Source organism: Lygodium microphyllum, chromosome 3 (assembly GCF_053477565.2).
Source record: "Lygodium microphyllum isolate KBCC chromosome 3, Lygodium_microphyllum_v1.1.10, whole genome shotgun sequence".
Classification (NCBI taxonomy): Eukaryota; Viridiplantae; Streptophyta; class Polypodiopsida; order Schizaeales; family Lygodiaceae; genus Lygodium; species Lygodium microphyllum.
This window is the reverse complement of record NC_141137.1, coordinates 116,194,468-116,338,646: the sequence shown is the minus strand read 5'-3', so window position 1 is coordinate 116,338,646 and position 144,179 is coordinate 116,194,468. Positions and strand designations below refer to the sequence as shown.

General features: G+C 40.9%; 1 protein-coding gene across 7 annotated transcripts; it reads right to left on the bottom strand.

The window, feature by feature from the left end:
• Positions 1-44,464: 44,464 nt before the first annotated feature.
• On the bottom strand, positions 44,465-96,047 carry LOC148038794 (receptor-like serine/threonine-protein kinase ALE2). 7 transcript variants are annotated; one of them, XM_087674638.1, is made up of 8 exons: positions 95,226-96,047; positions 95,064-95,116; positions 94,502-94,981; positions 78,231-78,602; positions 77,809-78,081; positions 45,871-46,257; positions 45,537-45,780; positions 44,465-45,408 (listed from the first exon to the last, which is right to left on the bottom strand). In XM_087674638.1, the coding sequence occupies exons 3-8, from the start codon at positions 94,584-94,586 to the stop codon at positions 44,514-44,516; spliced, it is 2,256 nt and encodes a 751-aa protein (XP_087530764.1). In that variant the 5' UTR covers positions 94,587-94,981; positions 95,064-95,116; positions 95,226-96,047; the 3' UTR covers positions 44,465-44,513. The 7 variants fall into 7 exon arrangements, with proteins under 7 accessions (XP_087530764.1, XP_087530765.1, XP_087530766.1 ...); XM_087674639.1 differs by having other exon boundaries at positions 95,075-95,116; XM_087674640.1 differs by having other exon boundaries at positions 95,079-95,116.
• Positions 96,048-144,179: the final 48,132 nt, after the last annotated feature.

The window sequence follows — 144,179 nt, the reverse complement described above, 5'->3', positions numbered from 1 at the left end:
GGCCTACCTCTAGAGGAAGCTTCTTGGCACCCGACCTCTATTTTGGATGAGTTTTCCCACCTCAAGGAGGCTGCATTGCTTGGATCTTGACCACACTTGGCCCCTATTTGGACTATAGCCTACTTCTAGATAGCCATCTATTTTGCACCAATTTTGGTCCTAAGCCATTCTCAGCCCCACCTTACCTACACGGGCTGAAAGTACACCTTTAGGGCTTCACAATGACACCTCACTTTTCCTGATCGAAGTTTTCGACGGGAAGTTATGATTGTTCTCCTCCTATAGCAGTCCTGTCTTGGACAGCATACCCGTGCGCTTCTGGACAGCCATATGTTTTGCAACAATTTTGATCCTGAAATACTTTCAATCCCACCTTACCCACATGGGCTGAAAATATATCTTGTGGGCTCCGCAAAGACACCTCATTCATCTCGTTCGGAGTCTTCTACCCAAAGTTATGGCTGACTTCCTACAGCAAACCCATCTTGGACTACACACTATCCACTCCATCTAGGGCCTTGTTTTCATGACATGGACGCCCTTGCTTATTGCCCTTATATCATGCACAGAGTAGTACTCTGTAGCCTCCCCTCCCTGTTCCTCCCTTTTTTTTTAGGACAAAAACCTCATGAGACGGGATGGTTTGTAATGAACCGGGCATACGGGAAAATACCAGTCACATTGATGGTATAAAAGGTGTAAGAGGGTTTCCTCAGGCATCACGGAATTATCAAGAAATCTCTCTTCTACCTCTCTTCAGCTCTCATCTCCTTCTTCCTCCCTCTTTCTCTCTCTCTCTCTCTCTTCTTCCTGTCTTTCTCTCTCTTATTCTTCTCCTGTAGTTCTTCTCTCTCTTATCTCCCTTTGTTAGGCTAGCTAGGTCTCCTTCATTACATAAATGTACACACCTAGGCCATTTGAAATGTAAATATTTGGCTATGAAATCATTAGAGACATTCCATATTAGGATTTCTATAGCACCGAAATGCCTAAGATATTGTAAAAAAACATTAGATGAATCGTATCATTTATTTCTTAAAAACAAAATTGTCCACCAATATGTTAGCCCAAAAACAAGGTAAACATAACAAGAAAGCCCATTGGCTTGAATAGCTCAATTGACGAGAAAAGTTTGACAATATAAAAGAAGTTGGTTCCACCATGAAAAGTTGTCAATTCAACTCAAACTATTGCCATAAATCCTTCATCAACGCTTGTGAAATGCTATTTGTTGGCCTACTAAACTGTTTTGTTGCTCGGTATAGTCATTTTAGTTTCAATTTTATTCTAAAAGCTAAGTCATTATAGTAGCGTTGACAACAATCACTTATGAGAATCTCAAAAACCACCAATATCATAATTTTATCAAATGATGCACTACTGCAATTATTAAAAATACATAAGAAATTCATGGCTTGGCTGGTCAATGTCTTCTTAAAGATTCTATGAAGACCATGATTTTCCAACATTATGGTGTTTCATTTATAGATCCAAAGCATACAATTTATTGTAATTTGTTGTTATTGTTTCATAGTCTAATTATGGCTCAAAGGCTCAAAGTGAAAAGTGATCGAATGACAAAAGCTTTTGATTTTATCCTATTTGCTAGATTTTAAGAGATAAATTTAGACCATACCTTTCTAACGTCGCTAAAGCAAGCTCTGTGTGAAAAAGAAAAAAATGAGATCTAACAAATGCAGTAGCCCTTGAGCTTTCATGTAATTGATAAATTCCACAACGATAGTTATGTCGATTCAAAAAGTTATCACTAAAATGACAGGGGCAATCACAAAATTGTCACTGTTAACACTAATAAATCAAATAAGTAACTCATCATATCATCTAAATAAGTGAAAAATGCTAGGAACTTTAGATCGACATCAAGGAGACAACAAGTAACATTAATTCAATTGATATTAACATAATTATTATATTTATTTAATTTAAAAAAGTACCATGGATACCTAAGGAAAAAAAGCATAGAAACTGTTAAACATTCCACCAGATCCATAGATCAAACTATCTCTTCATCCAAAAAGCAAAAGTACAATGGCATAGCAAAGAGTTACTTAGGCTCTACAGTCTGCTTTTGATGCTTATAACCATTTATTCATTAAAGAGAGGTTGCTTTTAAGTATCCTAATGACCCTACTTTTGACTTAGCTTCTACCTCAACATCTTTTGATTTAGCAAAAGGAGGATTACGTTGAGCCTATTCATCAATAGTGCAATCAAAAGGATATTGAATCTTCTATTCATCTTCTTTTGAATTAACAATCTCAATTTTAGGTGCATCTCCAAAACTCGCCTTCTATTCTAGCACTTTAAACATTGCCAAGGAGATTCTTTCACCCACACCAATAGCTTAATAGGAGAGTACTTGCTAATGGTTAAAATTTTGAATCTCTTTTGGTGGACAAAAATACATATCAATCATGACAATCCAAAGCTGATGGATAATTGCTATGATAATTCAATTTATTTACATTGTGTAATATAAGACTAGTGGCATGTCATGCTTTATGACTGTCCATATGATTATTTAAGATTTTATCTAAATTTTCCATTGTCGTAGCTTATCTAATTTGTAGTTAACCAGGCATGCTCGCCGTATTCTTAATTATTTAATTAGCATAGAAAAGAATTGCCATGAATGTTTATTACCAATGTAAAGCACCAAGAAAATGGATTCAATTGAAGAGAAAGGAAACTATATTATTTGAAGTGTTCATTTTCTTATTTTTATGGCATTGAGAGACGAATGCTATGGGAGAGAATGGGATTACATACCCCAATAGTCCTACTGCAATCAATGGATACTAAGCACTGCTATGCATTTCAACCCGTATAGTGTTGTAGCATCAGCGTTTAAGTATCCGGGATACTTAAGTGACTAGGGGTGAATCAAAAAGTTGCGACTCTATTCCTTTATTGAAGCCTAAAGGGCCATAAGTACCTACATTTAGGAAAGGGAGTCGTCCTTCCCCCACAAGTGTGTGACCATCATGAAATAGATCAAGGTCCCAATATAGCCAATGCCACAAGCGTACGACCATCACACAACAAATATAGGTCCTCCTTTGCCCCACAAACACGTGAGAAAAGGAGTCCTTGTTAGCCCCACAAGCATGTGACCATCACAAAATATATCTAGGTCCCAATACACCTAATGCCAAATAACATCAAGAAATGATAAGCCAAATAGTATGATTGCTAAACATCATAACTCTAGATACTTGCATCGGTTAGAGTATCTCTAGTAAAGCTTCAACTACCTGATGACTTTGTTACTCCAATGCAAGTTATAAATGGAATAAAAAATATGCCTTGCCAGAGGAAAGCCATGAATAGAGGCCTTTTATGATGAAATGCTCCAGGTACAAGTCAATGGACATGTAAGAAGAATTTCTCAATATAAATTAGCTCTTGAACATTTATGGCATTGAAGAAGAAATGCAAATCAAAGAAAAAAATGAGATTATTTAAAGCTAGAACAACAAAATAACCATCCTAGAAAGAAGAATTACTGGCTATTATACTAAATTTTCAGTGGATAAGACCGATTGAGTGATAACAGTCAGGGATGGTACTACACATATATATGGATTGAACAAAACTAGCTGTCCACCCTAGCATCAATAGAGACCCAAAGAGTTTCCTTTGCTACTTCGGCATTCCTTCATGTATCTCTAGATTCTATCCCTATGCACAAATTTTCACTCTTCTCTATCTCACTCAAGTAAATTGCTTTCATAAGTGCTCCACCAATTGGGCTGGTGTCTTTAACCTTCAACCTAACTTATGTGCCCTTTACACCCAAGCATCCGAACAACACTTGCACCCCCATCTTACCGCAGCACCTAGCATAGAGTTAGCCAGAGCTTCTACTTTAAGTTTTGTCACCAACCATCGCACACTTGACGATAGGATTTTACAAGCAATATTACCATTCCTGACATTTGTGCCGTTCTTCACTCACCCACGTAATATTGTTGGATCAAAAATTTTCCCATTGTCTAAGATACCCCTCTTCTGCCTTCATCGATTATCTTCTCGCATAGCTTTATTACTTTCATTACTTCAGGATCTATCCCAAACTATTTGACAGAAACTTGCATGTTACGCACCCATTTGCTATTTTTTTTCTGATTATTTGATAAACCTGGAACACAAACAACATCCAACTTACATGTCTTAAGCATATCGCTAGCTTTCATTATAGGATAGGATCAAGCCCAATTTTTTAGTGAATTTCTACCATATGAGTCATGTTGATGATTATTTCTTAGTAAGTTATTAGCTTTTACTAACAACCATAAGTAGAATGGCCATTGGCAAGGTGAATCATCTTGCATTCTCGATATTGAGTTATCTAGTCAGAAGATCAACCCTACTTGGGGCCAAAGCCACTACTTTTAAAGAGACTTCTTATAGTAGTTATAGTCTTATCATGATATGTTCTTTTTGGCAGCACTTGAAATGTTGGCCTTAAATGGAGTTTTTCAGCTTAACGTTAAAATACTTTTGTCATTTTAATTGATGAATCCACTTGCCAATTGCATGTGATAAAGATTGAAAAATAGGGGAATCTAGCAAAAACCAAAGGATTCATTACTTTTACATTTTTGTCAAATGTGTATAAACACAACCATATTTTCACCTATCACTTACAAACTTGCTATTATTATGAAAGACAACCCCTACACTCAGTCACAACAATGAGTATTGAATTTTTGTTCCCATAATTATAGTGCTAAGAGTTGGTGGCCCATTCAAAACAATACTTCTATCTAGCAAAACCTATTAGCGATATCTCAATAAATAGTATTTGTAACATGAACCAATGGCCATTTTTTCAATCAAAGGAAATGCCTAATAAATAGTCAAATATTGCACTCATTATCTATCCCAAAAACCTAGGGAAAGCCTTGGATGTTAATAGCTACATTGTTATGGATCAAAGACTGTCTTCTCTAGTTTCTAGCCAAGCAGGTTCAATGCCTTTATATGAATTAGTTTTTTTTTACCCATCTAATCGTGCCAAATTGAAGTAAGAAAATTTGAATAAAGTGAATTTCTATTCCAGTTTAATTAGTATTAAAGACATTTGAAAAACATGAATTCATGCATGAAATGGGTAGCATCTACCTTAACAATGGGGGAAGGGCCTTCTTGAGTAGTTTATTATGTTCAAGTTGAGGTAGAAGCTAAATCAAAAGCAGTTTTCAGCTAGCCTGATATGAAACCCAAACTATCTGAGACTAGAGATGTATTAGCACTTAAAGAAGAAGACCCTAAGGTGCATGATCCTAAAGTAAAAGATAAGAAGTAAGGATAAAGTGCCTTTGCATATGACATTATTATTTTTGCCTCTTTCCACTTCCTTGAGGGGTTGTTTATGTATCCTTTTCTCATTGAAGATTTCATCATTACTACCTATGATCTTCTTAGCTTTTATATCCTGAAGGAAATAATCCATTTTTCCACTCTGTCCATAGTCTATAAAGATGCATTTTCTTGACTTAGGCTCCAACTTACTACACTTATCTTTTTGCATATACAAATAAGCTTCACAATCAAATGCTCTTAAATGATCATATGGAGGTTTCTTGCATGTCCAAGCCTCCTCAAGAATACCACCATCTAGTGTAGTATTTGGTGACTATTTAGTGAATGTACAACCGTCACCATAGCTTTAGTCCAAAAACCTTCAATAAGACTACCATTTGAAAACATACTTAGCACCCTTTGACTAATCGTCCTATTCATGCATTCTACCATACCATTTTGTGCTGGATTACTAGGTGCAATGAGATCCCTCTTGATATCACATGCTTCAATAAAGTTTTTGAATTCATGAGAGATATACTGTCCATCATTATCGAACCTAAGATACATTATTCTCTTCCTAGACTGATTTTCTACCCAATGTCAAAATTTTTTGGTAGCAAGACAATGCAGTATCTTTCCTAGCTATAGGAAAATCCCACACTTTTCTAGTCACATCATCAATAAACAAGATAAAACACAACCCCCCTAAAAATCTTATAGGCATAGACCCACATATATCAATGTGTACTAAGTCAAGTTGCTCACTCTTTTTCATATGTAAGTGCTTTTAATGTTCTGAATGAGTATGTTTACCATATATGCAATGCTCACATATAGAAACATTAGCAAAATCAAAAATCAACATGTAACCCAAATGAGAAAGTATTTTCATTCCTTTCTTAGACATGTGGCCTAGCTGGAAATTCCATAGAGATACACTTGGCTACTCGATTACTACAATCACATGATCTTTTATAGTGGATACAGGAAGAGGATATACAAGGTTCCACATTTGGCTCCTCTAGCGATAACAAGCGATCCTTGTGGATTTTCCATGACTAACTGCCAAAGGTAGAGGAATACCCCAAATCATCACCCTAACCAATAGAAATCAAGTCTTTGTGAGCTTTGGCACATGTATATTCTTGAGAGTAAAGGTAGAGTCATTATGAAATGCAAACTGCACATTTCATGCACCAACTGCATCACACAGTCATTTCCAAGGTGGACAAATCCACGTCTACTACTATCATATGAATAAAACCACTCCCTATAAGGAATTACATGAAAATAAGTGCCAAGATCAAGTATCCAATATTGGTTCGAGTACCAATCTAATGCAATAAACAATTTGTAGGAATTTTAGAACAATTCTTCATCATCATCATCATACACAATCATTCCATTCAGTTCCTCAATCTTCAATTTTCATTTGTTCTCTTTCTTGTTAGTATCCTTTTCATCCTTCTTCATGTCCCTCTGCTCTCACTTCCATTTATAACAATCCTTCTCGATATTACCTATTTTACCACAATGGATGCATTCAATATCTTTATTGGACCTAGATTTTTTGTGTGACCATCCATGGTCCTAGTTCTTGCCTTTGTACTATTTTCTATCTTTTATTCCTTAACTTCCAATACCTAACTATTTTTGCCTTAGTTTATGAAATTTTTTGTATATTTCTTCAGTCAATAAACTATCCACAACATCGTTGAACTTCAAGTCACCATTTGGAGAGCTTGATTACTAATGGTTGTCCTAAAGGTATCCCATGAAGTGAATAAGGAACATAATGAAAATATACCATTAACCTTATCTTTGAAATTCAATTCTCCACTTGTATTTGGCTGAATATTATGTTGAAATCATTGAGGTGGGAGGCAATAATGGTGTCCTCCATTTATTACAACTCAAAAAGTCACTTCATTAGGTGCACTTTATTTGAGGTGATCTCCTTGTCATATGTTTCACATAACTTTTTCCTTAAGTCATGCGAATCAGTTTCATTCATAATAGTAAAATAAATTGATTCTACTAGGTGCAATCTAATAGTGGACTTATGCATCTAACTCCATCCAGCCATCTTCAGACATATCTATAGGTTTTGTATTTATGCATCTTATTGGCCTCAACTACTTTTGTATTAAGACATCTTGGATTTTCTCTTTCTATAAAGTAAAGTTTGTGCAATCAAATTTCCTCATGTTGTAGAGTTTTGTGTCCATACAGGATAATGAAGCCATTTTCAAAAACTGCAACTAACTATCAAGGAGAAGTAGCTACAACAAGTTAGAAAACTAACGTAGTTTCTATAACAACTTCTCAATACAACCAAACTAAGAATAAGTCAAATGATCCACTAATGAGCAATGAGAAATATACTACTATCCAAAAGCTATATAATTCATATATTGAATGTCACAGCTAACAATATATACAAGCCATATGCCACAATAGTATATGCATCATAATCTCTACTCTAATAAACAACTACTACATAGAATAGTGACTAACAACAAATCCCAAAACTACAAACATTTCAATCAGCAACCTCTATAGAAAGGTATGCAACTTGATACAGCTTGTATCCAGCATAGTATGTGCAAATTTGCAAAAAAAAAAAAGGTGAAATAGTGTATGTAGCACTTTACATGTCTAAAATAGATTCTACCTCTTTGCACATCCCCAGTCTCATCCAAAACAAAGATTGTAAAGATTTTGGCTGCTTGGTGGTGTTGGCTAGAGACTCTCAACGACTTTTATACTAGTTAATGGAGCTACATTGAGCATGGAAACTGCACAAAAATAGAGAGAGAGAGAGAGAGAGAGAGAGAAAGAGAGAGAATACAATTCTTCATTGGTGCCTCAATAGCTCTCTTGTGAGCTACACCTTCTTATCTTATCAGTTACATAATAATGAATGTGTGTACATGTATAGTTAGGATTAGTGAGCAAGATGAATGGATGGCCACATTGGCCTTTACTGTAATACATTTGGCAACCAATTTACATCCATTCCTAAAATATTCTACAAAGCAACCATCCTAATTGAACTTTACTTGCAATCCTTGCTCAACTATTTTCTCAACAAAAATCAAATTATTTGTAATGGGACATTCCCAAAATGAGCAATCAAATGTGATGTATTGTCACCTATCTCCCACAAAACTAGGCATTTCAAGTTTTTTCATCTCTTTAAATCATTTTCCTCAAGATATCATATGGTTAGAGGCATCTGGATCCACATACCATACATTAGCACTCACTATTGATGCACTTATATTTATTGCATTCATCATGTGTGTTGCATAACAAATAACTTCCCATTATCAACTTGATTATTGAGATGCATAATTGTTATGTTACCTTCTCCCATTTTTGTTATTTTCACCTCTTCTCTTTTCTAGACAGTCATATGCAATATGACTTTTCTAACCACAATTATAGCATTCTTTATTATCATAACATGTGTTTTGTCTACCACATCCTCTATGGCTTCCCTTGTCTCAAGTCCTAGCCTCTACTACCTATGTATGACTACTCCTATGATTCATGAGATTGCCCCCAATTTTGCTCATAATACCCACGCAGCCTCTGCCACCATGACCTCTACTGTTATGGCCCCTCAAAACACTATAACAATCCAAGACACACTGATATGCCTGAATTGACCCGAATACTACAAGAAACTTCTTGAATAGGTTTACAGCCATTATAAGCATATAATATTCAGGAAAGGCACTCAGATATAAAACACATATCATATTCAACAACACAGAACTATTATCCATAGAAATATCACACAGTTTGTTATCATCATAACCATCCCTGAATAACTTGAAAGAAAAGAACATTATTACTCAGGAAACAAACATAGACTAATAGGATCAAACATTAGCAAGCATATCAGGGCATTGTTCTCAATCATATATCATCCATGATCACATAACTTCTAGTCGAACACAACTGACTGACATTTAGGACATGTGCCTGACTTTCAGGTGAAACATCATATGACATATAAAGTTGCTTTACACATGCTGATTCAAAAATCCTATATACATAAAAGTACTAAGGTATGAAATAGTACTAAATAGATGATGGAATTCGAGCCCTAACATCTAGCACAACTTGGTGGATGATTGGGACCCGAACCTACAAGCATGCAGCTAATTATCAAAAACCATGGAAACTAAGTATGATGAAGCAAAATTTAGAGAACATAGTTATGCCTTGCCAGAGGCCTTGCACCCCTTGACAAGCCACACTGAGCAGTAGCAGTGAGTAGATCCCCTCTAGGATACTCAAAGATCTCTTGTGCAGTTGCATAATTGGCTCTAAGAGTCAATGGAATGAACTAAAACATGTCATAAGTAACAACAAAAAGTACAACAAATCTAATAGCTAAAAGGAGTTAGGATCATAAAGGATGATATCTCTGCAAGAAGACAATTGGCACACTAAACCATTAGCATCATGGTCTTCAACAATAGAATCATGATCCATAACACTAACGCCCTCATGAACCTTATGGAGCACCTCCTGAAGCACAACATCCATGTCATCAGAATAAAAATCCCTTTGCTAGAGTAAAGAAGCTACATATTCATCACTTTGTCTTTTTGCCTCCAAAGCTTGCTCCAACTTGACATTCAAATCCATACATTTAGTCTCTAAATCTGTCACATTCAATTTCAAGGCATCTCTCTCATGCACGACATCATCACAATCTATTGAAACAAAAATATCCTGATGCATATGATACGGCCTAGAGACCATATCGTCAATTTTATTTGCAACCATCTACCATGCATTTTTCACATCATCCACTAAAGCATTCTTAATATCTTCAAACTCGAATTTTAAAATCACAGAACCATCCACCGCAACTTCCACATTAAGATTTGCTTTCAACCTCCTGAAGTGGTTGAAATCTTTCTAACAACAATTGATAATCAACCTGAAGTCCAACATGCTTTTCCATAAAAGTCTGCATTTCATCCAAACATTTTGTCCGAAGCTCATTAGTCCACTTCTCAAATAAGATAGTAGACATTTTATTCCCGTCCACAACAACTACTGCAACTCTGCAATTTTTTCCCCAAGCTAAGATTCCATGGTTTCATACTCAACCTATTTTTTCTACAATTTTTGAGTCGAATCTTCAAATGTCTTCTACTGAGCAAACAAGTGAACCAGCAACCCACTAATCCAAACTGCATTCTGAACATTTTGTTTATCATACTTCTGAAAATAAGCCATTAGTTTTTGCATAACCTTCATTCCATTAGAAAGACTGCCAATACAAACATCATGCATCCAAGAATGAACTGAAGCAGATCGTGCATCTGCTGTAGATTCAATTGACCACATGCTCATCACCAAGTGTATCACTAGGATGATTTTAATAATTATGAGAAACGGTGTGATGCTTTTGCTCAGGCATAGACATACTCCTAAGCCATATTTTCCCAATATTTTTCTTTTTCTTTGCATAAATATTACGTGCCAATTTAGAAGCATCAACATTAACCTATTTACCCACATTGAGTGCATCCTCAATACCTGCAGCCCTACTATCCCCTTTGACGATTTCTGAAGATATCTGTTTAGCATAAGCTTCATCATACACCACATGCACCAAATCCTGATAGATGGGCTACTTATCCAAATCACCATCAAACAAACCATGAACATCTGTGGCATCTTTAACATCATGAGAAGCAGCAGCTTTGACCTTCGAGACTGCATTCTCAGACGACAAAGAATTGGCATCCAACCTAATTCATAAAAACTTGCCAAAAAATAGCCCATCCTACATTTTTGAAAAAACCCACTTTGTAGCATAGTAAGTGCAAACCAAGATATACCAGTTTCCTATCCTCTTTGTTGCAACTGGCTTAATAGGCCCGAAAAAATCAATCCCCCACTTCTAAAATGGCTCAAGTGGTAGTACAAGACGATCTTGCATCTTGTCCCTATCAAGAGGTTGACCCTCCTTCAAACAGTGCAAACACTCTTTAGCATACTAATGAGCATCCTTCAACACAATAGGCCACCATAGACCTACCTGTAATATTTTCCTGCCTGTAATCTCCCCTGAGAGATGACCACTAGACAGTCCAGAATGAGCTTCATTAAAAGAACTGTGGTTGCTCAAATTTAGGAGCACACCTTCTTAAGACATTATCTACTCCCCTTCTATACATTGTGTGTTCATAATAACGTGAAATGCTTTGTTCTTCAGTGCCAATCTTCTTCTTTCATCTATTGTAAGGTGTGCTGGCATAATCCCTTCTTTCAAGAAATGGAACAACTGGTCATAATATGAATCAGGGGATCTACAACCTAAACCTCAAAGACTTTAGCATTAGGAAGCTGATCAGGAGCACCTACTTCAACTTCATCATTTTGTAATCTACTTAAATAATCAGCTATAGCATGTTCTTTCCCTGGGGTATGGATAACCCTAAAGTCAAATTCCTATAACAATAACATGCATCTTGCCAATCTACCTCTCAATTGAGGTTTATTTATCAAGAATAAAAGTGCATGATGATCCACATGAAAGATTACCTGATTTCCCAACAAATAATGCCTAAATTTCTACACAGAGAAAACCATACCAAGTGCTTCTCTTTCTGTAACTGGATAATTCTTTTCAGTAGTACCCAATCTTCAGCTAGCATAATAGATTGGTCTATACTAGTCGGGTACTTTATCATGCATCAATACAACTCCCACAGCTAGATCAAATGCATCAGCAAAAACATGGAAAGGTAAATCCCATGCTCGAGGTTGCAATATGGGAGCTACCACTAACATCTTCTTGAGAATATTGAAGGCTTTCTCATGATCTTCCCTCCAAACAAACCGCATCCCTTTCTTGGTTAAAGTTGTAAGAGGAGAACAAATATGTGGTACGTACCCTGAATACCTGCTATACCACTTCACTTGCCCCATACCCACATAAAAGTTATTAGATATGGCTCAAATTCCTTCTGAGTAGCTCCCTAAAACTCAAGAGGTCCATTCTTCAATCCAAGGTTCATGATTGTGGTGCTAATATATGCTCCCTGCTCAATGATAAAAGATGTATTATCCATATCTTTTGGATGCATCCTATTTTGATTGTATCTTCAAAAAATTGTACATCTCATGGTCTACCACATCATCAAGGAGAGAGTCGATAAAAGGAATCGAGAAGGGATCTGTAATGGTAGCTGCATTTAATTTCCTATAATCCACACACATCCACACAGACTCGAATCTTCCCATTTTTCTTGGACACCACAACAATAGGAGATAACCAAGTAACCTAATTAATCGATTTGATGAACCCAACTCTCAAAAGTTTGTCAGTTTCTTCCTTGACCTGTTTAGCATAGTTAGGGTTCATTATATACCTCTTCTGAATAATTGGCTTAGCATCTCTCTTCAAATTTATCCTATGCTAGCACACGGCTGGATCAAATCCTTTCATGTCTGTATAATCCCAAGAAAAAATGTCATAAAATTCTTTGCACAACTGAATAAGATTCTGCTTGAAGTTTTCTTCCACAAAAATACCGAGCTTAATGGATATGGCCTCCCCTTCAATATTTAAATTCGTATGCTCATATCTTAGTTCAGCCTGAATGATGGCTTTTTGTGCTTCTACCTCCAATACATCAGGATTGTCTTTAGCATTGTCCAAAGCAATCCACTGCTTTTCAAGCATTTCTTGCTAAGAAACTTCAGAATGACTATGTCCTTGGTCCTGAATTATTTTATACTGCTCATTCCCTGACCTATCCTAAAATTCAAGTTGCCCTTGACCTTTAAGAAGGCCTTCAAAATTCTATCCTAACTAGTTTTGAGCTACATTCAAAACTACTTGATTTTCCACACCCTCATTCCCTGCATTTATAAGAGGATCCTGATACTCCCAAATAATACTATCCACATCTATTTTAAAGACTTGAATCATTGAAGGATTTTCTTGAAGAAATCATTTCTCCTAATCATCTTCCACTTCATCTGCAAGGTTAATAGTTTGAGCTACTACAGGTCTAGATGAGCTCTTCAATTTGACCTTACTCACTATTAACAACATGATTTCCTTAAGGCCTCTGGGAATACACACATAATCATTCCCCCAATCCTGCTTAGATTTGGCTAGTTTAACCCACCAAAAGCATTGTATAAGAATGTCAAGAATCACGTGGTGGGGGGACTTGCTTGAGCTACGGTGCCAAACACACACTGTATACCCAAGAGGAAGCTCACTCAAGAACACAAGAAGAGAGATGGAGGCCAAAACTTTTTCTTGCTGATTTCTTCTTCTTCTTCCATACACAATACAATGTACACAAAGTATAGATAAGATACAACCTAAAGGAAAGTGGCCTACTAAGTCAAACAGTGCATAACCGACTACACTAATCGACTGGCTCTATGTCTTTGCCAACTGTAGGTAGGTGTAACAATCTAAATATAATAAGTGATAAGTCAGTGGCCATGTGTGTATTATAATGACCACCAACGTGCTAAGTGTAGACATGCAGACCCATCTAGCCAGGCAGTCCATCATCAATGTCCGCACGTGTTGAGCTTGCCATCTCAACACTCCCCCTCAATCTCAACTCTATCTCTGCAACTCCAAGTAAGCTTCGAAACTTTCGAAGCTTCTCTACACCCAATGCCTTTGTGAAAATGTCAGTTATCTGATCTTGTGTGCTAACATATACCAAGTCAATCTCTCCTGCAAGTACCTTCTCTCTCACAAAGTGGTAGTGCACCTCAATGTGTTTTGTCCTAGCATGGAACACTAGATTCCTAGCTAGCTACATGCTGCTCATGTTGTCACAATGAATGACAACTGGACCATCTCCCTGCACGTCCAAATCACCTGATAACTTTTGTAGCCATACCACCTCACATGATGCCATAGCAGCACCTCTATACTCAGCCTCTATACTCGATAAAGCAATTGTAGGTTGCTTTTTGCTGCTCCATGTAACTGCTGCACTGCGAAGGAAAAACATGAATCCACTTGTAGATCTTCTGTCTGACATGCTACCAGTCCAATCTGCATCTGTATATCCAAAGACCTGTACATCCTTACCTGCCTCATAAAAAAGTCCATAATGTAAAGTGGACTTCACATGCCTCAATATACATCTTACTGCATCCAAATGAGGCTTTCTAGGCATCTGCATAAACTGACTGACAAGGCCAACAGCATAGCTCAAGTTTGGCCTTGTGATAGTCATGTAAATCAAACTCCCTACTATCCTCCTGAACATAGTAGGGTCTTCTATCTCATCTCCAACATCAGCACTCAACTTCACATTTTGCTCCAATGGTATTGAAAGAGGCTTACATGCTGTCATACCATACTTGGATAACATATCCAAGCCATACTGCCTTTGGGATAGCCATATACCATCATCACATCTTATCACCTCAATACCAAGAAAGTATCTCAGCTCACCCAAATCTTTCATCTCAAACTTCTTCTTCAAGAAATCATTAACCTCAGCAATCCCATTGTCACTGTCACCTGTAATAATCAGGTCATCCACATAAATGACTATAATGACCAACCCTGCATCTCCCTTTCTCACATAAAGTGAGTGATCAGCATCAGAAATACAAAATCCAATCTTGTCAGACTATGCTCTAGGTGCTTGCTTCAGCCCATAGAGCGCCTTCTTTAACCTGCACACGTATGTGGGATGCTCTAAATCCTCATAACCTGTTGGCTACTCCATATACACTTCTTCCTGAAATTCACCATGCAAGAAGGCATTCTTAACATCCATTTGCTGCAAACTCCAACCTTTGGCTGCTGCCAAGGCAATCACACACCTAACAGTTGCCATCCTAGCAACTAGACTGAATGTCTCTTCATAATCTATGCCATATATTTGAGCATAGCCTTTTGCAACTAGCCTAGCTTTATACCTACTAATTGAACCATCTGCATTATGCTTGACTTTGTAAACCCACTTATAGCCAATAGCTTTCTTACCCTTAGGTAAGGGTACCAAATCCCAAGTCTTATTTGCTTCTAATGCAGCCATCTCCTCATCCATTGCTGCATCCCAATGAGCAGGACCAATAGCATCCTCAAAACAAGTGGGCTCAACATCCTCAACTAGTTTTACCATATAAGCATAATGGTGAGATGCATAACCTTGAAAACCAAATCTTTTAATGGGGTATCTAACCCTACTAGATCTGCGTACCACCGGATCACTCAATGGAGCCTTTACATTACTATGAGCTCTCTGTACACCTGGTGTCCTGACTGAAGAAATACCAAGCTCATCATCCAAACTCTCTAAACCACTGGAATCTCCGTCAAATCCCAAATGACTGGTAGATGCATCATTACCATCTAGCACTTTCTTCTTTCCTTTGTCCTTCCCTGCAGCACTTATAGATCCACCTGAAGATGTGGGGCTACTTCTTAGTCTCCTAGACCAAGGGCTCACTGTAGGTGTAGTACCAGATGACATTTCTAGTCCACTAAGACTCCGTGATTCTTGTTTATCTTTCTACACATAGCTGTCCTTATCATTATCATCATCCAAAACATCACCAGCAGGTGTATACCAACTTCCCATCTCATCGAAGATAACATCCCTGCTCACTTTGAACTCACCTGTGTGACAGGGTTATAACAGCGATACCCTTTCTGCTTTAAAGAGTATCCTATAAAAACACATTTTTTTGCCTTTGAATCAAGCTTCTTTCGTAGCTCATCTGGCACATGAACGTATGCAACACAACCAAATACCTTCAAGTGCGATACATCAGGCTTCTTGCCAGTAAAGCATTCTTCAGGAGTCATCCCATGAACTGCAGCTGTGGGAGTTCTATTCATAATGTAGATAGCAGATGGACAGCCTCAGACCAAAAATGTTTGGGCATATTCTTTTCAGCCATTAATGCTCGTGCAACTTCTGCAATATGCCTATTTTTTCTTTCTGCAACACCATTTTGCTGTGGGTATACCTACAAGTAAATTGCCTCTTTATCCCATGAGTCCTCCAGAAGCCACTGAACTCATTAAAGAGGTACTTTCCCCCTCCATCTAATCTCAAGCACTTTACTTTTAAGCCTGTTTTTGTTTCAACAGCTACCTTAAAATATTTGAAATGCTCAAACACATCACTTTTTTCCTTCATAAAGTATACCCATAACTTCCTTGAACAGTCATCAATAAATGTGACAAAGTATTTGCTGCCACCAAGAGATACATTCTGTGTAGGCCCCCAAACATCTCTATGCACTACATCAAGTATTTTTCTACTCACTTCTCTGTCATATGTGAAGGGTTGTCTTGCCTACTTACCAAACTGGCATGCTTCACAAACTTTATGCAATTCTGCAACTCTAAATGAAGGCATCCCTGTAACCAATCCTCTAGACTGCATTAATTTTAGTATTTGCACATTTGCGTGTCCAATACGTTTATGCCATATTTCAATATCTACAACTACTCCTTTTCCTTTAGTATACATAGCAACATCCATTGCAGGAATTCCAGCATCTAAAGTGAACATTTGGCCAACTCTACTTCCTTTTGCGACCAACCTGCACTTATCATTAAAGTCTTCTACAAAACAATCTTTTTGCATTGAATCGAACGTGCAACCCCCGCTCTACCATTTGGCCAACAGATACTAGATTCTTTGTAATTGATGGCATATGTAATACATCTATCAAACTCTTTTTCTGGACATCATACAAGGACAAGGGAACCTTTCCAATGTGTGAAATTGGGTGGCATGAATCATCACCCGTCTGCACATGACCTAGGTTTTGTAAGTCCTGCATCTCTCCAAACCATTCAACATGACTGGTCATATGATTAGATGCACCTGAATTGACATACCATACATCATCATGTGTCCCCTTTCCTGTAACTGCATTCATTATATGCTGCATAACAAACAGACGCTCATTTTTGTCTTCATTCTGTCGTGAAGATGATGCATAGTTTCCTTACTGCAATTTACCACTGCGAATATCATCCTTCTTTGCATAGCAATGGGCTGCAATATGGCCTGTTTTGCCACAATAATGGCAAATAATAGCAAAATTTCTAGAACCTCTATTTTGCTAACCACCTCTTCCTCTAGAGCTCCCCCTGCCTCTAAAGTTTCCTCTGCCTCCAAAAACCTGCATTTCACCAAATTGTTGATTGAACCTATTTTGCTGGTTATCGCCAGTACATCCCATACCACGGCCTCTTGAAGAGGATCTACCACGTCCCCTTCCTGAACTCGCATAAAATGCTTGGACATGTTCACCATTTCTTTCAAATGAATCACCCTGCATATTGATCCCTTCATGAATCATGAGAGAGATTAGCTCATCAAAATCTAGAAATGGCTTCTGTACATATACTGAAGTAACAAATGATTTCCATGCCTTCTCATTGTTAAGGCCACTCAGAGTGGATGAAACCAAATCATCATCATCCGACATTGCATCAATCGCTGCTAAAGCATCGGCAATGCTCCTCACCTTCAACACATACTCATTGAACGACATTTTTCCTTTCTTCAAGCCATTCAACTCTTGCTTGAGTTGAATCTTTCGTGCCTTTGTATTTACTGAAAACATGCTATGAGGAAACATTCAATCCTGTTGCCAAAATGGCAACCATACGCATTGTGATTGCTTTGGCTGCTGCTAGAGGATGGAAATTACAACAAATGGATGTTAAGAATGCATTTCTTAATGGTGACTTAGTAGATGAAGTCTATATGGTTCAGCCAGAAGGGTGTGTTCACCCTGATTTTCAGCATTATGTATGCAAGCTGAAAAAGGCACTATATGGGCTAAAGCAGGCTCCGAGAGCTTGGCATGCTAGGATCAGTAACTACTTGCAGAGGTTGGGTTTTATTGTTGGTAGGGCTGATCACAGTCTATTTACAAAGAAGACCGACAATGGCTTGGTAGTGCTGGTCATATATGTTGATGATTTGATAATCATTGGTGATAATGACTTGGGCATACAGTATATAATGAAGATGCTGAAATTTGAATTTGACATGAAAGATCTAGGTGAATTGAAATACTTTTTGGGTATTGACGTAATCAAGGCTGAAAATGGTTTATGGCTGATGCAAAAACATTATGCCATGGAAGTGCTGAAGAAGTATGGCATGGCTGAATGCAAACCATTGGATACACCCCTTGATCAGAATGTCAAGCTGGACATTGGAATTGGAGCTAAAATTCAGGATGTGACTATGTACAAGTAGATGGTTGGAAGTCTGATCTACTTGACTATCACTAGGCCAGATTTGAGTTATGCAATTGAGCTCATAAGTCAGTTTATGCATAAGCCCAGGAAGCCACATTTGGATGTTGTTAGGCGGATTATGAGATATGTTAAGTCCACTGTAGATTATGGGCTGTTTTATATGAGAGATAAGCACTTGAAACTAGTTGGATACACATATGCGGATTGGGCAGGATGCTCATATGATCTTAGATCTACGAGTGGTTATGCTTTTGGCCTTGGAAGTGGCATGATCAGCTGGATCAAGAAGCAACCAACGGTTGCATTGTCTAGCACTGAGGCAGAGTACAGTGGTGCTGCATTGGCAGCATGTGACATTTCATGGCTGCTCAAGCTTATGGATGATTTGGATATTCAGGTGGATGCTCCAGTGACCTTATTATGTGACAATCTCAGTAGTGTACTCCTGGCAATGAATCCAGTTTACCATGCCAGGACAAAACACATAGAGGTATACTACCATTTTATCAGAGAGTGGTTCTTGCAGGGAGAGTAGATCTTATGCATGTGAAGACTGATGAACAGGTTGTAGATATCTTTACCAAGTCTTTGGGTAAAGATAAGTTTAGTAGTTTCAGACAGCTACTTGGAGTTCATCAGATGATTTGAGCTTGAGGGGGAGTGTTAGAATATCAAGCTCCCATTACTCTCCTATCAATATGTATGACCGAAATTAGTTGTGTCCAGCTATATTAGCAAGTGTGGGACATTAAATAAGTCGGTGGTCTTAGACCCCATGTGAATGGTCCTATGGACCTTAGTACTATTGTATACACTTATGTTATGTTAGTAGTCTATGAAATAATGGAAGATGGTGAATGACCTAAAGGTCAGGTTGCTGCTCCATTACATTGTCTCTCTCCCTCTCTCTTCCAACATTCTCTTGTTCCTACCAATCAAGCTTCATACCAGCTTGGCGTCCAGTCACTGCTAAGACCATTGCTTCCACTTGACAATCCTCTACTCCAATGCAATTAGAACAATCGCATGCATTGAACATTCATACTTACAGCATTAGTGTTACCTGACACCTCCTTTGCCCTTTCCTGAACCTCCTCTTGATGAATTTTCTTAGAGCCAGCAATACCTGTACCTTCAAGAAATTGCATTTTCGTATCTTAACTAGGTAACTTAATGAGAATCGCACAATTGAGGCAAGTGGATGCTTTGGATGAGAGATACTCCTGTAGATCTTCTATCATTGCAGGACCTTGCTATTGGCATTCCTCTCTCAGTCTGATGCCTTTCCCAAAGTTCACAGTTTAGTCCAACAAAATGCCCTTGACCTGCCATCCTCACATGAGGATTATACCAACAAGTCCTAGTCTCATGACCATTCCTCTGACATATTTCACAGTACCTTTCTTTATTCTTGGTATCAGAAAGACCCAAATCCTTCAACTTTTTTTAATCTTTTTATCCAACTTTCTAGCCTCTACCTTTTTCTTATCTTTATCCTTTACTTTCCTCTTCTTAGTCTTGGCTAATCCTAATTTCTTCTTTTTCTTCTACTTCCTCCTACTAGAATCATCATCATTACAGTCACTGTAATCATCATATGAATCTAAACTGGAATTACTATCCTGATCATTACTATCTGTGTCTCAATTTGAATATGAACCTACGTTAGAATCTAAATCCAAAGAATCCTCATCCTTACAAGTCTTTGATCTAGAGGTACCAAGTCTCCTCTATGCTCTCATAGTAGCCCTGATCAATGTGTCCAATGTATTATTTTGACCCACCTCCACATTGGCGATGGGGTTCCTAATATTACCCCTCATGCCCTTCATAAAATAGGTAATTTGCATTTCAACTAAAGGTGCATCATCAGCATCTAACCTATTCAGCAAGTTCTTAAACTTCTGGGCATAGTCCTCCACCAACATAGTCTTTTGTTTGATCTTCTTGATCTTCCTTAAAATATCTTCCGGAGTTTTGTCCTTACAAAACCTACCCAAAATGTTGTTTTTAAAGCATCATATGTATTGAACATTTTCATACCATAACTGGCAAACCAATCCATGGCCTCCCCCTACAAGATGGCAACAAACTACTATTTCTTGACATGATCTCCATACATCTGGTTGAATCCACTGGCTATCGACCTTGTCTCAAATTGGGCCACATGGCAGTCAGGGTCTTCCTTCAATTTGCCTAAAAATTTAGATGCTTGAACCTTCAAATTAACCAGTTGATTTGGATTCATTATGCTTTGCTTCTTGGGCTTCCTTTGAGGTGGTAAAGGATTAAAGTGGAGAGACCTCTAAGATGGGATTCTAGCACTCTGTATAATAGAAATGTCCTCCCCAACACTATATTTTGTAACCTCTCAAGTGCCTATCTAGGAGGAGTATCCTGATGTTCAAGAGGAAATATTCCCTCATCATTTGGCAAAGCGGGAGAATCTGTTGAAGTGGTAGGGGAATGAAATACTGTCGAGGTACCTGCAGAGGTACCCCCTTCCAAAGAAATCTACCCTACATCAATAAACTGTGCTTCGTCCAGCCTACCCAAGCCTTCTACTCCACTCCTATCATTCAGCCGTGCAGCCTGCTAATGTTGTCTTGCGAGGGCTTCCCTAAATTCTCAGGATCGACCCCTAAGAATAGGATTGGATAGATAAAGGTAATTGTTAGACATAAATGCTGCCCATAAAAGGCACATGATACACCATCAATGCCATCAGCATTCTTGACGCCTAATTTCACAAAAAATGGTTTTGGGTCTATGCCTAAGGTGGTTCTAGGTTTGTGCCTAAAATTGTTCTAGGTTTTGTTGAGAAATAGACAAATGATGTATGCTCCAAGAGGAGCTATCTTGAATCCCATATGCACAGTGAGGAGAGTGGAACAACTCAAAGCCTATAAAGCATTGTACTTGACTATGAAATGAACAAAATATCATGATGCTTTGTACTTTCAGTTAAGTGTCTGTCATTGTCGATTCTACACAAGATTGTGTTTATGAGTCCAAGCTAATCTATCTTGGAACCTAATTCACTTGTGTAATAGTTTGTCTCTACTTGTCCATGTCATTATGAACTTGGTTTACATCTTTGATCCACCATAGCTTGTGTCATGTCCTAGATCCACATCATTTAACATGGTATCAGAGCCCAGTTGGACATGGCACAGCTCACACTCTTAATCTCTAGTCTTTCTTCATCTCTGGTGATCTCTAACCAGCCCACATTCAGCTCATATCTTCAGTTTCAACTTCAAATCTCAGTTGGACCTCGTGGCAGCCATAGCCAACAGCACCCTGTCATCTTGAAGCTCCTGTATCTCACTCCACATACCAAATCTCTCTAAGCTTCCTTCTGGAAAGTTGTTCTCCACCTCACAAAGCTTCCCTGTATCACATCAATCCATGATATTTCGCTATCTGGACCTCAGCATTGTCACTATTGTCAGTTGCTGCCATAGCCCTAGTTTGTGGCCTGCAGGACATACCTCACTTTGAGCTCTCATATCTCTCAAATCAGGCAATATTTCAGTGTGCTTTCTTCAGGAGGATTGTTCTTCTACTCAAGGAGCTTCTGCCTATCACATCTAAGCCTGACATTGGATACCTACAAGCCTGGCATTGCTGAAATTTGACGTCGCTGCCATAACTGCGTCTGGTTATGTTTCGCTGATCTGCGCACATACTACTGTACCCGATCTTGACGATTATCATGGGGCTCTTGTAGAGCATGGATTAAGCTACATTTCCATAAAAAAAGTTTTCAAAATGATCAACTCTAGCTCTAGATATCTGGAAAAATCAGGCCTGGGTCAAAACCCTAATCCAGGAAGCCATAGCCATCAAGGTGCAAGCTCATTTTTTCTTCAAGTTCTCATTCCCTTCAACTTAGGGCACACACTGCCACTCTTATCTAAGTTTGAACTCAGTTCCCAGCAAGATTAACACTTCAAATCAACAAGCAAGAAGAAGATCAAGCACCGACATTCAATACTAAGCTCAAGAATAGTATCTATTGATACTCAACTAGTGTCAGTTGACACTAACCTCCTTGTGACACTTCACAAATCCCCCTTACTAGTCTTTTCTCAGTTAATTGGAGCTGCTCAACATGGCAGAACTTGAGCAAATAGAAAAGTTCAATGGATAAGGCTTCCATGCCTGGAAGGAAAAGACCATGTACCACCTGATACGAAAGGACTTATGAGACTTGTTTGAAGATGATGCAGATAACAAGAAGGAAGATGATGAAGACGGGTTCGTTGAAGAAGACCAGTTCAAATCCAAAGAATGGAAGAAGATGAATAATAAGGCACTAGGCGTCATTGCTTGGGGATTAAGTGATGATGTGCTACATCATATATCTAGCATTAGAAATGCTAAAACCACCTGGGAGGAACTTGATAAAATGTTTGGTACTCAAGCAAAGAATTCAAAGGTAAAACTTCTCATACAGTTTTATAAACTGGATATCAAAGATAGTGCTTCTATGACCATACACATTAATAAGTTTAAGAGTTTAAAAACTCAACTTGCATCTCTTAAAAAGAATATTGAAGAAGATGAAGCAATAGCCGTACTGCTTGCAAGTGTAAACAAGGATCCATATGAAAATCTTGTGTCCACTTTGAGTAATGTTCCAAGCCTCACACTTAAGGATATTGAGCACTCATTACTCGATGAAGAAGGCAAAGTAAAAACCAAGAATGCAAAAGACAATGTCTCATCATCTAGGGACAATCTTTTGTACACCAAAGGAGCTGCTGGACCTAAAGGAAGAGGTCGAGGATTCATCAACAACAATAACAAGGATCGGATTACATGTCACCATTGTGGTAAGACTGGCCATGTAGCCAATGAATGTTTCCACAAGAAGAGAGCCCAACAATTGCAAAGTGATCATCACCAGAACCAATTCATGGAAGAAGGAGAAGAAGAAGAATATGCTTCCACTACCATCAACAACTCTGACAGATAGTTTTGAAGAACTTTCATTGTATCTTACATATGTTTTTCCCAGAGTGGATTTAAAACCCTTACCAAGAATGTAAAGTTTCAAGCCGTAACTTGACTAGGCTGCCAAAGATCTAGTCTCCTGGTCCATGTCTACATGTAGGGGGGGCAAAAAGCCAGCAAGGGTAGAGACTCATCATTTGAGGGGGGGTGTTGAGAAATAGACAAATGATGTATGCTCCAAGAGGAGCTGTCCTGAATCCCATATGCACAGTGAGGAGAGTGGAACAACTCAAAGCCTATAAAGCATTGTACTTGACTATGAAATGAACACAATATCATGATGCTTTGTACTTTCAGTTAAGTGTCTGTCATTGTCGATTCTACACAAGATTGTGTTTATGAGTCCAAGATAATCTATCTTGGAACCTAATTCACTTGTGTAATAGTTTGTCTCTACTTGTCCATGTCATTATGAACTTGGTTTACATCTTTGACCCACCATAGCTTGTGTCATGTCCTAGATCCACATCATTTAACAGGTTTGTGCCTAAATCAAGAAATTACTTCCATGAAACTGGTAAGGATCGCCAATGTGTTATGGTCCCTCAAAACACTATAACAATCCAAGTCACACTAATCTGCCTGAATTGACCCAAATATTGCAGGAAACATTATAAGCATATAATATTTAAGAAAGGCACTCGGATATAAAACACACATCATATACAACAACACAAAATTTCTATCCATAGAAATATCGCATAGTGTGTCATCATCATAACCATCCCTGATTGAATAACTTGAAAGAAAACAACATTATTACTTAGGAAACAAACATAGACTAATAGGATCAAATATCAACAAGCATATCAAGGTGATGTCCTCAATCATATATCATCCATGATCACATAACTTCTAATCAATTACAATTGTGTGATGTTTAGGACCTACGCCTAACTTTGAAGTGAAACATCTTATGACATATAAAGTTGCTTTACACATGCTGATTCAAAAACCCTACATATATAAAAGTACTAAGGCATGAAATAGTACTAAATAGATTATGGAATTTAATCCCTAACATCTACATCTACTTTTGTTAGAGTAGAGCACCTATTCTGAATAGTTCTCACTTTGTGACGACGAGGATGCAGCAAGACCTAGGTTTTCTCTTCTAATATCAACATAGATATTAGATCTACAAAATCAAGGATGGTGTCTCGCATTGATGGAGGTTCATAACTGCTTCTACTCTTTGCCCAAACCATCCAAACATGCAACTATTGTATCATCATCATCAATCTGCGCTTTAATCGATCCAAGTGTTGAGTTAACTACAATGGAGCTTTTGTGTAGAGATGCAGGTTGAGAGAGAGAAGAGACATAGACACATGATTTGTGGTACTGAAGAGTGTACCTCAATAATGATTTTAAATAGGTATATGTACTATGTACAACTTGGCCCTTAAAGGCAGACACAGGCACTGCCCTTTATCCTAACAACCTTCCCCCTAAAGGTAATATGCCCAAAGGTAGAGGAAAAGAATCAACTAAGTCTAAGTATGTATAAAGCTGAAGAGACTATACCAATCCAATACCCATCATCTACCGGCAATGGGTAAACCTCTCTGCTATGGAAGACCTTTCACGAGAAGGTCTACAAGGTTATCATCAATGTGCACCTTGACCAACCCAATGCTCATGCTGTCAAGTACCTCTCTGATGAAATGATACTTCACCTATATGTGTTTTGTCTTTGCGTGAAAGATAGGGTTCCGTGCTAACTTAATAACACTATGATTATCATAGTGGAGGACTGGTACCTTAGTAATCCCAAGCTTAACAATCAAACGTGACAGCCATAAGGCCTCTTTGCATGCCTCAGTGGTGGCAGCCACATACTCTGCCTCCGTAGTAGATAATGCAACACACTTCTATAGCCTGGATATCCCTGGATATCCAAGAGATAAATCTCCTTGTGAAGTTAAACACATACCCTGTAGTGGACTTCCTGCAATCTGCATGTCTAGCATAGTCTGCATCCGTAAATCCAACGACATATGCCTTCTGCTTATTATCAAAGCAGATGCACAAATCCTTTGTGCCCTTAATGTTGTGAAAGATACGGAATCTAGAGCATGGCAGTGAGTTATGGTGGATGGAAGGAGAAGTGTGGAATCATGATGGAGAAGACAAAGACACTGTTTGTTACACAAGTGAATTAGGTTCCAAGATTGAGACTTGGACTCATAAACACAATCTTGTGTATGTGGACAATGACACTGACACTTCATTGAAAAAAAAAGAGTACTATCATTGCATTAAGAAAAGGAAGCAAGTACAATGCTTTATAGGAAAGTAGGAAACTGCAGTAGGCACCATTGTGCATATGGGATAGGTTAGCCTGCATGTCCTTGGCCCTGAAGCTCCATACAAAGAGGCTGTTTAGTGAGTGTGATTGCTGAATCTCAACACCCCTCCTCAATCACAACTAGAAAGGCACAAAGTGTGTAGAGGCTGTAATGAGAACCACCTGCAAAGTGTGGGCACACCACAAACATGGTAGATACCAGAGGCTGTCGCAGAAAAGGCTAAGTGTGGGCATCAAAACATGATAGACATCCAGAGGCTGTAACAGGGGCCTCACAAAGTGTACAGGGACTGTAATGCCAAGTTACATGAGGAGTTTACAAAGCTTATGGCCAGAAGCATTAGGGCAAGGAAATACAAAACTAAAAAAGTCTATCTGAATAGAAGGACTGATGAGGTTTGTCCTTCTCTTGGTGGTCTTCTTCTTCTTCTTCTTCTTCCTTTGCTCCATTTTCTTCTTCTTCTTTGACTGCGACTAGATAGGCCTTTTGGGATCTCTTTCTTGCGTGGCAGAACTTCTCGGTGTGTCCGGTCCTTTTGCAGAAGTCACAGAAGAGCTGATCCTTCTTGCCTTTGTACCTGTTGCCAATATATAATGCATGCTCATCTCTAGAGGTACTTGGTTCTTCCTTAGTTTTTAGCTTCTTTTCCTCTTCTAACAGTGATGCCTGGATATCAATAAGTTCAGGATTTGGCATGTTGATTAAAGTTGTTGATACATTATTATATTCAGGAGGCAAACTCTTAAGTAGAACACCGATGCAAACATCTTCGACCATTTTAATGTTGATTCCTGCAAGTTGGGTTAGGAGTCCTTCCATGTAATTTAGATGTGTGGCAAGTGATGTGCTGGACTTCATTTCAAGCCTGAAGAACTCAATCAGGAGGCCATACTTTGATGATTTAGATTGTGCACCGAACAAGGTGTCAAGTCTCTTCCATGTATCCTATGAGGTCTCACAGTTATCCACATGATGGATATAACTGTCGTCTAGCTCCAGTTTGATAATGGCCTGGGCTCTGTCATCATTCTTTTGCCAAGTAGTTGCAAGGTCCGCATCCCGAGGTTTCTTCTATTTGCCATTGGTGATGGCCCAGAGACCCTTTTTCATCAAGATGAGCTTGATGCGGGTTTGCCAGGTGTGAAACCCGACTCCTTTGAATAGAGCATTTGGAGAGTCTTTTCCCATGTTGAGGTTGCAAGATCAGCAGCAAATCAGTTTCCAAAATTCTCAGTTTGTAGCAGAGTTGGTTGTGTCACAAGACACAAGTGCTAAGAGCACTAGATGAGTGTCACTGGACACTATGTTTGTATCTTCTTCCTTGAGTCTTCAAATCTTCAATGGTTCTTCAAATGCTTCACAGATCTCCCCTCCTTGATTTGATGCTTATCTTGTTGAGAAATTTAGTAGCTTAGTGAGATCTCCCCTCCTTGATTTAAGTGGCAGGAGAGAGAAAGTGAAGTGAGAGATGAGCTTGAGCTCAAAAAGCTATGGTGGTCTTTTTTTTTTTAGGGTTTCTGCACGACTGGTTTTTCTGAGATTCCAGCTCATAGCCTGAACCATATGCCTCAAGATTCAAGCTGGAGATAGCCTAAGTGATAGGCTTCAAAAGCCCTAAAGACCCAGGACGAATCGCGCTGCGCAGATGGACATCGGGCTGTACGAACAAAAGGCGTTGTTTTCTGGACTGCGACTGACGAATCACGCAATGCTGGAGCTGTAGGTCACCAATGTTAGTGTTTCAAGTGACAGGAGGCAGCGCCCTGAGTCAAGAACATTTCTCCACAAGAAAGCAAGTGAAGATATGCCCTGTAAGTGGAGATCCAGCTCCTCCAAAAGAGGTAGCTTTGCAGGTTGGCTATGGCTGCCAAGGGGTAGAGAGTGAAAATGGAGTTGGAGATGAAGTCAAACACTTGAGCTGAGCTGGATAGAGATTATGAGAGACTGAGAGAGCAGAGAGAGGACTTGAAACATGCTAAGCCATGCCCGACTGAGCTCTGATACCATGTGAAAGATACGGGATCTAGAGCATGGCAGTGAGTTATGGTGGATGGAAGGAGAAGTGTGGACTCATGATGGAGAAGACAAAGGCACTGTTTGTTACACAAGTGAATTAGGTTCCAAGATTGAGACTTGGACTCATAAACACAATCTTGTGTATGTGGACAATGACACTGACACTTCATTGAAAAAAAAAGAGTACTATCATTGCATTAAGAAAAGGAAGCAAGTACAATGCTTTATAGGAAAGTAGGAAACTACAGTAGACACCATTGTGCATATGGGATAGGTTAGCCTGCATGTCCTTGGCCCTGAAGCTCCATACAAAGAGGCTGTTTAGTGAGTGTGATTGCTGAATCTCAACAGATGTATCCCATAATATCTTTCACTGCTTCCCAATGCTTCTTGCCAGAGTTTGCCATGTACTTGCTAACCACTCCCACTTCAAAGGCAATGTCAGGATGTGTAGCAACCATAGCACACATCCAGCTGCCAATGGCTAAAGCATACGGAATCTTGGCTATTTCAACATTCTCATCATCAAATGTAGGACTATCCTTTGCACTGAGTTTCACATATGGAGCCAATAGAACTCTGATTGCTTTTCCCTCCCTCTATATTGAAATGCTGCAAGATCTTGGATACATACTCCTACTGAGATAGATAGAGTAACCCCTTCGATTTATCTCTGAGTATCCGCATCTCAAGAATGTGATTAACATCACTAAGATCCTTCATGTCAAAGCTACCATGAAGACTTTGCTTCAATGAATCTAAGGCATGAGTATTCCTGCCAGCAATCAGCATGTCATCAATATACAAAACCAAGATAATCAAGTTGCCATATGTTGCCTTCTTGGTGTATAAGCAATGATCAACTTAACTTCTCTAAAATCCTTGAGATTGCATGAAAGTATCAAACTTATGATACCATTCCCATGGTGCATGTTTCAGCCCATACAAACTCTGTTTCAATTCACAGACCATCGTCTCTTTGCTTTAGCAACAAAACCCTCAGGCTATTGCATATATATGTCCTCATGTATATCACCATGTAAGAATGCAATCTTTACATCCATTTGTATGAGCTCCATATCTTCAGTTGCAACAAAGCCCAAAATGGTTCTACAGGAGAGAAGATCTCATCAAAGTCAATTCCATGTTTCTGCTTGTACCCCTTTGTTACCAGCTATGCTTTGTACTTTGGCAAAGAACCAGAAGTGACCTTCATCCTGTAAGCCTACTTGCATGGAAGAGCTTTCTACCCTTTAGGCAGTTGCACCAAGTCCCAAGTACCATTCTTATCAAGTGATTCCATTTTCAACAGCATGGCCTTGAACCACTTCCTACTATCTGGTCTAGTCAATACTTCCTTGAAGCATGACGGCTCACCATAGTCAGTAACCATGACATAATCTATAGCATATTGCGCACCAGGAATAAACATATTTAGCTACCTTTAAAGGTTGGGTTGACCTATGTAGGTGAAGGTTTTGCATTTGCTAGCTGTTGAGCATGCGAATTTGCATTTATAGGTTGTTGTCTTGAAATATGTGTCTGTAATTCTGCATTTACAGGCCCTAAATTGTGAGCCTACAATTTTGCATGTATAAGTTGATGTCTTGAAATTACAGCATGTTGTCTTGATAGTTCAAGCTATCCTAACTACATGTTTTAGGTTGAAACTGTGGTGTATCATGGGCAATACCTTGCTGGTCATTTTGAGTACCATTTCTTGTTGGGGGTAAAGGCGCCTCTGCCTAGCTGCCTGTGTATTACTACACTAATAGTACCCACCACTGCACACTGCAGGTGGTGAGCACCCATCACCGTCACTTTATTCTTTATTCTTTTAGTGAAAATTTGAATACAGGAAGGCCCAATCACACATTGTGACTGTTGGAGTTCCCATTTGTGTCTCCCTCTCTTCTTACTCTTGCTCTTTGCCATAGCTCACTTCCAAGCAAGCTTTGATCCTTCTCACCTTTCAACTGGTATTAGAGCAAGGCTTCCCGACTACCCGAGCTTGGTTTGTGGCATTCTTAGCTTCCATTCAAATACCTACAGCATTGGGTCTCCTTCCCGAGAGCCATAGCTAACCTTCCCGAGCTCCCGTCACTCCCCGGCTTCCCAAGCACCTTCCGGGCCTATTGAGGCACCCGCAGGGGATTGCTATAGAGGTAGTGAAGTCTTCTTTTAGTTCTTTTATTCAGTTCTCAGGTTGCAGTCAATCAGGGCATCCATAGCTCAAACCCTTGGAGCTTGGATCTAGCTCCCTCTTGCATCTGAACACTTGAGGCTTGTTGTGGGCCTCCTTGGGCACCCCCTAGAGCCTCCAACCACTACCATTGAGGCCACGTGGATGCACAGGAGTAGAAGAAGGGTTCAGCAAATTTGCCCCATTTTTTTGGTTGTTCTAGACAACACAGTACAGCAGCTCACCTACTCCTCATTGATGGCTATGTCATGCTTCTTCGGGCTTGGCAATGGTCTCTAACTTTGGTTGAAGCCTCTTGATCATTCGCATCAGATTTGGGTCTAATCTATACATTCCCAGGACTGTTTGCAGCAATCCCACTATCATGTTATGCAGAAGTGACATTGGCATCTAATGCTATGCTTGTTTGGGCACTTCTACTTAACCGGTTTGGTACCTATTGATGATTGATTGTTCCGGGGATGCAAGGCACATGTTATGCCATCATTTTGGACTGATTTTCTTGCTGAAAATACTCAGTTTTGAACAGTAAATCACTGCTATACCACAGTGGGCTGAAGCCTATTATCTCATGTTTGGTTATGCCTATTGGTTTCGGGCTATATCTTTGGGATATGCAATGAAGTATTGACCTTCGAGGTACGACATTGAGCTTGTCTTTGGTTCCGGATCTTTATTTGCACTTGAGCTTGGCTTTGGAATGCATATGATGCTCCATCTTGGATGTACATATGGCATCTATGTTACCTATGTCTAGCCGGTCTTGACATGCTTAGTCTATGCCACTACTACATGCTAGTTACATTGTTTGGAGCCGATTGCTACTAGTGCCTTGTCTTGGCTTGCATCTGGCTTCCCAGAACTTACTTGGGATATTTCTTGGCTTGCCAAAGTTGTATTTGGGATACAGTTGATGTCTATGGATGCTATACTTGGAGGCTGCAGAGCCTATATGCTCATGATGTCTTATTGATTTTTGGTCTTGGATCTTTCATCATTGGTGCTCTCATGTGCCTTTCTTGAGCTTCTTGGCTTGATCCATATGGCTTTTGTGCCAGTGGGAGCATCATTGGGTGTTTGACAAACATTGAGCAGGTGGTTTATGCTATTGAGCTTTGAGTCTTCTGAGACTAGGATCTTCTTCACTTGGATGTTGGATGGTTGATATGTCGTGGTCCATATACATGTACTTGGGCTGATTTGGGCTTCGCACTCCCTAACCATACACCTCTTTGTGTCAGGTCTTGCCAGTGTTGTGTACAATTTGCCCTATTACACAGGGGGTATGCAGGTCTTACTGACAAATTTGTTTGACATGCTTGGATGTTTGCTCGATGTCCGTATGACTATCATATGTTGATTTATGCCTACTTGATGCTGGTTATGCTTTGAGTGTCAGTGGTTGACTTGGTGCATTATTTTTGCCTAGAGTTTACTCTCATTGTACCTTGTTGTAATTTATTATAGCAAGCACTTATGTATGGACTGATGTGGAATTTTCATATTGAATCATCCTAATTTTATGTACTTTTGATGGTACTTAGTGGGAAACATCATTAGCTATCAGTTCGTGGTCATTTTGCCTTGGTTTTGGTGATATTTTGGCTATTTACAACAAAAAACAGCAAGCAATTTTGAACTTTCTACACTGTTTTGGACTGCATTATGGGTTCTTCTTCCACTGACAGTGCTACCTTCAACATCACTAAGCTTGATGGTATGAATTATGCCTATTGGAAGAGCCAAGTTTGGCAAATATTGGTGCAGAAATCCCAGATAAAGCCAGTAAGGATGCATGACGAGCAGCGTGAAACTATGACTGATGACGAATGGGATGAGCTTGATGAGTTATGCAAGTCCACCCTTATCTTGTCTCTCACTGAACAGGTGCATTACAATGTGGTTGAGGAAGCACAGAGTGCTTGGCAGCTTTGGGATAAAATTAAAAACCTCTATGACAAGAAAAGTCTAGCAAGTCAAATGTATCGACTGAAGCAGCTTATGGACCTGCGCATGAAGGAGAATATGACAATGTCTACTCATTTGAGCCAGTTCCATGCTATTCTCAAGAACTTGACTTCACAAGGTATTACCTTTAATGATGAGGTTACTCCATTGTTTTTGCTTGGGACTCTGAGTGAGTCATGGGATGTATTCCGCACTGCCTTATGTGCTCCTGCTACTATTTTGAACTTGCCTGATGTAGAGAGTGCTCTTCTGCAGGAAGAGATCAATCGTAAAAACTTGGATGCCTCTCATGTGTCACATGCTTTGACTGTTAGAGGTAGAGATAGTAATGGAAAGAATGACCGTGGGAATGGCCGTGGTAGAGACTCACAGAAGTCTAGGTCTAAGTTGCGTGGTAAGTCGCGCAGCAAGTCTCGTGGGAGAAATGCTAATGTGACGGCATCATTGCGGCAAAAAGGGTCATATATGCCCATAGTGTCATGAGTTGCACAATGAGAAGCACAAAGAGAAGGGGAAAGACAAAGTACAGGAAAAGTCCTCTGACCACAACATTATGCCTGTGAAATCCAGTGTGAAAATTGAGGAGATAAATGTCATGCAGACTGATGACTCTGATGGGGAGTACATACTTGCAGCTAGTTCCTGTGATGCTACATTGTTGACGAATGTTCACTCTATGTATGCACAGTGCTCGCTTTTGGATTCTGGTGCTTCATTTCATGTTACACCATGCCCTAAGTGGTTCCACTCCTACCACATTGTCTCTGGTTGAGTTCGCTTGGGTGATGATAGGTAACTTGCTATTGTTGGCATTGGAGATGTACGGCTGCAGTTCTCTACTGGCAGTACCTTTTTGTTACAGGATGTACGTCATGTACCTGCGCTTACACGCAGCCTTATGTCTATAGGGCAGCTTGATGATGCTGGGTTTCATGTTTCTTTTGGGGGATTTTGCCTAGAAGATCACCCGTGGGGCAGACTTGTGCTTGCTAGAGGTGCCAAAGCTAGTAGCCTCTATCCTCTTGTAGTTGATGGGTTGACCATGTTTTGTCAGTGGGTTCCATCCCACATGTATCTCTTTGGCATGCCCATTTGGGCCATATGTCCTTGAAGGGAATGAAAATGCTTTCTGGTTTGGAGTACTTACCGCCCCTTAACTACGCCTGTTTTGATTCATGTGAGCATTGTCTTTATGGCAGACAGACTAGGAATACGCATAAGAAGTCTGATATGACATGCATGAGTAAGCCCCTAGCATTGGTACATTCGGATGTTTGTGGGCCCATGCCCTATCAATCTATAGGTGGTGCAAAGTATCTTGTGACGTTTATTGATGATTTTTCGCGTAAAGTCTGGGCTTACCCCATTAAGCTTAAGTCCGATGTCTTGGCTGTATTTCAGAGATAGCTTGCATTTCTTGAAAACCAGACTAGGCATAGGCTGAAATGCCGTAGGACTGACAATGGGGGAGAATATGTGTCACGTGCTTTTGAGCAACTATGTGACGAGAGGGGTATTAAGTGTCAATTGACTGCCCCCTATAACCCACCCCAGAATGGTTTGGCTGAGTGGATGAATAGAACCATCCAAGAGCGTGTACGCAGTATGCTTAGCCATGTAGGGTTACCACAGAACTTCTGGGCTAAGGCAGTCAGTACAGCTATGCATGTCATAAATAGATCACCTTCTAGTGGTTTGGATTTCCAGGTTGCAGAGGAGGTATGGACTGGGAAATCTCCATCTTATGTACATCTATGTGTCTTTGGATGTGAGGCATTCTGCCATGTGCCCAAAGACAAGCATACTAACTTGGATCCTTAGAGTGTCAAATGCATTTTTCTTGGCTATGGGGATGTAGGCGAGATGGGTTACTGCCTCTAGGATCTGCAAGCGTGGAAAGTCATTCACAGCCATGATGTAGTCTTCCATGAAGACAAGATGTATAGGCAACCTGAGAAGGTGGTAGAGATATGCAAGGTTATATTCCAGGAGGAGCCACGTGCTCCTGCATAGCCAATTGGACAGCTTGCAGCAGTAGTTGGTACACATGGCCAAGGTGTTGGACCGGCTGCAGAGCCTGGTCTACTAGAGATAGATGTCCACCTGTTAGATTTGAGCCCTCGATGCATTATGTCTTGGTTACAGATGCAGGAGAGCCTCTCACCTATGATGAGACTATGTGCAAGGGGTGACAGTCACTCCTAGGAGAGGGCTATGCAGTCTGAGATAGACTCCTTGCACAAGAATATGACTTGGGATTTGGTTGCCTTGCCTCAGGGCAAGAAGACTTTGCCATGCAAATGGGTGCACAAGCTAAAAAGTACCCGTGGAAACCCCAAGCCAGCTTATAAGGCAAAACTTGTCACTAAGAGTTTTAAACAGGAGCATGGAGTTGACTTTGATGAAATCTTTTCTCTTGTAGTCAATTGACCACTCTACGCTTGGTTTTGGCCTTTTATTTGCGCAGCTTGACTTGGGTATGTATCAGATGGATGTCAAGACTGCATTCTTGCATGGGGATTTGCATGATGAGATATACATGGAGCAACCTAAGGGCTTTGCAGAACCTAACCGGAGGCACCTAGTGTGCAAGTTGAAGAAAAAACTTTATGGCTTGAAGCAGGCACCTAGGCAATGGTATCATAGTTTTGATGCCTTTATGCAATCACAAGGCTACAGCATGAGTGCTATGGATCCGTATCTTTACAGAAGAGAGCCAGTGATGGCTCCTTGCTTATTTTGGTACTTTATGTGGATGATATGTTGATAGCAGGGAAAGCTCATGATGAGCTAGATGCTCTTAAATCTCAGCTGATGAAGAGCTTTCAGATTAAGGATTTGGGACAGGCCTCTCACATTCTTGGTATGTGCATTAAGCACGTCACGCATCAGGGACTACTCTACCTCTCACAGAGGGAGTACATTCATAAAGTCCTTGAGAGTTTCCGCATGCATGACGTAAAGCCTATTGGCTGTCCATTACCTTCTTATGTGAAGGTCTCACAGGCCGATTGTCCACAAACTGTCCACAAACGGATGAGCAGAGAGCCGAGATGGCCAAGATCCCTTATGCATTGGCCGTGGGCAGTTTGATGTATGCCATGATAGCCACTCATCTAGATATTGCCTTTGCAGTTGGTGTTGTGGCACGCTTTATGGCTACACCTAGAAAAAGGCATTAGGATGCCGTAAAGGATATCATGAGATACCTGAAGGGCATAGTAGATATGTGTATTTGCTATGGCAGCTAGGATATAGGAGTTGTGGGCTACACAGACTTCGATTATGCAGGACATGTAGATAGTAGGAAGTCCACTTCCGGCTATGTCTTTATCTATGATGGAGGTGCTGTTTCTTAGATGTCTAGGGTTCAAAAGTGTACAGCTCTCTCTACCACTGAGGCCGACTCTTCCTAAGGAACTCTCCCCCCCAAAGACCTGTTCGATGACTTGTTAATTAGATGAACGGCTCTCATAAAATAGCCTCTACCCAAAATCCATGGGGTAATGCAGCATGAGATAGCATCGTACGGACCTTATCATATATGATCTGATTCATGTGCTCTTCAACTCCATTTTGGGGTAGATTATGAGGGGCAGTAAGCTCCCTCTTTATACCCTTACTGTCACAAAATGCCTGAAAGGCTTTGGACATGTACTCCCCACCATTGTTAGAGCAAAGAAACTTAAGTATCTTATTAGTCTGATTCTCTACAAATGCCAAGAATTTTTTAAACATGTCAAGCACTTCGTCCTTGCCTACGAATAGGATAAATCCATACCTTCCATGTAGCATTATTGACAAATGTGACAAAGTATTTCTTTCCTCCTAGAGATAACCCTGGCATCTGAAATACATTGGAATGTACTAACTCTAGAGGCAAAGATTTCAATGAAAGAAACTTTTAATGATGCTTACCATATACACAGTGATCATAGTGCTCAAAATCAGCATAACAAAGGCAAGGCAAGTAAACCAAACGAGAAAGTACTTTCATTCTTGTTTGACTCATGTGTCCCAACCATCCATGCCACAAGGAAACACTTGGCTTCTCGATCACGGCAACAACATGGTCACACACACTAGATACATGGAGAGGATACAAAGTATCGCTCTTTGAGCCTCTAGCAATAACCCTAGATCCTCTACAAATCTTCAATTTCCCATCACCAAAGGTGGTATGAAATCCATCATCATCTAGCTATCCAGTACTAATCAAGCTCTTCGTGAGCTGAGGTATATGCCTTACATTCTGAAAAGTGAAGACAAATCCATGCTAAAACTTCATTTGCACACTGCCAATCCCTACAATGTCACATGTAATTGTCCCCAAGATGGACAATCCAAGTGTGCATGTCATCATCTATAGTATCGGCTATCAAAGCATGTGCACTTAAACATGAAGAGACAAAGAGTACATCATTCCCATTGTCGCTCTCATGGCTAACTACATTCACCTCTTCAATCTTTACATTGCTCTTCTTAGCAGGCTGACTCTCTTTCTTCTCTTCCTTGCCATCATCCATCTTCTTGCCCTTCCCTTTCTCCTTCTTCCATTTATAGCAATCAAGTTTGAAGTAACCCTTCTTGCCATAGTGATGGCATTCAACATCCTTATTACGTGATTTATTGTGTCCCTTGCTAATCAGATTTGCCTTTCTGTTGTGATCTGCCTCTAGTATGCAAAGCATTGGAAGACTTAGTGGATGCATTGTTCTGTCGATTCATTTCTTCCATGACTAGAGCACTCTCTGCATCAGCATACAAAAGCATAGCATTAGAATTGTTCATAGCATTCCTAAAGGTATCTTAGCTCTCTGGTAGAGTGCAAAGCAAGAACATAGCTTTGAACCCATCATCAATATTGAACTTCAAAGGCGACAAGCTAGCTGAAAATGGAGTTAAACTCACCAAGGTGAGTAGACATTGCAGTGCCCTCTTTCATACGCAAATCCATGAGTTTCTTCAACCAGTAGACTTTGCTTGTAGCACTCTTCTGAGCATACAATTATTCCAGTCACTTCCAAATGTCATAAGCAGAATCCAACCCTTCAATCTTAAATAGCAAGGCATCAAAAATCTATAGCTCAATGGTCGAGCGTGCAATCTCATTCAGCTCATCTCAGTCATCCTGCTCTACATCAAATGGTTTTGTTCCCTTTACTTTAATCGGCTTTGCCTGCTTCTTCTGCAACAAGATATTATAGCACTGCTTTTGCCAAACTGCAAAGTTTTGTGCTCCTTCAAGCTTCTTGATAGGCATAAGATGATTGTCACTACTGTTAGCCATGATTCAAAACCAAATAATTGTATGACAACTAATTCCAAGCAATGGAAGCTCCAAAATCCACTTACTAGTGTGTTAGGAATATCCCCAAGTATGTAGCAACAAGATCATACATGAATTCACTGCCCAAAATGCCTCAGAAGCATTCAATGACCTGTAAACATACCAATTTCCTGACAAAAACAAAGTGCAATTTTGAAATTCCTAACAATATAGGTGGTTGTCCTACAATTCAGGAGTGCAATCCTGAAATTCCTGACAATACAGGTGGTTGTCTTGCAATTCAGGAGTACAATCCTGACATTCAAAAAAAAATTGTCCTAAAAATTCAGAACTAAAATAACCTCTCAGATTGACTAATATTGAGCTCTAAAGATCATGCAAAGCTACTCAAAACATCACCATAATGTTCTTGCATATAAACGTATCAAATTTCCTAACAATGAGGTATGTTGTCCTGAATATGCACGAAACTGTCGTGAATGTACAGCAATAGACTTGTACGTAAAATTAATCCAAAAATGAGCTGTAATCACTACTCAAATGCATTCTGGAATCAAATCCAAGCATGTAACATCAACCATAAGCATGAATACATGGTATAGAATGCCCGAGACCAAGTCTAGAAGCAAGATATAATGCATACGCAGTCAAAATGTCATTCAACCCTATTATTCCAATAGTCAAATCTCTGTCAAAATGAGCCAAATCCTTGCTAAGATTAGCTCAAAACGGCCTCAAGACAATGCCACATGGTTCCCAAAGCATCCAGCATCAAGATACATCCAAATAGCTATCATATGAGCATCAATCTCAAGAGAGTAGGTGATGCCTTGTTTATTACAGATTTAAATATTGTGTATTTCAAACCCGAAGCTGAATGTATATCAACTCCAAGTGTAATACTGCACTTCAATTCTCAATGCTAAGCATTAGATGTAAAGTCTAGAGCACAACCATGATGCCAAATGAAGAGGAGCAACTGTTGTAGGTCCTAAGCATGCTGAAAACCACATCTGCATACCCACGCTGATGACGCCTTCAGCCCTGAAGAGATTGGAATGCTAGCCCAAGTATTGGAGATGATGGGGAGGGTCCCCAATTGGCCAATGATGGCTATCAACAAGCTCAAATAAAGAGGGAAGCTTCAAGCTTCAAACCTTGTTGCCCTACCTGCAGACTCTTCACAGTGAACTCTTCTTCAGCTTCAAGCTTCTACATCTGAAGAAATGCCAAGCTCCTGATTGCTATGCTAGTTTGTTGAGTTAGCTGCAATGGAGCTTTTGTGTAGAGATGCAGGTTGAGAGAGAGAAGAGACAAAGACACACGATTTGTGATACTGAAGACTGTACCTCAATAATGATTTTAGATAGGTATATGTGCTATGTACAACCTGGCCCTTACGGGTGAGCACGGACACTACCCTTTATCCCAACACCAAGAGCTTCAACAATGCCCTTGATCTTCAATGCATAGTCATTGATAGAGAGATTGACACACTTGACATTGTTAACTCTAACTCTTAAGTGCAACTTTTAAACTTTGCCATTTGTACCAAACAGCTTGACTAGATTACTCCATGCTTTTGCAAGGTTGTCTATATCCTATATATACTCAATCAACTTGTCCGAAAAATTTATGGAAAGCCAATATATAGCTTTTTGAGCACCTTTTTTCTATTTTAAACTATGGCATTTTCCTATGGTAACCCTAGAGCCTTAGCATTATCTCCTTCAATTTAGTCCCAATAACATTTACCCATAAGGAAATTGGTTGATCTAAACTTCTACACATGGAAGTTATGATTATCAAGCTTGTCGTTAACAATCTAATTAAACCCCTTAGATATTGTGCATTAAAACCCAAAATTGTGCTTTTACCAATAACCTACTAATTCTGATAAAATGTCACCTATAGCGAACTCAATCTAAGCAATGCTTCTAATGTCTAAGAGTTTGCAAATACTATCTACTACATCTAATACCTACAACCTATTTGTTAAATGATGAGGTTTAAGAGTTCTTGAACCTTACCATATTTGCACACAAGTAATCTCTAAAGTCCCAAATGGAGGCTAAAACACACTCAAAGCTTAAATCCAAGTGCATAGGCTCAAATTAAATGCTTGTTACACTCTTTCAAGAACTCCAAGCTTGTGAAGACGGCTCATAAATCAAAGGTCTTTTGAGAGAGATCTCCACAGGTGTACTCTAGAGCATGGCTTCCTTGTAGACTCTTGTGCTTGCGGCTTATAACTGCTCGCCTAGATGCTACTCTGATACCATGAAAATATTGGGGGTGTAGAGGGAGAGAGAGAGAGAGAGAGAGAGAGAGAGAGAGAGAGAGAGAGAGAGAGAGAGAGAGTGTGTGTGTGTGTGTGTGTGTGTGTGTGTGTGTGTGTGTGTGTGCGTGCGCACGCGCGTGTGTGTGTGTGTGTGTAAGAGAGAGAGAGAGAGAGCTTGAGCTCTTGCAAGATATACAACACACAAAGAATGCACACAATATAGGAAGCTGAAAACCCATCTTTCTTCTTTTTCTTCTTCACTATAACAGTCTACCAAGAATAAAGAGAGAGTACAATATACATAATATATAAGTGATCCATAGTGTGAATATGCTAACTAGATAGATATCCCATAATTACAGCAGGTGGACTAATTGGTGTCTAATTGTAAAGTATCACTCAAAATATATGCCAATGGAAGTACCAACCATGTTAGTAATATGAATGTGAAAATAGTCACCCAAGTACATGAGCGTCAACTTGTGTTGAGCTTGACATCTCAACATTAGTTATGGCATATTCATTGTATCACCTCATCTATCTTTAACAAGTTCACACCTACTAACCCACGTAGACCTTGGGAGCTAATAAGCTATGTTGCTTTAGGACTAGCCTTGGAGTTCATGAGCTCATGTTGAGCTCCAGAGGGAGTGTCAAGCTCCACATGGACTGGCATCCACACTACATGCCTTGGTGATATGGTAGGACTTTATTCACTGGCATGTTCAGTTATTGGCATGGAGGATATGCCAATGACTCTACAACTAGAGTATACCCATCTAATCCACTCTTGGTTATGGCACATTCATTGTGCCACCTCACCTAGCTTAGTAGGTTTACTATCGGTTGTGACACATTCATTGTGCCACTGTCTCATCTATCCTTAGTGGGTTCATTGTGCCACCTCGTGTATCCTTTATAAGTTTACACTTAGTAGCCACATGTACATATATTTTAGTGCTTTCATATTAGTCTTTATATCATGTTACAGACCAATCTTTTGTATGGAAAAAGAAGTAAGGAGAAGAAGTCTTCATCCCTACTTCTCTATGTGCTCAACTCTCCTTTGTATGTGTGTATGTGTGATTGCGGTTGCTTAATCTCTCTCCCTTCTTGTTTGTCTACAAGAGAATGAGTACATTCTTCACCATGACACTTACGCAAGATTTGGTTTGATTTCACCTTCAAAGAGTTCACATTTGGGCCAAGGATATAACTTACTTGTACATGGACATTGAGGAGAGCTTTAGATATGTCCAATACCCCACCCTTGTAAGATGCCACCATCATGGTGCCCAAAGTTGTAAGGTCCCCATTGTAAAGAAGCTATGTGTAAGCACAAACATTGCAAGGCCCCCATTACGAGAAGAAGCCATGTATGAGCCCAAATGGTTTGGTCTTTACTTGTATCTCACATGAGGCTTGTGTGGCTCGATGGTACGAAGTAACCTTGTGGATCTAGCCTTTGGGTTAGATAGGGTAGTTAACATGGCTACAACTCAAGGCACACTGTATGGAGTTATAAGTGGGACTTACCAAGGATTCCTACTTTGGGGTTAGGTTCAATGCCCATGACCCAATAATGAAGGAAATATTTGTTAGACAACTAGGAAATGTTAATTATATGCATGTCAATCAAGTTACCCCTTCACAAGCTATAAAAAGAAAACCCTCTCAAAACCATAATCATCTATCTTTCACCCAACCATTCAACCCAAGCTTTTCTTTCTTTATCTAGAATCTATCTAGATTGCCATCTAAGCTCCACTTTGGAAGTGCATGGGTTGCATAGAGCCATCATTGTGAGAGTGCACAAAGAAAGTAAAATTAACATGTAGAGGGAAGACTAAAAGCAACATAAATGAGAGAAGAAACAAACTAACAAATGGCTAAAATATATAATGCTACGGTGGCCAATCCCAATATATAGCTCTATACATCAATATGAGTGCTAAACAATAGCAAGAGGATGAGAAAAGAATGAAGAGGGTTGTCTGAATGATGATCACAATGGATGGTTGAATGAAGGGGAAAGCTACTTATAAATAGGCAAACTAGTGCCACAACTAGAATAAAGGTGGCTAGACCCAAAACGTGGATACCTAGGACAACCTACAATGCCCAAAATGAAATGCACGAACATACCCTTTATCTATATTATCTAAAACAATAAAATGATAGGAAAACATAATTTAAGAGTTCCTAATGTCCTCATTTCACTTAGATTGAGGCTCACATGTAGAAGTTAACTGTACAAGGTGCACATGTCTACCAACACCCCCTCTCAAATCCTAGATGTGGCAAAAGTCCAAAGGAGATAGAATGGATCCAAGGGGGGGTAGGAAGAGTGCAATTACCAATGATAAAGAATGCTACCTATCGATGACACCTTTTACCCCAACCACCTATGATACAGTCACCATTAGATTTAGGAGAGACCTAAGAGAGGCAATCCAATCTTGTAGAGGTCACAAAAGATATTTTGGACCCATTGTCATTCCCTAAGAAGTGGTATGGAAATGTGGAAATAGAAATTGCATGCATCATTATTCATGTAACTTCCCATTTCATATGTTTGAGTTTATAAATGGCAAACAATGATGAAGCCATAGCTATAATGGAACCATCTAAGGAATGGTATGGACTCACCTACAACAACATGTGCACCAAAAAGCTACATAAGAAGAGAAGGACAGTCAATAAAGCCTCTCACATCTATGCATGCTAGTTGGGTAAACTGTGACTCTTCAATTACCTTCAAAAGAAAGAAGTGATGGCAAAAAGAGGGGGCGTCGTCAACATTCTTATTACTTGTACTCTCAACTCTTTTTTTTTTGCAAGTTGTGGATATGAATGCAAAGAGAGAATAACAACTATGATTTTTATGTACAAGCACATTAAACAATCGTCAAGGTCTGCCTATAATCTAAACATAAAATTTCATACTTTTAAGGAAATTTTAAGTATTTGTATCTTTAACATTTAACCATACATATTGTTTACATTTAACAATACATATGATACCATGTACTATATACAAGCTTGGGCTACCAATATAATATGCTGCTACAAGGCATTATCGATGGTGCTTTTGATTGTCAACAAATGGAATACTCAACCAAAATTTCTTACTAATATGTGGACTCCTTGCGCCACTCATGGTCTTGACCTTCTCATAAAGGACATAAGCAAGCTACAATGAACAAAGAAGCTGATGCATTGATGATTATAAAATTTCATCATCAAGAAGGTGAATGTGTTTTAAGCTTTAAAACCCCTTAAAGAACCATTTTTGCCATCATTTTGTTGCAACTTAAGCAATACACTACCTTATCCAATAGGGATAGCCATAAGAGAAAAACAAGCTCATTGTCTCTAAATCTTTCTTAGTCCCTAGCTCTAGGACAGCTATACAGCAGAGGAAGCAATGCACCCATGCCTCTATTTTCATATCAGATTTGTTTTCAAAAGGGGATTGATGAACCTATATTCATCCATGGCTGTTGATTTTACTATAGGCTGTAAGTGCTTAGCAATTTCTCAATGACATTGAAATTGGGGTTCAATTTTATTAGCCAGTACCGATGCATAACTAAAGTCTAACTCAACCTCCCTGCTTACAAATTTTAGCTAATTTGTAAGCTTGCTGGGGAAATTTCAATTTCAATAGAGCACATGCTTCTGCAACCATGTAACTATTCCACCTCCGAGAGTATTGCAACCAAGGACATTCTATGACCTTTTGTGTGTGTGCAATGCACCAGCAACATAGCAATATAGCAACAGTTTCAAGTGACAAAATGAGACGGTGCAAAACCTTGTCAGAATTGTTCCTAGATCACAGGTACATAAGTGACCAAAGTTTTGGAGTGGCCCTGGATTGTTCTATTATTAAACAGCATATTTGAATATACGTTTTTCAGCCTCTGGCCACCTGGGCACCAGGCTACATCACCAATGCTAAAGGATGTTAAGCAGAAATGCCTCAGCAAAAGCCAACTACATAATCTCTCTTAAATGTGTCCCTATTGAAGACGCCAAGGCTACTCTAAAGAAGCTACTCACATTCTCTTCCACTTTAAGAGTGCATTCACTCTCTAGCTGTAAACACTCGCATATTTCCTACATGATACTTTTGATATGACAAGCCCATGGCTGCTGCAAGCTAACATTGCATGTTCAATGGCTTGTGAATTCATCAGAACCTCATCAAATCATGACTCTTGATCATGTCTCTTGGTAGAGCTTGCTGCTTCCTACATTAAGTAGTAAGAATTCTCTTCTCCTGTAACTACCTATTTTGCACGTATTGGATGGTTACCTATGTACCAAGCAGATGCATGATAGTCTGTTATCTACATCTGCGAGGAAGATAATGAAGACAAAGAAGCACTCGGAAGAAGCTGCTCGCATTTTCTTTCACTTAAGAAAGCATTCACTTTCTAATGCAACAACTGGCATACTTTTACATAATACTTCTGATGATAGCCTATGACTGCTCAAAGCTAACCTCACACATTCAGCCAGTTTGCAAACTCACCAGTACCTTAACAAAATAATGGGACTCAACATAGCTTGCTACTTTTCGCATTTAGTAGTACAAATTCCCTTCTTTTCTTATAACTAACTTCGCTTAAAACTAACTTTTTCCACATTTCTGTGCACTTACCACTTCATTGAAACAGAGAAAGACTGCAACAAAATGAAACTCTAGGTTATCAAGGACTTCAAGAAGAATTGTGTGCACTGTGTGCACAGTAAGACAAAAGGATCCATAAATCTAGTGCCGAGAATATTACTCAATCCAAGGTTTTCTAAATTCACATACACTTAAAGCCAGGATCACTTGTACTTCCATACAAAGCAGCCTTTTGGATGTTCCCCGGGGAATTTCTTCCTCTTACGCTAGAGAAATCTGAAATGCTATGCCTCCTGGAACAAGTAGGTAACTGTCCAAGAAAGTCTGCAAAGTTAGATGCATGCCTCCGGGCACTTTGCTGCATCTGGTCTTCCATGACTGTTTTCTCAACAGCTCCTGTGTTACAGTCCACAACAATGAGATGTTTCAAGCCTGAATCACTCACACTCCGACACACAGCACCCCTTTGAATGTTCCACAGTGATTTGCTTCCACTTGGCTTAGAAGGATCCGAGATACTATGCCTCCTAAAAGAGTCAGGAAGATATCTGTCAAAATCTCCTGGCTGGAATAACTGACTGCAGACATGTTCTGTCGTAGTTTGAATAATGCCCGAGTCATAATCCACGGACATGAAGGATGTACTATCAGCATTGTGGAAAGTCTGTGTTTCAGCCCATGGGTCATCAGCTCTGCCACCACTGTCTTCTGGACTCACTGTAATTGAACACATTCCACCTAAGTCATTCCAAACAAGTTTCAAAGCCTGCACTACTTCACCCATGAATGGTCGATGTGAGACCTCAGGTTGAACACACAATGATGCAATAGTAGCAACTTTGGTGAAGTCATCAAATGAAAAGGCCCCTTCAAGAGCAGGATCAGCCAGCATTTTCAATCCTTCCTTGCTTGAAAGCAGAGGGCGTGCCCAGCTGACAATACTCTCTTGACCTGGAGATCGAGAGAGATCAATAGGCTTCCTTCCTGAAAGGAGCTCTAGCAGCACAACTCCATAGCTGTACACATCACTCTTCACTAGCAGATACCCTGTCATAGCATATTCGGGTGCAACATACCTACAATTGTCACCCTGTCAGATATGGTAGCATGCTTCCATCATGCAGGGAGTTTAGTTTGAAAATAAAAAGTTGCAGATTAAATATTTATCAACTTGCATTAAGGCAGAAATCCAAATACTCCTTACCCAAATGTCCCCATTACCCTAGTTGAAAGCTGTACATTTTCGTCATCTGTGGCTGATTTAGCCAATCCAAAATCTGCAATTTTAGGACTAAAATCATCCTCAAGAAGAATGTTGCTTCCCTTGAAATCGCGATGAATTACATGTGGATTCGCATCCTCATGGAGATATGCAAGTCCTCGTGCAGCACCCAAAGCTATCTTCATACGTGCATCCCAATTCAGTGGCGAAACAAGTTTATCAACACCTGTGGAACTAGATAACTTAGACCAAATACAAAGGACACACTCACACCAACATGCTTCCTGAATAGGTATCAGGAAAAGAAACTACAAACCATGAAGATGGGATTCCACACTGCCATTTGGAATCAGCTCATAAACAAGGCAATGCCTATGCTCTTCAATGCAGACACCTATCAATTTGACCACATTCCGATGATGAAGACGACTAAGCATATTGATTTCAGCATTGAACTCCTTGTTGCTCTGTTGATCGATCCTAGTGAACAGCTTAACTGCAACTTTACTTCCATCATCCAAAACACCAGAAAAAACTCGTCCAAAGCCACCCTCTCCTACTAAATTAGATGTGCTAAAACTGTTTGTTGCTCTTTCCAGTTCACACAATGAGAAAGTCCTTGCTGACAATTTGTACATTGCCATGCTTGAGGTAAATGATCCTGAGACAGAACTTTCTACATCACTCGATACAGTGGATACACCTAAAGACAGCAAACAAAAAATCAGCCCACCCTCCCTCTCTTCTTCCCTCCCTCTCTCAGAAAAAAGTGATCAAGCTCTTGGAAGTTGGCATGGGGAAGTACACACACGCTGGATATGTATAGTTGCTTAATAAGATAGCCAAGTTCAGTGGATTTCACTTGCTGGGATAATAGTGGAGCTAGCACAATGGACTACCTAATAGGATCACCTGATCTGATATCAAACATCTAGAGCTTCATGGTATCAGAGAGACCAATTGGAATGGCAGCATACTTGACCACCTCAGTGACATGTCGGCGATCCAGGTTATCATTTTACATGCCAGACAGCTAAAGTAAACAGCAATGGAGTATGGGGTAGTTTTTGGAATTTCTGGAAATAGATCCACATAGGCCCTTGAAAGAGGTTACAGGAGTCATAGCAGATATACCACATGATTCTCCAGTGCATAAATTTCCACATAGCAAAGTTTCCCAGGACAGACCTCCACTGAGCACAGCCGCCTAAAATAACTGGAATGATGTAGAATGCCATGAGACTAGAGCCAGACTCTCGCGCTCTGTGTTTATTGTTGTATGGAACCACCCAACATCTCTTGAGGCTCCCCCAGCCATCATCCTGCTTTCAGCTCTCCCTTTCAATGTGCAGACCTCCCTGCTGTCTATGGTCACCAATATCTCCCAACATTGTGTTTTACTGGCTGGTAGTCCTCTCAGCTGTCAACACCTTTATGCTGTTGTTGACAGGCCACCCTACTCACCAGCTTTCTTCTCCAATAGTCATCTTCAATCCAGCACTCTGCATTTACTGTTTGGAGGCATGTACTTGCTGCATTTTCTACTGCAGATTGGCTGCCCAGTAGTCGTCTTGGTAGCAGCCACCATTTGGAGAGCTTACATCATCAGCTTCATGAGCTACAGCTCATGACCAAACCTCAACACATAAAGGATGCCCATCCGGCTTCTCCCAAACCTGAACACATGCATGGGCAATGTCCCAAAGGATCTTCTTCCATGAAATCTGAAGGAGATTCATCACTAATGGCAATTCTCCAAGGTCAAATTAAAGACATGCAACAGCATTTATCTGAGCTGTGGTTCCCCATTTTCCATTGGTGCCCCACAACCATGAGAACGTCAACTCTTCAATTTCAACCTGATCTCTTTGAAGGGGAAACGAAGGAATACGACAAGACCAACATTGATTCATGCCTGGCCAAGTGGATGGCTTATTTGATTTGTATCAATTTGATGATGCTCAGCGTATCAGACACATACAAATCATGCTATAGGAAAAAGCATGTGCTTGATGGACGGGGCTACGTCCCAAGCTGGAAACATGGGCAGATTTTCAATCTGTTTTTCCAAAGCGATTCATAACCGATGATCAGATTGTAATTTTTCCCAAGCTGGAAACATGGGCAGATTTTCAATCCATTTTTCTGAAACAATTCATAACCAATGATAGGATTGAAAATTTTCGTAAATTGTTTGAGCTAGACATGGGGAAGACCACCTTGGACATGTATTCACAGGAATTTAAAGATCTTCTTCACAAAACAAAGGCTTTCAATGATCCTCAGGCATTATTCTATATGCATTATCTTTTCAGGTTGCCGCCAGACTGCCAAAATGAGGTGCTCTGCAACCCATTACATTCACTAGAGGATGTCTACAGGTACGCCAAAAATTTTGACAATACTTTGGTTGCAAATAGGGGCAGCCAATCGACACGAGTGGATCCCATCAAGCCCACGAAACCTTCTACGCTAATAGCAACTCATTGATTGTCTTCAAAGTTGTGCAAGAAGGATGGTAAGCACAAAGAAAGTCATGGCGAGGATTGTTCTAAGGATCGTTGCTTTGCCTACCATCAGACGGAGCACTTTCATGGTGATAGAGAGTACCCTCAGAAGAAGGCGAAGAGTATTTCAAAGGCTTCAGTAGATACTATTGAAGCTCTAGGTATTTCTTCTAAATTTTTTTCAGAAATTCCTTATAGACTATGCTAATATTGCTAAACCCTCAACACATTTGCTTAAGGGTATCCAAAGCAAGCAAAAGCACGTTAATCTGTCAATTATTATCGTTAATCTGTCAATTATTTGGACTACACCGATGTTGCTGATTATTGATCCAAATAAACCTTTTGACGTTCATATAGATGTAAATGATTATGCTATGGGTGCTATTCTTTATCAGAATGATCAATCCATCGCATTTGAGAGCCATAATCTCACGGATGCTCAAACATGTTACACTACTCGAGAGAAGGAATTGTTGGCAGTCATGTGCTTAAAATATGGCAACATTATTTGTATGGCGTTTGGTTTATTATTGGGACTAACTACCAATCGCTCAAAAATCTTTATGATCAACCTGAACTCTGTGGCCATAAGGTGAGATGGGTGGAGCTTATATAGAAATTTGACTTTGAGATTCATTATTGGAAAGATGCAACTAATATGGTTGCCGATACTCTTAGTCAACTCCCCAAAAATTAATGTCTTATTCTTCTCTGAAATTTCAACTACTTTTAGGGCGTTGCCAAAATAATCTTCACTTTGGTAAGATTTAGCAATTCGTTCAAGAGGGACCTCGTAGCCCAAAAAGCTTTGGCAATCAAGACACATGAAAGCTAGCTACTAAGATAAGGATGGCGAAAAAGTATTCCATTCATAATGGACTGCTTTTAAACAAGGCAACATATGGGTGCCTGACAATCCAGATATCTACAAGAAAATTTTGTATATATGTCACTATTACCCTACCTATTTTAGGGTTTGTCAGTTTGTCATCTCCTGGTTGTGAGCTCTTGTCAGAGTCCAACAGCGACAATGGAGCTCTCACAATTTAGTGTGCTTTTCCCATGTCTTTTCTAGGTTTTCCAGTCTATGTGCTGCCCACTTGTCATTGTGACTGCCCCAAATCGCTTTCTCATTATTTTAGCATTTTTCTGGTCCAGTCGGCCAGCCTATTTGTAGGCAATAAGCATTTATTGCCAGGTTGGCCATATTTTTGGCCCAAGACAACATTGGCCAGTTTTGGGGTTTTTCTGCTCTTTATAGCTGGCCCCCTGCCCACTTGTCATTGTGACTGCCCCAAATTGCTTTCTCATTATTTTAGCATTTTTCTGGTCCAGTCAACCTATTTGTAGCCAATAAGCATTTATTGCCAGGTTGGCCATATTTTTGTCTCCGTTGCTGCTGCCATTGTCATTCTCAGCCTGATCTGGTGCCCTCACCGATGCCTCGGGCTACATGCAGGGACTGATCAGTCCACACTGTTGTATTCAGCATTCATCTTCAATCAGTGAAGATTTCTTTCTTCCTTCTCCTGTTGTCTCTCTCTTCCTTTCTCTCTATGTTTGTATTCTTCTTCCATTGCGGACTCTCACATGGTATCATTGCCAAGCAAGAGGACACAGCTGTTTGAAGCTGAGATGACCATCCCCGACTGCAAATGCAAGCAAGCACATCAACGTTTTGCTGAAACACAACACTTCTTCAGTAGACGACAGTCCACATCAGTCAAGCAACAATCTGCAACAGCTTGGCAATAGTCTACATCAGTGTTTTGTGCAAACACAGCAGTTTTTTTGCAAGCAACCGCTGATCTCCTCCAAGCAGATCATCTGCATCGTTTCTATTGCAAACCTGTAGCTGATTTCACTATTTGAGGGGCTTTCTTCAGAAAAAACACAGATTTTCTAGGTATTTTGCAGGTCACAAAGAATGTCTTATCACCAGTTTGCAAGCTTTGATGATTTAGAGGATGAGCGTTCTTATCATTCCTCTGAAAGGCAGCAAGATTATTGCAACGATTCTCACAAGCATCAAGAAGAACAAAGGTCACCCAGTCCATTTATAGGGCAGCCCTCTCCTCCTCCCTCCATGTTTCCCAAAAGACCTGTCACCCTAGTCTTAAGATGCCTCCTATAGCACCCTCAATGTAGGTGCCCATACTTCTTTGCCCAAAGTAGACTGCTTGGATGGTTCTAACTATTCCTTGTGGTCATGTAAGAGGTGGAGTGCATTCTCAACACCTTCAACCTTTGGGAGTTTGTTTCCCATCTTGTACCCCGTCCCGTGGAGGATCCCAAAGTGGGATCGACGATGGACCACCATGCTGCCCTATGGAATTGGCTCAACTCTCGAGCCAGATCTTTTCTATTCATGAGCTTAACAGATTCTGTCCTAGTGCATGTTTGAAGACTATCGCGGAGATGTGAAAGAAGCTTGTCTCACTCTACCATCAAAAGATGTTTTCCCACCGCATATCCCTTGAGAAGAAGCTTTGGATGCTCAATGTCAATGATTCTCCTTCCATGAAGGACCACATCAATAAATTGGAGGACATGAGAGATGAGCTTGCATCTCTTGAACGGACTATATCTTCCCAGGACATAACCATGATTCTTTTGACTCAGCTACCATCTCCGAAGTTCAATGTATTCTATATCAATCTTTTGACTTCAAGGACCTAAGATACTCTTCATTGGGAGGACCTTGCCCTGCTAGTCTTGGAGCACGACGAGCAGCCCAAAGATATAGGTACAAATAGATCCAACTCCACGAAAGCTTTTACAATAGGTTTGAGGGGAGGGAAGAAGAAGGGAAAGCCCTAGGTCAAGAAACAAGGGGACAAGAAGGATGATTCAAAGGATTCCAAGAAGAAGCCTTAGCACCCCCATTGTGGCAAGGGCACTCATCTGGAGGAAAAGTGTTGGCAGAAGTACCCCCATTTGAAGCCCAAGGAGGGGTCCAAGGATTCGAAGGCTACACCCACTACCATTAGTCTATCTTCATACCCTTGTTCGATGTGGAGGATGCAGCCCTTGCTTCTTCTTCTGAGGACAAACCTTGGCTCGTAGATAGTGGGGTCTCTTCCCACATGACTTACTGCCAAGATTGGCTTCAGAACATGAGATCCAAAGGGGGATCCATCACCATTGGTAACAACTCTTCCATCCATATACGAGGAGTGGGGAACATTCCCCTATTGCCCGATCGGCATACTTCTTCAGCCAAAGTCCTTCATGTATCAAATTTGGGCTTTAACCTCTTGTGTGTTTACAGTCTTACATAGCTAGGTACCCAAGTCATTTTTACCCAAGATGCAGTCATTGTAAAGAATGCATCTACAGGAGTTACTCTTTAGACATGTATATAGGAGGGTGGACTTTACACACTCACAACCCTTGCTTGGATTGCTTTGGTATGCTCGTTATGGGCATTTAAACATTGATACTATTAGATGGACTTCTCAAAAGAAGATGGTGGAGGGATTTTCAGATTTCCCTCCTGTTCACACTCTATGCCCCAACTACTTGAGGAGCAAGTAGCATAGACAACCTCATCTCCAAGTTGCTACTCGAAAGGGCTATGATACCACTCGAGTTAGTTCACATCGACCTTTGCGGACCTATAGGAGCACAGCCTCCCTTAGGAAGGCCAAGTATCTCATGCCAATTGTTGATGAATTTAGCCGTTCTATGCGGCCCTACTTCTTGGAGTACAAGAGTGAGGTGTACTCCCACTTTTGCAAATTAAAGGTGTTTGCGGAGACCCAAACCTCTTTCAAAGTTCATGATGTACGAGCAGACCACAGCAACGAGTTTCACTCTAACAAAATTTCTCAATTTTGCAGGGATCACAGTATTCGGGTGGAGTATTCTCACCCAAACACACCAATTGAGAATGGTATGATAGAGCGCACCAATTGGACCATGCTTGAAATGGCCCACGATCATTGTTGAAGCATAGGAGTCTCCCCTATTCTTTTTGGGGTGAGGCCATGGCTACCATGATACGTATCCGCAACATGTCCCCTACTTTGGCATTGAAGGATATGACTCCCTTTGAGGCTTTCTTTAGGAAGAAACCTTCCGTATCTCACTTTCACATCTTTGGGTGTGACGTATATGTCCATGTGGACAAGAAAAAAGGGAGCAAACTCAAACCCAAGTCAAAGAAGCTTATCTTTGTAGGTTACAATATAACCACAAAGGGCTATCGACTCTACAACCCGAAGACTCAAAAGATCCAAGTGAGTCCTAATGTAATCTTTAATAAGGCTATAGCCTCCGAAGATCTGATTGATGGTTCTTCTATTGTAAGTGGTTCTTTGTAACCAATCTTTCTCCTCAGATAGTGTTAAATAACTTGATTAAGCACTATTTACAAAAATTAACAAATTCACAAAACTGAAATGCATACTTTACCATATAATCTTGGACATTGAACACACTATTGGCTCCAAAACTGGTGCTCTTTTCAGTATTTCTTTAACTTAATTCAAGAAGAAGTCGATGTACAATGGGATTCTCCCAATCCTTTCGATATTGATGGAGATGGAAAACGCCCCAAATTCATTGATTTTCTAGCCCCTCCAACTGAATTTGACTGAAAACAGCCCTGTTGAATCCGAGTCTTGGAGCTTCCAATTTTTGGCACGCTTCCTGAGGTTGTTGCTAAACCCTAATTTCTCCTATAGACTAGGGTTTACGGCAAAGAAATCTAAAATTTCTCAGCCTCTAGTGATCTCAATGCTGTAATCTTCGGAGCAAGGCTATAGAAAGGCTAGGAGATGGAGAGAATGCTAAGGAGAGAGAAAATTCAGACTTTCTTCACCAAGAACTGAAAAAAATCTGTCATTTATTGTTGCTGCCCTGTCTCAACAGCTTGTAGATACAAAGAACTAAAGAAAATCAGTCATTTACTGCTATTGCCCTATCTCAAGAGCCTGTTGATGCTGTCAACTGCTGTTGATTGGTGTTCTCTTGCCCCTGGCTGCCCCAAAAGATCCTCCAATGGCTGCAAATCAGACCAGTAGTATCTCCTCCCTCTCTCTTACAGAGTTAAATACACAAAAATGCCTCTCTCCAACCTCTAAAGACTTTTTTCAGTCTTGCATGGGCATTTTTGACAAGTGGCAACCTTCTCAAATGGTTCTTCCAGCATTATCCATAATTAAATATTAATTTTCAGTCTTTAAATATTGAAAATCAATCTAATAATTATTTCGGTGCCCTGAAAAATAATCTGATTGGCCAATAATTAAATTGGCTAGGCAACTTCCATTCTCGAGTGTCTCTACACTATCTTTGACCGTCAAATTAACATTAGGTACCATTAAACGCCACTTCTCTAGTGTCACCACTAACACTTATGGCCAAATCAATGACCTTGGCCAACAACTCGCACCAGATACCACCAAGTACCTGTGCAGCATAACTTATAGCAGCTTTTGCCTTTAACATCCCATGATTTCTTCGGGTCCCGGGCTCGTAAATATACTCTAACCCCAGTTATACCTCACATGTGCAACATTTACTTAACCATGTGATTAAAAATTAATCCACATGTTAAGTGAGGTTTCAAAAATACATATCCTCATGACATTCTTCATCCTCGACTAACCTCTCCCCCCACCATCAAACCCCCCCCCCCACCCCTTCCTTTTCATTCCAAGTTAAACCTTGGTATCCCTTCTTTGTCTATGCCTCCTTCCCCTCCTTCCCCTTCTTCCTCTTCTCCTTCTCCCCTTCAACCCTTGATGTCTCCTTCACTACTATCTCATCATCGAGTGTTTCTACCCCTTTCCCATCTCCTCACATTTCTTCTAAGGATATTGAGGCATCAGAGAAGGAGCCTTCTTCATTGGATGACAAGGATATACCTTCACTTAGTGAGGGGGAGTCCTTCCACAAACAAGTGCTTTGCACGTAAAGGCCTCTCAATCTCCTTTGCAGCAGGTTGAGCCTATCACCATCCCTAGGTGGTATCAAAGACTCATGCAAGATTAAAGGATTACTTAGTTCCCTGAGATGCCTCTTGGCCCCTGCAGATCAACAACAATTCAAGCCCAATGGGATGGTTCACTCTGCAAGAATTATACCCTTATGTCATAGATTCTTCAAGACCATGAGCCTAGGACCATGTTACAGGTTGCGGAAGGCTCTCTATGGCCTAAAGCAAGCTCCTCGAGCTTGGTACCAAAGGATTGCTCCCTTCTTCTTACATAGCGAAGTCCATCATTCAAATCACAACCCCAATCATTACTATAAGTTTGAGGATAACACATATGCATTTGTCATCTTGTATGTTGATTACCTTATTATCATAGGGAGTGACTCATAGGAGGTTGACCGAACTCGAGAGATATTGTGACAGGAGTTCAAGATGACAAAACTTGGGATCCTTCACTTCTTTCTTGGTTTGGAGCATCTCCGTGTTGCTTTTGGAGTTTGGTATGGCCAAGTGTTAGCCTATTTCTTGCCTCATGGACCCCCAATCCAAGTTATTGGCAACAAGTGATCCCCTTGCAAATGCTACCTAGTACTAGTGCCTTGTTGGCTCTTTTATCCGGCCAATTCACACTCGGCCAGACATATCTTTTTGTGATACCTTTGATGTTTTCTTTCATGAAAACTCCTACTCAAGCTCGCTCGTGAGTCGCTTTGCACGTCCTGCACTATTTATAGGGGACTCGATCCTACGGGATCATGTATGGAGAGGAGGCCACTATAGTCCACTAAAGGTTTTGATTTCGCCCTTGGATCGAGAGCTATCTCGTGGAGCAATAAGAAGCAATCTATTGTGGCACTTTCTTCTATAGAGACAAAGTACCGCACCCTCTGTTCAACTCCTATGAGGCAATGTGGCTTCACCATATATTGGAGAAGATCGGCTTTCCCTAGATAGGACCCACTCAGCTACTCATGGACAACCAGAGTACCCTAGCTCTAGCTAAGAACCCTGTGTCTCATGCTCACATGAAGCACATTGAGATTCAATACCATTATGTTCGCGAGTGGATCGCGGATTCCGAGTTATTGATGGCCTATTGTCCCGAAGGCTTCCATGCTCAATCGCATGAGATTGTTGGGTCTTCAAACACTCCCAAGATCTAAGAGGGGATGTAAACCTACCTATTTTAGGGTTTTTCAATTTGTCATCTCCTGGTTGTAAGCTCCTGTCAAAGTTTGATGGAGACAATGGAGCTCTAAAAATTAAGTGCCCTTTTCCCATGTCTTTTCTAGGTTTTCCAATATATATGCTGGCCTCTTGTCACTGTGACTTCCCTAGATTGCTTTTTTGCCATACTTTTGGCCCTAGACAGGAATTGGCCAGTTTTGGGGCTTTTCTACTATTTATAGTTGTCCCTGTACACTTAGCAAATCACTCTCTTCTATAGGTTTCAGGAGCACACTTCATCTCCAGTATTCTTCTCCGTCAGCAGTGCTGCTAGCATCATCATACTCAGCCTGATCTGGTGCCCTCACACTGACGCCTCGAGCTGCATACATGGACTGATCAGTCCACACTCTTATATTCAGCATTCGTCTTCAGTCAGCGCAGATTTCTTTCTTCCTTCTCTTGCTGTCTCTCTCTACCTTTCTCTCTGTGTTCGTATTCTTCTTCCGTTGAACACTCTCACTATCATGACGCGCTGAGCGTGGAACACCCTAGCATACACCATTTTATGCTAACTGACAATGTACTCCTCAAGAGCTCTAGGAAAGCATGTGGGTTTACCTTCAAGTCCAGAAGGGCTCTATTCAATGAATACTGGAAAGTGCTATAAATTATCTTCTAGGTATTGTGGTCCTTTCAAGATTACCAAGAAGATAAGTGGTGTATCCTAAAACCGGTCTATGACTCACATAAAGCGGCAGTTCCTTCAATTAATACATGGTCTTTCCACATACACACACAAACAGAGACCTCACTCCCTCACTCAACGCCAAATTGGCCCTGAAGTCCGGCGCCCCTTTCGGTATTTCTTTATCAATTAAAAGATGGAAAGTTACAAAAATGAAATGTTCCAAAGTACAAAACCTGTGAACAGTTGGCTTTCATCTTTTCTGAGCAAATTTCAGCTGCATAAGGATAGTACAGCATATCCAGAACAACATCCCAAGTAGGAAAACACTTTTTGTGACCATAACTCAATAATTCAAGTGCAGAATTGCAATCTGCAAAACTCTGTATTGTTGGGATAAAGACCCAGTAACCTCCGTGTAAAATACACGCACATTGTACATGTGAACGCATCCTTTACGTGCCCTAAGTATAAATACATTTTATTCTTTGTGTACCAACACATTGTTGATACACTCTTATCGAATCGTACTTTTCACTCTGCTCACTCTCTCTCCAACGGTCACTCTCTCTCACTCACTCCTGCTCGACTTCCATCTCTCTCAACTGTGCTCTTCTTCATCCAACAACTGGTATCAGAGCTTAAGACTCTACGCGCTTCCGAGATCAAGGGGCAGTCAAGTAACTGTAGGACAGGGCTAATGTCCAATGTGTAGGCTCACTAACGAGCTCACGACAAACAGGCAGGCGACTTTCAAACAAGCAAGCGACAGGCGAGAGACTTGCTGCAGCTGGCAACCGAAGAGACGGTTTCTTCAAGCGGACAACGGGGCAGCAACGGGCAACGACACGCACACGGGGGGACCAAACAGCAATCGTCGACAGCAACAGGTAGCGACACACGGCGCAGGGACCACGCAAGAGTCGACGGCGGCAAAGGGAAGTGACGGGACCCGTGGCAAACAAGCCACGCAACGGCCATGTGACCCACCTGACGACCCACGTTAATTTTTTGTTTAAAAATCTAAACTTTCTCCTAAATTTTTCAATCACCACTTACTCCTGGTGGCAGTTCACACACCGGAAGCATAGATCTCAGATCTGTGAAGATTCGAGCCAAAAATTTGGGGCTTTTTCAAGATTTAACATTGTTCATGCCTATCAGTGACTTTCGAGTCAGAAATTGCAAACATTGCGAGCGGTGACCTCAACTAAATTGGGGATTTTACCAATTTTGTGGAAATTTTGCTATTTTGAGAAAAATTTCTTGACATTCGATCCTAGAAATTTGGGGCTTTTCATGTATTGGCAAAGTTTTGCTCAGCCAGGTCAGATTTACTGACATTTATGCAGTTTTGGACTTGACATTTTGGGATTTGCGCAAAATTTGGTAAATTTGTACATTGCCTGTGTGGTGGCCGGTTCATGTACAAGCAACAGAGATTTATTTCTGGTTGAAGAATAAAACAAGTGTATTTTTCTCGTTCAACTTGTGCTTCCGCAGATTAGTGCATTTACTCTTGTGTTCGTGATAAAATGGCTTCAACTTCTTCCAGTTCAGACATCAAGAGTTTGATGGAGTTTAAACGGTTCGATGGTCATGGCTTTGGCCTTTGGAAAGACCATATGCAGGGCACTTTGTTCCTAAAGGATTGTGAGGATGCTTTGCAGAAAGATAAACCTGCACTAATGTCTTATGCAGATTGGGCCACAGTGAATAAAAAGGTTGTGGCTTACATAAAGATGGATGTCACTGATGACATTCTGACAGACATTAAGGGTTTAAACACAGGTTATGCAATATGGGAGAAACTGAAAACTACTTATGAGATTACCACACCTATTAATCGGGTGCATTTAATGTGCAAATTGGTGAATATGCAACTAGATGAGTCAAAGCTTGCAACTGAGCACTTGAGTGCATTTACAGGGATTCTAAATCAGCTCAAAGATGCAAATTTGGACTTTGATGATAAATTGAGGGTGATCTTTTTTATCATGACACTACCTAACTCTTGGGAGACCTTGGTGGTTTCACTCAGCAATAACCCCAATCTCTCATATGATGGGTGAGGGGTTCTATCTTTAATGAAGAAATTAGACGTATGTCTAGTGGAGAAGACAGCAACTCAGCTTATAATGTAAGAGGCAGGGCTGAAAAGAAAAATGCAAATGTAGGGCTAAAAGACAAGAGCAAGAGCAAAGGAAAGTAAAAGAGCGACATTACTTGCTATCACTGTGATTGGAAGGGCCACAAGAAACTTGATTGCAAGTACTACAAGAAGAAACAAGAGAGAAAGAAGAATGCAAGAGATAAAAATAAGAAGGAAGATAAGACAGATACATCAGAGACAACCAAAGGAAAAGAAAAGGCCAATGTGGCCTCTAGTGTGGTCATAGAGGAGCTTTCAGATACAGAGGCTGATGTATTATGTGCAATTGATTATGATGCCCTTGTATGTCACATGCAGGATATGCAAATTACCAAGGCTGATGTGATTGATGCACTCTTGTCAATTGATGATGGTATCACTCAGACTTGGATTGTAGACTCTGGTGCCTCTTTCCATGTAACTCCTTGCTTGGAGTGTTTTGCTATGTTTAATGTAGGCAGTTATGGAAAGGTGTATCTTGGAAATAACCATGCTTGCAGCATTGATGGGATTGGCACAGTACACTTGTCTTTAGACAATGGTCAAGAGCTTGTATTGAAAGATATCAGATATGTACCTGGCATTAAAAAGAGTTTACTATCTGTTGGTCAGCTTGACTTGCATGGCTACACCACACTATTTGGTGGTGGTTTGTGGAAAGTGAAAAAAGGTTCCATGCTGATTGCAAAAGGAACCAAGAAGGGCACTTTGTATTGTTTGCACTGTAAAGCCTTGAATGGCAAATTTCTTGCAGTTGCTGAAATTTGCAGCCATTTGGAGTTATGGCACAAGAGATTAGGCCATATGAGCCAAAAAGGACTTGATGTCCTTACCTCTCTGAAGAGGGTTGATAGAAAATGCTCTAAACTTGATTTTTGTAATGAGTGTCAATTTGGAAAGCAATTAAAATTTTTCTTTACTCTGGTGTCTCTCATAAGTCCAATGTCTTGGACTTAGTGCAATCTAATGTACGTAGTATGCCCGTGAAATCATTGGGTGGTGCTGCATATTTTGTCTCCTTTATTGATGGCTATTCCAGGAAGATTTGGGTGTACTTACTCAAAAAGAAAAGTGAAGTGTTTGTTGTTTTTAAAACTTTTCATGCATTTGTGACCACTCAAACAGGTAGAAAGTTGAAATGCTTCAGAACTAATAATGGGGGCGAGTTCACATCGACTGAATTCAAGTCCTTTTGTGACTTGCATGGTATTAAAAGGGAGCTTACAACCCCTTATAGTCCTTCAAATGGGATGGCTGAAAGATATAATAGGACTTTATGTGAAAGAGTGTGGTGCATGTTGTCCACTGCTAATCTTCATCGTGTATTTTGAAGAGAGGTACTCAAAACCGCGGTTCACATTTGCAACCGCTCTCCAAATAGGCCCTTAAATAATGGCATCCCTGAGGAGGTTTAGTCTGGCAAATCGGCCTCATATGACCATTTACGCATATTTGGCTGTGATGCTTTTATACATGTTAGGGATAAGCTGAGGAATAAACTTGACCCAAGATCCACCAAAGGCATTTTCAAAGGCTATGGTGATGAGGGTGAATTTGGCTACAGAGTGTGGTTACATCAGTCCAAGAAAATTATTTGCAGCCGTAATGTTGTGTTCAATGAGGCAAAATTGCTGAAAGCCACTTTAGCCTCTAATGAAGATCTGAAAAATGTGAAATTTCAAAGTTTGCAGCCACCCATTATGTCAGAAAATGAGCCTCAAGGTGCTATACCACAGGCTGAAAGGTATGATCAGTTGGTTATTTTTGCACCAGATGATGACAGACAACAAATAGAAGCACAAGCAGATCATGGACAGCAAGATAGGCTTGCTGATTATGAAAATGCAGGTGCTGAAAATGAAAATGAAGGTGCTGTACAGCATGAACAGCATGCTGAAAATGGTTTACAACAGCCACTAAATGCTGAAAATAATATACCTCCAGATGTAGACCCAATTCCTGAAAATGTTGATCATTGGGTACGCAAGTCTACACACATAAGAAGAAGCCAACCACATAGGTTTGACCCGTCCTTGCATTATGTCATGCTTACACATGAGGGTGAGCCTCTTACATACAAAGAGGCCAGGTCATGTGAGTTCAGTAGTAAGTGGGAGCTAGCTATGTAGGAAGAGATTAAATCTCTATATGCAGATGATACTTGGGATCTTGTGTCACTACCCAAGGGAAGGAAGCCACTTCCAAACAAATGGGTATACAAAGTAAAGACAAGCGATGGGAAACCCAAGTACAAGGCAAGACTAGTTGCCAAAGGGTATGCACAAAAGGAAGGGATTGACTTCCAAGAGGTCTTCTCACCTGTTGTGAAGATGACCACTTTACGTGTGCTTTTTGCTCTTACTGTTGTTTTGGATTTAGAGCTGTATCAAATGGATGTAAAAACAGCTTTCTTGCATGGTGACATTGATGAGGAAATCTACATGAAACAGCCCGAGGGTTTTGTAGTTCCTGGAAAAGAGCAGATGGTGTGTAAGCTAAAACACAGCCTGTATGAGCTGAAGCAAGCACCCCACGGCACTGGTACAAAGAGTTTGACACTTTTATGCTATCTCGTGAGTTCACACGCAGCCATGCAGATCATTGCTTGTACATGAAAAAGGATACAAATGGCCGCCCCGTCATACTTGTTTTGTATATGGATGATATGTTACTAGCTGGGAAAAGAAATACTAGCTTGGATAATCTCAAAAATCAGCTGAAATCAGCTTTCTCATTGAAAGATTTGGGGAATGCATAGCATATTTTGGGCATGAGGATTCGTAGAGATAGAATGCAGAAATTGTTGTTTTTATCTCAAGAAAATTACATTGGAAAGGTACTGGACAGATTTAACATGGCTGAAGCTAAGCCTTTTGGGGTACCCTTACCTCCTTATCTCAAGCTTGGCAAAGCCAACAGCCCGAAAGATGACGTGGAAGCAAATGCTATGAAGGGAGTTCCTTATGCATCAGTTCCAGGTTGCAGAACATTGTTGCACTAAGTACCACTGAAGCTGAATACATATCAGCTACTAAAGCTTCTAAGGAAGCTATATGGTTGAGCAAACTTGCAGATGATCTCAGCATGTCTATGGGTACTGCAATTTTGGGATGTGATAGCTAGAGTGTTGTGTATCTGGCTAAGAATGCCATGTATCATTCACGCACAAAGCATATAGATGTGCGATATCACTTCATCAGACAGATTCTAGAAGATGGTCAAATCACATTGACCAAGATTAAAACACAAGATAACCCTGCAGATGTTCTCACTAAAAGTCTCAGCAAAGCTCAGCATGAGCATTGCATTCAACTAGTGGGAGTTGGTTAGCTAGAGGTTCATATCGGACCTTTAAGTGGGAGGTTGTTGGAATAAAGGCCCGGTAACCTTCGTGTATAGTACACGCACATTGTACATGTGAACGCACCCTTTACGTGCCCTAAGTATAAATACATTTTATTCTTTGTGTACCAACACATTGTTGGTACACTCTTATCGAATCATACTTTTCACTCTGCTCACTCTCTCTCCAACAGTCACACTCTCTCACTCACTCCTGCTCGACTTCCATCTCTCAGCTGTGCTCTTCTTCATCGAACATGTATTTACTGTTTTTACTATCCAACGTATCCAGAACAACATCCCAAGTAGAAAAACACTTTTGACCTGTTCTTAGCCTTATTCCATTCCAGATCTGTTCCATACCAGTTGGACTACAAATCCTTTGACCCTGGCGTCATTCCAACAGTAAAACAGTCCTACAAACAGCACTAAATCAGAGCTGAAAACCCTTTTCCCATTTGGCGTGGTCATCACTTTCTTTAGTTCCTACATTGAAGAAGCAATCAGCTGCTCTTGAACCTGGACAGTGAGGTTCTTGCCTCAGCAGAAGTGCAAAGAAAACACCATCATGCAGAGCATTTCACCTGAGAATAGAGAGAGAGTTGACCAAACGGAGCAAGCTCTACCTCCGTACATGGGTTAGAGACGAAGAAGTACTCTCCATAGCTGATGTACTTGCAGCCCCTCCTGCCTATTACGTTTTTTTTTAAGCTCTCTCTCTCTTTTGGGAATTTGTGCCCAGATTGTGGCACATGGCATACATGTAACAATTTTCCCGTTTAAACCTTCCAGTCTAAAATTCTCCATGATGGGTGCAAAATTTGACCTCGGCATAGACCAAAGAATTAATCTTCGTGCAAAAACGAAGATAATGACACGAACAGATTCTGAGGTCCAAAAATAGTAACTCCCTAAATTTTAGAGATGGTGACCCTTGCATTCTTTAAGTTGTTCTGAGCAACTTTTACCATTGCAACCACATCAAAAAGTGTAACGTGGCTCAGTTACAATGACTTTTATTCCATGAGCATTCTCACATGTGCATCTATTGTCTTGGCCAGGCTCATTGTCTTACACCATCTCCAGAGGCTAAGCACACAATCCCAAACCATTGGCATTCTATTCTTCAGTGCCCATTCAATATGGAACCGATCCCAAGGCTCAGACAAACCATTAGTCCAATTTGTCCCAATGGCTGCCTCTTCTAGTCATGCAAAGATCCCGGCTTAATCCAAGAGAACTCTGGGGGTAAAAAGCAACAACAACTAAAGAAAAGAAAAATAAAATATTTAATAAGGAAAGCAACTACAAAAAGTATCACCACCTGGTGACATATCCTATGAGCATGACTTGCCTCCAAACATCAAGTTCACTCTATGTTCCACGTGAGTCATTCGAAAGAACGACTAGGGTAAGGTGAATTGATTATTCTGATTGAGGAAGTTCCACGGCTGGAGAACATTTCTCAATATATTCCACTTGAACCCAAATTGGTTCTTGACCATAGAACTAAACAATCCCATCCAACCGTTTATCCCGAGTATTTGGTCAAGTGGAAGAACAACTCGAAGGCAAAGGCTACTTTTATGAGTCAATATGTTCATTGAAGAGTTGTTCTCCGCTTTGTCCCTAAGGATATTGTTGAGAACAACAATCATTCACAAGGGGGGAAGTCTTATACAACATCAAGATGGGCACTAGTAGTATTGGTCACAATGGTCATGAAGTGACTCAATGCGAATGCACTAAGGGCTCTCTGGGATTAGGGCAGCCAAGTTCTATTTATAGGACTCAAGGCCCTATTGTGCACATCATTGTGTGATCACCACTCTTGAACTTTTGGCCCATAGGCCGACGCATCTGTACAATGGGAGGGTGTGGACTGGTGGTATGGGATACCAACCCTTGGTATGTGGTTGTTACTCAGAGTGCTACTAGCTCTTAGGCTCAAGGGTGAGCTTGGTCGGCTCTATGGCTCGGAGATGAGTATATTCTTAAACATCCCCCTGCCCAAGGTTTTGTTTCGCTCCCTCCACAAAGCATTCTCATCCATAGGTGCTACCATCTAATCAACCAGGACAATGAAGTAATCTCCACACCTTGTACCGCATTATCGACTCGACTTTACCCACCTCAATACCAATCCTTGACACACGGAACCCTAAGGCTCCTTCATTGTATCATTATTGTACATGATCCATTATTTCCATGTTTTTTAGTTTTTATGTCTCAATATTTTCCATACACTCTTATGTTCCTCTTACCAAACTCTACCATTTCTTTACAAATGGCTTGATTCACTCCAATGAAGATGACCATTAAAAGCCATGAGTTGGCTACTCTCTTTATCGATCATCTCTATAAACTCCATGGTTTGCATGGAGAAATAGTCAATGACCATGATCCTAAGTTCATTGGCCATTTCTAGCAAACCATCTTTCAAAAGTTGAAGTCCTCATTCTCCATATCATCCTGGAGTAGCTGAGACCAATGAATAAACCAAGGACAAATCAGACCATGGAGAATATGCTATGTGCATAGGTTTCCCATGGACAATCTGATTGGGAGTATTATCTTCCACTCATTACATTTGCTTATAAAGTGGTAAGCGTTCAGCTACTAGGTATAGCCCGTTTATGTTGATGCATACTTATGAACCAAAGTGATCAATAATCATTGAGCTCAAGGAGTGATGCAATGCATAGTTCACTTTCTACATGATATGCAAGAAATGTGAAATGTTGCAAAGAAAAGCATTAAAACAGCCCAAGATTTGTTGTGAAACCATATCATTCCATACTTTCCCTTCTTCATTCTCATTTTTTGGTTTTAGTTTCCAGCCCCAAAAAGGCTTTCTAGGGTCTTTCGAGAGAGTCGAAATGCCGTACAATAGACTACATTGGGCAAGACTCGAGACTGTTAGTGCCTATACATACGGCACCTCCCATTCATTCTTCACCCACTTCTTTCACTCACTTCATGAGACCGTCATCTCTCCCTCCTCTCCTTCCACCATCTCCATCCCTATTATCAAGCGCCAATCTCCAGCTTCTTTGGGCTGTGTTTATGGTGGCAATGGCTTCTCCTATCGAGCTAGCAACCATCCCTTTATCATGGCGACAACATCCTGAGGGTGGACTTCTTGAGTTTGACATCTTCTACTCTCCTCCTTCAGCTGGCATCTACCACCATCATCCAAGCATCCGATTTACAGCCCCTATACTCTACGTTTGTCAATCAAGAGGCTCTACCCATTTGTGTTTCCTACATCTGGTATCTCCACCACAACTGGCAACCTTCACCTCCACCATGTGTCAGCATTTGGACTGTTCTCTCTTGCATTCGGCAGCTCACACCCATCAGCCATGTGCATTTTGCAGCTTGGACCCTTCTCCTCTACCTAGCATCACATCCTATTGTTGGCATCAACTCATCAAGTCTGCATTTGCAAACTCACAGACTCCTCATCCTCTGACAACAGTCTCCCTACTCCATGCATCACTGATCTTCATCCCTGCATTGCAGATTCAAAGGCTCCTCTTTGACAACAGTCTCCCTGCTCCCAGCAAGACTTCGTGCTACGGCACCCTTGTATCAGATTCACTTCATTATTTCATTTCATTCATTTGAGTTTCTCTTCTCTTCTCCATGTTTGCCATACACACTCTATGTTCCTCCTTGTAGACCCTACTATCTTTCTGGTTGCTTAGACATTTTCTTGACATGGTATCAAAGCCAAATGTGCTCAGTGAGCTGCAAAGATCCTCTGCATCAGTGAAGGCAAAGACAAGTTGAAGTTCGGCATCAACATCTGATTTCTTTATCATTTACGTTGCCTCACTGGGAGATATCCTTCTTCTCCCTCCCACCCTCCCTTTTACAGGTTGGCGCTACAGTATCATGACATCTCCACTATCAAATTACATGTCTCCTAGGTGCTCCTATTGCAGCAAGAACAGTCACACCCTCGAAGATTGTCAACATCAACCTTTGCTCCCTACCCCACCGGCGTATATGCATCTTCCACCATGCACTCCTTGTGCCACCTCTCCTTTCTGGGCCACAAAGAGTGTTCTACATCGGTTCTCATCTTACTATGCTCATGGCAATAAGCCGCATCCCACGCACACTAAGTACTCAAGAGCAAACAGCAACTTTAAGACCTCACGAGGCGACAAGTCCACTTGGAGACCACCACAATGCGTGGTTGTTCCCCCCACCCATTTCCTGGTCTAGTGGCTTCCATTGCCCACATCTCCTCCACAATCCATTCCATTGTGTGCTTGTGACTGTTCCGCACCCTTGGCTCACCTTGAGCCTCCCACCCCACCTTCTCCTCAGGTTCAAGAAGATACCTCTGGGCGCTCTCGGGCTTCTGCTCCTTTTGGGCCCCAAATGCCTTCTTTGGCACCATCAGCAGTACTTCTTTCATGATTAGCCCCTTGGAGTCCATGATCCATGAGTTGAAATCCCTATCTCTCTCAAAGGGGAATACAAAGAGGGCTTTCTTTCCTTTGCCCTCAAAGGGGGCATCTCCTTTTTCTTTGGCTTCAGAGGCGGCTCCTACTCCTCTGATTTCCAAGGGGGACCCTACTACTCTCAAAGATCCTCGCCCACCCCCATTTACCTTTGAGGTTTGGCTCTCTTTCAAGTAGTCCCTCTACTTCTACCCAATCTCTTAAGGATCTTTCTTCAATTGGGACCCTTGGATTTTCAGCACTGACTTTATGACTAGGCCTTCTATTCCTTCTAGTATGGTGTAACAAAGCTAGTGGCTTCTCACCCAATGTTGTGTTTTAGGTTCTATTGCTCCTCCAATCTCCTAACTATCTTCACATGTCTCCTTTCAAGTGGCATTCTCGAATTACAAGGTGGATCTTCTTATCTTCACCTCACTCCTCTTTTGTGCTCCTTTTTGGGCCTAAGAGGGGGTGTTGCAAAGCCACATCATTCCGTACAATTTCCCTTCTTCATTCCCATTTTTTGTTTCAGTTTCTAGCCCCAAACAGGCTTTCTAGGGTCTTTTGAGAGAATCAAAGCACCATACGAGAGACTTCAATTACCAGTAGCAAGATTCGAGACTATTAGTGCCTACACCTCCCATTAATACTTCTTTCACTCACTTTGTGAGACCATCATCTCTCTCTCCTCTCCTTCGCCCATCTCCATCCTTGCCAGGCGCAAGTCTCCAACTTCTTTGGGCTGCATTTATGGTGGAAGTGGCTTCTCCTCTCTAGCTAGTGACCACCGCTTCATCAAGGCGACAACATCCTGAGGGTGGACTTCTTGCATTTGACATCTTCTATACTTCTCCTTTAGTTGGCATCTACCACCATCATCCAGGCGTCCAATTTGCAGCCCTTAAACTCTACGTTTGCCAGTCAAGAGGCTCTATCCATTTGTGTTTCTTGCATCTGGTATCTTCACTATAGCTGGCAACCTTCACCTCCACCAAGCGTCAACATTTGGGCTGTTCTCTCTTGCGCTTGGTAGCTCACATCCATCAGCCATCTGCATTTTGCAGCTTGGACCCTTCTCCTCTACCTAGCGTTAGATCTTGCTCTACTAGCATCAACTTATCAAGCCTATGTTTGCAGACTCAAAGACTCCTCACCCTCTGACAACAATCTCTGTGCTCCAAGCATCACTGGTCTTCATCCCTACATTGCGGATTCAGAGGCTCCTCTTTGACGGCAGTCTCCCTACTTCAAGCAACACCTCATCATCCCTACAATTGTAGATCCAAAGGCTTCTTCAACAGTCCCCTTGCTCTAGGGCATCCTTCATGCTACGGCACCCTTGTATCAAATTCACTTCATTATTTCATTTCATTCATCTGAGTTTCTCTTCTCTTCTCAATCTCTACCGTACATACTCCGAGTTCCTCCCTGAAAACCCTATTGTCTCTCTGGTTGCTCGGTCATTTTCTTGACAAGATTGTGATGCACTTTATTCTTACCAGAACCGTACTTCTCAAGAGCTCTAGGAGGGCATGACTCAATAACTATTGACAAGTGTCATAAGTTATCTTCGAGATATTGTGGAACCTTTTAGATTACCAAGAAGATTAATAGCATGTCTTACTAGTTGGATTTACCTCCAGACCTCCAAGCTCATTTGAAAGAACAATTAGGACAAGGTGTATTAATCACCCTGATTGAGAAAGTTCCATCATTGGAGAATATTAATCATTACAATCTGCTCGAACTCTAATTGGTTCTTGACTATAGGATTAAACAACCCCATTGGACCATTTATCTTGAATATCTAGTTAAGTGGAGAAACTACTCAAAGGCGAAGGCAACTTCTTAGTCAATACATTTATTGAATAGTCACTCTCCCCACTTTATACTTGAGGATACTACTGAGGACAGCAATCATTCAAAAGCCAAAAAGTGTTACATCCTTGGACATCTGAATGGGGACTAACAGCATTGGTCACAACTTTGGGTCACAAAGTGATCTAGCGAGAATGCACTAGAGTCACTTTAGGATTAGGGCACCCAAGTCCTATATATAGGACTTGAGGTACATTTGTGCAAATCTTTGAGTAATCACCACTCTTTGACTTTAGGCCATCGGTCGATGTGTTCGTACACAAGAACCGTCTAGGGTGGTGGTATGTGACGCTAGATCTTGGAACATGGTAGTGAGCCAATACATTGTTGGCCCTAGGTCCATGGAGGATGAGCCCATTTAGCTCTATGGTTGGGAGATGAGCCCACTCCCTTTATGTTCTATATCATGGGTATGGCTTTTGTCGGTCTCGTATGTAGGTTGGATTATAGGGTGGGTGTTTCACTTCACGTGCCCCTTAGAATTATTTAATTCATAGTAATGGCGTACATTTAGTTCTTTCTTTCACTTGTTATGTGGCAAAAACCGAATATTAATAAACTCTTGTCTACGGATATAGAGATCCTTTGAAAAACCAACATAAACCAGAAGGGCATCAAGTTGATGGCTTTTGCTAAAGTGTGTTTCCCAAATATACTTGGTGGCTTGTATATTCTCAATAGTCATTATTGTGAGAGTGTGCGACAGAAGAACACAAAGAGAGAGAACAGAAAATGAAGGAAGAAATACTACACTGACTTAAGATGAATGCTGAATACAATGATGTGGACTGACCTGTCCCTACACGCAGCCCCAAGCATCAATGAGGGCACCAAATCAGGCTGAGATGATGGCAGCACCAAGTCGGAGAGTGTCTGAGAGCCAGAGTGTGCTCAAAACTGCAAGAAGAAGTAATCAATCAAGTGTGGGCTGTCGCTATATATAGCCAAACTCCTTTAAAACTGGCCAACTGCTAAAAAGGCCTCTAAATCTGGCCGATCTGCTGAAATAAGTGATATGACTGCAATAAATGCAGCCCGACTGCATAGAAAAAATGGGAAAATAATGACAAAATATCCCAAGCAATCATGGAGCAGGTAGGCACTGTCAAAGGGGTGGAATCCAATTGACAAACAAAGGAAATGCACAAGAAATGTGCCTAAAATGGAGGAAATGCATAGAAATGCACAGTAAACTATCAAAGCTCCAATGTCTCCATCAGACTCTGACATGAGCTCACAACCAAGAGATGACAGAGGACATGACTAAATAGGGCAGGCTAACACCCCCTCTCAAATCCTTGGAGTGTTTAAAGACCCAACAATCCCATATGTTGAAGCATAGAAGCCTTGGGCAAAGGCTTCATGAAGAGATCCGCCACATTGTCCTCTGTGGGAAAGTAGATAACCGCTAGCTCAGAATCCACAATCCACTCACAAACATAGTGATACTAAACCTCAATGTGTTTTGTGCGGGCATGAAACACCGGATTCTTCGCTAGGGCAAGGGTACTCTGGTTGTCCTCACACAACTCCATAGGTCCTGTTTGTGGAAAGCTAATCTCCGCCAACATACAACAGAGCCAAACTGCCTCCATAGCCATCGAGCATAGGGAACGGTATTCAACCTTTGTAGAAGAAAGGGCCACAGTAGGTTGCTTCTTGCTGCTCCAAGAGATAGCTCCCAATCCAAGGGAGAAGGCATAACTTGTAGTGGACCGTCTTGAATCCACATCACCTACCCAATCAAAGTCACTCCATCTAGAAAGAGTAGTCCCCTCTTCATACATGATCCCATAGGATCGAGTCCCTTGTAAATACCAAAGAACACGAAATGCTGCCCTCTAATGATCATGTGTAGAAGTCTTCATAAAAGAAGATAGCAAAGCCACCACAAAAGAAATATCCAACCGAGTATATATGAGCCAACAAGGCACCTATAGCAGGTAGCATCTGAAAGGGGATCTCATGCTGCCACAAGCTTGGACTCAAGGTCCATGGGGCAAGAAATAGGCTGACACTCAGCCATATCAAACTCGGAAAGTAACTCGGAGATATACTGGTGCTGCGAGATAAAGATGCCCTATGCCATCTGATAAATCTCCAAACCAAGGAAGAAGTGTAGGATCCCCAGATCCATCATCTCAAACTCCTATCTCAGAATATCTCGAGTCCAATCAATCTCCATAGAAACACTCTCTATGATTATAAGATCATCCACATATATGATAATCAAAACATACCTATCGACATCAACCTTATAGTAAAGGTTCGGGTCATAAGCTGATCTCTGGAAGCCATTGTCACGAAAGAAGCAATTAATTCTCAAGTACCAAGCTCTCAAAGCTTGCTTCAAGCCATAAAGGGCCTTCCACAATCCATAAACATAGTCCTCCTTTCCCTACACAAGAAAACCTGGAGGCTGAGAGACATAAATCTCCTCTTCAAGGACACCATTCAAGATTGCAGACTTGGAGTCCATCTACTAGACATGCCAATGGTGATGGGCTGCAAGAGCCAAAATAGCTCGAATGGTAGACATACGAGCTGTAGGTGCAAAGGCCTCAAAATAATCCAATCCTACCCTCTCTACAAAACCCTTGGCAACGAGCCTAGCCTTATGCTTGTCCAAGGAACCATCTACAAGATACTTGGTCTTATAGACCCACTTCATACCAATCACCTTCCGGTGCCAAGGACGTAGAACCAATTCCCAAGTTTGATTTCGCTCAATAGAATTGAGCTCATCCTGCATAGCTTGTCTCCAAACATCATGTGCAAGAGCCTCATCAACTAAAGTAGGCTCACTATCATGGAGAATCTAGGTCATAAGAGCATAGTTCACACAAAGTGAACTATCCCGTTTGGCTTGTAAACGAGCTGATCTATGTGGACCTATAGGAGTAGTAGGAAAATGGGTAACACATGCATCCTCCATGAGCCGTCGATACCACCAAGGAATTGCTAATAGGCTCATCATGCTACAAGAGAGGTTGTGGAGCCTCTGATACCTACAAAGCACATGTCGAGGCAAGGGACTCCCCCTCACTAAGTGAAGGTGCATCCTCCTCGACCTAAGGAAGCTCCCCAGCTCTAACGGCTGTGTATCCCCAAAAGGATGAGGGGATGCAAAAGGGGTAGGGGTACTCTCTGAAGGAGTAGAGGAACCCATCAACGGTGGTAGGGAAGCTGGAGTAGGAGAAGAAGGAGGTGGTGGTGGAGAGGGAGGAGCCGATGACGAAGGAGGGGTGCAAAGAGGTAACCTTGAGGAAAGGAGAGGTATAGAGGGCGAGGAAGGGGCAATCAATGACGAAGAATCACCTGCACTAGAACCATCAAATCGGATCCTCAGAGGCCGCAACCTCGTTGAAGATCACATCCGTGCTGCTCACCTCAATCTTCCATGTTGTAGGATCATAGAGTCGATATCCCTTCATGGTAGGGCTATACCCCACGAAGATGAGCTTTCTCGGCTTAGAATCAAGCTCGGTCTTCCTCTTCTTCTTGTCTGCATGGACAAATGCATCACACCCAAAGAGGCAAAGTGAGACACAAAAGGCTTTCTTCCAAAGAAAGCCTCGTATGGAATCATGTCCTCCAAAGCTGAGGTAGGAGAATGGTTGCATATGTGAACCGCAATTGCCACCACCTCACCCCAAAGGGAATGAGGTAATCCTCAATGCTCGAGCCATCTCCAGTATGGTTTGATTCATACGCTCCACACCATTCTCAAATGGTGTACTCGGGTGGGTATACTTCACCCGAATGCCGTGATCCCTGCAAAACTGAGAAAAGAGGTGAGAATCAAACTCTCCACCATGATTGGCTCAAACACCATTAACTTTGAAGGTCATCTACTTCTCAACAAACACCTTCCACTCGCAAAATCGAAGTACACCTCACTCTTGTACTCCAAGAAGCACGAAGCAGGACCACACATAATGACTAGAGTTGTCCACAATCAACATCAAGTATTTGGCCTTCCCAAGGGAGGCCATGCCCATAGGTTCACAAAGGTCGGTGTGAACCAACTCGAGCGGTGTAGAAGCCCTCTGAGTGGCACCCTATGGGCATGGCTACCGATGTTGCTTGCCCCTTAAGCAGCTAGGACAAAGGTTGTGAACAGGAGGGAAATCGGGAAGTCCCTCCATCATCTTCCTGTAAGAAGCCCGTCAGATCACATCCATGTTCAAATGACCATACCGAGCTTGCCAAAGTAGCCCAAGCATGTGGTTAAAACTCGCGCCTAAGGTTGTGAGCGTATAAAGGCCACCCTCCTATGTACTTGTCCATAGAGCTACACCTGTAGACTCATCCTCCATTGTAACTACATCTCAAGTGAAGACCACACATGTACCTAGCTAGGTAAGACCATAGATAAACAAAAGGTTAAATCCCAAATTAGATACATGAAGAACTTTGGCACAAGAAGACTACTTGTCTGATAATAGAGGAATGGTCCCTAATCCACGAACAGGAACCGTAGAATTGTCACCAATGGTGATGGTGCCCCCTCTGGAACTCAAGTCCTAAAGCCAATCCTGCCGAGAGTCATGTGAGAAGAAGCTCCACTATCCACAAGCCACGGCTTCTCCTGAGTGGAAGAAGTAAGGGTTGTATCCTACTCCACAAAGACATACACGAAGACAAACTCTATCATGGTGGGTGCGGCCATCGAATCCTTCTCCTTTGGCTCCAAATGGGGATACTTCTGCCATCACTTCTCCTCATGGTGAGTGCCCATCCCATAGTGTGGGCACTTGGGCTTCTTCTTGTCCTTCTTGTCCTCTTGCTCCTTCTTCTTCCTGCCACTGATACTTACAGTAAAAGCCTTAGAGAAGCCAAAACCACTGGTCCCTAACTCTCCGAGCTGCTCATCATGCTCCAAGACAAGCTGTGAAAGCTCCTCCCATAAGAGTCTCTCACGGGTCCTCGATATGATGAGACTAGTGTAGAAAACATCGAACCTAGAAGATGGCAATTGCGTCAATAGGATCATAGCCATATCCTCGAAGGATATCTTCGGTCCAAGAGAGACAAGCTCACCTCTCATGTCCTCCATCTTCATGATGTGCTCCTTCATAGAAGGAGAGTCATCAAGACTGAGCATCTGCAACTTCTTATCAAGGGAAATATTGTGGTTAAAGGTCTCGTGCTGATACAAAGATGAAAGCTTACGCTACACCTCCGCCGTGGTCTTCAACTTGCAAACATGAACTAGAACAGAGTCCAAAGCACTCATAACCAGAAAGGATCAAGCTCAAGAGTTGAGCTAGTCCCACAAGGCAACATGGTCCAGCGAGGTATCATCAGTTGGATCCTTCTAAGGGTAGGGAATAGGCTCAGAAATGAGCTCCCAAAGATCAAAGGTGTCAAGAATGCACTCCACCTTGCATTGCCACAATGAGTAGTAGGCACCATCGAGTTTATCTTCTTTGGGTAAAGAAGGAAGAACATGCACCTATATAGAGGGGATCAAGGAATGAATCTTCACAGCAAAAGGAGCCTGGACTTTTGAAGGGGACCGGACTTCTGATGGTGGAACCAGCTCTGAAAGATGAACAAAAGGTGGATGATCACAAACTGGAGAAGGCTCCCTCCACTCGTAATCCTGAATAGGAGAAGCCTCTCTCCAGCGATATCCCCAATTCTGGTAATCACGTCTCCACTCAAAGGAGTGTCGAGATAGGAGCTCCTCCTCTGAGTCACCAAAGCCTATAAACTAGTAAGACATCTTCCAAATCTACAATCACCCAACAGACTACATGTTGATGGGAACGATGTGAATGTCAAAAGGCAATCAGCTACAGAAGGTGTAGATGTGCTGCCTAAAGAAGGAAATATTGTCTGCAGCCACAGAAGATGCCGCCACCTCTAGATGATGACGACTGGCTGAAGAAGGCTGTCGCTGAGCAATAAATGTTGCTGCCAGAGGTCACCAATCTGAAAATGCAAATGTAGACCCCCCAAATGTTGCTGCCTCCTCCACAAATAGCTGCATTTGCAGCAAACGCAAGGCTGCATAGCTGCATTTGATGGCTGGGCTGCTCCTCGGCAATAGATCTGGACTCTTTGCTCCCAACTACGTGATGATACCGTGTGAGTGCACAATCGAAAAGGAGGAACACGAATACACAGAGAGAGAGAGAGAGAGCATAGAAAATGAAGGAAGAAATATTGCACTAACTGAAGATGAATGCTGAATACAATGCTGTGGACTGATCAGTCCCTGCACACAGCCCAAGGCATTAGTGAGGGAACCAAACTAGGCTGAGATGATGGCAGCACCAAGTCAAAGAGTGTTTGGGAGCCAGAGTGTGCTGAAATCTGCAAGAAGAAGTAATCAGCCAAGTATGGGCTGTGGCTATATATAATCAAACTCCTCTAACACCGGACGACTGCTAAAAAGGCCTCTAAATCTGGCCGAACCTGCTGAAATAGGTGATATGACTGCAATAAATGCAGTCTGACTGCACAGGAAAAATGGAAAAATAATGACAAACTATGGAACAGGTAGGCACTGTCAGAGGATGGAATCCATTTGAGAAATGTGCCTAAAATGGAGGAAATGCATAGAAATGCACACTAAACTATCAGAGCTCCAATGTCTCCGTCAAACTCTAACAGGAGCTCACAACCAAGAGATGGCAAACTGACATGATTAAATAGGGTAGGCTAACAATTATCACGCCTTGGCTAGAAACACTACATTGTTGCTACACTTTTGTTCAACCAAAGCAGCCTTAGTCTCTTATGAAAGCAGCATTGTGCAATCATATGTCAATGATCACCTTTGCTAAGTGAAAGGTCTCTCATTGGGAAAAAAATTTTGGACACTTTTAGGACAAGGTATCAGGCTGTCCTTTCTCTACTAAGCTCATTCACAATTCGTGAAAGATTCTTCTCGACCTTACCTCAACAACAAACACAAGCAGCCAACTCCTATGTGACTGGAAAGTATTCACTAGAGTAGAGCATTCACTAAATCTTTGGTTGTTCAAGAGTCGAGAAGAGCTTCCTTTATTGCACAAAGAGACATTAATTATATTGATAATGTGGTTGATGACTAGGGTCATGTGCTATTTGTGTGAGAGTGCGCAACAAAAGAGAAACATGAACATATAGAGAAGCACACAAAGAGAGAGAGAGAGAGAGAGAGAGAGGAAGCAAAAGATGAAGGAAGAATATTGCACTGATTGAAAAAGAATGTTGATACAATGGTGATGGACTGATCAGTCCATGCACACAGCCCAAAGCATCAGTGAGGGCACCAAATCAAGCTAATGACGATGGCAGCACCAAGCGCATAGAGTCGGAGTGTCAATGTGTGCACCTACAAAGGGAAGACTATAGACTAAAGAGAGAGTGTCTAACAGGGGGGGGGGGGGGGGGGGGGGGGGTCACTATAAATAGCCATAAATGCCTAAATCTGGCCAACCTATACCAAGGGAGGCCATAAATGCTGGCCGACCAACACCTCTCATGTCCTCCATCTTCATGATGTGCTCCTTCATAGAGAAGGAATCATCAAGTCTAAGCATCCACTTCTTCTTCTCAAGGAAAATCTTGTGGCAATGTCTTGTGCTAATATAAAGACACAAGCTTCTTCCACGCTTCCACCACGATCTTCAACCTACGAACATGCACAAGAATAGATTCTTGCAAAGACACAAGCTTCTTCCACACTTCCACCACGGTCTTCAACCTGCGAACATGCACAAGAACAGAATCCTACAAACTCATAAAGAGAAAGGATTGAGCTCAAGAGTTGAGTTGATCCCACAAGGCTGTGCGGTCCATAGAAGTCCCATCTACTAAATCCTCCATAGGATGGGGGATGGAATCTGAAACAAGAGCCCAAAGATCGAAGGTGTTGAGTATACACTCCACCTTACACAACCACAACGAATACTTTGAACCATCAAGTTTGTCTTCTTTGGGTAATGAAGCTAAGATACGCACCTTCGCCGAGGGTATCAAGGGCAGCATCTTCACTGAGGATGGAGCCATCTATGAAAGATGAATAGAAGGGGGACAAGTGAGAATGGGGACTCCTCTCGCCGACTATAATCACGATAATCGCATCTCTACTCAGAAGAGTGTCTAGAAAAAGACTCCTCCTTTGAGTCATCAAAGCTCGTGAAGTGGTAAGACATCTTTGCTCCTACAATCACCCAAAAATCTGCATTTATCAAAGAAGCAATTGTTGCTTGCCACCAAGAAGCTATCGCCTACAACAGAGGGTTGTCGCCTATGCCCGGGAAGCTATTGCCTGCACTAGGGAGAGGTCACCTACAAAACGCAACTTTGCATTTTCTGCAAAACGCAGAAATAGATGCTGCCTGATGACTAGAAGTTGTCGTCTAGGTCTTGGAGGCTGTCACCTCGCTGTCAAGAAGGTTAGACTGGCAATGGACCACCTATACGAGCTGTAAACGCAATAAAAGTAGGTTGAAAATCTGCATTTTGAAGATCTCGCTGCTCCTCCATGATGAAAACCTGCTCTTCTGCAAGAAATCTCCATACTGTGTTCACTTAGGCGATGATACCATGTGAGAGTGCACAACAGAAGAGAAACACGAACACAAAGAGAAGCACAAAGAGGGAGAGAAAAAGAGAGGAAGCAAAAGATGAAGGAAGAATATTGCATTGACTGAAGAAGAATGTCGATACAATGATGATGGACTTATTAGTCCTTGCAAGCGTTAGTGAGGACACCAGATTAGGCTGATGACGATGGTAGCAACAAGCATGGAGAGTCGAGAGTGTCAGAGTGTGCACTTGCAAAGGGAAGACAAAGACTGAAGAGTGTGTGTCTGCCGCCAAGTGGGGAGGGCTGGCTATAAATAGTCATAAATGCGCAAATCTGGCAAATTTGTACCAAGGGAGGCCATAAATGTTGGTCATTGAAGGAAAAAATGCGAAAACAATAGGGGTGACCCAAAATCCCACATGACAATGACATGTTCAACGTCCAACAGGTGTAGGCAGACTGTGGAAAGCAATAAGTGGCCTAGGAAAGCACACAAGAAGCCAACAAATAAAGAAAATGCACCTAAACTACCACAGCTCCTATGTCTCTATCACACTCTAGCAGGAGCTCACAACTAGGAGATGATAGATTACCATAACTAACATAGGCAAGCTAACAGTCTATGTTGTCCCTTGTGGCTGATTTTGTTAGATGTGATCTAGGGATGCACTATTGGACAGTTTGGCATAACATTAAAGATCTTTTGCCTCCGTAGGAGCCCATTCCTCTTTTGGATCAGCATTCCCAGCTATCTACTTGGAGTTTACAGCAAGTCGCTCTTGTTTCTAGACCTTCACCTCTTTCTACATCAAGTACTACATTTGTGTATCATCTTATCCTCTCTCCAGTGTGGATTTGGGAGTCTGCCAATGTTTTGTGGCATATGGATAAACCAATGAACATCTTCGTAGGATTTGCAAAACCAAGCTTCCTCTCTGATCCAAACTTTTCCTTTGGTGCCATTTTGTTGTTGCCTTGCTAGTGGGCAGCTTCCTTGCTAAAGCACGGTTCCAAGGGATCAAATTATGTACATTGCATGGCACCTCAGAAAATAAATCTGACATGTTGTTTGGGGCTGCCCAGTATCTCACTCCCTCCTCGATCGTATCTCGGCATATTTGAGAGCATGTCTTCTCTCAGATACTTTTAGGAAGTTGTTTTGGCTCCTTGGCATTGTTCTTGCTGCCTTATGTTCTTACTTGTACAGCTTCAACTAGTAAGATACTAGAGTTTATAGGTCATTTGGCGATTTCACAATCATGCTATTTTTGGTAATTCATTTCACCAAAAAAGTGTGTGTGCAGGTGTTTGTGCATGTGTACATGTGATGGCTAGGAGGGTGGGTGGGTCCATGCACATGCATGTGTGCACACGTGCGCATGGGTGTGTGTGCGTGTGTGTGCGCACACGCATTCATGCATGCAATGTTTTCACCAATTAAAAAAGGCATGTACTGTTGAAGTACTAAAATAACAACATTTTGATCATGGTGAGCCTGATGTACCATGGTTCATAACAGTATTGACATGTACAAACATGAAAAACTTGCAATCAAATTAAACCTTCGTTGTGCAAACTTATACCTAGTACTTTGAATGCACATGTAGGTGCAGCTGCTGGAACAGTCAAAACCTGAGAATTGAACTGGAGAAATAGAACAAAAAGAGTGACTGAAATAACAGCAACACCAATTGTTAATAACAGAATAATTATTATAGGGTGGCCATGAATGTTGCTGCTGGTTCTGTGGTCCTTCTTAGCAATATCTACACCTAATGGTTTCTCAGTAGGCAATGCTGGAAGCCCTCCTGTAGTTGAGCCATTTGATTCAATGTAGGGATAAGGAGGAGGAAGCCCTGCAAGGTAAATAATTTGGTGTATTCAGAAAGCTACAACCAAGGTGGAAACCCCAAGTAGTGTTACCTGGGTGATTAATATAGACAATAGTGCCATTGCCAAAAATGGAGTTAATCATGGGCAGTTTGTAATACAAAAGTAGCAATACCTGGGTAGCGAACATAGACAACTGTGTAATGGCCAAAAATCGAGGTGGGGATGGGCAAATTGTGGTCACAAAATCGTTGAAATAAGAAAAATGCAGTCAAGTTATCAAAGGTCTGTCCCAGAGGCAAGAGATTGAACTCTGCAATGGACTTGCTTTCATCTGCATTGGCCACAGAGGCTCCACTCAATATGACCTGATTCTTTAGGAGCAATGTTCCATCTGCTATCGTTTCCGCAAGTACAGAAAGGATGGGCAAAAGGGCAGCCAGAACCATATCTAGCTCTATTGCAACTTTCATAGGAAGCACACATCCACAAGGTGACCCAAGAGGGGCTTGTGTGTAAGGAGTTTCACAATGCACCATTGGACAGTCTGAAAGCAAGGAAAGTCATGAGAATTAGCATTAGCTTAAAGATTTGTCAAAAAGACAACAAAAATATGCATGCTTATGCAATCCACATCATAAAAACATTGTAGTTCTTTTTTGTATTATCATCTCTCTGATATCTTTTGTCTCAAAAGCATTATGGCTTGTGAACACTCCCCCCTTCCTGATTGTGTGTGTGTATGTCAATGTTCTTCAGTCCGGTATTTAACCTGCAGATATTATGGCCTTCTTTTGATGCCTTGACCACTTGTTATCAGCTCTGACAAAGCTAATCCTTAATCGATCTCCTGTAAACAACTCTTTACTCTCATTTCACACTAACTGTTGCTTAATGTAAACACCCTGAACAACGTAATATGCTCGCAATTATCTGCTTATTTTGGAGGCTTAACTGTTCAAGAAAATAGAAAGAAGTACTTAAGGATGAATATGACAATTATTTTGAAAATTACAGCCAGAAGCACAAAAGAAATGAAGACAAAGTAAGGGTTGAAGATGGGTAAACCCCCCCGCCTTCCCGGGGAAGGAATATATTTCTACTCAACCCAAGTCGCTTAGGGATGAGATCAGTTGCAATCAAGCTAAGAGTGAGGAGAAGTAGCTCTTGCACCCACAAGATCATACAAAAGACGTACATATACACATGCATCACATACACATACTTGCTATGGAATAAGGCAACTAATTTCTTTACAAAGAGTAAGATTGAGAGAAATCCTCCCGTCCACACGATTTCAGAATTTTCACGGCCTAGGAATGCTACCCAACCATTAATGAGTGTGTATCAATTTGGTACCACAATTTGCCTCCATGGCATTACCTAGTGGACCTTCTAGTCATTATATTATGCCCCAGTCAACACTTGGACAGGGCTCACGTATCCCAGTACCTATACTAGTACCCTATGGAAACATCCATATTCCAATGCCTCCGCATCAATCAGCACCCATTGGACACTTCCAGCCTATTTTTGCCTACCCACCTCCTACTTATCCCCCTCCACCACTTCCTTCTTATCCATCTTATTCCACTTATCAGACACCTCATGGTTCTTGCTCCTCACCAACCAAACATGCCTTTAATGGCAAGACTCGTTTTAATGGGTCGAAGTTTACTACTTGGTCCAATTTTATGAGACGTGTCCTTGACTCCCAAAACCTGTGGGATATTGTGCAAGGGTTGGAACCCCAACCTAATCCCACATTTGTTCCCTACAAGATCATCCCTTCATGGAAGGCTAGGAATACCTCCACTATTGTTGAGTTGATGCAAGGCCTATTATGAGTTTCATTCTCAGTTTCAACATTTTGATTTATAGTCTGAGTGTTGGGCACATTTAGCTCACCGCTATGCGGCTCGAGATAGAACCCATCGCATAAATCTAGATCATGAGCTTCAAAACTTAAAAATCATTGTCCAAGATGACTTGAAAGTCAAATTGGCTAAGTATCGGCAACTTCTCGCCGAGCTCTCCACCACGGGAGCTCCTAAGTCTTCTAAGGACCAAGTCACATTATGCCTTAATAAGCTACCGCAAAAATACTTCCATTTTGTGCAACAAATAATCTCACAGTCCAACATACCCACACTCTATGAATTTGAGTGTTAGCTATTGTGTTATACTCAATTGTTTGATCAATTTCATAGTATGATTCCTACAAAGGAAACTCTCATTGCTTATTCTCGGAAGGGGCAACAAGAGAAGGGTAAACAAAACCAAGACTCCAATTAAAATCACAAACAAAATCAAAATCAAAACCAAGCCACTAATCCCCAAGGGAACACCCAGTCTTCTCTTAAAATCAAGTGGCAAAATATATCTAAAAAGAATAGGTATTGTTAGCATTGTCAAGGTTGGCTACTTTGACAATGAGTGACAATGAAAGACAAGAGGCACAGTACCTAAATCCAAGAATCAAACCCCCACCCCCCAATCCGGCAACCTCTAATAAGGGAGGCAAGGTGGTGGCAACCCTCAACAGGGACAATGGTGAGGCCAAATCTACGCTGCTACCAGTCACCCTTCACAATCTACATCGTTCTCAGCACCAGAGGGCATGCGTCCATGGAGACATTTGAGGATGCAAGTCTCGTCCACATCTACGAGTTGCCTCCCAACAAGGTGACTATAGAGGCCCACTCATCACACAAAGGAGTACTTCAGCTACTCCTTGGATTGTGGATAGTGGAGCTACTCATCATATGACCCTTATTGCAAACATTTTCATCTCTTGAACCCCTACAATTGGGATAGTCCGTGTTGAGAACAACTCCTCAGTCAAGATTCAAGCTCACGATCGCGTCAATTTTGCCATTGACTAGAGCGTGGATCTTGCTATGCTAGATGACGTATACTATGTCCCCCAACTTGGGGTGAATTTTTTATCCATTCAGTAGCTTTGTTGGTTGGAGCAAGCAATCTTCTTCACAGTGACCACAGTCGAGATCCTTGACTATCAGATTGGTTTAGTGACTACTTGCGGTGAGGCATAGCCTAGGACCTATATCACATGACTATATCTTTTCGAGCCGACAAACAAGGGCTCTAAGTTCCATCACTTCTAGGCTTTAGTCACTGCATGGGAGCCTACAGATACTAAGCGTCTCTGGCATTTTCGCCTAGGACATCTTGGATACATCTCTCTTTACGAGTTGTTGTGTCATCAAATGGTTGATTCCACAACTAAAGCTATCTCGAGATATTTGTAAAGCATGTCAACTCGAGAAACAACACCATATCCCATTCCCTTAGCAATCCACACATAAAGCTGAGGCGCCTCTTAGATTGATTCATGTTGATTTTGTAGGCCAACATCCACTGCCACCTTGAATAGCGCATTGTACTTTTTTATTGTAGATAATCAGCCTTTACCTATTTCTCTGCTTGGGTGTTGCTGATTCATAACTAGAATAGTAATTGTGTAGGATGCATGAGGAGTGATAATGGTGGTGAATTTACCTCCCATGAGTTTTCAAAGTTTCTATAGGAGCATGGTATCTCTCACTAGCTTACCTCTACCAAACCCCCCTCTTAGAATGGATTCATAGAGCGTAGAAACCAGACCATCATAAACATGATAAGCTCTATGCTGTTTGCAACAAAGCTCCCTAAGCGCCTTTCGATCAAGGCTGTTGGCATTTGGTATACATCCTCGAAGCCCACACTGTAGCTATCTCTTAGAGGACTCTGTATGAGGCATTTTTTAGCTCTCGACCTATCATTTCCCACTTTACAATTTTCAAGAGTCGTACGTACACAAATACACCTAATGATAAAATAGAAAAGCTCACTCCCCAAGCTAATCTCCTGATTTTTGTAGATTACTCCTCCAAAGGGAAGGCCTCAATCCTTGGACAAACCAAGTGATCATTAGGAGGAATGTAGTTTTTTATGAGAGGGACATTGTGCAGATTTCTACGCCAAACTCTACGCCATTTCTTGAGATTATTCCATCAAAGATAGTACCTTCTAAGCTGGGTCTACTACCCACTCCTAACCTTCCCGCAGACTCTTCAGCTCCCATGCCCCCTCCATGAGACCCATTATCTTGCTAATACCAACAAACCGTGCAAGATTCAAGGATCCTTCCACCGGATTCCACTCTAAAAGGCCCTAGAATATGTACTCGGTTTGCACCGCCGGCTTCTTTTGCATTGCTGTTTATAGCTGATTATATAGCACATTCTGAGCCGGATAGTTAGCAGGAGGCTCTTCAACACCCCCAATGGCAAGAGGCCATGGAAAAGGAGCTAGAGAGCATTAATCAAAGTGAGACTTATACACCGTTCAAGTCACAAGAAAGTCATCATGACAAAGTGGATCTTTAGGACCAAGCTAAAAGCTGATGGAACTTTAGACAAGTACAAGGCTCGCCTTGTAGTGCAAGGGTTTCAACACAAGCAAGGTATTGACTATGAAGAGACCTTTGCTCCTACTTCACAGTTGATATCATTCTGTTTGTTGGTTGTGCTAGCCGCTCACCACGGTTGGTCGATCTATTAGATGGATATCAAAAGTACCTTTCTGAACGGTCATCTCAAGGAGAAAGTCTATGTGAAGCAACCACCTAGGTTTTCTTCTACTAATCGGAAAGATAAGGTCTTTCGCTTGTGGAAAGCTCTTTATGGGCTAAAGCAAGCACTGCCATCTTGGTTCCAAAGGATGAATGAGTTCCTTTGAGCTCACAGATACCATTCTATCCCTTTGGACCCAAACATATATGTTCGTATCACTTCAGAGGGGGTCAGCTTTATCCTGTTATATTTAGATGATTTACTTATCATTGGCTCAAATTCTAATGCCATTGCAAAAATTAAGATCAAGCTTTCTGCTAAGTTTGAGATAACAAACCACAGCAACAGAAGTACGCTCTTCAATTGGTGGAACAATATTGCCAGTGCTTAGGATCAGACACGGCCTGTCGGCACAACTCTCAATCCCACTATCTACTTGTCTAAAATACCTTCGGTCAATCGCTGAGTACACCTATAGATATATAGTAAGGAAATTGCTTTGGTTAATTTATACTAGGACAAATTTAGCTTACTTAGTTTGCTCAGTCAATATTTCACTACACCTAGGATATCACATTAGATTGCATGTCTTTGTGTTTTGAGATATTTTAGGAGTACCTATTCTTATGGCCTGACTTATGGTTTAGGTTTATGTTTACAAGGATACATAGATTCTAATTGGGCAAGAAATCCTGAAACACAACATTCCCATGATAGCTACATCTTTACCTTGGGTATGGCTCCCATCTCTTAGGCCAGCCATAAGCAGAAGATGGTGGCAGCTTCCACGGCCGAGGCTAAGTACAGGGCTCTCTTTGATAGTACCATAGAGACCATCTACCTAAGAAGCTTACTAGCGGCACTTCAATGTCCATGTGCTGCACCAACTATCCTCTACCACGACAACCAGAGTGTGATTACACTAGTTAGTAAACCCATCATTGTTGGGAATAAAGGCTCACCGTGCTTTTTTCTACCGAGTTTGGGTGTGTGGGTGTGAATGCACCCTTCACTTGTTGTACTTTATATAAATATGTGTGTGTATTCAACACCTAAAAGTGGTACACAAGTCTTTATACCGAACATCAAGTGTCGTTCTCACTCTCTCACACTACTGCTCTCCCTCAACTCTCTGCACCTTTACTCTCAGCTCAAAAAATCTGCATCAACAAATTGGTATCAAAGCATAGGTTGTGCACGCTTCCCAAAGCTAGTGATGGGTGTCACGCCGCGTGACAAGCGAGCAGGAGCTTCAAGTGCCAACCGTAAAACAGACAAGTGTCACAAGAGTTGCAGACGGGCTCGACGGGCAGCACTCGACAAGTCGCAGGTTGCAAGAGACACCAATCGGCAGGTCGCAATGTACAGGAGACATTGCAAGCGACCAAACTACCGGCGACCAAGCCCAATCGACAGGTCAACGGCAGGTCACACAGGACCTGCTTGCGACCAGAACCAAGCGGTGAACGGGATGGGCTACGACCAGACGGAACGGACGTGTTCGCAGGTCACCTATGACCAAGCGGATCATGAACCCATTCAACAGTCAACGCTTTTTTTAATCTTTTTTTTTTCAGTTGTCTCTCCCTTCTCTACCGGACATTCTCCCGTACAAGCACAAAATACAAATCTGTGCACATGTGCTCTTGGAAAATTGGGGCTTTTCTTGAATCTGGGGACTTTAATGCAAAAGTGGACAATCTGACTCAGAAATTGCAAAATCGGTGCACACTTGCCGTGAAATTTTGGGGATTTTTCACATTCCAGTGATATTTCTTCAATTTCAATGAAATTTATGCACACCGAACCCGAGAAATTTGGGGCTTTTTGCAGAATTTCATCAATTTGTGTAAGAATTGCCTAGTATATGCACTTGGGTACTCAAATTAATGCAATCTGAACGGATTATCCTTCAAAAATTTGGGGCTTTTGATCCAAATTGTTAAATTTGTGCTCAGGAATGCCTTTGGAGCAGAAATTGCAATGAAATTTTGGGGATTTCACATGTAACTGGTGGCTTGGTCTCTAAATGTGTCAGAAATTGCTTGAGGAGTGCAGCAAGCAACATTTTTTATTCTGAAAATCTATTTGCAGATCTGAAATTTCTGCAATCTTGGGATTTTCATTGCTGGTTGGTACTCTTGTGTACTATGGTCACTTGTGTCACATTTGGGCTTGCCTTTGGTGACTGGTTAGTCAATTTGGGACTGCAAATTATGGCTGGAAACAGTGACAGCAGTAATCTTTTGCACATTAAGAAGCTTGAAGGTGCACATAATTTTGCAATTTGGTAAAAACAATGCTATAATGTCTTGGTGCAAAAGAAACATGTAAAGCACATCAAAACAAAGGGAATCAAACCAGCAGACATGGAACAAGACAAGTGGGATGACTTGGACAAGCTTGCTCGCTCTACCATTGAGCTCTCAGTGTCAAACAACTTGCTCTTCAACGTTGGGAAGCTGAATTCAGCATATGCAATGTGGCAGAGTCTTGAAGAATTGTATGCTCAGAAAAGTGCAGCCAGCAAGGTTTATTGGCTGAAAAACTAATGGATTTTCGCATGAAAGAGGGTACATACTCAGCAAACAAGTCTTCAAATGCATTACACACTAGAGGCAAATTTCAGCATAAGAGCAGTTCTGAAAACAAAGCATGCAGCAAATCTCGTGGAAAGAATGTGGAGTGCCATCATTGTAGCAAAAAAGGGCACTACAAAGGGGATTGCTTTCAATTGAAGATAGAGAAGGGCAAAAACAAAAACAATGAAGCCAACAAGGCTGAAAATAAGGACAGCCAGCCTACCAAAAAGAGCAATGTAAAAATAGAAGAAGTTAATGTTGTCGCTCATGATAATGACAGTGATGGTGATGTACTTCTTGCTTCTTTTTTGGATACACGTGCATTGATTGCAAATTCTGAGAATGATATGCATACTTGGATACTTGATTCAAGTGCATCCTTTCAAGTCACACCACACCATGAGTGGTTCTCTCACTACAACGGTGGTGTACGTGGTATTGTCCACTTGGGGAATAACTATGCATGTAAAATTGCAAGCATTGGCAGTGTGAAACTGGAATTTCAACATGGCTCTGTGTTTGTTTTGCATAATGACATGTACCTCAACTCAAGAAGAGCTTGATAAGCACAAGGCAACTAGATAATGAAGGCTTTCACACCACCTTTGGAAATAGCAAATGGAAAATATGTAAGGGCTCCTGCATTGTTGCCAAGGAGTCCAAAAGTGATACTTTGTATCCTTTGCATGTATCTAGTGTGCGTGACCATGTTGTCGCCATAACTGAGTAGCCAAGTATCTCTTTGTGGCATAGCCGATTGGGAAACATGAGTCAATCTAGAACGAAAGTGCTATCTCGTTTGGGTTATTTATCGTCTTTGAGGTATGCTAATTTTGAATAGAGTGATTATTGTATTTATGGTAAACATGCTCAAACGTCACACAAAAATCTCTCTAAAGTCTTCACCCTTAGAGTTAGTACATTCAGATGTATGTCAAATGCCAGGATTATCTTTAGGGGGAAAAAAGTATTTCATTACCTTTGTTGATTATGCCACACGTAAAGTCTGGGTTTATCCAATCCATAGCAAAGACGAGGCCTTAGATAAATTTAAAAAATTCCTGGCACTTGCTGAAAATCGAACCAACAAGACATTAAAATGCCTTTGCTCTGACAATGGTAGGAAATATGTGTCCAAATCCTTTCAAGACTTTTGTGACAACAAAGGGATTAAAAGGAAACTTACTGCTCCTCATAATCCGCCCCAAAATGGTGTTGCAAAGTATATAAATAGTACCAATCAAAACAAGGTCCGCACAATGTTGTCACATGCTGCTTTACCCCATGGTTTTTAGGCAGAGGTTGTTATGACAGCCACACACTTGATTAGTCGGTCACCAAACACGTCTTTTGAGGGGGGGGGGGGGGGTCCCTCAGGAAGCGTGGTCGGGAAAGCCACCTTCGTATGCACAATTGAAAGTGTTTGGCTGTGAGGCATTTGTGCATATACGCAAGGAAGAACGCAGCAAACTTGAGCCAAAGTCCTATAAATATATTTTCCTAGGATATGGTGATGAAGGTGTGATGGGATATAAATTATGGAATCCCAAGAAAAGAAAAGTAGTACGCAGCAATGATGTCATCTTCCGGGAAGATCACATGCATAAACAACCCGAAAGAACAGAGGAGGTGAGAAGGGTTGTATTCCAGGAGGATGTACCAATAGAACAGCAAAGAATGCATGTTAGACAACAACAAATACCTGTTGTAAATGTCCCTGAAAATGCAGGGAATGATGCTGAAAATGATCAACAGGATCTTGCCCATGATGTCCCACAAATTCAGCAAAAACATGTGCACCTAGAACAACCTGAACCAGCTATACAGCATGCTCAACTTGCTGAACAGCAAGCTGTTAATGCAGATTTGCAGGCTGAACAGCCAGTAAATTTTGACCATTGGGTCCGTAGATCAACCAGAGTGCAAAAACATCCAAATAGATTTGATCGTGGAGTAAGCTATGCGGCTGATTATGTCATGTTAACATACTACTGTGGTGAACCGTTATGCTTCAAGGAAGCAACGGACAGACAAGATAGTAAGAAATGGCAAAAAGCAATGCTATCAAAAATGGAATCTCTCATGAAGAATGGCACTTGGGATTTGGTACATTTACCAAAAGGACAAAAAGTCCTACCCTGCAAATGGGTTTACAAAATGAAAGTCACTTCTGGTTCTTTGCCAAAGTACAAGGCACGATTGGTTGCTAAAGGGTACAAGCAAGAACATGGAATTGATTTTGATAAAATCTTTTCTCCTATAGTCAAAATGACTACTTTGAGAACCATCTTAGGCTTGGTTGCATCTGAGGACATGGAACTCATACAGATGGATGTAAAAAACGCCTTCTTACATGGTGATCTACATGAGGAAATCTATATGCAGTAGCCTGACGGTTTTATTGCAAACGGAAAAGAGCACATGGTATGTGAACTCAACAAAAGTTTGTGTGGGCTGAAGCAAGCACCATGAGAATGGTATCACAAATTTGATACATTCATGCAATCTCACGGATTTCATCATTCTCAAGTTGATCATTGCTTATATACCAAGAAGGCAATAGATGGCAGCCTTGTTCTCTTGGTTCTGTTTATGGATAACATGCTAATTGCAGACAAGGATGTTCATGCCTTGGACTCCTTGAAACAAAGTCTACACAATAGCTTTGATATGAAAGATCTTGGTGAGGCAAATCACGTTCTTGGCATGCGTATACTCAGAGATAAATCAAAGGGTCTTCTTTATCTGTCCCAATAGGAGTATATTATGAAAGTTCAGCAGCGTTTCAATATGGACGGGGAGGGGGGGGAGGGGAGAGGGAGGGAGAGCTATTAGTATACCATTGCCTCCATATATGAAACTTAGTACAGATGATAGCCCTACATCAAATGATGGAAAGGCTGAAGTGGCCAAGATATATTAGTGTGTCATTGCCTCCATATGTAAAACTTAGTGCATATGACAATCCTACATAAGATGATGGAAAGGCTGAAATGGCCAAGATACCCTATGCTTCAACTATTGCTAGCTTGATGTATGCTATGGTTGCTATACGTCCTGACATTGCATTTGCGGTGGGAGTGGTTAGCAGATACATGGTATATCTTAGCAAAAAGCATTCGGAAGCAATGAAGGGTATCATGAGATACCTTAAGGGCACAAAGGATATGTGTATCAGCTTTGGTAAGCAGAAGTCATCTATTGTCGGTTTCACGGATGCAAACTATGTTGGCCATCCTAACTGCAGGAAATCTATTTCAGGATATGTGTTCATGTTCACAGGAGGAGCAGTCTCTTGGATATCTAGGTTGCAAAAGTGTATTGCATTGTCTACTACAGAGGTAGAATATGTGGCTCACTCTCTCACACTACTGCTTTTATTGCTTTGCTTAGCATAAGATTAAAATTTAATCAAATGTACTCATGTGACTTACACATGTGAGATACAAGTCAATTATTTCAAAGTGTGGGACCTAGGACCCTAAGATATCAGTTGTTGGTGCCAAAGACAAAAGTTGTAATAAGTTATGACTCATAGGTACTGGGTGATACTTGGTGTTAGATTTTGGCCTAGACTAATTTATTAACCGCTGATGACAATACGGATATTAGAGAAGCTAATGGTATCTTATGGGCTACTGTGATTTTCAGTCACCAAGGACCAGTTCTACAGCAATTTGAAGCCCTCCAGGAGCAGGTGAGAAAAGCCCAAGGTCCTCTAGTGCAGATGATAGCATACATGAGGGAGTAGCAATCTTTCTGGTGGTCCTGAGCTATAGATGGCAGTTTTCATGGCTATTTGAGCAAGGCAGCAGTAGCTTTTCAACGTTTCTCGTAATGAAACTTTGAAATTTCTCTATCTATAGCATTCTCTCTCATCCCCCAACCATCTCTCAAGTTATCTCAACATTTTCTAACAGTTTGAGCCATTAAAGGAATAGATTTCAATCAATCTCTGCTGTAAGCCCTAATTTACAGCAAAAATTAAGGTTTTGGCAACCACCTTAGGATGCGTACTCAAATTTGAGGGCTTAGGACTTAAATTCCAACAACTCAAATTGAGAAATTTCAGGGAGATTCAACAAGCCCACCAACCAATATTAAATTTGGGGCTGCATTAGTCTTTCAAGGAGCAGGGTAAAGGCCAATCCCCAAGCAAACCAAGGGGCAAATTAGTTTGGAGACTTGTTGGTCAATTTTGAGAGGCACTTGGATTAGCAGAGGGGGTCAACGGATCTCAAATATACTCCATCCATTTGCAATAAAGTCAAAGAAATTCTGCAAGGGGCGCCAGTTTTGAGACCAATAGCTGTCTAATCTCCAAGATTGTATAGTAAAGTATGCATTTAAGTTTTGTGAAATTATAAATTGCTCGAATTAAGTACTTAATTAGGTTAATTTGGGGTTGAATTTATCTTTCAAAGAGCAAGGTGAAGGCCAATCCCCAAGCAAACCAATCGACAAATTAATTTGGAGATTTACTGGATAGCTTTGATAGCAACATGCAATTGGATTAGAGGAGGTCAGAGGATCTCAATAGGCGGGGGGGGAGAGCTATTAGTGTACCATTGCCTCCATATATGAAACTTAGTACAAATGATAGCCCTACATCAAATGATGGAAAGGCTGAAGTGGCCAAGATATATTAGTGTACCATTGCCTCCATATGTAAAACTTAGTGCATATGGCAGTCCTACATTAGATGATGGAAAGGCTGAAATGGCCAAGATACCCTATGCTTCAACTATTGCTAGCTTGATGTATGCTATGGTTGCTATTCGTCCTGACATTGCATTTGCAGTGGGAGTGGTTAGCAGATACATGGTATATCCTGGCAAAAAGCATTGGAAAGCAATGAAGGGTATCATGAGATACCTTAAGGGCACAAAGGATTTGTGTATCAGCTTTGGTAAGCAGAAGTCATCTATTGTCGGTTTCATGGATGCAAACTATGTTGGCCATCCTAACTGAAGGAAATCTATTTCAGGATATGTGTTCATGTTCACAGGAGGAGCAGTCTCTTGGATATCTAGGTTGCAAAAGTGTATTGCATTGTCTACTACAGAGGTAGAATATGTGGCTCACTCTCTCACACTACTGCTTTTATTGCTTTGCTTAGCATTTGATTAAAATTTAATCAAGTGTACTCATGTGACTTACACATGTGAGATACAAGTCAATTATTTCAAAGTATGGGACCTAGGACCCTAAGATATCAGTACCAAAGGTAAAAGTTGTAATAAGTTATGTCTTATAGGTACTGGATGATACTTGGTGTTAGATTTTGGCCTCGACTAATTTATTAACCGCTGATGACAATACGGATATTAGAGAAGCTAATGGTATCTTATAGGCTACTGTGATTTTCAGTCACCAAGGGCCAGTCCTACAACAATTTGAAGCCCTCCAGGAGCAGGTGAGAAAAGCCCAAGGTCCTCTAGTGCAGATGATAGCATACTCGAGGGAGTAGCAATCTTTCTGGTGGTCCTGAGCTATGGATGGCAGCTTTCATGGCTGTTTGAGCAAGGCAATAGTAGCTTTTCAACGTTTCTCGTAATGAAACTTTGAAATTTCTCTATCTATAGCATTCTCTCTCATCCCCCAACCATCTCTCAAGTTATCTCAACATTTTCTAACAGTTTGAGCCATTAAAGGAATAGATTTCAATCAATCTCTGCTGTAAGCCCTAATTTACAGCAAAAATTAAGGTTTTGGCAACCACCTTGGGATGCGTACTCAAATTTGAGGGCTTAGGACTTAAATTCCAACAACTCAAATTGAGGAATAACAGGGAGATTCAACAAGCCAACCAACCAATATCAAATTTGGAGCTGCATTAGTCTTTCAAGGAGCAGGGTAAAGGCCAATCCCCAAGCAAACCAAGGGGCAAATTAGTTTGGAGGCTTGTTGGTCAATTTTGAGAGGCAATTGGATTAGCAGAGGGGGTCAATGGATCTCAAATATACTCCATCCATTTGCAATAAAGTCAAAGAAATACTACAAGGGGCGCCAGTTTTGAGACCAATAGCTGTATAATCTCCAAGATTGTATAGTAAAGTATGCATTTAAGTTTTGTGAAATTATGAATTGCTCGAATTAAGTACTTAATTAGGTTAATCTGGGGTTGAATTTGTCTTTCAAAGAGCAAGGTGAAGGCCAATCCCCAAGCAAACCAATCGACAAATTAATTTGGAGGTTTACTGGATAGCTTTGATAGCAACATGCAATTGGATTAGAGAAGGAGGTCAGAGGATCTCAGTTATACTCCATCCATTTGCAATAAAAGTTAAAGAAATACTGCAAGGGGTGCCAATTTTGGGGTCGACAGGCTATCCAATGTCCAAGATCGAATGATAAAGCGTACATTTCAGTTTTGTGAATTTATTAATTGATGTAATTAAGTACTTAATTAGGTTAATTTGCCACCCTATCCAAGAACAAAGATTGGTTTTAGTTGATGGCTATGAGCGAAGTGTAAATAATTAGAAATAAGGGATACACAAACAACTAACTCTATATACAAAGAATTTTGGTACTATTGTTCAAAAATAAAGCCATCTATTGTTGATAATAATCAATAAATACTTTTTGGGACTATTTTAAGGAGAATAAATTAGAAATTCATGCATTGTAGTGCAAACCCCAATATTAGTGGCTTCATATCCCCTCTCAGGCCCAAAAAGATATGCCCAAGATAGAGTATGTCACGTCTCCACCCTTATTATACTGGAAGGTCCCACCCCAAAGAAACCAAGGCATTGAACTGAGGGTGCTATCAAGGGCCTACCATGATTGAAGAGGCAATGAATATCTTCTTTCAAGTAGCCCAATTTAATGAATTTTACTTTTTTTGGGGGGTCTTTTGTTTGTTATGAATAAACAATACGACTTAAGATCTTTACATCCTCCACAGAATAAATCGTTGCAAGGTAAGAATAGGGATTAGGAATTGTAGAAGAAGCGAGCTATAGTGGTGATTGGCATAGTCAACTGCCATAATGTTGATGTGCTGTGAATACAGTGGATTCAAGTCAACCAATCCTGGAAGAAGTAAAAGGAAGACATGCTTACATAGTGCAAGGAGTTTTCATCTTGAAAGGGCACCTGCTTTCACTAGTTTTCCCCCACCCAAAGCGCACTGTTTCACATTACACAATGCCAATGCATGGGTGCTGCAGTGGGTAATGCAAAGTGTCATGCTCAACTAGAACTTACAAAAGCCAACCAAAAGATGGAAGCTAATTTGAGCAAGGTAAGGACAAACAAATTCCATTAAAAGACTTATTTATGGCAATACACTATATGTGTACTACTAGGAGGGCAAACTTTGGCGAACAGAAAGATAATGTCTAGACATTACCCTAGATTTGGAAAGAGTGCAGCAATAGGATTGTTGTGATACCAAAAGAGTTTTTGTGAAGGTTATCTGCTATTCCAGGAATATCTTTTCACAAGTATTCTTGGCCAATATAACAACCATCTGACGGCTTCTTCACTGTTTCTTGCATGGACGAAATTGGCTCTTTGGACTGTTTGGATTGACTGCAATTGTATAATTTTTGGCACATCCAAGTTTGGTGAGTACTTCTACTTTCATCAATCATTGCATCAATCCTCGCATGACTTCTCCAAATCGAACCAACATCAACTAAATCCATGTTTCCAATATGTCTGCTTTACTAGTGTGTTTCTTCACAAGAACTTTCACAATGACAGTCCTCTATTGTACATTGCAAATAAAGGAGTTTGGCATCTTCTAAGGTTTCCCATTAGTATATGATCCATCACAGAATGTGGGTCCATGCACCCGGGAGGGCTGCACAGTGTGTGGAACCCACTGCATAAGGTATAGTGTCAGTTATTTTAGTCTAGAGAAGGTTCAAAATGACTGAAGAACAACCTCATTGAAGAGCATTTTCTACAACCAAGACATGAAATTCAAATATGCACCACAAAGCTGGTGGAATACAATGCTTAATGTCATCAGCGAATGACTGCTTGATTAACTATGTGCTGCCCTAGTGCAAGCTAAGTGGAGCCATTATTGATGCAAACTGGCTGTCTAAGGTCAAAACATGTCCAAATGCAGACCTGGAAGCAGGCACATGTTGAAACCCAAAACACAGCTAGTAGAGACGAACTGAGTAAAAAGCAGCTCAGAGAAGGCTCTAGACCAGGAAAGATCTCTAAATTTAAGGAGATGCTCATAGATAGAGTTAAGGCTGGGTTCAGAACCAAGACAGTCCGAGGTCGCTAGATGGAGATTATTAAATCTTTGGATGATAAAGCTTTGACTTGCTCAAGCCTATGCTTCACAATTCTGACATAGACCCAATCATCCTTCCTGAATGGGGCATCTTGACTTGCCTTCTTGTCGGGTTTAATCCTAAACATTCCTTTACAGATGAACAAAAGCTGTGAAAATGTTCCATAGACTAAAATTACCTCAACTGAACGCAAAACTGCTAGAGTCAAAGACTCTTAAAGGGCATCCCAATATGCTGCCTCACATGGGGTAGGTTGCTAGAACAAAATTGTTAATGGAAGATACATCTCCATTTTACACTACTGGTCCTGCACATAGCACTTGAAAATATCAGATGCCAACTAAATGTAAATTTTGGTATATCACCAAACTGTAATTTGATCTCAAAAATTGACAAATAATCCCATTAGTGAAAAAGTTGGTCTTCCTGGCCATGGTGCAATGGTCCATATGCTGGAGCAAAGAAGGTTATATTGACTGGCACTTGCAGTTTATCTTGGAGCCACTGTGAACTTCTTGTCTAATAATTCTTGGTATCCATGTCATTAAACCTTTTTAACTCTTGACTCCTTTTCTGGCCTTCTAGTTCTCTTCTTTTATCTTGCTGTGCCTTTTTGTGAAAAGATATGCCACATTTGTTTTGGATAATGGTAAATATTTGTAAAGTACGGATGCAACAACTTACACACTTACCCAAACCCCCATTACCATAACACAAGACTCACTGACCTGTTGCCTGAATCACATATAAGAAGGCAAAGCAAAGTATGCTAGATAGAGTTTCACATAGCATTGAGTTGACATCATGCAAACTGAACAAGATTCACATGGTGCAAACTTGGGCATCAAATCAAGAAGCAACTGTGAATAGGCCAACACATAAAGTACAAGATTGACATGGCCAGCTTTAACAAAATGGTCAGCACAATTGTTTACACTGGTTGTTACAAAATAATGCTTATTAAACACAAAACAACAAACTACTTGCCACTCAAGAAGAGCATAGTAGTAAGACAGTTACCTAAGCCATAGGTGCCAACACTTGTTATGAGTAACAGCAGCCCAAACAGCAAAAGTGCCCTAGTCAACGCATATTTGAAATGCATTCTGTCTACAATAAGTGTCACTTACATGTCACTTGTATAAAGAGTGACTGCATAAAGAATGTGCTCAAGCTACATGATTCGTAGAACAAAATGAGATCTTAGGAGTCAGAACTTTCTCTCATGGAAAAGTAAAGAAGATGTGTTTCCCCTTTTCTGAACATCAATCATACTGGACACAGTTCCTGTCGACCCTCTTTGAATGAGGCCCTTGCTTGAGAAGATCCTCATAGCCAAACAATAATATTTCAAAGGGTGGCCAGTTCCTCTTTTTTCCACAGGTGTAGGAGGGCCAAAGATTTTTAAGCTTTATGATTTTCCAAAGTCCATCTGAAGTTGCTGAAAGTGCTTTGGCTGGGGTTCTGGATATAAGGACAATTGTACAGATACTTGGCACTCTGACCAGACAAAAAACTTCCAGATATCAGGACAAATTAGAGGAACATAATTGATGAGATACAGGTTGCATTAAATACAAACCAATTTCTCACTGGCCTAATTGATTCGAAAGAAGGAATCCCAACAATCTCCAACTACATGAGACCATGTATATTCAATCAAGATCTTGCCATCAACGTCATCAGCTTCACAATAAACCCATTCAATCAAACACTGGAATACAAACGTCTGCACAAAACTTGCCTCGATGCAACTAGGAAGTGTCTCATATTCCCCTTGCATTGCCTTCTATGGAGCTTGCAAAAATCAGACAATATGCATATTAGACTGCTCATCTTCCGTAAAGGTGTACTTCCTATGGACCTTCACAGGAGGGAATCTTCGTATACAGCCATAGGTTGCCCCCCTTCCGATCCTTGAAAGCCTGATTGTTGTATGTGAACCCATCTTCTTTCTCACTGAGAAACAATTTTCTCCATTGCTCGTACATAACTGCACATTCTACCGCCTGCCCCTGACTAGAGTCCAACACAAAATGCGAGTTTTCTGTGTCAATAATGAAGACCCGGTTGATTGATAGTGTAGCACCTGAATGATTGCACTCATAATATTCTCTTCATCAGTAATCTCTAATCCCACCGGGCAGCTCCCCTCTGTATCTTTTCCTGTGATTTGTAATACACAAGCATGACATTATATCCCTGTGCATAGCTCCCCTCTCTGTCTTTTCCTGTGATTTGATGCAAAAGCATGAATATACCAGCTTGGTGGTACTCAACAAGCCGTGAAGGGGATCGATTGCTGTCTCCTTTCCAAAAGAAAGGAACTCCAGGGAACGAGAAAGCAGAGTAAGTGGGGGAAGCCCAGTTGCGAGGGGGGGGAAAGGAGGGGCTGTCCTGCACCGAAGGAGCAGATGCCATAAAAACAGCACAACCCATCTCTGAAAGGGGGAAAGCTTTCAGTACGGTCATTCCAGGTACCGGGTGCCTTTTGCAGAGAAAGAAAGCCCGGTCCACGATCGCTGCTGGTTCGTCACAAGAGAGCTCAGAGCGTGACCCGTGAATAATGATTGTAAAAGGAGACTAAAATTTTCTTCTTCTAATGATATAGCATTAGCATATATCATCATGAGTTCTAAACGATATTAGGACGTACATCTGAAAATTCCTCCTCTTATCCATGTATGATCTATAAAGTCCTTAGGATATGATCAAGAATTCTCCCCATAACGATATAGATCATTATGAGCCCTAATGATTTAAGGAGAGTCATTAATGTTATATCATGAGAAGGACAGTCCTAATGATATCATCAAGGTCCTCAAAGTGGAAAGAAGTTTCCTATATAGAGTCACTTTAGACTCCAAACATGCTTCATTATGATTATGATTATCCCTTTTACATCATTTTGTATAGGATCTTATGGTTTATATCTCTTGTTGTGTATCTTTGATTTGCCTTTTGTAGCACTTTGTAGATGATATTATGGTTTACATCCGTTCTTTTGTGTCTTTGATCTAGGGTACAACTCTTAATCATTGCAATTATCTACTTAAAACGCTTATATATGACCTTATGGTTTAAGTACATCTAAATCTTATTTTATGTCTTTACTTTTTGGTGTACATCACTTAGTCCTTACAAATGTACGCCCTCATGGTTTGAGTACATCTAAATCTTCTTCTATGTCTTTGCTTTTTGGTGCACATCTCTTAGTCCTTGCAAATTCATGTCTCTAAAGCCCTCATTTTGTAGAGTTTTTTGTGACCTTCCATACTATAACCCTTGAACTTTCATTATCATGAACTTCAAGCTTCTAGTATCTTGACCTTTCAATTTCATGTAATGTACCCAATTTTCATGCAATAAAATACTCTAACCACATGTCACCCTTAAGGAGGTGTTGTATGCCAATTTATAAGTGGGGGATACTTGGAAAGCCCTCCCAAAATGAGTTTATAAAAACTATCTTTGTAGTGTAGAATAACAATAAGGACTAGCATGATGGATAGTCACTTAGCAGTTAAGTGCTATCGGGTGATGACACTGCCAAGATGGGTAATCTCTTGGGAAGTTTTCCTACAAGCAAACGATTGCACCTCTCCCACACAGCCAACTATGCCAAGAAAGCCTTCATAGCCTTATTGCCAAGTATGCCAAGGTCTATGCCTTGGTTGCCACCTTAGTCACCACTACAATAGAGACACATAAGAAGGGGTAGGGAACGCTTTAGGAACTTACCTCGTGCCAATTCCTATTAAACACTCACTACACTTGCCCTCACTCCTCCTGCCCATGCCTTCAACCCTCTATCTTCAAGGAGTCCTATTGCTCACATGCTTCGAAATGTAGCCCCAAAGAGGATGAGTACAGATGTAGTAGAGCAAGTCCTAGCCATAACGAGACTAAAGCAAGTAGTGGTGCAACCAATCAAGCAATTATGATGATAAGCATAGCTCCTCTTCCACCTCCATTGCGAGTTTATCGATTCTCTTTAGATAAGTTATTTTTTCATTGAAAACTCTTCTCCTTCTCCAAGAACCATGAGATTGAATCTATTATCTTACTAGTCAATCCCTTATCTTTTTTAAGAAAAATACAATACATTTTTATAGTCTATGAGAGTAGCAAAAATATGCATTGCCTTATTGCTTCAATAACATAGATGTAAATAATAAAAGTGTTGTTTGAAAAATATTGTATTCTTTGCTTGGGCATATTTGTTTAATGGTTGTGCTTGTGAAGTAATAAGAAAGCTAATGATGGATTGAAACTGGGTACAATGCATTAAGTTCCACCACTAGGTTTTGATTCTATCATGGGTGCTTGGGTCAGGCCTGTGGACGAGAGGTCTCTTCACAAGGTGCGAGTGATCACCCGAGATCATGATAACTAGTAGGTCTCTATGGTGGCTTTTATGGGTCCAAGATGGGATCAATAACTTGCAAGCCCAAATCCGTTCCAGAAGATCCCTACACTAGTTAGGGGATATGGTGAAGGCATGGTACCATTTCTAGTCGAGAGTAGTTTACTTAGTATAGGATGGTCTATCTAGGGTAACACTCGACACTGATAGTTTCAATCCAAAGTGGTTTGCAAACAGACTATTTGGGGTGGTTTCTTTAACTTAGTACACATAGTTTTGTCTAGAGTCTTTGTTTGCTTCTTTGAAATAAATGATTGCTTTCACTTGTGTTTGTGTAGGCGATCTAAAGGCATGTAACGAATCCACACCAAATTATTAATTAAGAAAGCTAAATTTGAATGTCCAAACTAAGTGTACTAGGATCCTAATTAGGAAACTAAAGATGTTTTGGGTGTGTGGGTGGGAAGTGGAGGGACGACTTCCTTGATGGGAGTTGTCCTATGGTTGAGTGGACTTGATTAGTTGATTGCCTTATTGCTTCAATAACATAGATGTAAATAATAAAAGTGTTGTTTGAAAAATAATGTATTCTTTGCTTGGGCATATTTGTTTAATGGTTGTGCTTGTGAAGTAATAAGAAAGCTAATGATGGATTGAGACTGGGTACAATGCATTAAGTTCCACCACTAGGTTTTGATACTATCATGGGTGCTTGGGTCAGGCCTGTGGACGAGAGGTCTCTTCACAAGGTGCGAGTGATCACCCGAGATCGTGATAACTAGTAGGTCTCTATGGTGGCTTTTATGGGTCCAAGATGGGATCAATAACTTGCAAGCCCAAATCCGTTCCAGAAGATCCCTACACTAGTTAGGGGATATGGTGAAGGCATGGTACCATTTCTAGTCGAGAGTAGTTTACTTAGTATAGGATGGTCTATCTAGGGTAACACTCGACACTGATAGTTTCAATCCAAAGTGGTTTGCAAACAGACTATTTGGGGTGGTTTCTTTAACTTAGTACACATAATTTTGTCTAGAGTCTTTGTTTGCTTCTTTGAAATAAATGATTGCTTTCACTTGTGTTTGTGTAGGCGATCTAAAGGCATGTAACGAATCCACACCAAATTGTTAATTAAGAAAGCTAAATTTGAATGTCCAAACTAAGTGTACTAGGATCCTAATTAGGAAACTAAAGATGTTTTGGGTGTGTGGGTGGGAAGTGGAGGGATGACTTCCTTGATGGGAGTTGTCCTATGGTTGAGTGGACTCGATTAGTTGAGTGGATTCTCAATAAATAGATTTAGAGTTAAACCTTGACCAATGCTTTTCTTTTAGGAGAATTTTCACTTTGTAGGCTAAAAATACAAATCCCCATAATCATTTTTGGGGCCCTATGAGCACTCAACAATGGAACATGGATGGATTTCTTATTCATTCAAGAGCTTGATCAACCTTAATAGTCGCTCACTCTCCAACTCAAAACCATTTCATACTCATCTCACAACAAGCATGCAAGAAGAATGCTTAACAAATTACAAGATTGTGGTAGACACACCTCATCATCATCTTCTCACTATAGCCTTACTTGAACTAGAAGTGTGTGGTCTCACGATCCTTGTGGTAGCCTTTCACATGTTGAATCTCTCGATCCACTACCTTTGAACCTTCCTCCGGGCTTGAGCAATGCACGTTGTAACAAGAACAAGAACAAGAACAAGAACAAGAAAAAGAGTAAGAAGAGAAGGGTGGATGAAATGGAGTGCTTCACTCTCTGGTCCCTCATACTCTCTCGCACACATGTCCATGTACACACACACACTCTGTGTGTGTGTGTGTGTGTGTGTGTGTGTGTGTGTGTGTGTGTGTGTGTGTGTGTGTGTGTGTGTGTGTGTGTGTGTGTGTGTGTGTGTGTGTGTGTGTGTGTGTGTGTGTGTGTGTGTGTGTGTGTGTGTGTGTGTGTGTGTGTGTGTGTGTGTGTGTGTGTGGGCGCGCGCGCACGTGCGTGCATCCGCACGCAATGGAGGAGTGAAGAGAGCTTGAACTCACAATATGGCATACATAAGATCCATTTACTTTTTAGTTTGCATATGCATGGATTGAGATTATGGTTCCCACCAAACGTTGGGCACCATACCCAATCTTGAGGCTTCTTGATTGGTCCATTTTTATCTTGCATGCATACTTCTTAGGTTTGTTTCTAGCCTTCATCACACAATAGCCAATAATTGAGAGAAAAATAAGAAGAGAACAAATTGCACTAGAGAAGAAAGCTTCAATCTAACCCAACCAAAGTGAATGCAAGTACTTATACTACCATTGGGGGATTTTAGAATTTACTGAAGAGTAAGCCCCGACTCTCACATAAATGTTTACAAAAATAATATTCACATTTCCCATGACAAAAAATTTGAATCATGCATTATGGATGGAAAGCACCTAAGATAATTATCCACTTCCAAATTCAGCTCTGACACTTGACTTTTATACTCTCCACTTGACTTCACTTTTGGGGTTTAATACCATCCCCCTCCTGGGCAATAATCAATCCCTTTGAACTTAACTCACTAGTAGCATGTTGAAGCATGAATCATAAGATGCCAATGTCAAATGTAGCAGTGGTTCTCTTGGAGGAGTGGTTATTGCCTTAAACAATGGGATTGGAATCTAGTTTTAGTGGTTAATGGTTGATGATTACAATCTTAGGTGGTGTTTGTGCCTGATACAAATGGTATGTTGCCAAAGATATGGAAGGTGGATGTGTAAGGGCCACCGATGTTGATGGATCTTCGTTATGGTCCTTAATGATATACACAAATAACATGTGTTCCCTTAAGGTGCAAGTACCTTACAGTGTGGTGAAATGTGCATCATGCGAGTGCAATTGGGAGATAGTTCAAACCCCAAGCAAGTCGAGAGTGTTGTCCCACACTTGAGGACCCAATTGATACAAGGTTAGTTGTTTATGTGTTAGGCTCAAGATATCAAGTTGCTTGAGTAAACCCAATGCCTTGCCATTCACGTGCCCTAAGATTGTGTAGTGGGTAGAGGGCTAGGGGGTTAGAGCCCATAGCTGTAGTAAGAGCATGCATCTTTTTTTTTTAAATGTCTCAAGGAGGGACTATAACATTCTTGATGGATACTTTTTTCTCAACAAATATTATTTTATAGATTATGATAACTTGATAGAAGACACAAGGAAGAATGCATGTGTGCAATGGGCAAACCAACTGTTGTCGACCACATCTTCTAGGATGGCATTGCAATAGGATGGTATTAGTGCTTTGAGATAGAGCCATGCCATTGTGACATTATCTATCCCATATTCATATTGAAGAAACGGAGCGGCAAACCATCTTTGTATGCCATAGGTGGCTAGTATAAAAGTTTCACCCAAAAAATAGAGATATTTCTATGTTGTGTGATAAATGATGGGTCCAAACAATTATTGAACTTTCAAAGAAAGTTGCTAAAGGAAGTCTTGAGATCTATATGTTGGAATAGATAGATCTTTTTGGGTTATGTTGCTTGCACATTAGGGATCTTCAAAAAATCATATCTTCCACAAAGCTAGACATCATAATCTTTGCCCAGTCTCCTAGAATATGGACAATGAAGTATACCAACTTGTTTGCTAAATGATGACATGAGGAATACACAATCAACTTCAAGGAGGGTGTACCTCCATTTTGGTTGTTTGGTCCATGCTTCCCTTGACTTCAATCCAATACACTTTTTCCTATTTTCTTGGAACTCGCATGCTTCATGGAAGTCTTCTTTGTCTCTTGGTTGAGCCATTTCCTTGTGATGCTCTCTTGTATTTTGATGAGTGATTGCACTATACTCAAGGTTAAGGCCAATCGTTGCTCACACGAGCACACCGCCAAGATCCATGGATCACTTATTGCTTCAAGTGCTTCAAGCCGAGAGTTGTGTCTACCTCTCACAAAGTCGTGCACACTCTCCCACACACAAATGTAGTGAGCTTACCTTTGAATCCAATCAAGTTGCCTTCTCCTACGAATCTGTTGGTAGCTCCATGATCCAAGATGCACTCTCAAGCAAGCTCCATAGACATATGTGAGAAAGAAGAAGAGAAGAAGATGATAATGAAGAGAGGAGAAGAAGAGCTTCTCCATAGTTCCTCACTCTCTCTCACACACACTCTCCCCTTCTCACACTCCCTCTCTCCCTCTCTCATACACAAGAATGAAGCAAGAGCAAGAAGCAAGAAGAGAGCAAGTTTAGCCACATACTAAGAATGAGCTTCTTCATTCACTTTTTAACTTCTATACATGCCCTATCTCCTTCTTGGGTGGCCATCCCCTTTTTGGTCCACTCTCCATTCCTCCACTCTCTTTCCTCCTACCTATTAGCATTAACCTTAACTCATGCCTCTCATTCTTTAAAACTTGCATGGGAGAGGGCTCGATGCTCTTTTACAAAATAAATTACAATGTGCCTGGTGCTCTTTTTACAAAAATATTAAGGTGTGCTTATTCTTGTGCACCTTCCTCTTACATTAGACTTTTTCCTAAGCTTTGTGTCTTCCGATTTTCCTTATTGCACCTTTGTCCTCCATCTTCCTCTTTGTATTGGGATTGTCTTCTGCTTCCAATTTTTTAGATTTCCCATCTTGGTCTTCTGAGGTTAACATTACCCCTCTCCTAGCTGAGTGCTAATCCCATGGCACTTGATGGTATGGGCTAAAAATGTTGAGGAATGGTTCTTGGGGACTTTGAAGAGGTAGATAATTTTGGAGACGCTCTATGAAGCAGGTTTCGACGGTTGCCAATGTCAAAGATATATGGGTGGTTGAAGAATGCCTCTCTAGCCTCTCTAGTTGTTGTACGCCACTGCACAATGTACCTGAAAGGAAGAAGAGTACACTTCTTTGGGGGGGGGGGGGGGGGGGGGGTGTCTACCTTACCATGCAATGCACAATGCAAGTGATGGTGGAACTAGGAGATGGGTCAAAACCATAGGCAAGACTAAGGTGTTGTTCCACACTTGAGGATCCAATTCGTGTAAAGGGAGGTGGTATGTGTGACTTAGGGAGACAAGTTTATCAAAATGCATTGCCCTTGATATGCCCTAAGTTCTGAAGTGGGGGAGGGGCTAGGGTGGTTCCTAGATGCAATGGTTGTGAAACTCATAGAATACAACTGAAGGGATTTCATTTTTCTTTCCATTTCTTTTTCACTTCTTTTCTCTTCTCTTGTTTTCTTTTTCTTTTCTTTGATTACAAGGAAGCATGTTAAGTGGCATCTCGTTCATGGGTAGGAGCCAATTTGTGGGGAGACTTGAGGGATTTGCTTAGGAAGGCTCTAATTTGCATATAGCCCTTCAAGTTGATTCTTACATTGAGGGCTATGGAGGACAAAAACTATATTCTAATAAGCTCATACAAAATACTGGTAAGAGAGTGGCTCTTATCATGAGGTGGGCCGTTATGTAGCTATTTATCCCTACATTAATGTCAAAAAAGAGAGGCGATAATAGCTCTTCCTCTATAATAGCAGCAGACTTTTGTTTTAGTAATATTCACAAGAGGGTGAGATAATTACAAGTGGTGATGAAGGCAAGATCTAGACAAGAAGAGAATTCTCTGAGGAGGCTTGTTATGGATGGATGGAGGTCTTTCTCAGTGAAGGTTAAGCATTCCTCTGAAGACACGGCATTCACATTATAGATCTTAGGGAAATCATACCTACCATGCACCTCCTAGTTGAAATCAATTCCAATTCTTTGCAGGTAGGGCATGTAGGTAGGATCATTCCTCTTGTATGGCAGTGTGCTATAGAATGCCATCCAAGCATCTAAGTTAGAGTCCTAGATGTTTCTACGCCACTTAGGTTGTGCTTCATATCCCTTCACTTTTCTGGACACCTCCACCACCTTTTCCTCCCAATAATCTATAGGCTCCTATTGCAACCTTGTGGGGTGTCTAATTCTCTTCTCCAACCATCTCTTTCCTAGCCTTGCTGAGAGCTTTATCACTTCCTCCACTACCCTTGTAGATAATACTCTATCTAGTGTTCAAGAAAAAGTGAAGGTGAATCGAGTGGTTGATTGCGATTCTCCCACTACTTCCATATTGCAAGTTCTTGGCTCTAGTTCATAGGATTGTACTCTTCTCCTTGAGAAAGGGCCACACGAGGAACTTGTAGCAGCTTGGCTTGGAGTTTTCTTCGTGCTAGCTCTACCTGTTCTATTTGCTTATGCCTCAATTCTACCATTCTCTAGGGGGCTATGGTTTCCTCCCCTTGCTTTTCTATCTGTGCTTGTGTTTACAGTGGGAGGCTTGATTCGTATGGCTTTTCTTCCCCAATATGGTCATGCTCAAAGTTCAGCCTCTCTTTGGGTATTGGCTCTCTCAGCTCTTCAAGGGGAGGCTGTGCTTGTTGCTTCAGCTTCCTAAACCCTAGCAATTCGAGTTCTTGCATGGTTAATCCAATTGTGAGTAAATGGGCTCTTTGTTCCTTCACTCCTAAGTTTGGGCACCTTGGCATGGAGTCCATGTTTAAGTGCTCTCCTTGCTAGCTTTGATTTCCTTTTGAGTTCCTTAGCTATCTCTTCCTCTCTTGTCTAAGTGACATTTAGTACTGTGTTTAAGAAGGATTTTTATTGCTCCAGCATCCCTGTCTCCACCACCACTGCAACTTTGCTTTTTGCCATAACACATTTACTCTCTGAATAGGCCAATTGGTAAACTAAGTCTTTAATCATGTCCTCATTCTTGGCCGCCCATTCTTCCACCTTCTCTTTTATCTAATCCAAGCCTTGGTTCTAGTATTGGGCTATGGTGGTGATTACTTGCTCTTGCTCTTGCCACAATATATTTATTTGTCCCTTTTCTTGGTTCGAGTGCTCTAGTTGTTCCTTTAGGATTGCTTGCTCATGGAGAGCTGTGTGGAGTTGCTTATGCAGCTCCACCAACCTTTTCATGGCCTCTTCATCTTTTTGTGTTTTCGTCGCATGCAACTCTTTTCTCACTTCCTCTCTTTACCTCTTCAACTCCTCATTTTCTAGCTCCAGGCATCTATTTTCCCTAGAGTTGACGGCATACATTTCCTCTAGACCAATGTGGCTCTCTCTTTCTTCATCATACATGTCTTTTAGACTTTCACCCTGCCTTGCCTTTAAGGCCTCTTTTAATGCAATCATTTCCCCGTTTATTATGGTCATTACCCTTGTTTTTTCTAGCCAATAGGTTGCAAAGGCATTCCTTTCTTCATCTAGATTGACAAGTGCGGTCTTTTTTCTTTAGTCATATTGTCAAGTTGGCTCTGAAGTTCTTTTACTAGCTCGTTGCGTTAAGACTTCAAGCTCTTTCACCTTTGGTTAGTGTGTACCTGACACTTAGTTGATGTCCAGCTGTCTCCATATGCGGACATTGAATAAGTTGGTGACTCTAGGTTTAATCACAAATAGAGTAGATGGTCAGTTAGACCTAGGTGTTGTATTCACTTTAGTTATGGGTGATTATGGAATAACGAGAAATGAGAGGAGATGGCACACTGCTACTCTATGTTGCCTCAACCCTTCTCTGACTTTCAACATGGTATTAGAGCCATCTTGGATGGGCTCTCTGTAGCTTAACAAAGTGAAGAAGACCTGAATATTGAAGAGACATGATCTCTGTGAAGAGGAGCAGGCTGCCATTGTTCATGCTGAGTAAGTGTTAGGCCATTTGTGTTTCTCTTTGCTATTGGAGTGTGCCTAGGTTCTATCTGGAGCATTTAGAGGCTTCATTGACCACATTAGAGAGAGCATTGATCATCATTGTGATGGAGATCTACTGAAACACACTCTAGGCTGCTAGCATGATTGCGCCTACTGATGCAGGAGATTCACTTGGCTACAAATCAAGGTAACAAGCATTGGTTGAGCTATCAAATGCTTGCGAAACGTACCTTGGAAGGTTATTGAAGATCGTGGAGCTCTAATGCTTGCGTGGGAGCTCAGCTATGGACTGTGAGACAGAGGTACAAATCTGAAATTAAGTGCAAGCCTATTATAAACAGGGAACAGGTAGCATATACTTGATCTTGGATGGAAACTGGAGCTATCTGACATGCCGTATAGACCTCATTAAAGTATACATACATCCTGGAAGACATATGCATTATTTTTCATGCCTTTGATATGTAATTCCTTGAATAAAATACATAGATCTGAGAGTTCATGACAGGCTCAAAATTTGTCATAAATTGTTGGTAGCAAGCATTGGTTTATGTTGAAGTACTCCATGACTTTGGTTGGCTCCTATGAGATATATGACTTGGCATATGTTTGGTAAATGTCTTGTGAGGATTGAGAAGGGTATTGAATGCTAATGTTTGGAGTTGAAAACAAATGTATTGACATGGCTTTGGCTATTTATGAATAGTAAATGCATTGTATGACATTAGCTCTTGAAGACAAGACCTCTTTGGATGATGAAATGGTCATGTATCGATTTCCACTTGTGGTGGCATACGTATATGACACTTTGAGGAGTTTTTGGGCTAAGATACACCTTGTTTTGATTGTGTTTGATCTGGTTGCAATGTGCATGAAGGTTATTTGACTCTTGTACTTGTTGTACATGAATTACTTTGTGCCCAGATTGACATATATGGACTCCCATATGCAGAGGTAACTGTCTGAAGTGTTGTAGGGGTGTTTTGAGGCATATATACTCGATTTTTTGGTTGAAAAATGGCTGTTGGTCGCTAAAATTTTTTGCTAATAGACTGCTAGTCTGTTTACTCTCAATTAGCTTGAATGCGTGCTGAATATGCAATGAATGCAGCTCAAGTAAACGGGTCGTAATACCTAGGTGGTTTATGTGACAGGTATTTTGGACTAAAATATCACTGATCTGAGCATAGGTTGATGCTGAAAACTGTCATTGCATTGGAAGGCTAAAACTGATTCGTTAAGCAGCCTTGGTTTGCATGTAGTCATGTTGTGTTTGTAATATGGCAAATGTAGACAGAATTGACAACATAACCCAAATAGTGGGGGAAAAGCTTGACAGCAATAACTATGCCATATGGAAGTTCTGCATGGAGAACTTCCTGATAGGAAAAGGATATTGGGATTTGGTAATGGGTGTTGAAGTTGAGCCCGAGCTCCCAGAGAGGAATCCTACAACTGCGGGCACACTGAGCTTGGACAAAAAGTGTTGAGATATCGAGCTCCACTCATGATATGCCAGGGTGACCGTTGTGCATTTATGTCACCGACTTGTCAGTTGCAGATGCGGTTGGTACACCGCCCATGAATAATAGCTAGATGACAGCTATCCTTATCTACTCTAGTTCGTGGCTCAGTTAGTATGCCACCTTAGTTAGTTGAGTTTGATTTGAGAACCATATATAGGGTTCTTCTATTTCTATGTACTAGAGTTCTTTTGGCTTACACAACTAAGAAGAGGAAAATTATTTTCAGCCTCCACCTTTGTGTGTATTCCCCCATTGTGCAAGCAAGAAAGCTACAAGTGAGACTCCTTCCTTCTCTCTCACAATCTTGACATGGTATCAGAGCCTTGTTCGTGGTAAGGAGCTCAAGAAAGCAAGCCAAGTTCTGGTAAGAGGACCAGTGTTGCTTTCATTTTTTTGTTTTGGAAGCAAGTCTTTGCAGGTAGCACAGCCGAAAAGTGCAAGAGTGCATTGTCTCATATTGAGACACCCTTCACGGTGTAGCAAGAGGGCAATATATGCTGTGGGAAAGGGCTTTGGCCTCGGTTGCTCTGTTTTTTTGATTTGAGGCCATTTCGGGGCCTGTTTTGGAGGCGGAAGTTTTCTACACGCACTCATGAAAAGGCCCTGTTTTATACTGTGCGACTACTGTTCTATAGGTCGGTGAAAAGTTATTGTAGAAATTGCATCGTATGCCTGTGCGCAAAGACATTGGGAGTTACAGAATCAACCTTGTTGCCTGTTGATGCGAAATCGTCACTAGGAAGTGACTGTGTGGTCAAACACCACTTTCGTCAGTTTTGCAGATGTGCCCTTGTGAGGCTGAAGCTGTGTTCTTTGCAGTGATAGAATTTTTTGCAGTGATAGAATTTTTTGCAGTGTTCTGTAATGGCGTCTGATTCTCTTTCACAGATTGTCACTGAAAAGCTTGACAAGAACAACTTCCAAGCATGGAAGTTCAGAATGACGAATTTCCTTATGGGAAAAGGATATTGGGAATTCGTTGCAGGAAATGAAGAAGAACCAGTTCTTCCTGATGTTCCCAATCAACAGCAAATGCAGGCATTTAAAGCATGGCATGAGAGAGCCAGGAAAGTTATGTACTGGCTGTCTATCAGCATTTCAGACTCTACGATTGTGCATATTCAAGATGCAAGTACGCCAAAGGAGGCATGGGATACTTTGTCAAAAATGTATAGCACAAATACGCAATCCAGGAAAATGCAGCTCAAGCAAGAGTTGCATAATGTGCAAAGAGAAAGTATGAGCATCAATGACTACCACATGAAGGTAAAGAAGATTGCAGATGCACTTGCTTCCATTGGGTCGCCAGTGGAAGATGATGATTTAGTTTCTGTGACCTTGAATGGTCTAGGAAAGGATTATGCACAGTTCCGAACATCCATTTCTGTCCGTGAAAGATTTCCTGATTTTGAGGAGTTGATTGCTCTTCTAATTTCTGAGGAGCAGAGAAATGGTGGTGTATCTTCTTCAGGAGGAACTTCAAAAGAAGCTGTCTTCTACTCAAATGCTGGAAGAGGTAGAGGCAGAGGTAGAGGAGGCCGATCTAGAGGCCGTGGTAGAAATCAAAATATGCAGCAAACTCAAGAAAACCAGTCCTATGGAGGAGGACGTGGTAACTCTAGAGGCAGGGGGAGCCAAAGAGGTCGTGGTGGATGGCAAAGAGGCCAAAATGCAAACAACAATGTTGAATGCTACTACTGTGGTAAAATGGGTCATATGGCTAAAGCCTGCTATAAGAAGCAGAATGACATCATGAATGGAAAATTGGAACAAGGGAATTATGCATCTTCTAGTAGACAGGGTGATGACAGAAATGAGCATTTGTTCATGGTGCAGCACATGATCAATTCTGTGACAAGTGTAGAAGAAAGCAACGATGTGTGGTATGTTGACTCAGGTGCATCAAACCACATGACAGGTCATGCAGAATGGATGCATGATGCAAGGAAAATGGAAAAACCAGGATTTGTGGAGACTGGTGATGATACTGCACATCCTATTGTGCAAATTGGAAAAATTCCTTTGTCTATGCAGGATGGGAAAAAGAAATACATGTCGGATGTATTTCATGTCCTGAATATCACCAAGAACCTAGTTTCTGTTGGTCAAATGGTTGAGCAGGGCTTGCAGGTCAGATTTAATTCTCATGGATGCTTTGTTGAGGATATGAAAAATAAAGGTCGCTTGATAGCAAAAGGAAAGAAGAAGGACAGAATGTTTACGTTGGATGCAGACATGCCTGAATTGAGTGCAGCAATGTTTGCACATGGGACCAGTGTAGTTGCAGATATTGATATCTGGCATAAATGCATTGGTCATGTTAATGTACAACGACTTAAATCAATGCAAGCCCAAAATATTGTTACAAGATTGCCTAAATTCAAGGTTGCAGAAATGCACAAGGTATGTGAAGCCTGTCAGTTTGGAAAATGGGCAAGGAAACCATTTCCTAGATATGTTCAAGAGAGTAAGAAGCCATTGGAATTAATCCACTCTGATGTGTGGACTACTAGAGCTGCATCTCTTCGAGGCTGTCATTATTTCATCACTTTTATTGATGACTATAGCAGAAAAGTTTGGGTGTACTTTATGAAAAAGAAAAGTGAAGTTTTTGCACATTTTAAAACTCTTAAAGCTATGGTTGAAAACAGGCCTGCAAATAAAATGCCTAAGGTCAGATGGAGGGGGAGAGTACCTCTCAAATGAGTTTGCAAGGTTCATGCAGGAGCATGGTATAAAGCAGCAATATTCATGCAGTCATACCCCACAACAAAATGGAATTGCAGAATGAAAAAACATGCATATTGGAGAGGTATCTCATGCCATGCTCAATGGAAAAGACTTGCCAGATTTTTACTTGGCTGAAGCAGTTGCTACAACAGTCTACATAATGAATAGGACTTCCCTCTGCAGCAATACATGGGATGACTCCAGAGGAGAGGTATACTGGTAGGAAACCAGATATTTCTCATTTGAAGATTTCTGGTTGCATTGCCTATGTTCATGTGCCAGATGAGTTGAGATCCAAAAGATGAGAAGTGCATCTTTATTGGTTACTCTCCAGCAGAAATGGTATAGATGCTATAACCCTTCTACTCATAAGTTTACAGTGAGCAGAGATGTTGTTTTTGATGAGATGAGTAGCTGGTATAAACCAGTAAATGTGATTGATGATGTAGATGCACAAACACAGTATTCACAGCAGCAGTCACAAAATATTAGTGGACCTGGAGTGTCCTCTAGCAGTGGTTCACATTCTTCACCATAGACAGGCAGATTGAGATCAGGAGAATCTCCTCAAAACAATGCAGATAGTGGTATGCAAGTTTCACAAAAAGGAAAAGAGAAGGTAGATCAGCCTATGTTTGATGTGAATGCAGGTCACTCTTATGTGGATGGTGAATCCAGTGGCTCAGAACAGAGCATTGATGATGAGTTGGGTATTCCTTCTATTGTTACACCTGGAGTAAGAAAGACCACGGATGTTTTGAGAGCATCTGGGAGTGAACCTACTTTGCACAGGTCTACCAGAGCTAGGTATCCTGTGGATAGGCTAAAATATGATGGATTTACAGCCATTCACTATGCATATATGGTCAAAGTGATACAGGAACCAGAACCCACTTCTTTTGAGCAAGCCATGGGAAAAGAAAAATGGGAGAAAGCCATGGATGAAGAAATGGATACCTTGGAAGCAAATGCTACATGAGAATTGGTACCTTTGCCTAAAGATAATAATGCAATTGGTTGTAAGTGGGTTTATAAGGTGAAACACAATGCAGATGGTTCTGTGAATAGATACAAGGCAAGATTAGTAGTGAAGGGGTATGCACAAACATATGGCATTGATTATGAAGAAACATTCAGTCCGGTTGCAAGGATGGCAACCGTAAGAGTAGTCATTGCTATGGCTGCATCAAAGGGATGGTCTTTACATCAGATGGATGTAAAGAATGCCTTCTTGCATGGTGATTTGGAAGAAGAGGTCTATATGGAGGAGCCATCAGGTTATGTGCATGATGTTCATCCTGAGTTTGTTTGCAAGTTGAAGAAAGCCTTGTATGGCTTGAAGCAAGCACCTAGAGCATGGTCTGACAAGATAGGACAGTATCTTGTCACTATTGGCTTTCAGATTTCCAAGGCAGATTTCTCACTTTATGTGAGAAAAACAGAGAAAGGTATTATGCTACTTGTCATTTATGTTGATGATTTGATTATGACAGGTGACAGTGATGAAGATATCCTTCATGTGAAAATGCTATTGAAGCAGAAGTTTGAGATGAAGGATTTGGGAGAGCTGCGTTATTTCTTGGGCATTGAGGTGATTAGATCACCAAGTGGGATACGGCTCTTGCAGAGGCAGTATGGATTGGACATGCTGTCCAAATATGGGATGACAGGCTATAAGCCTATTTTAGTTCCTTTGGAGCAGAATGTGAAGTTGAGCACAGATGCAGGTGAGCTTCTCGAAGACCCTACTATGTACAGACGCATAGTAGGAAGTTTGATTTATATGACTATTACCAGGCCATATTTGAGCTATACTGTTGGATTGGTAAGTCAGTTTATGCAGGCTCCAAGGAAACCACATTTGGATGCGGCTAGACGCATACTCAAGTATGTGAAGTCCACATTGCAGTATGGACTATTTTATGAGACTGGGGTTCAGATACAGTTGCATGGATACACTGATGCGGATTGGGCTGGTAGTATTTCTAATAGACGATCTACCAGTGGATATGTATTCTCTTTTGGGAGTGCTGCAGTCACTTGGAGCAGCAAGAAACAACCTACAGTTGCCTTGTCGAGCACAGAGGCTGAGTACAGGGATGCAACAATGGCTGCATGTGAGGTAGCTTGGTTGCATAAGCTACTTTATGATATGCATCAGTCTACAGATGGGCCAGTTGTCATTTATTGTGACAACATGAGTAGTATACACTTGGCAAATAACCCAGTCTATCATGCTAGAACAAAGCACATTGAGGTGCATTATCACTATGTGCGGGAGAGGGTTTTACTAGGTCTTACTGATCTAGTTTATGTCAGCACAGAGGATCAGGTAGCCGACATATTCACGAAGGCATTGGGTGCAGAGAAGCTGCGCAAGTTCAGAGACCTGCTTGGTGTGCAGGAATTGGGATTGAGCTCGAGGGGGAGTGTTGAGATATCGAGTTCCACTCGTGATATGCCAGGGTGACCGTTGTGCATTTATGTCACCGACTTGTTAGTTGCAGATGCGGTTGGTACACCGCCCATGAATAATAGCTAGATGACAGCTATCCTTATCTACTCTAGTTCGTGGCTCAGTTAGTATGCCACCTTAGTTAGTTGAGTTTGGTTTGAGACCCGTATATAGGGTTCTTCTATTTCTATGTACTAGAGTTCTTTTGGCTTATACAACTAAGAAGAGGAAAACTGTTTTTAGCCTCCACCTTTGTGTGTATTCCCCATTGTGCAAGCAAGAAAGCTACAAGTGAGACTCCTTCCTTCTCTCCCACAATCTTGACAAAAAGAGCATGCATGGTTTTACATTGGCTATCACTATGTATCTAAGATGTTATGGTGATGTAGATAATGAACTGCAAGTCACCAGCAGGATGCATGAAACATTTTGATCAGGTATTATGGCACAACCATAAGTGCCAGAAAGATACAGTTGAAGCAAAAATTCAATAATATGGACAGAAAGGGGAGGTCTATTCAGGACTATGTCACTAAAATCAAGACCATTGTGGGGGACCAATTAGCGCCCATTGGCACACAGGTGGAGGATGCAAACATGGATCCAGTAGCATTACATGGCTTGGGGCCTGAATATAATTCGTTTGATACCTCCATATCTGTGCGGGCTGAAATGCCAGATTTTAACGAGCTTGTTGCATTGCTCATTCATGTGAGGAAGTTAAACATGGATTTGCCATAGGTTCTAACAGCTCTAAGAGCAAGGATACTATTTTTTATTCGAATCAATGTGGCCATGGTAGCCATGGTAGAGGGTATGGCTTTGGCAGAGAATCTCAGCAAAATGTGTCTTATGGCAATAATAACCAGTAGGGTTCAAATGCAAGAGGAGGTGGAAATTTCAAAGGCAGGGGGAGATCTAGCCCTAGAGGCAGAGGTTCTTGGTAGCCACAGAGGACCTTTGACAATCCTAAAGGATTGTCACTACTATGGTAAGTACTATCACATTGCCAAGGACTACTGGAAGAAGTAGGGCAATCAAAAGGGCAAGTAGCATGGACATTATGCATCGTCCAATCAGACAAAATATGTGTCTGGGGATAGAGGCTGTTTTCCATTACATATGTGAAAGACATGGCTGCTGAGAAGTCTATTGAGGATGTAGTTTGGTATATTGATTTAGAAGCGTCGAATCATATGATGCCTCATGGTGACTGGTTTACTAACATGGACTTCAGGCTATGACTTAGCTAGCAATCTAGACAGTGAACTTGGTATTCCGACTGTGTATACGCCTGGTACTAGGCAGAAAGCCGGTAAATTCCGCCTCATGAGAGAGGGGAATCGAGTAGTGCACCACAGCTCAGACGCTCGTAGAGGGTTAGGTATCCTGTGGATAGATTGACTTACAGTGGTTACTTTTTGAAGCATTATGCTTATATGACGAAGGTTATGGAAGTTAAGGAACTTGCCACTTATGCTGAACCAGTGATGGATAAGAATTGGTGCACAGCTATGGATGAGGAAATAAATGCCTTGACTGAAAATAGTACTTGGGATCTTGTTCCACTACTAGATGGAAAAAAGACCATTGGCTGCAAATGGGTCTATAAGATTAAATGTAAGTTGGATGGCAGTGTAGAGAGGTACATAGCAAGGCTAGTCGCTAAGGGTTATGCTTAGTAGTGTGGGCTAGACTACAAAGAAACTTTCAGCCATGTTGCCAAGATGGCAACCATACGAACAGTGATTGCATTGGCCACTGCTAAAGGCTAGAAATTGCAGTAGATGGATGTCAAGAATGCTTTTCTCAATGGTGACTTGGAAGAGGATGTTTATATGAATCAGCCCAAAGGATATGTACACCCTGAATTTCAGCATTATGTATGCAAGTTGAAAAAAACATTGTATGGGCTGAAGTAGGCTCCGAGAGCCTTGCATGCAAGGATCAGTAATTACTTGCAGAGTTTGGAATTCACCGTTGGTAGGATTGATCATAGTCTATTCACGAAAAGATAGAGGCTTGGTAGTGCTGGTTATTTATGTGGATGATTTGATAATCACAGGTGATGAATGACTTTGGGATACATAATGTTATGAAAATGTTGAAATTTGAATTTGATATGAAGAACTTAGATGAGCTGAAGTACTTCTTGGGTATTGAGGTAATCAAGGTTGAAAATGGTTTATGGCTATTGTAGAAACACTATGCCATGGAAATGCTAAAGAAATATGGCATGACTGAATGTAAACCGCTTGATACACCTCTTGATCAGAATGTCAAGTTGGACATTAGCACTAGAGCTAAAATTGACGATGTGGCTATGTACAGACAGATGGCTGGAAGCTTGATCTACTTAACCATCACCATGCCTAATTTGAATTATGTTGTTGGGCTCATAAGTCAGTTCATGCAGAAGGCTAGAAAGCCACATTCGGATGCTGTTAGATGGATTATGAGATATGTAAAGTCCATTGTAGATTACAGGTTGTTCTATGAGAAAGATAAGGCCCTGAAACTAGTTGGATACATAGATGCAGATTAGGCAGGATGCTCATATGATCGCAGGTGTACGAGTGGTTATGCCTTTGGCTTTGGAAGTGGAATGATCAACTGGAGAGCACCAAGAAGCAACCAACAGTTGCATTGTCTAGCACTGAGGTAGAGTAGAGTACAGGGATGTTGCATTAGCAACATGTGAGATTGCATGGTTGCTCAAGCTTATGATTGATTTGGACGTACAAGTGGATGCTCTAGTGACTTTATTTTGTGACAATCTTAGTCGTGTACTCTTGGCAACAAATCCAGTATACCATGCAAGAACTAAACACATTAAGGTACACTACCATTTTATTAGAGAGATGGTTCTTGTAGGTAGAATAGATCTTATGCATGTGAAGACAGATAAACAAGTTGTAGATATATTTACTAAGTCTTTGGGTAAAGATAAGTTTAGTGTTTTTCGATAGCTACTTGGTGTATAGATGTTGTCTTGAGCTTGAGGGGGAGTGTTAAGACTTCAGGCTCTTTCACCTTTGGTTAGTGTGTACCTGACACTTGTCCAGATGTCTCCATATGCGGACATTGCCTTCTCCAAGTACTTAGCAAGATTGCACTATTCTATTATCTATTTGACTGCCCCTTCTAATGTCACCAACTCCCCCAGATTATGGGTGCTATGGTATTTTAGCTGGTTGGAGGTATATATCTCCATGGCTAAGCCATATTTTCTATGTTCCTTCTCTGAGAATGGGAGCTTGTTGGTTTTATCATGCTATCTTGCCATTTGGGTTCCTATCACTACACAACAATCCATAATTAGTTCTCCTTAAAGGACATTTCTTGCATAGAGCATAAAGTGATTAGGAAGAAATACTATCAGATGGTGAAATGTATAGTCCATGAAATGCAAGTTTCCACATCAATCAATCCATACATTCCATGCAAGAACTTCATGGATAATTTTTACTAAAAGAAGAAGAAAGTTCAATTCATCCCTTTCTTTTGAAATTCAACTCTTATTTTGATTTTTCATTCACCTTTCACTTTACCTCCTCCCCCTTGGAAATGGTGAAAATCCTTCCTAAGATTGTAAAAGTAAAGGTTGGAGGGCCTTCAGTGTATCCTTGGTGTGCCTTACTATTTCAAGAGCCTGTCGTAAAACTTTGGCTTATATTCTAATATCGTATGATAGTCCATGTCCTATGGATGAATTCCCACTTGTATGATATAAGTCAATACATCGGTCAAGGGGTCACCCAAGTTAATTTGGCTTGCAATGTGGAGTTCCTCCTCTGTTAGGATCCTATTCCAAGTATGGATATAGCATGATATTTTCATCTAATGGCCAATTTCTTATCATTGCTAATACCATAAATGAAGTTGGGGCCACATATGTTTGGTCATACTCAAAGGTCTTGATGACATGCCATTGCTCCTCATTGATCATGATTTGGTAACCCTTTTGAACCCATTGAATGTGTAGAGTATAGCACTTACGTAAGAAATTGGACTCAGATTCAACTAATTGTTGGTTGTATTGTGCCATAGGGCTGATTGGATTGATGAAATCAATTTTCCATTTTTCAAATGGTTGGCATGCAATCACTGGGGTCAACTTCGTTTTTTCCTTACAAATAGGGACTTTGGTCTATTGGCACTTATCAATGTGCTACGCAAATTTTAGTAGCATTTCATAATAGTGTAGGCCACCACAGTTGAGACTAGATCACCTTGTGTGCTATGGTGTCTTCATTGAAATGTCCTCTAGCAATCCCATCATCTACTTTCATGAGCACATTGTGCATTTTGTGTGCATACATATCTCCTTAAAAGGCCATCCTGTCCTAATTGACATAATTGATTGACAATCAACTAATAGGGTTGGATCTTCAAAATTAATCTCTTCAACCTTCCTATACAATATGAGGTCCAATACAATATGAGGTTTGCTCTGAACAAGTCTCATTTTTGGACATTCTAAAAAGATGTGCATCCGATAGGTCATAAATGATGCCCTGTCTAGCCGCTTCACTTGTGGGTATGCGGGATATATGATTTTCCATATAGTGCTATTTTCCTTTGTGTACTACCACAGAGAAATTGAATTCCAAAAGTAGAAGTATCATCGAGCAATACATCCTATTGTGCAGGGTTTGTTCACAAGATAAAGCAATGCTTAATGATCCACAAAGAAGGTAAAGGGTGTCGCCACCACTAGAAGATAGTGTCTAAACTTTACACTTTGCCTAAAGCCATGAATGGCACATGCCTAAAGTTCATCACTATGGGATTACCCTCCTTGTCATAAGAGACATAAGGGTTCATGTATGAGTCTTCCTCTAGTGGTTCCTTTACAAAGTGCACTAGAGCATTGCTTGGTAGATGGGTCACTATAGGTCCTAGTGGTCTAGGGATTCCTGTTGGGATAATGTCAATCCTTGGAGTGGCTATTCTCTTTGAATTGCTAGGTGTGGGTAGAGCCAAAGGGGCTCCTCTTCCAAAGTAAGACTACCTAACTCCTCGATAGTATGACTCAGCATAGGGTTACTGGTATAGCAACTATCTTGGCCATCGATAGTGCATAGCATCATGACTGAATCTTCCACAATTGGCACAAGGTTGGGATCTAAGATTGGAACATTTAGATGGAAAGTGGTTCCTTCCACAATGTACACACTGCACGTGAGGTCGCATTAGCCTTTGCAATGACTCATGTAGTCTAGTCAGTTTGATTTTAGATCCGCTATCACTTGGGGTCTAGTCAACATTCTTTCCTTTATCTTGGTTTCTAGGGGTTGATCATTCGCTAAGTGTTGCAGTTCTCTCGCCATTTCTAAATGTGTTGTTCCCTTGCTATGTAGCCCGAGAGCTTCTCTCTTTGAGTAAGTCATCCACTTGTATAGCCTCCTCGAAGACTCTTGCCAACACATCCCTTTGTAGGTTCGAGTTGCTCGCTAAGGCATTGTAGAGTTTTTCATTGCAGATCCTGTTAATGAATATGGTGGAGATTCCTCTCTCATTGGGTCGCTCAACTGCATGTATTCTCTTGTAGAGACTCCTCACATGAGTGATGTAGTCTTGTATGTCCTCTTTGTCTCTTTGGCTGACATTCATTAGCTTAACGATGAGGTTATCAGACTATCCTGCCTTCAAGAATCTCTTAATGAAGAGATCCTTTAGATCATTAAAATTATTTTGTTTAGCATTACCTAAACTAGTAAACCAAGTCCGGTCCCTTGTCTCCTAAGTAAAGACTGAATGCTTGGGCTCATTGAGCAGGGTCCATGAGGTTGTTAGCCTCACACACCTACTCAAACTACTCGACATAGTTGTAAGGGTCATTGCCTGCTTGATATTTGTCGAGTTGCTTAGCAACTATGGGTATCTTTATTTGGCTCTTGGAATTTGGAGTGACTCCCAACCTAGCTAGCAATGGTGCTGGCAAGGCTACCCCACTTTGCTCGGCACTGGTGTTGTTTAGCAATCGCTTCATGAGCAACTTGCTCGCTGTAAGATCTACCTCTAAGGCTCTCTCTCTATCAACATTTCCTCTTGTTTTGCTTCTACCTGAGATGGCTAGGATCATGTGAACCTCGTTGAGCTCTCTCTCTTAGTGTAACCTCTGAACCTCTTGCTCTTGGGCTATAGCAAAGCTAGTTATGCACTATAGTGCCATCCTTCCTAGCCTCCTCTCCTCCTTAAGGACAGCTATGACATTGGCTATAGGTCTTCTATAATGTGTTATTCTTGTTTGTTGGTCATATTGTGTGATAAGTATCCTGGTACGTTAAGGTCAAGGTCGAGGTCGAGGTCATTCTCATTTGAACTAGTGCTTGCCATGGTGGTTGTCTCCTAACCCACTAGTATTTCTATGAGGTTGACTAGGCCGGCTAAAGATGTGTCTCTAATCTTGGCTAGTCCTTCCTTCCCTCAATGGTTTGCTGGTTTTGTCTTCCCTAGATCTTTGTTTCTAGTGTCGGGTCACTCATCTAGTTTTTGAGGTTTCACTCCTACTGGTGGATTCGTATTAGTTTAATTATCTTTAGTGTGTTCCTTATTAATCCAATCAATATGCAAATATACATGCACTTACATGCTTAAGTGGTGTGACTCAATGTGAGTTGTGCGAAATCAGGCTTTCCAGTTTTTTCACATGCACTTAAGTGTCTATGATGCAAGGTGCAATCTTCAATGAAGTTAATCACATCCAATCAGTTTCATGTAGTTATAGCTATTTTGCATGGATTGTGATTACTCCTAGCACTCAAATTTTGGTCCCTCACAGGTTGTGATAAGTGGTCTGATGGGTGGTGATTAACCCATTTAGTCAAATTGAGTCTCTATTGAGGGTAAGCAGTCAGTGGTTGGTAATTTTAGTTACTCTTGGACTGTTAGGTTAAAGTTATAGGGATAATAAGCTCTATGGTGTCACTTGAAGGTATGGGTTCTGAGTTGTTGTGCTGGGCAGCTGGGTGTTGGCCTTAGCAAGTCCTAGAGTGGTAAGAATGGTCCAAATTTGTGTTTTGGATAACCCATCCGAGTGGCAGATTTACCCATTTGAGTTCCAGACTTGATCACCTAAGTGGGATGTGTGTCCATCCAAGTGGTCAGACACTCAGACTTAGATGAGGGGTGCCCATCCAAGTTGGCCATTTGAGGCCTGAGGGTCGACTATTCGAGGCCCAAAAAATGGTTTGAGTCTAAGTGGACTAAAGCTACTCGGACGTCCAAGTCCAATGAGAATTCGGTCATTTGAGGCCTATGGATCACCATTCGGGTAGCATGCAAAAAGTTATTGATGCACCAAGGGTTCTGCCTTCATGCAATAAACATCATACCAGACTCAGAGCATACCTAGAGCACATGAATACGATGATACCAAGGATTGTTGCTGTTGCTACCTCTTGACCTATGGCTCTCTATCTCTCTCTCATCAATAGCTCTCTCTCTCTCCCCTTTCTCACCTTTTCTTTCTCTCTTTCTTTCCTTACTATCTATTTTCCTTCCCAGAATTTAAAAATCTTTTTTCCTTTCCTTCTATGTTACCTTGTTTCCTAGTTATTACAGAGACTTATCTTTTTCTTCTTTTCTCTTGATCTCCCAAATCTTAATGTCTTAAACTTGATCAAAATATGCTTCTCCTACTCCAACCAATGCACACAAGGCTTCCTAAACCTAAACTAATTCATAAGAGAGATTGAAAGACCTTTGACTCCCTCACTTCCTACCTAAACCAAGTACTGTTTCGGAGATAAACTCCTACTCCATCACTTGATTTAGAGCTCACAAGCACTCAAGCTTGAATCCATTGGTCTCAAAAATGGAACCAAAATGTTGTTGCTCTTGCGAGCACACCGCTAAGACCCACGGATTGCTTATTGCTTCAAGCGTTTCAAGGTGAGAGCTATGGCTACCTCTCACCACATAGCCATGTGCACTCTCCCATACACAAATGTAGTGAGCTTACCTTTGAATCCAATTGAGTGAGAAGTGCTTAAAAATAGCCAAAAATTTTGAATTTCAGAGGAAAAATAGACTTTGTCGAAGGCGGCAGTGGCAATCATACGATTTTAAGCGGCAATTCTCGAAAGTGCTTAAAAAACCCACTGGACGACAGTTGGTGAATTTCATAAATTTTTGGCGTATCAAATGAGATCCAGGGAGATGCCCAGCAGTGCAGGGCTTCAAGATGGACTGCCCAGATTTTTCAGACTTCAATTCGGATGTCGGACGCGAGAGTGCCCGGGAGGCCAAGGCCAAGGTGAAGTGGGAATAGGCTTTAGGGAGCCCAAGAGATGTGACTTTTGGGGGCTCCCTTTGGGCCCCCCCTCGATTTTTGGAATTCGTGGGGGGGGGGGGGGCATTTTTTTCGGTGTGATCAGAAAGAGGGCGCTATTTTCTTCACACTTGGTGGAGGGGGCTATGGGGCCTGTAAACAACCCCCCAAACTAATTACATGCTCGAGATGCATTCAATCTTCGCTCCCTATCGCTTGCTTTTGCTCGTCAAATGGCTGCCTGGTTGTGGAGATGCAGATTCAGTCTTTCTCTCTCCTCTCTTTTCTCTCTCTTGCATAGAGGCACTTCATGTGGCAAGAATCAAGAAGAGAACCGGGTGATGGATGCTTGTCCGGGAGGCACCAGATTGTTCCAAGAGGCTGAGGAGGCTGAAAGCTGAATATCTATGCTTAAATACATGGCTGGTTGGTCAATATACAGTCCCAATTAAATATTCAAAAAACCCAAAATACTCAAAAAGGCGGTATACTCTATTTTATGAAAGAATTTTGCTTGTTTTTGATCGTTCATGGTCAAAATGGTGTGCACATGGGCTGAAATTTTATTTGAATGTTCCTTGCATTATGTTTAGGGCTGAAATCATTGTTATGCAGAACCCCTATTGATTTACATCAATTATAAATATTCAAAATCCAAAAAAACACTAAATTTGATGGAAATTGATAGTTTCTTTGATTTTGAGTGGGAAAAAAGAGTGGACACCGAGTAAAATAAGGGAAAATGCTGAGTTTTAGTTCCAATGATTAGTCATTAGAAAAAAACCAGAAAATACCTATTTTCTATTAAAAATAAATAGGAAAAATAGAGAAAAAAGGAAAAAAATGGGTTTCTTGCATTCGAAAAAAATGGAAAAATAAAATCTATGTATGTGAATGTCTGACGGGGCAGAAGCATGAGGTTAAGCCTCAGTTTGGCCCTTGTCCTTTGTATTAAAGTACATATTTACTGCTTTTACATACAAAAAATGATATAAAAGAACCTCTATACCTATGCATCGCAACAAAATTTAAACGGCGAGGGGGAGGATGATGTTATACAATAGTCTAAACGCTGAAATAATAAAAAGTCTGATTGTTCTCTTTATGCATAACATTTAGGATGCAGTTTATTTAGAAATAATGGATCTAGCAGCATGAGGTTTGCCTTGGTGGTAGGTTCCTACAACGAAGCATTGTGTATTAGCGAAAATTCATTAAAAGAGTTGTTTTTGCACGATACATAGGCTGATTTTATACCATAATTGTTTATGCATAAAAAGGCATACACTCTTGCATGAATCATACGCATGGTATCTATTCCTGGCATGCATAGCAATTGGTTGAAGTATAAATGACCCATGCTGGAGAGAGCAAGGCACCCAAACTGTAGGTCTAGACGGTGGGTCCAAGGGGACAAGTACGTGAGGACTGGTACATTCTTGGAACGATATAATATTGGTACCAAGAGCGGAGTTTGTTTCATATGTGTTATATGTGTTAGCGACGCGTCGAGGGGCCAATCCCCAAGGTGTAGGAGGGTCGGAGTGGGGCCGCGGCAATCAGCCAAGGGGTGCCTTCTATGTTGTTCTATGTGGTGAATTACACCAAAATGTGTAAGGTCTCCCTCTGAGGAGTCTGAGAAGGTTAAGGTGAGTAGACATTTGCGTATGAAAGAGGGTACTGCAATGTTTACTCACCTTAGTGAGTTTAACTCCATTTTCAGCCAGCTTGCCGCTTTGAAGTTCAATATTAATGATGAGTTCAAAGCTACGTTCTTGCTTTGCACTTTGCCAGAGAGCTAGGATACCTTCAGGACTACTATGAGCAATTCTAATGCTATGCTTTTGTATGCTGATGTAGAGAGTACTCTACTCATGGAAGAAATGAATCGGTAGAACAATGCATTTAGTAAGTCTTCGATGCTTTGCATACTAGAGGTAGATCATAGCAGAAAGGCAAATCTGATAACAAGGGACATAGTAAATCACGTGGTAAGGATGTTGAATGCCATCACTATGGTAAGAAGGGTCACTTCAAACATGACTACTATAAATGGAAGAAAGAGAAAAGGAAGGGAAAGAAGATGGATGACATCAAGGAAGAGAAGAAAGAGAGTCAGCATGCTAAGAAAAGTAGTGTAAAGATCAAAGAGGTGAATGTAGTTAGCCATGAGAGTGACAGTGGGAATGATGTAGTCTTCGTCTCTTCATGTTGTTGGGGGTAAGGTGTCTCTGCCTAGTTACCCCGCTTAGTTACCCATGTATTACTACACTGATAGTACTTGCACCTACACACTACTGCGCTCGTCACCATCACTTTATTCTTTATTCTTTTAGTGATAGATGAATAAAGGGAAGGAAGCAAGCATGACAAGCTAGGAGCCAGTACCTATGTTAAGTATGATGTAATGCTAGGAAAACTCTAGAGTATACACCCTATCAAATCTTGGAAAATAAATAACTCAAAACTCAAAAAAAGAACTCTAAAAAATTAGCATGTAAGTGGACTTCTCTTCTAGCAATTCACTTTCTGGAGAACTCTGACTCCTGGTCAATCAAACAACTTAGCTTGCGTAGAACCAGACATTGCAAAAAAATATAGTGTCTTCTGTTGCTTTCATCTACCACATCCTTGGCTTATATCAGAGCTTGGATTCATGACTACTCAAGCTTGGTTTGTGACTCATTCAGATTCTTATTGATTACCTACACTCATTGGGTCTCCTTCCCGGCAGCCATAGCCAACCTTCTTGAGCTCCCGTCACTCCCCTTCTTTAAGGCTTCTTGCTGGTCACAGGTCTATAGGTCTGCAGTCAAGAAAGGGGCAACCACCATTGAAGCTTGCTTGCCTCATATCTTCCCACAACCCTTTGTGTGGCACCTTAGGCTTAGAGTGTGCCTTCTTTGGCAACCCTTTAAGCCCCCCTTGCCTTCTTTAAGAACAGCATGACCAACAACAAACAACAGTGTGATGGTGCTATATCTCTAGGTAGCATGGAAACTTCATCGTCTACCTCATGTTGATCATGCTTCGACTCTTGGGCATTGTGGCACTACTTGGATTGATCCTTGGTATGCATTGAGCCTTGTAGAGGATTTGGGGCACTGATATTCAGCTCTAGTTTGACTATATGTATAGTAGACATGCTGTCTATGTCTGCAATTGACATTTACATCTACATTTTGTTGAGATATCGAGCTCCACTTGTGATATGCCAGGGTGACCGTTGTGCATTTATGTCACCGACGTGTCAGTTGTGCAGATGCGGTTGGTACATCGCTCTTGAATAATAGCTAGATGATAGCTATCCTTATCTACTCTAGTTCGTGGCTCAGTTAGTATGCCACCTTAGTTAGTTGAGTTTGGTTTGAGACCCATATATAGGGTTCTTCTATTTCCTTGTACTAGACTTATTTTTGCTTTTTCCTTGCCTAAACTATAATGATTGACAATTCAGAGCTAACTCTTATAAGACCTACGTTGATGCCATGAAATCAAAGTTTTAATATTTTTAATGAAGATGAATTCAAACTTGGATAAAAGAACTCTCTGCATGAGTGAATGCCATGAGTACATCCTTGATTTAATCCATCCTTTAGCACTTAACCCGACCTAGGATGTAATTATCATCGCATGCAATATGCAAGGCACATAAATCCTTTCCATGCATTGCAACTATTCGGACATCATTTAATGTCCATCTATGATTACCTTAATCGCGAGACACAACCAATAATTTAATTACATAAATGTGTTACGAGTTATATATCCTATCCCTTGTGAGATGCCACAAGGACGCCTTCGCACAATTCGGTCATTTACTTATGCATCATGCGTTCAGGATTGCAACTTGACCACGGAAGTGTAAGCAATTTCAAATGCACGACATGGAACTAAATCTTGTAAATCGGGCGAGCAAATGAATTTCCCAATGTATTTAAACTTTCCTACGAGAATTAAGCATGCCTAGTGCACCCTTTTCATGCGGAATTAATTTTAAGAACCTGGGCATTAAGATTCTGGGTGTTGACCACACGCGTGCTCAGGGTGGAAGCTCCCGCGTGTGCACCTCGTGACTTTTGCTTAGGAGCCATCGAGGACGTAGATCTCGACTCAGCAAACTCTCCCTGGTTCACTTTCGTGTTTCGAAGATACTCTGTCTGAGATCCCTTCTTCCGCGTAGGAATTTGGGCCTTATAGTCGCAGTTTTAAAAAAAACCGAGGCATGGGAGAAGAAGGTCTAAGGAAGCTTTATTAGGAACTTCCAATATAAGCTTCTAATGCTTCTGACACAGGCAGAATGACGTGGAGGATAAAAAGGATTGGGAAGATGATGAGGATGACGACGAAGGAGATGAAGAGGATGATGATTATGATGATGATGGCGATGGTGATGATGATGATGGTGCAGCCTGGCAGCGGTAGCCTGCGGCAGCAGGCGGACGGTGGCGGCAGGTCCTTAGGCGGGTAGCAGTGCGGACAACACGACTCCCTTCTCTCCCTCCCTCAAGCTTGAGAGGGGGGGGGGAGGCCATATAGGTAGAGGGGGGAGGGAATAGCCACACACGTGGCATGCCTCCTTCCCCCCCATGCTCTCCTACTCCACACCCACTCATCTCATACTCCCTCTCCCCGCCATGCATCGACTGGAGGGGGGGTTATTAATAAAAAAATTTGCAAAAATTTATCCATTATCCCCCTTTTTTTCCCCTTGAAGGGGTGTTCCTGCGTGGGCTACGGGTTTTAAGCCACGGTCTTCCATACACAACACGGAGCTGGAGTTTATTGATGCGCGCGGAGGGAGCACTTAGCCACCAACATTTATCGTTGCGAGAGATTATTTTGAACCGCTTTGGCACGAGATTTAGGATCTTGAATATTTCGTAGTGGAAATATTACATTGATAAACATCGTGCTATCTTTGAGTAGTGTAGGCTGTATAATCTCTCATTCAACCCCTTGAAGTGCCAGTTCTTGATAAAACACAAATGTATCCTAGGGCACATGGTGTCTAAGAATGGCATTACAAAGTCAGAGTCATTGTGATTTACCACCACCCACGAACTATAAGGGAGTTCAGTGCTTCCTGAGACACATAAGGTACTATCGGCAATTCGTTTTGAACTATGCCTTGAATCGCTAGACCCCTTTACAAATTGCTAATTGTATTCAACTGGACGGAGAAATGCCAATGCTCCTATGAGGAACTAAAAAAGGCTCTCATGACCGCACCAATCCTATGAGCCTTGGAGTGGACCATAACATTCCATGTGCACATTGATGCCTCAAAGCTCACTATGGGAGCTGTTTTATGCCAACCTGGTGAATATAATCTTGATTATCCTATGAGCTTTGCTAGTAGACAACTCATAGATATAGAGATGAATTACTCCACAGTGGTGGAGAGGGAAGGCCTAGCCATGGTATTTGCTGTAAAGAAGTTTTATCATTATCTTTTGGCCACACCCTTTACCATCTTCATGACCACTATTAAGCTTTGGTTCATCTATAAAACAAACCTTGCACTACATGACACATTTCTAGATGGTTACTTCTGCTTTTAGAATTTGACTTCTCTATGGTTATATGCAAGGGTAAGCAGTATTACATGGTAGACCATATGTCTTGCATACCCACATGAGAAGTTGCTAGATAAGGCATCGTGGATGACTTGCCTAATGTGCAGCTGTTTAGCATGTCTAGTGTGAGAGGCCTATTCAGGGGCGATCTAGTGTCCTATTGGGAGATGACATAGTCCAAGTCCTAGAGCATGGATTTCCCAAGAGACCTATAGAGAAGTCTAGGCCAAAGCACCTTATCCTTAAGATTCAACCCTACCAATTAATTGATGGCAAGCTCTATAGACTAGGGCAGGATGGGGGTTGTTGCAAAGATGCGTGTGTGAGCACGAAATTCATGATTTGCTTGCTGAAGCACATGGTGGAATTTCTAGAGGATACTTCAACAAAGGCACTATAACACACAAGGTGCTGCAATCTCAAATGTGGTGGCCCACCCTATTTCACAATGTTGCTATGTTCATACATTGCAAGAATGTCAAAGGACCAAAGTACCCATCCGTAAGGACAAGATGGAGTTGGCCCCGATAATAGAACAACAACCCTTTGAAAAGCAGGGGATCAAATTTATTGGAAGCATCATTGTAGTGATGGATTATCTCATGAAATGGGCTAAAGCTTGGGCCACTAGGGAAAATGACGCTATGACTATGGCTAAGTTCCTTTGGGAGTAGGTAATCTCACGATTTAGCTGTCCCATCAAGCTAGTTAGTGATCATGGCACACACTTCATTAATGAAGTGATTCCCCATTTACTATCCACGTTCTTGATCATCCATAGAAAATCATCACCATTCTATCCTCAAGGTAGCGGTTAGGTGGAATCCATGAATAAGATCATAGTGAACATCCTAACTAAGGTAGTCTCTGCCTCATGCAGTGACTTGGACAATAAACTCATGGCAGCACTATGGGCCTACAAGATAGCCTATAAGACGACCATATAGGGAAAACACCATTCAAGATAACCTATGGGATTGAAGGAATCTTGGCACTAGAGTTTTTTATTCCAAGCTTGAGAGTGGTAGTGTAAGAGAGGTGGGATGGAAAGGATGCATGGACGGAACACCTGGTAGAGTTAGAATGTCTTTTTGAGACTTGACTTCTAGCTACCCATGCACTAATCTATGACGAAAAGGCAAGATGCAAGAGCTAGATTTGACAAACATGTCAAATAACATGACTTTGAGCAAGGCGACCTAGTGCTACTATACTTTATAAAGGGCCATAAGTAGAATATGAAGTTTAGAGGATTGGGGCCTTTCAGAGTCCACAACATTTAGTTAAACTAGCAACATAGAACTCGAGACCCTCGAGGGAGAGGGTGCAGGCTTCTTCAATGGCAATTGCCTCAAGAAGTACTACCCTCCAATGTATCCACTGCAGCAGTCTCCAATGCTAGAACCACTCGTGAACACATAATAATAGCTACTATCACTGAGATAGAGGACAAGCATGAGGAAGTAGTAGCACCTACCTACCTACACATATCAGTGGTTGCCCAGAAGACACACATCTTTGATGCACTCATTGATGAGGGAGCTGACTTTAATATCCTTACACATGATCATTGGACCCTTACTAGTCAGTCACAATTGCAGCCTACTAATGCTAAACTCAACCCATTTGGGGGATAGCCCTACTCATTGCTAGGAAAGTGCAAAATACATTCTCTATTGAGATTGAAAGCCTACCTATAATGTTCTATGTGTTGCCTAACACCAAGATCACTAGTAAGAAATCATTGCTAGGATGCATATTCAAGAAACAAGCACACTACAATGTCGACTATGACTCACAACACATTCACCTCACCATTGGCAATGTTTAGAATGACGATTTTTTGCAAGGGTAGGGTAGCTCCATCAAAGCCTACACAGTGCCACTAATAGAGGAATCTAGTGCAAGGTCTAAGGAGGGGAATCATGACTTGTTCCATCATGCCAAGACAAACCGTCCTGTTAGAGGGGTTTTTGTCGAAAGGTCGAATCCATCGGGGATCAGAAATAGAAGGAAGTAGAGGTCGAAAGGTTGAATCCACTGGGGATCAGAAATAGAAGGAAGTAGGGGTTTTTATCAAAAGGTCAAATCCACCGGGGATCAGAAATAGAAGGAAGTAGAGATAGGAGATGGAAGAGAAGATAGAGAATACCCAAGTGGTAAACACGAAAAAAACAAATCACAATGAATTGAATCAATATGTATTGAAAGAACCTGGAATCTTTGCACTACTCAAAAGCAATCTCCAAGCATTAGTTCTCATGCAGCTCCTTCGTAGACCAAAAACGTGGATCAGAAAAATTAGCTATTTCTCTACTGTCCGGAACCCAAATCTGATGGCTCCGTTGGCTCCAAAATGGGGGTAAAACCCAAGGACACCTGATCACGGATCTCCTAGATCACTCCTCCTTCTACTTTCAGTTCAATCTGCAGTTTTCTGCCTGCTTACAGCGATCGCAACGCATGCGATTTCGTCCATCTGTCTTTTTTATAAAAAATCTCCTAATTGGCTAAAAAAGCAACTAGTTTTTTGCATGCCATCCTAATCTAGAAACTTTTTCTAACTTTTTTGGATTTTTATAATAAATAATATAAAAAATAGGCTAAAATTATCCAAAAATCTAGTATTTTCGGATAATCCATGCAACTCACACTAGTACTAATGGATCAGATCACATTGACTCTCTAGATCAATAGAGAAGTCGGATGATGATGCATTCCATACTTTTTCACATTGTGTCCTCATAACATCACCACACCACAACCCAAAGGAGACACATCCAAGACCACTGAGTAGCAGCCCAAATGGACTCCTTGCCGTGCACTTGGGAAGAATCCAAATTCATATTTGTCAAGATTCCCATGGTAGCTAAGGAATTGATCACCAACAAGGTCTCTCACGAAAGCAAGCTCATAAACAATGGTGATTGATCACATCCTATAGTAGGAGCAAAGTCTTTGCAACAAGCCAAGAGGTAGAAGAGCCACCCCTATTTCGATTGAATCTTGATCGAGGAAGAATTGCACATCACTACTAGGATGAACTTTGGTGGCTTCCTAACTAATATCTTGATCTATATTACACAAGTAGGCATTAGACCTCATGACATAGATCATCACGCCCACTTGGAGTATAACCCAAGCTTCTACGATTGGCTCATGACAAAGTAAAGCATAGCAAGCATGTGCTTAATGCCCTTAACCCTTCATCCTCCAATCCTAGGAAGGATTTTGATCACTCTCGGTAAGGAGGAGGTGAGATGGAAAAGAAGACACAACTTGAACCATAAATCAAATTTTAAAAGCAAAAAGGATAGATAAAAGTCAATTGTGCTTAAGGAAAATTTTTATGAAATTCTTGTTTGGACTATGTGGACTGCTTGAAGCAAAATTTTCATTCAGTACTTGAGCATTTCACCTTTCCATAGCATATGTTCATGATCCACTTATCTTTTTGCAAAAATTTGTTTCAAGTGAAGTAATAGTGAATTGTTGCATCATGTTAGCAACTTGAGATGGTAGGGCACGAAAAAGGTAGCAAGCTTCCATTCACGAAAGAAGAGTAGGCCAAATATAGCCTAATGATGAAAACAAGGGCCTTTAATTAGCCTAAGTTCTGAAGCATCCAAAACTTAGAAGGCATGGCGATGGAAGAGCAAGTAGTAAAATAGATTTTCAACCAATGTAATCTTAGTAAATATATGGAGAAGGTTAGCCAAGCGAGTGACTATAGCAAGTGCATGGAGCTCTTGCAAACTTTTGATGCTCATAGGAATCATGGCACTCTGAAGTGAGGCAAGGAGGAGAGACTAGCAGAGTAAAAGTGGAGTTGAGCCCCAAAATGGTGGAAAGAGCTCTAGGGCTAGTCAACAAGCTTGATAGGTGGCCCAAGAGAGATGTTTATGGCATGATAGGGTTGGACAAGGCCTAAGTACATATGAATGATGGAGTCAGCTTAGCCAACATCCCCAACCCCAACATTAGGCTATAGGCAAAGACAGTACACTACACCAAACAATTTAATGAAGCTAGACAAAAAAGAAAATTCATTAGCTAACCAACTTGCATAGAACAACCAATTGAGGACACTACACCATTATGAACTGGTACATTGAATAATTATAACTCAAATCATGGATTGAAATTTTTTTGTATATCGTAATGCACAGAGAACCTATTACTTCTATAAAAACTTGTGAGATGTGCCTATGCTTAATAACTACAAACCACATGTATTTTAGGCAAATGCACTTCTTTTACATCATTTGCAAATGCATATTGCATACCATTTATATGTCCCATACATGCCTTATAAATGTGCATCATATCCAAATGTATGTTTCATGTAGTCCATGTACTTTTGTACATACATGTATCCCTACAAATGTACGATTTCAGAGCCTAAGAGGAAAGTATACTCATCTGCATACCAACTCACAATGACTAGTACATTGAATAGTGATCCCAATTGTAGAAATACTATCAACATACATTAGCTACGATGCAAATCTAGTACATTCGAGATCCACTACATAGCTAAGTTGTACATAAGCACAAATCACAAACTTATGAGAATGTAGATTCTAATTGGTTCTATAGAGAGAAAATTTATGAACTAGTACATTGAATAATTATAACTCGATCATGGATTGAAAGTTTTTTGTATATCATAATGCACTAATGAAGAGAACCTATTACTTCTATAAAAACTTGTGAGATATGTCTATGCATAATAACTAGGTTGTTTTGATAGGTAAATGATGAGATTTATTGCATGTGCTTGATCATTGAGATCATACATGCAATAGCTTATTAGTTGCATATGTTGGATTTCCAAGAGAATGTTATGAGTATTCTAGAGAATACATGCCTTCAAACCTACCTTAGTCTATAGAGACACTATGGCTAGAGTATGAATTGGGGAAGGGTCGATCCCTACTTCTATTTGGATGGGATTGTATCAAGGATGTGGGAGATTACCTTACACTGTTTAAATTTCTCAAGGAGCTTAAGTTAATGAGACTCGACAAGTATGATACCCTTTGAAGGGATAGAACAAAGTTAACATAAAAACTTGTAATGAATAACAAGTGGATGTTTGACTAGTATATCACTATTATCCAATCAAATTTCTCAGAGAGGATGACTATAAACTCTCAAACTATTGTGATGTCTTGAGTTGTTATCAATTCTTAAAAACCAAGGATAATCTTCCTACTTTGTAGCAAAATAACTCAATGAAATATATTATTGAACTTTTATACCCATCCAAGTTGTATACATTTATATTTATTTACTATAATGACTATAGTATGGTCTTACAAGATAGTGATTATACTTATAATTGATTTATAGTGTTCAAAATAGTGTATTAGAATACTTTCCAATTCTCAAATATTGAGTTCCGTGAATCTATTCTTGACAATCCTCCAAATCCACACTATACTTGAATCTAGTGGAAAGGTTGTGAGGAATTTAGTGGAGAATATATTGTAACTTATTTAAAATTGATCCTAACCATGTTGGGAACCTTTGATAGATCTCAAGAGAATCTTATTGATAGAGGAAAGATTCATGTTTTAAGGAAATAGAAGTAATGATAATATAACCATTGATGGAAAGATGATAACCTTGTATAGTTGTCAAGTCATTTGAGTCATATCCCCTAACCGCATTGTGGGACATGGGAGACACACAAAATGGATATATCATCAAGGGATACCCTCCTTTTCTTGTGGCTTATAAATCCTTATATAATAATGGAGAAACCTTCTACTTTATATGTAAGCCACTATACAAAGTCCATGTTTGAAAGCCTATTGTATCTAAAATATTCCTTCTTTTTTCACATAATGAAAATTGCAATATCTTGTTACTAGTATACTATGTAAAAGAGGAAATTCTTATATTCATAAGCAACTAACTTTTAAAATAATTTCCTTGTGGATTAAAAAACTGGCCAAATTTCCAAGGCTTGCAAATGGATTAATAACTACAAGTATCTTCTAGAAAAGAAGCTCATATTGAAGAAAACACTATCAACAAAATTAAATGGAGAAGGATCCGATGTGAAGAAAGATGTAAAGCCTGGATTGAAGCCATGAAAATTATTTTGAGGTTACAAAAACAACTATTGCAAATCAATCTATGACTACACATTTATTGAGATGTCAAACTCTACATGAGTTGGGATCCACTATGTGCCTTGGTGATGTGGTAGGGTATTACTCATTAGCATGTTAGATGACCAATATGAGGATACACCAATGATTCTACAGCTGGACTACACCCACGTAGTCCACTTTTGGTTATGGCACATTCATTATGCCACCTTTTCTTTGCATAGTAGGTTCACACTTAACCATGTGTACATATATTATGGTACTTTCATATTAGAGTTTTATTATGTTGCAGACTTAGTTTTTTTGTGTGGAAGAATAGAAGAACAAGAATAAGAAGATCTCAGCCCTATCTCTCTATGTGCTCAAGTCTCCATTGTTTTTGTGTATGTGATTTTGGTTTCTTTAGCTTTCTCCCCTCTTGTATGTTTTCATGGTATTAGAGCCTTTCCACGACTGCACAGAGATCGAGCATGAAGGCATTAGAGCATGAAAGTAAGCAAGCAAGCTAAGGGTAATAATCTCTTTCACCTTGCTTGATTTGCCTTAGATTATAGCTGCATGGGGCTCCTAAGATTGGTATAGCTACAATCTCCATTTTGGACTCACAAGTGGTCCAACATAATAATTTTTGGGTATGCTACAACTTTGGTTGTGTTAGCCATTTACAAGTGCATAGGTTTCAGATTTGAATATGTCAAGTTTTAGGTATTTGCTAGGTTGCAGACATAGAAGGCACCTGGCTATAGATTGTAGATTGTGGTTATTATTGTTTAGTTAGTTAAAAAAAAAGCTATGTATGTGGTTGTGGTGCACTTGGTATTAGCTTGCTTGCAAATTGTAGTTTTTTCCAAGGTTGTTTGTCTTGTCAAAATGAAAACTTCAACCAGATTGTCCATCAAGAAGCTTGATAATGAAAATTATCGTACATAGAAGTTCAGAATGATAAATTTCTTGAAGGACAAAGATGGATGGAATTATATTGAAGGAGACATGGTAGTAACACCCAAAGTTCCTACATGAAATGCTACTATAGAATAGGTAAAGGATAGGAAATATTGGAAGCAGACATAAAGTAAAGTCATGTATTGACTATTTGTCAATGTCACAAATAGCATAATGGTTTATTTGTAGGAATATGATATCTCCCCTATTGCATGGAAGAATCTAGCAAGGCTATTGGAAGTAAATACAAAGGCTAGAAAGCTATAGCTCAAAGTTAGAGTTGAACCAATTGAAAAGTGAGAGCTTATTAATCAATGATTATGCCTTGAAAACCAAGAGTATTGTGGAAGCTATTGAATCTATTAATGTGGTAGTTGATGATGATGTGCTTAGATGGATTTTGATATGAATACAAGAGCTTTAGGTCATCTATAAATACAAATAATGATATCCTTGATTTTGTAGACTTGATTTCTATGCTAATAGTTAAGGAGAAGAACATTGACTTGGATTCCTCTCCTTCTCAAAGCAAGAACAAGTCTAAACAAGTGTTTTACTTGACTAGCAGAGGTAGAGGTTGTGGCAAAGGCCAATATGGTGGTTGTGGTCAAACTTATGATGCACATTAAAATAGAGGAGGACATTCTTGAGGAAGGGGGAGTCAAAGAGGAAAAGTTGCAGATTCTAATAGGCAATAAATTTTGGTGATAGTAGGGAGTGTTGGTTTTCTGGTTAGAAATGCTAGATTTCTAAAAGCTGCTTCAAAAAGAAGGCTGAAATTAGAAATGGAAAAAAGTGATAAGGCAATTATATATCTAGTAATAGAAACAATGATGATAGAAGTAAAGAGATGTTTATAATACATCACTTTACGAATACTGTGACTACTAATGGTTCATTAAAGAATAATGTATGTTATGTAGACTTAGGTGCCTCTAACCACATCACTTCTCATGGAGAGTGGTTTAGGGAGATGTGCATCCAAAGTCTCTAGGCTATGTGGAGACAGGGGATGATACATCTCATCCCATTACTAAAGTTGAAAATGTTCCTTTGAGTATATAGGATAGTAAAACTAAGTACTTGGTTGATGTGTTGCATGTACCAAATATTACCAAAAATTTAGTTTATATTAGTCAAATGGTAGAATAGAGATTGCAAGTTTAATTCACATTTGATAGTTGTTATGTAGAAGATCATAAAAATGATTGTAGGTTGATTGCAAAAGGGAAACATATTGGCATATTTTTTACTCTTGATGTAAGTCTGCCTAAAATGAATGTTGCCATATTTACACAAGGTTTAGGTGTTGTGGTTGATATTGAAATTGGGTATAAGAGAATTAGCCATGTGAATGTGTAGCAATCGAAAGTGCTATGGAATTATGTTTATCATGGTATTTTATCAAAATTTATTATTGTGGATTTTATTTATTTGTTGCATGATCTGTGACTTATCCCACGAGTGCACACCTATGATATTGGTTGCATTATGCATGGCAAATAAATGAAAGGATACGAATGTATTGTATTGCAGTGAGCAGATAATTGGATGGAGTAAGTGAAATTATTATTTTTGAAGTGCGTAATTTTTTGCATAAAATTTGTGTACTCAATAGCATGGAAAAATATATTACTAGAAGCATTTATTTTGTATATGCCTATTAGTGCAAGGACTTTATATGCACACATGTGCAATATTTTTTCGATGTATTTATTTTGAAAGACAAAATGTCATTTTTGTTAAGCTATTAGACTAGAGTGTGTTCAGATTTCCTTATACAAAAGCAAGTTGTGCAAAGTGAGAAAAAACAAGGAACACAAAAAGGATGCTTTTAATATATTTTTAGAACAAAAGCTTAATTGAATATTAAAAATTTTACATAGGGAGGTGCTCACCCATCCACGGGGAGATTATACCCAATCGTGTATTGTGCATGCTTTCTCTATTTCTCTTCTCTTGTTCAATTTGTGTTTCCTTCAATTTGTCATATGGTGAAGGGGCTTAACATTGGTATCAGAGTAAGGTGATTGGTTTGCGTGTGTCAAAATCAAGGAGGAGCCATCATCTATGCCTTGATGTATACATCCTTCTTATCATCAACATTTCTCTTTTATTTGTTGGTTAGAAGCTTTGTCTCAAAACTTTGAAGGTAAAGTTTTCCTTGTCATCGTCAACCTTGTTGTACCTACATAATTCTTTGGAAAAAGTGACTCTCAAAGATTCAATTTCTTTAGTGCTATCCCACAGACCACATGTGCAGCACTAGTAAAAACCACTTTCCTTGGTGGTTTTGCTATCTACAATGGTTTTTAGAAAGAGGGGGAGAGGCTTTGATCAGTGGCCCTCAATTAGATAGCACCACTCAGCTTGCCCTAAAACCACTTGCCTGCCACCCTAAGTTCGCCATCTCTAGCATCACAACTAATGGATGACTCTTGTCATTTATGTCATTATCATTTTCACCAGTTGTTAGGTACTAAAGCTTCTATTAAGATTTTTAAAAGCTTAAAGTCTTTTATAAAAAGATCTATTCACAAATGACTATTTTATTTTTTGAGAGGGTGAGGGGCCATTATACAAACCCCTTTTCCCCCGAACAAACCCCTTTTTCCCACAACCACCAAGGCCTTCTTTCACACATTGTCTTTGTACCCACATGAAGGTAGCTCCTGTGTGGGTGAATTCCAACCATATTCAACCCCACAAAGTCCCATTAGACCTTTCTTATTGTCCCTTAACCCTATAAAGCTTTTTCCTGTATGGAGTAATTCTAACCATAACTTACCTTTATTGTAAGACTCAATCCTTGCACAAAGAGAGCTCTTGGATATTATTCTGACTATACACATTAAAATATAGTGCTCACTTTTTGTTTACATGCAAGGAATTTGCTATTATGGGTCTTCTCAAGGATTATTCATACATTGTGGGATTAAAGGTACTTTTTGTGTACCTATTCTTTATCACACAATCGGTAGTCTAACATGCTCTTCAAAGTATGTGCACTGGCCTCATCTACTTCTACCTCCAAAGGGATGTCCATACACAAATCTTCTTACCAAATACACTAGCTATTATCAAGGAATACACTTCCATGATTTATTATGATTATTTTCAAGACAATCTAAGTTCACAAAGACCCAACATGAGTCATATCAATATTTTGGGATCCTCATGTAGAACGCAAGCAGTATATGTACTCATAAATGAACTTAGCAAAATCTAGCATATTTCCATACCCATATTCATTAGAAGACAAGTCACACGGAAATTTTGCAATTTGAGGAGCTATCACTTTATGCACAAGGTCACTCATGAGGACAAGCCATCATCAAATATGCTCTTTCTGTATATATTTTCATATGGAAATTCTTTTTGAACATTCTAAAGATAGCATATTGTATGGCTATTGTTTCTCAAGAGATGTATATGCTTATCGTGCTCCTAAAATAATCTTAGGGACTAACTTATTGAAATTCTTATTTGGTCTTCATAAAATAATACATTGCACCTTTGATCACTATAAGAAGGCTAAAGAAAATTTGCATAGAATTAGGATTTAGAAATTACATTCACATTGAATGTGGTCCTCTTCCTCTTAAGGATATCATGTTGTCTTGTTTTCTTTTATACAAAAGCTAGGACATGTAGTCTATTAAACATAAAATTGATTCTTATTTTTATAGTGTTTAATCCTTTATTTCCTTATATTTCTTTCAATAGATGATGGACCTAAAAACGGGCCGGCACTGGCTCATGCACTAGCCGGACCTCGTCACTACGCGCAAGACAACCCCTCGGCCTCGCGGCCAGGAGCGTCTATCAAAATCTTTGCCTTCCTAAACATTGCGTTTGTAATATGTTGTAGTCCAACTGATCCTAACCCGATATTACTCCTCAGAGGGAGTCCCTTCCACATAGCCAAAAGGCTCGAATCACACACACATGGGGTTCCTCCTACGGCTAAATGCCGTCAACCCTCTGCGACTCTCCTACACCTTGGGGATTGGCCCCTCGATGCGTCGCTCAACATTTAGACATTTCGCACAAACGTCGCTCAAGGTACCAAATAAGCGTGCCCAGGAATGTACCATTGTCCTTACTTGATTTCCCCTTTAGGATCCCACGACTAGCCTACAGCATGGGTATCTCACTGCCTCTCAACGTAGGTCGTGTTCCAAAACCAATTGCAATGCATGTCCAGGAGCTGATCACCGATACTCTTAAATTCTTTTCATGCTCCATGCATTTGGTGGATGTCTAGTGCTCAAACATCTAGCAAAACAGTATCGTGCACAAGTGCAAATCATTCTTTTAATGGTTTTCTTTCTAACTGCTTTGTGCTTCGTTGCATGGGCTTAGCACCGAGGTGATCCTCGTGCTACTAAGCTCTTGATCTTAATTATCATCCGTCCTAAATGCTATGCATAGAAATCAGCAACTTTCCCATCATCTCACACGGCATTTAGACATATTTCAACTTCTCTACCCTTCCCCGTTTAAGTAGTGCATCGTTGGATAGATTTATAGGGTATTTCACCATCATTTTATGTGAAAAAACTAGAAAAAGACACACTAGAACAAGAAGGCGGGGTTGAACTGAGGCAAATCCTCATGCTTCAGTCCCCACAAACATTCACAAACATTGCTCTTATTTATCCTTATTTTTCGGAACCCAAAATGCATTTTTCCCCTATTTTTCATGGTTTTTTCCCTATTTTCCCTTATTTTCCTGCATTATTTAATTGCTGAAAATTCAAAACAGGTTATGGACTGTGGCCCTTAGTTCCTTCTTGTAGAGAAATGAAAGTTTAGTTGATGTTCCTATCCATTTTTCCATTTTCATGCCAAAAACCCTCATTTTCCCTTGTTTTTCATGTTTTACGTGTTTTAGCATATTATTTTGAACCACAAAATGCATATTTTTCTGATTTTTTGATCATGACCAGCAAGAACTCATGGAAAACAGTAACATGAACCATTATTATCCCACATGAACAGCATTTCATCCATCAAAAGTCATAAATGCTCAAATTTCCTTTGAAAATTTCAAATTACCGCTTATTTGCGTGTTTCGGGTTTTGTGTCCATGGCTGTAGATTTGGAAAAACAGCAACACTTCATGTCCAGCACCATCACCAATCACCATTCTCAGCCCGGGTAGCAATCCGATCCATGCCGGACAAGCCTCCACCATTCTTTCTTCTTCCTTCTTCTTCCCACATGATCTTGCCTTTAGAAGAGAGAGAGGGAGGAGAGAGAAAGACTAGAATCAGAAATTTCAAAACAGGCCATCATTCGACGGGCGAAGGGCGGCGATAGAGTCAGGATACGGAGGGGAATGAGGGGCCATTGTCAAACAGGGGGGTTGTTTGCAGGCAGGGAGGAGCATGATCAACATCATGGCGCATTTTTCGGCGCCTTCCTGCTCACGCCCTCCCCACGATTTGTTGCATCTCTTCTCTCCAAAGTTTCATGTGACATTTAAATTTTGGGCTCCCAAAGGTCACTTGCCCATTTTGGCCAAATTTTGTCCACCTCTTCGTATCTTGACCGGTTTCTTGGCCATTTCCCCGTCCGGACTCGGAATCGAGCTCTGAAAAATCCTGGGCGTCCGGCTTAGCATCCCGCATTGGCCAGTAGCTCGTGTCAACCCGCACGACCGTCCTAAATTTCGCTCTCATTGGCGACCACGGGATAGGGCGACTCAGCCCGTCGAACCCACGAACATATCTGCACATAAACAACCAAAGAAGCATCAAACTGATACAAAACAATTATCATCATAAAACTCAGCACAATGCTCCCCCTACCCCTAGACAAAACCAAGGCATGACATCCACAAGGAATAGGCCTAGCATCATCTAATAGAAGATCCGAAGTGAGTCACTAACCAGCTGCTCCAACACAGCCAAACAAAAAAAACTATCAAAGAGGTTGCCCTAAGTGGTAGTCTGAACTACTGACCAACTAAAGACAACACCACTAGGAGCTCCTCCAAGGCGAGGACTCCTATAGCCTGAGCAAAGGATATTTTCTTTCAGTACAGTTCTTCTTTGAGGATTTTTATTGGATGAACATACTTGGGCATGTAAAAAGGAGGGAGCTGAGCGTAGTGACCCAAGGAGAACAGGGCATCGGCCTCCGGACCTGTCTCGGCACCCAAGAACCTACCAAGCCCTCGCAAGGCGACACTTAATCCTTTTCTAACGCTCACTTTTATTTTCGCTCCAACCTTCCTTGTTTTGATATTATTTTTCTAGCAAGAAGCCACCCCTAGGAAGACAAGGTATCGGCCCCGGGTCTGACTCGTCCCCAGGAACCTACCAGGCCTTCGCAAGGCAATGATCAACTGCTTATATATTTTTTATTTCAGTTCTTTTCTTTGATAGGGGTTAGAACCCCTTTTTACACACCTTCGTATTCATATTCATCTTTTAGGATATTCAGGATTTCTTGACATCATCATTATGATCTTCTAGCAGGCTTCTCTAACTGCCTCACTACTAACAAGAACTCCTAGAACGGCTGCCTAGCAGGTTAGCAGGACAGGGCCACTAGGACTTCCTTCTCAAACAGGTCTTTCAATGCCTAACAATGTCTTTACAGGAGGCAATGACTACGCCGACCTCCCTCAATCATACTTAACCTCAACCTGGGACTTCATGCCTTGGTCGCCGGTCCCCAACAAAATGTATCCCCTCGACAAGTACAAATACACATATAACAGGAAAGAAAGGTACTCGTAAAGGAGAGGTATCACCTGGATTGGCCACAAGAAGCTTCCATCGCAGCAAAGGCTCCTCCAGGCTCCACAAACTTCCACGAACCACGAAATCTGTCTAGCACAACACTTAAAACAAAAACCCGATTAAACGCACCCGCACTAGACAGGGAAATGGCCCTCTTGGCCTAATGAAATCAGACATGACTTTGCTACAAAACTGTATCGGCCCCCTTGGCCTAATGAAATCAAACACTACTATGCATAACATCCTCCTGGAAACAACTATGACAAACAGCAAAGCATACTATTCCCAGGGGAACAGGGCTTGTAGCCCTAAACTAGGTGCAGTAGATTATGACCTATCCCTCCTGCGTATATCGCAAGAGGTGTTCGCATCACATGTCGTCGAATCAGTCTATGGGTCTGAGATAATAAAGGCAGATGAGTCTCGCTTACCCTCTGCATCACCCAAATCAACCATCGTCTGCCAAAGAGGGCATGTTCAGAAAGCATACCCCACAAACGACCAGGTCCTGTCTCACCATCAATAGATATATCGGGACAAGGGCCACAATTAAAGAAGAGGTCCTCTTCATACGCAAGATTAGCCAATGAATCGGCAAACTGATTCCAATTCCGTGGAATCAGCTGAAAAGATACTCTATCGAATTCGTCTAGCAGGGCTATGGCAGTATGATGGTACATACAAAGGATGGGGTTCCGTACCATGTACGTCCCATTGAGTTGATTTAAAACCAACTGAGAGTCCCCTTTCACCAATAATTGGCGGATACCACCCTTCTTCGCAATATTCAAACCCATAATCAGGGCTTTGTATTCGGCCATATTATTGGTAAAATTCGCCCCGAGATAAGCAGCTAACTTCATGACAATGCGTCGTCGGGGGTCTCGGATGACAACTCCTACACTTCCTTTTTTGCATGCACCCCTGGACGCCCCATCAAAGTACAAGGTGTACGTCCATAAAGGGTTTACATATCCCGCCATCCTGAACTCTACTCGTAATTATGGTAATCGAAATTCAACATATTCAACGGGTGGACTATAGGCTGCATCCCTCCATCATCATTGAATTCAACAGGGATGCTCGTCAAAATTTGTAGGCAGTGATGGCAGAAGACCTTGATTTCCCAAATAAATGTCCCGCCTTCTTGCTCAATCACCTTGTATCCTTTGCTCCACCAAATGAGCTTTCCCTGATGATATCTCTGTTCTAAATATGGGTGTTCTAAATAAGGGATCAGACGACCCATCAACCTCTATCACGATTTCCTTGCAGATGTTTGATCGATCTCGCCTAGACCTGCAAGGCAGTCATAGCATTAGTGCAATCAGAAGTAATAAGGTTTAATCTTATTAAGATTAACCTTATTTTTAAATTCTATCCCCTCAAGGTCAGCTAACAACACTGTAGATTTATTCTTTCCTATCCTAACGATCTTATAGGGCCCATCCCATTTGGGTTCTAATTTGCCTGGAAATAATTCTCGTCGTGCGTCATAATACAGAACAAGCTGTCCTTTCTTGAAGGTGTATTTCTTAGCTTTGAGGTCGTGTAGCTTCTTCATTCGGCGCTTTGCCACTTCTTGGTGCAATAAGCTCTGCAACTTAAGCTCATCTAAATGTGCCAGTGTCGTCAAGCGCTCAAAAAGAGCGTCTTCATCGCTTAAAGAATGATTGATGGCAAACCGAATAGTCGGCAGCTCAATCTCTAAAGGCAAGACACACTCCTCCCCATATACTAACTTGAACGGGGTATGGCCAGTGGCTCGTTTGAAAGTCGTATTATAGGCCCACACTGCCACGTATAACTTTTTATCCCAATCCCGTTTCTTTTCCGACACAATTTTGGACAGGATGCCTACAAGCTGCTTGTTGGTGCTTTCAACTTGCCCATTGGCTTGCGGGTTATAGGGGGTTGTCTTGTTATGCTTGATTTGCCACAGCTCTGTCAAACCTTTGATCACCTTATTCAGGAAATGGGTTCCGCGGTCCGACACTAATTCTTTCGGCGGACCAAACCGGCATATTATCTGCTCTAAAAGGAAACTAGCAGTTTCTTTAGTATCATCTTTCCTTGTTGCACGTGCTTCTGACCACTTTGTGAAGTAGTCAGTTGCTACAATGATGTATCGCTTTTGCGTAGTCGATGACGGAGTAATAGGACCCACAAAGTCTATTCCCCACTTCTCAAATGGAAGTATCGCCATGATAGGGGTGAGTGGTCGTTTCCTATTCTCTCGACTATCATGCCGTTGGCAAATATCGCATCTCTTAACATACGCAAACGCATCCTGGAAGATGGCAGGCCACCAATAACCTGCCCTTAAAGCCTTCTGTGCTGTAAGCCGTCTAGCAAAATGGCCACCGCAAGCGGAATCATGGCACTCCTCCAAAATGAATGGCACCTCGTCAGGCATCACACACCGGCGATAGATGTCATCAACCCCTTGCCGATATAATGTACCTGCGATCAAGGCAAACTTTAACGCTTGCTGCTTAATTTTCCTTTTCTCAGCCTTAGATAATTTGGATCCTGCCTCTCCCGTTGATAAATAATGCGTTATTGCAGCATACCAGGAGGGAATAGATGCCGTATCTATTTTAAATATCATCTCCATGTCACTACCTTCAGCCACAGATTCTTTCGGCTCCCCAAAGTCCACTAGACATTCCACAATGCCTTGCAACCTTGGTGGCTTACTCTTGATTTCATAATCAAATTCCTGCAAAGTGATCAACCACTTCGCTAAACGGTCAGGCGGCTGTAGCTTATTCATCAATAGTCGAAGTCCCTCCGCCTTCGTGTAAAGCACGACTTTCTCATAGAGAATGTAATGCCTGAACTTCTTGGTCCCAAAGACCATTGCTAGACACAATTTCTCCATGTAGGTGTAATTGATTTCGGATACCCCCAGCTTCCGACTAGCAAAAGCAATCGGGTGGTACCACTTCTCTTCCCAAATTTGGGCTAAACAGCAGCTGATACTATACATGGTGGCTGCTGAAAATATATAGAACACCTCACCTCTTTTAGGTGCTTTTAAAACGGGCGCTCTTGCTAGCTCTTGTTTCACATCCTCGAATGCTACCTTACAAGGGTCACCCCATACAAACGAACAGCTAAAGGACAATAAATTTGTAAGTGGCAACGTTCTTTCTGCTAAGGCGTTAATGAATCTACGGTAGTAACCAACCGAAGACAGAAAGCTATGAACTTCTTTCGGAGTGCGCGGTGGACCCATGGCAACTATAACTTTGACCTTCTCGGGGTCTGTCGCTATTCCTACCGAACTGACCACATGGCCCAGCAATAGCCCATAAGGTACTCCAAAAGCACACTTCCGTGGGTTTAGGGCGATGCAAAATTGTCTACAGCGCTCAAAGCATTTTCTCAAAATGATCAACTGCCTTTCTCTCACGGTGGCGGCCCCTAAGTCATCAATAAACACCCTCAACTCTTCAGGGGATATGTCACCGAATGTCTTATCAGCTGTTCGTTGCCACGAACCAGGCGCATTGCATAAACCAAAGGCCATCACATGGTACGCAAAAGTACCAAATACAGTGATGAAAGTTGTTTTCAACTTATCCTCTTCTGCAATTGCCATTTGGTTGTATCCTGCAAAGCAATCCATAAACGAATATATCTCCCTACCCGCTAATTGATCCAAAATCTGGTCAATAAATGGTAATGGGTAGTAGTCCTTAACTGTCTGCTTATTCAGCTCCCTAAAGTCTACACACAAACGGATCTGATTATTCTTCTTCTTTCTAATCACAACTGGCGAACACCATTCCGTGTGTTGCACAGGAAAAATCAAACCCGCTTTTCGAAGCTTCTGTAACTCCTCAAACAGCCCGTCCCTCAATTCGAAAGGCATACGCCTTACTTTCTGCCGTACAGGACGACTGCCCTCTTTCAACGGAATTGTATGAACAACAAGACTAGGAGGAATGCCTCCCAACTCATCATAACTCCAGGCAAAGATATCACGGAATTCCTGGATCAAGGCCACATAGTCCTCCCTTTCTGCTGCGCTGAGCATAGAGCCTAATTTGATTGGCCGCGAATCATCAAGCATACCAAGGTCTAGCTCGATAACATCTGCATCCCTTATACGATCTTGGCCCTCTATCGGCTCGTTCAAAGTGATCTGGTAGATGTCCTCTGTGGTGGATCCTTCTTTGGACTCATCACTCGATGATGTCTCACTGGCAGATAAATCTTCTAATGTCTCCAATTCTGTAGAAGATAGAGGAGCTC

Excerpts from the sequence above, each read along its gene's own strand:
- LOC148038794 (XM_087674638.1), bottom strand. The coding sequence starts at position 94,586 with ATGCATTTCAAATATGCGTTGACTAGGGCACTTTTGCTGTTTGGGCTG. Across the intron at positions 78,603-94,501 it reads TGTTGGCACCTATGGCTTAG|ACTGTCCAATGGTGCATTGT; the intron begins GTAACTGTCTTA and ends CCTTGCTTTCAG. Across the intron at positions 45,409-45,536 it reads AGGGTAATGGGGACATTTGG|GTATGTTGCACCCGAATATG; the intron begins GTAAGGAGTATT and ends TGACAATTGTAG.